This window comes from Ochotona curzoniae, unplaced genomic scaffold (genome assembly GCF_017591425.1).
Source record: "Ochotona curzoniae isolate NIBS_2020 unplaced genomic scaffold, NIBS_Ocur_1.0 scaffold_2683, whole genome shotgun sequence".
Taxonomy (NCBI): domain Eukaryota; kingdom Metazoa; phylum Chordata; class Mammalia; order Lagomorpha; family Ochotonidae; genus Ochotona; species Ochotona curzoniae.
Genome location: NW_024467100.1, coordinates 549,831 through 694,009, shown reverse-complemented (window position 1 = coordinate 694,009; position 144,179 = coordinate 549,831). Strand labels below are relative to the sequence as shown.

The 144,179-nt window shown below is 44.0% G+C and overlaps 2 protein-coding genes across 3 annotated transcripts; one reads left to right on the top strand and one right to left on the bottom strand.

The window, feature by feature from the left end:
• Nucleotides 1-35,129: 35,129 nt before the first annotated feature.
• On the bottom strand, nucleotides 35,130-90,096 carry ILDR2 (immunoglobulin like domain containing receptor 2). The gene is made up of 10 exons (XM_041003262.1): nucleotides 89,781-90,096; nucleotides 74,261-74,593; nucleotides 73,231-73,350; nucleotides 54,413-54,469; nucleotides 51,578-51,724; nucleotides 50,349-50,525; nucleotides 41,891-42,004; nucleotides 38,009-38,222; nucleotides 36,545-37,262; nucleotides 35,130-35,165 (listed from the first exon to the last, which is right to left on the bottom strand). The coding sequence occupies exons 1-10, from the start codon at nucleotides 90,094-90,096 to the stop codon at nucleotides 35,130-35,132; spliced, it is 2,232 nt and encodes a 743-aa protein (XP_040859196.1).
• A 19,632-nt stretch (nucleotides 90,097-109,728) lies between these two features.
• MAEL (maelstrom spermatogenic transposon silencer) lies at nucleotides 109,729-141,365 on the top strand. 2 transcript variants are annotated; one of them, XM_041003251.1, is made up of 12 exons: nucleotides 109,747-109,945; nucleotides 110,280-110,372; nucleotides 111,329-111,431; nucleotides 112,880-113,035; nucleotides 114,267-114,308; nucleotides 127,961-128,085; nucleotides 129,198-129,252; nucleotides 129,376-129,517; nucleotides 137,842-137,904; nucleotides 138,445-138,577; nucleotides 140,009-140,084; nucleotides 140,915-141,365. In XM_041003251.1, exons 1-12 carry the CDS (start codon nucleotides 109,814-109,816, stop codon nucleotides 141,100-141,102), a joined length of 1,308 nt encoding a protein of 435 aa, XP_040859185.1. In that variant the 5' UTR covers nucleotides 109,747-109,813; the 3' UTR covers nucleotides 141,103-141,365. The 2 variants fall into 2 exon arrangements, with proteins under 2 accessions (XP_040859186.1, XP_040859185.1); XM_041003252.1 differs by lacking the exon at nucleotides 110,280-110,372 and having other exon boundaries at nucleotides 109,729-109,945; nucleotides 140,915-141,315.
• The last annotated feature ends 2,814 nt before the right edge of the window (nucleotides 141,366-144,179 follow it).

The window sequence follows — 144,179 nt, the reverse complement described above, 5'->3', positions numbered from 1 at the left end:
ACCATTTGGGAAGTGAACCAGCAGATGGAAAATCTTTGTCTCTCCTTCTCTCTGTAAATCTGATCTGCCTTTCCAATAAAAATAAATAAATCTTTTAAAAATGTGTAATCTCTAGTGTAAAAGGCTGTTTTAAGTAAGAACATACACACAGAAATCCAGAAACCATGAAGAAAGAAAATTAATGTATTTGGCCATATTACAGTTCTTCAAAACATTCATGAATTAATATGTGTTTTGGAAAAAATAATGCATTAATTTGAAAAGTTTTTTGTTTTAATTGGAAAGTCAGATATACAGAGAGGAGAGACAGGGAAGAGGATCTTCCATCTGCTGAATCATTCCCCAAGTGGCCGCAAAAAAACCAGATATAGAGCCGCCTTGGTTTTTTTCAATAGTCAGCTTTATTCTATGTTATAGATTTGCTAACTTGTTCCCTCCACACTAATAATGGATGTTTCCAGTCTTGCAGTGGCAAAGCAATGTAACACTGAATATTCTCACACATAGATTTTGCTAAGCATTTACAGCTGTATCTACTGGGTATATTTCTGGCAGAGGGATTAGTGATAAAAGCAGATATACATTGTTAATTCTGACAGATATTGTCAAATTATGCTCCAGAAAGAATGCACCAATGTAGAGTTCCATCAACAATTTATGAGAGTAACACTTTCCCCTAAGGCTTGCACGCTGTGTGTTGTTGAATAGCCGTATTTGCCAATCATGGGGATAAAAAAAAAAATCTACCTCTTTATTAGTTTTTAAAATATTTATTAGTTTTTAAAATATTCATTTGTTTAAAAGAATGACACAGAGATTGGCCAAGCAAGAGGAAGAGGGAGAGGAATAAAGACAAAGAGATCTCCTATCCTTGGGTTTACCCCTCAAATGTCCACAACAGCCAGGGCTGGATCAGGCTGAAGCCAGGGACCAAGAACTCCATCTGGTTTCCCACATGAGTGGCAGGGTCCAGAGTTACTTGGGTATCAGCTGCTGCTTCCCAGGGAGCATTAGCAGGGAGGTGGATAGGAAGCAGAGCAGCTGGGACAGAAACAGGCACTCCACATTGGAAGCTGCTCCCACCCCTAGCTCCAGCCTCTCCTTGCTGCTTTCATAACTTATATTTATGTAATTACAAGTGATATGTGTCTTCTTACTTGTTTGCTGTTCTTGTGACCTTTTTTCGTTAGACATTAAGTATAAAGGCACATCAGTTTAAAGAGGGCCTGGAACAACGGCTCAATGGCTAAATTCTCACCTTTCGAGTGCTGGGTCCCATATGGGCACTCATTTGAGTCCCAGCTGCTCTGCTTCCCATCCAGCTCCTTGCCTGTGGCCTGGGAAAGCAGTAGAGGATGGCCTAAAGCTTTGGGATGCTGCACCTGTGTGAGAGACCTGGAAGAAGCTTCTGGCTTCAGATTGGCTCAGCTAGCCATTGTGTCCACTGGGGGAGTTAGCCAGCAGGTGGAAGATTTTTCTCTCTGTTTCCTTCTCTCTGTAAATCCGGTCTGCTTTTCCAATAAAAATAAATGTCTTTTTTTAAAAAAAAAAAAAGTGTTTGAGGAAAATGGAGTTAAAATTTACTGCATTACAAAAGGTTTTTTAAATGGGCCCTGGAGGGCCTGGCACGGTAGCCTAGTGGCTAAAGTCCTTACCTTGTATGTACCAGAATCCCATATGGACGCTGGTTCAAATCCCAGCACTGCCCTGGCCCCCAACCGCTTCCCATCCAACTCCCTGCTTGTGGTCTGGGAAAGCAGCAGAGGACAGCCCTAAGTCTTGGGACCTTGCACCTTCATGGGAGACCCAGAGGAGGCTCAGTTCAAATCATGGCTGCTCCACTTCCCATCCAGCAACAGAGAAGGAGAAACACATAGAGAGGGAGTATCCGGTAACTGCCTTTATTTCCCAGATGGCCACAGCAGCCAGCCAAGTTGAACCCAGGAGGCAGGAACTCCACTGGGTTCCCCCATATGGGTGATTGGAGCCCAAGTATTTGGACTGTCATCCACACTAGAATAAAGGTGGCTCCGAAGCAGAGCAGTTGGGACTCCAACTGGCCCACAGATGTGGAGTACCAACACCCCCAGATGCGCTTTAACCAGTTATGCCAACAATGTTATCATCCTTCTCTTAGTGCCTGTAAATAAAAACTGGTGAGAAAACAGAATCTTTGCAAATGCATTTAAAAGTTTCAAGAGGATATCATCTTGGATATCCTCTTGGTTTACTGAACCATTCTCAGCTTAGGGTAGACACTAAGGATGAGCGTGTTTATAAAAGGATGCAAGATAAAAGAAGCCTAAAACTTAAGGCTAAAAACTAAAAGAAGGATATTTAAGACACCAAAACTCAGGGCAGGAGCTGTTTGGGTGCAACAGGAAGCTATAGCTTGCAAAGTCAGCATTTAGTAGCAGAGTGTCTGTTCATGTCTCAACAACTTTGCTTCTATTCCAGCTTCTTGCCAGTGCACCTTGGAAAAGCACTGAAGAATGCCCCGTGCTTGGGTCCTTGACACACTGAAGGGAACCCAAAAGTTCTTGGCTGCTGACTTTGGCCTGGCCCAGACTTACTTTTTGTGGGCATTTGAGGAGTAAACCAAAGAAAAGAAGATTTCTTTCTCTCTCTCTTTCAAATAAATAAGTACATTTCTTAAAAAAAAAAAGTAGAAAATAAACACATACTCACACAGTGGAGACAGTTATGTGAAAATGAAGGGACCAATGCTAAACCGTAAGTTAAACTGCCACCTTCAGTGCTGGCATCCCACATGGACATTAATTAAGTCCTACCTGTTCCACTTCCTAGCCAGCTCCCTGCTAACTCACCTTGGAAAGAAGCAGATGACCCAAATGTTTGGGCTCCTGGCTCTGGCTCTTGGCTTCACACTGACCCAACCCAAGGTTCTTGGGACCATTTGGGGAGTGAATCAGTGAATGCAAGAATTCTCTGTCTCTCCCCACCCTCTCTCTATAACTCTGTATTTCGAGTAAATAAACAAGTCTTTTTAAAAAATCTGTGTAATATTTTTTAATATTTATATTTAGCAGTTTATGGTATTCAAGCAAGATTTTTCAGAACTTTATGTATTTTAGGATAATCAAAACAGACTTATAACTTTACCAAGCCATATATTAACAATTGAAGAGTAGAAAAGTCTTAGGCAGGTGAGCAGAGAAATCTCCAATAACTTAGCAAGTCAGGAATAGCTGAACTCTGCATCCTACCTAGTGAGGTCTAGGAAAGGCCAAGTCGGGAGCCTGACCAGTAAGGTACAAGCAGAGTAATTACATGCCCACTGACTTCTTCCTGTCTGTTCAAAGCTTGCTTTTTCAAAAAATTTACTTGCTTTTATTATTATCATTTTATTATTATCATTTTATGATACAGTTTCACAGACCCTGGGATTTCCCTTATCCCCTTCCCAACTCCCTCCCACTTCATTAGTTCCCCTATATCATTACTATAGTATAGTTCATACACAGCCATATGTTCATCATTGTGGGCATGGACAATGGCAGAGAGTCCAGCATCCTATTGTCAAGATATAGTAAACAGTTTCATTTGGAGTCCATCTTTGTCTGGAAGAAGAGATGCATACTGCATTGTACCCTCACATTTGGATATGATAGTTTCCATTACACAGTTACTATACATCCCTTTAAATGAAAAGCCACAATACAAAATCAACAACAGGAAGAAAAATAAAGCTTTCCATATTAGTTTCTCTCTGTCTATCTGAGCTAGTTTTGGGGTTCCTGAGCAACCCCGATGGTCAGTGCAAGAGAGGATGGGGAGCCAAAGTTGGAGCTAAGTAGGAACCAGAGAAATGAAAACACCAGGTTCACCCAACACAGTATTTCTCACTGTGTTCAGAGAGAAATAAGCTTTGAGAGGCTAGCAATTTTTCCACCCAATCATACAGTGGAAGAATTAGGATGTCTATCGCAGTAGTCTGCAAACCTGGGTCCATTTGATTCCTGGCTTGATTCCTGGCCCCTCCAGGGGTTAGAGACAAAGGATCAAGCAGATTGAAATTGGGGTTCAGAGATCCGTGCTCAGCTCACTAATCCTTGGCTGGTCTGCAGTGTCATGGTCTTCCTTTGTTTGGTCAGTGTTATTGTGTTTTGGGAGAATTTTGAAAATGGCAAAGCAGGCTTCAGTGAGTCGGATGATAATGATGTCACTCACAGCAGCTGGGATTTGTGCAAAAGTTCTTCAGATCAAACATTAAGATAATATCTACATTGGGGCAGTGTGATGGCTTGACTGGCTAATCTTCTACCTGCAATCACCCACTAATGGGAACTGATTTGTGTCCTGGCTGCCCCGCTTCCCATCCAGCTCCCCACTTGTGGGAAAGCAGTGGAGGATAGCTCAAACCCTTGGGGCTTTGCATCGGTTTGAGAGATCTCAAACAAACTCATGGTTTCAGATTGGCTCAGCTCTGGCTATCCAGGTCCTTTGGGAAGTAAGCCAGCAGATAGAAGATCTTTTCTTCTGTCTCTGCTTGTCTCTGTAAATCTGCCTTCCTTTCTTTTCTTTTTTAAGATTTATTTTATTTTTAGTACAAGGTCAGATATGCAGAGAGGAGGAGAGGCAGAGAGGAAGCTCTTTCATCTGATGATTCACTCTCCAAGCGACCGCAATAGCCGGTGCTGTGCTGATCCAAAGCCAGGAGCCAGGAGCTTTTTCCAGGTCTCCCACACAGGTGCAGGGTCTCAAGGCTTTGGGCCATCCTCGACTGCATTCCCAGACCACAAGCAACAAGCTGGATGGGAAGCTGGGCTGCCAGGATTAGAACATGCACCCATATGGGATTCTGGCGCGTTCAATGTAAGGACTTCAGCTGATAGGCCACCGCACTGGGCCTTAAATCTGCCTTTCAAAAAATTAAAAATAAATCTTACCAAAAAATATAGTATCTACAGGGAATATAAATGGTTGCATAGGGCTTGTGGTCAAGGACCCTGTGAGATAGACTCTGTGTGTGTGTGTGTTTAATATTTATTTGAGGGGCTAAAGCTGTGATTAAGCCTCTGCATGCAGCACTGCCATCTCATATGGGTGCCAGTTCAAGTCCCGGTTGTTCCACTTCCAATTCAGTTCCCTACTGGCCTGGGAAAGCAACAGAGAATGGCCAAATCCTTGGGCTCCTGCATTCACATGGAAGACCCTGAATAAGTTCCTGGCTCCTTGTCCCTGACCTCCAAACAGTCCAGTTCTTGCAATCATTCAGAGAGTAAACGAGCAGATGGAAGATCTCTGCCTCTCTTTTCCTCTCCGTTTTAACACTGCCTTTTAACACTGCCTTTCACATAAAGTGTGAAAAAACAATTTTAAAAGATTTATTTGAAAGGTATAGCCACAGAAACAGAAGGAGAGACAAGAAAACGAGAAATGTTTCGTCTATGGACTCACTCCCCAAAGGCAGAATCGGGAACCAGCAGTTCCATCCTGGAGTTAATTTAGTAAGTTAAGCTCAGTAAAAGTAAAGCACAAAAACTTTCGGGCTAAAGGTGGTAGGCAGGAGGCTGGGAGACCGTAGGAGTCCAGGACCTGACACTGACAAGTGTCTGTATGAAAGGCCTGTATAGGAGCTCACTTCAAAACGAGGTCAGTCCAAATTTCCTCACCTGGAAAGACATCTTTCAGTGAAGAACTTCATCCTCGAGTCTAACTTTCTTTTCATACTGTTTTCTGCAAAGACACTCTCGTTTTCAGAGGTTTTCCAGGCTGAACTCTGCACACCACAGGAAGCAGTGGCACCATACCCTCCGGAGAAAGCATTGCACGTGGCTCCAGGCCCCTCTGCGTCTGAGATGCCTCCTCATCACAGGTGCTGCAAGGTGTCCACAGGTAAGGTCACGATCAAGTGCGCTTCAGGTGGCTTATCAGCTGCATCACACACACTTGTTGCGGGCACCTACTGCATGCTAGTCCTGTGCCAGGCAGCAGGTGCAGCACAGGGGCTCAGGGTCTAGCTGAGGAGCCAGTGGAGCAGGTGCATGTGGTGAAGTGATGGGAGCAGCACTACCTCAGCCCACCCATGACTGGGGTGACTTCTAATAACACAAGAGGCAACTTTCCTCTCAAGCGCTGCAGAAGCTTGAGGCTAGTTATTGTCCTCATTTCTGTGTTTGACTATTTTTAGGACATTTAGCTTCACAGCAAATTTGTGCAGGAAGTGCATAACATTCCCTTATACATTTTCTCACACACATGAGATGACTTCAAAAAGTTCATGGAAAACTGGGTGTGTGAGATCATCCGTGGATCTCTGCCTGCTTGGCCTTTATGGGAGGTCATTAAGGACACAGCACATGATGCACCTGGGGGAACCCCCTGGCATTGGTCTTGGCTCACTGAGGCCTCAACCTGAGCTGAACACTGGCTATACAGGCGAGAGTGCTGGGCTGTACCCCAGTTTCTCCCCTCTGTCTTTGGGCAAGCTGAGCTGGGACTTCCTTGATAAACAACTCTGAGGAGTTAGGTAGGGTCCACGTGAGCCACAGCCTGCATGCCTGTGACCTGCGGCATACCTGCCAGCCGTGTGTGTTCTACATGATCTGCTACATGATTGGAAGGTCCAGAGAGATGCACATGCCTTCTAGCCAATTACGATGTCATTGTTGGGTGGAAGGACTGTCAGGAGATACCCTTCTGCCTTCCCCTTTCTTAGTCTACATAAGTTTGTGCTTGCATTACAATCAACAGACATGCTGGAGCAGACTGTCGTCTCCAGTGGTTCTTGCTACTGAACACTGCCTGCCTCACTCCCTCGGTGGTCGCTGGGGCCTGCGGGATAGAAAACTCTTGAGAACTGGGAATAAATGTTACATTTATTTTGGTGCAAAATACTTTTTGAGTAGCTGGCATTGCAGCACATCGCTTAAGTCACTGCTTGCAACGCCAGCATGCCATATTGGAGTACTGGTTCAAGCTCCAACCGCTTTGCTAATACACCTGGGAAAGCAGCACAAGATGGCCCAAGTGCCTGCGGTCCCTGGCGACTCTCATAGGAGCCCCAGACTGAATTCCTGGCTCCTGGCTTCAGCCTGGTCCAGGCAAGCCATTGTGGCTATTTGGGGAGCAAACCACTTCTCTATTTCTATCTATCTAATACTATCTACTCTCTTTCAAACAAAAATTAATTTGCAAAAAATTGAGAGCTATATTTAGTTTTTGTACTACACATTCTTTTTATGAATTTTCTGAAAAACCCTCATATACTGTGGCAGGGCATCTGCCATTGGCACAAGCCCCGCAAGAGTGGTGCATTTGTTAAGATGAACCTACACTGATGCATCAAGAGTCCAAAGCCCAGAGTCTACATCAAGCTTCACGGCCGGACAGGTCTGGGGACACAGCAGGCTAAGCTCCCACTTGGAACGCCTGCAGCCCCATCAGACTGCTTGGGACGAGTCCTGTCTTTGCTCCTGACTCGGTTTTCTGCTGATGCACACCCTGGGAGGCTGCACCCAACAGCTCAAGTACTTTGGTCCCTACCAGTCATGTGGGGGACTCAGACTGAGTTGTGGGCTTCAGGCGTGGGCCTGACCGAGCTCCAGTTATCACAGGCATTTGGAGAGTGAATTGGCAGATGGAAAATCTCTCTCTCACTCTACTTTTCAAATAGACAATCTTTTCAAAAATTTCACTTCTGGTATTGTGACTCTATGGGTATTGATGAATGTTGATAATGGATAATGCATGGCCACCATTAAAATATCATACAGAATTATTTTTTATAAATTTTTTTATTGGAAAGGCAGATATACAGAGAGAAGGAGATACAAAGATTTTCCATCCACTGGTTCACTCCCCAAGTGGTCACAATAGCCAGAACTGAGCCAATCCAAAGTGAGGAGCCAGGAACTTCTTCTGGGTCTCCCACACTGGTGCAAGATCCCAAGTCTTTGGGCTGTCCTTGACTGTTTTTCCCAGGCCACAAGCAGGGAGCTGAATGGGAAGCTGAGCAGCCGGTACACAAGTCAGTATCCATGTGGGATTCCAGCAGATGTAAGGTGAGATTCTAGCCACTAGGCCATCACGCTGGGCCCATCACATGGAATTCTTTTGCTGCCCTGACTATCATCTGCATTCTGTTTACCCATTCTTTCCTCGTATATTCCCGTTTGTTCCTCTCTGGCAACCACAGATCTATTTATATCTTCATCATTTTGCCTTTTCCAGAATGTCACAGGATTGGAATCATACAGCCCCTAGCCTTTTCAGACTGGTTTCTTTCACTTACTAATAAGCATTCCAATCTCCTCCATGTTTCCATGGCTAAGTAACTCATTGAACTGTAATACTGAACAGCGTCCAGTGGTCTGGATGTTCCTTAGTTTATTTATTCATTTACCTACTGAAGGGCATCTTGGTAGCTTTCAATTTTTGGCAATTACGAGTAAAGCTTCTATAAACATCTGTGTGCAGAATTTTGTGTGGATATGTTTTCAGCTCATTTGGGTAAATACTAAGGAGTGTGATGGCTGGATCATATGGCAAAAGTATGTTTCATCTTGTAGGAAAGTGCCAAAATGCCTCCCAGTGGGCTCTACCAGGGTGTATTTTTGAAATTACTTACTCTGGTACCCAGTAAGTGCACGTGCTCACACACGCGTATACACACACACACACACACACACACACACACACACACTTCCTTTTAATTAGAAGCCACCTCTTTCTCTGCTCTTCATATTTCATCTTTTTTTAAGTCTTGTTTTTCTTTCAAAAGCAAACTAATGTATGATTAGTAGCAGTTTTTGTCATTGATTATGTATGTCCTGAATAGGCATAAACATTGTGACAGTGCTTTTATAAAAGAAAAAGAGAATGAAAGCGAAGGGGAAGAAGTGATACACACACATGTTGTGCTCACTCCCCCCAAGGTGTCCTCAAGGACACCTGCTGCGTGTGTCCAGGTTAATCTACTAAGTGTTAGGAGCCAACCCTCACCCAGCTCTGACCTGGGTAACACCAGTGAGAGGAAGTGCTGGATGCTCGAGGGGCTCACGAACCAGGCATGTGTGCACACAGTGTCAGTACAACTCACTAAATCATAGAACTACTTTTCCTGGAATGTCTTTTTAAAAGATTTATTTATTTATTTGGAAGGTTAGAGTTGCAGAGAGAGAGAGGGAGAGAGAGAGAGTCTGACTCAATGGCAGGGATTGAATGGCAAGGCTGAGCTGGGTTAAAGCCAGTAGCCAGAAGTTTTTTCCAGGTCTCACACAGGGGCGCAGCAACCCAAATATCTGAATCATCTTGCAATGCTCCCCCAGGCGCTTTAGCGGGGAGCTATATGGGAAGTGGAACACCTGAGACAAACTGGCATCCATGTGGGATTCCAGCAGTGCAGGTGGTGGCTAAACCTGTCGCAATGCTGGTCCCATTGTTGATTTTCAAACAACCTGTCTTGTCAGTTGAAGCAACAAATCAAAGATTGCAATGTTTGACCAAGAAAATATAGTTTGCTCTAATGGCATGAGAGCTCCAGGGAAGCTCAGTATGAACCGGGCAAGCAGCCTAGAGAGCCCGAGACCTCGTCACAGAGGAGGCAAAGCCAGGCTTCAACAGAAGACACACCGATGAAAGGAATGCACATAATTTTATTTAATTGCAATTTTGTAGATATTGGAAGCTTTGGAAATGAAGATGGTATCTAGAAGTAAGCCCGTGTCTTTTCCTGTGTAAGTTTGATGAAGAGGGGATGGCTGTGGAGAAATATGGCTGAAGGAGAGAAAGAGTATGACTTAGCAGGCATAAACTGAGAGGTGCTTCCCAGGGCCCTCTGGTAGATTCCTTTTCCCAGTCCTGATCCTTCCTCCTGCACCTGCTGCAGAGGAGTCGGGTGAGGGGAAGGGGAGAGCAGCCTCCTGGCGTCTGCTTGTTCCTCACATGCCCACGTGCCATGCTGTGGAGTGGCATGCCCTGAATCTCACCATGCTCAAGTGACTTTGCCTAAGAACAAGGACTCTTACGACAAACAGGTCGGAATGAACACAGGTGTGGGGGTGAGAAAGACTGCAGCTTGTTGGGGAAAGGGCAGGTGGTTTGGTGTGGACAGAGATAAAGATGCTGGTTGCAGGGGCAGGAGGCAGGAGTTGTGATAAGAGACAGGATGAAGGGAAGGCAGGAGGCAGCCTGCAGAGGACCCTGGGCCTGAGGTCTGTGCTGGCCAGGGGGACAGTCACTAAGCGTCTGTGGCTCCTGATTATACGAGCTGGACTGGTGAAACTGAGTGACAGGACTTCATTTTATCCTCATATACATTTTATACATTTTTCTCTCTATATTACACATATACATCTCATATACATATATAGATATTCTATATCTTAAAATAATATTTTAGGAATTTTGGATTAAGTAGATATTATTAAAATTGACTGTACATGGTTTTTAAAAAGCAAGGCTAAAAGAAACTTGGCAATGTTGTATACAGGTCACAGTATATTATGATTGGATAGTGATGCTGTGGCAATCGGGAGCTATTCTGTTCATGGAAAAAAAGTGATCAAGTTGGGGTTTTAGGTGACCTACATGGTGGCAGCAAGAGTGGAACAAACAAGGACTTAGGAGGGAAAGGTGGCAGGGTTTACCAATAGATGGGCAGTGGCAGAGAGAGGTGTTGAGTGAATAATTTTTCTGGCCTTTGTCCCTGATTCCTGGGAGGAAACGTCTCAACTCCCAGAACTGTCTGAGCAGCAGGATTGTTTTTGTTACTCATGGTGGGTCCCTTCGATCACACCTGTGAGCATTCTGATGAGGTGACACTCCTGGTGACCCCTAGATCGTGTCAGTGGATGAGCAGACCACACCTGGAAGACCAGCAATTTGATGAGAGAGTGGGGGAGGGGTTTGTGAAGTGGTACCAGCTGCACTTTCCAACTTAGGGATGACAGGGGGACTGGAACCAGAGGCCAACTCTTTGTTAATGTCCCTGGGAAAGCAGCAGAGGATGGTCCTGGTGCTTGTGCCTCTCCATCCTCATGGAAGACACAGAAAAGGATCCTGGCTCTCGGCATCTGGCTGGCCCAGCTCCAGCCATTGCAGCCACTTGGGAAACGAACAAGTGGATGGAAGATCTCTCTTTGTCTCTGCCTCTCTCTCTAACTTTGTCCTTAGAGAAAACAAAGCAGCTCTGGACTGCTGGGGTCCATGTAGTGGGTGTGGACGACACGAACGTGTGAAGAGAACAGCTCCCTTGCTTGGCAAGGCCTAGAGGAGCTTCCAGCTGTGTGGCAAGGCCTCGTGGATGTCTCTCCAACCACCTTGACACAGTCTCGCCCCCTTTTGCATGAATACTCAACCACCCCACTAAGAATTCTGTAATCTGTTGAGGCATTGTTGTTTACCCCATGAGACGGCTTTTGAAACTGATGCGAGCCTGGGAGTTAATATCGCTGGCAATGTCTTGATGAGTGGGCCTTTAACAATTTACACACAGGAGTACAATTAAGCCCATGCTGTTTCTGGACACCTTATGGTGTGCTTACCCATTGCCCCGAAATCTGGTTCAGACATGTAGAACACCTTCTGGGAAAGGGCTTGATAAATATCCTAAATATTGGGGCCTGGCAGCGTGGCCTAGCGGCTAAGGTCCTCGCCTTGTACGCGCCGGGATCCCATATGGGTGCTGGTTCTAATCCCGGCAGCTCCACTTCCCGTCCAGCTCCCTGCTTGTGGCCTGGGAAAACAGTCAAGGACGGCCCAAAGCTTTGGGACCCTGGACCCGTGTGGGATACCCGGAAGAAGTTCCGACCAGCATAGCATCGGCCGTTGCGCTCACTTGGGGAGTGAATCATCAGACGGAAGATTTTCCTCTCTGTCTCTCCTCCTCTCTGTATATCTGACTTTCCAATAAATAAATCTTAAAAAAAAAATATCCTAAATATTAATGAAAATGATGGGAGAGAGAGCTGAAACTGCTATGGCAATAAATATAGTTACTGTGACCTTTATTTTTTTAAGATTTATTTATTTTTATTGGAAAGGCGGATATACAGAGGGGAGGAGAGACAGAGAGGAAGATCTTCCGTCTGATGATTCACTCCCTAAGTGAGGGCAACAGCTGGAACTGAGACAATCTGAAGCCAGGAGCCAGGAGCTCTTCTGGGTCTCCCACATGGGTGCAGGGTCCCAAAGCTTTGGGCCATCCTCGACTGCTTTCCCAGGCCACAAACAGGGAGCTGGATGGGAAGCAGGGCCACGGGGATTAGAACTTGCGACCATATGGGATCCTGGGCATGCAAGGTGAGGACTTTAACCACTGTGCTATCGTGCCAGGCCCAGTTACTGTGACCTTAAAGGCTAGCCTGTTTTTACAATTTCCATGGAGCATAGAAAATGTAGCTATTTTAGCCTCTTATATAATTTTTGGCTAGAGGAATTAAAGGATGCTTTTTTTTAATTTTCTGGAGATACAGTTTTAATTATTGTTTGTTTATGGGGTTATAGAGCCTGTAGTTGAGGGGTGGGTGGCTTAATATTTGAAAATTTGTCTTGGATTTTTATGTTTTTTCCCTTGTGACATATTTCTCCCATTAAGTGATGGGCAGGTTGTAGAAATAAAAATGTAGTAGGAATGTATTACTGATTAGTAGGTAATCCCATGTGCCTTGGCCTTGGAGTCCTGGCTATCACCCAATGGCTACTATTGAAGAATGAATAATGGCTTGCTTTGAAGAAACTGATTACAGTAACTTACAGAATTATCCTTATGAGCACCTGGTTGACCATGAAGTAAAAAATAAAATAATCAAACGTCTGTGCATACCCACTTAGTCATGAAGTTACAACTAGAACAATCATGTTTGTGCAGAAACCAGTGATGTGTCTGAGTAAATTAAAAGGACAGCTTTTTGAGCTATTACAGGAAGGCACCAAGTGACAGTGTCCGTGTCTTTTCGCTGATTCCACATGCCCTTCTCAAGCTCCGAACTTGGCTGGAGCTAGCCTCTGGCACTGGACAGTTTGCTCAGATAACTTCCTGGCTGGTGATTCATATTGATAAACCAGGAGGTCTCTTCTTTGGGCTGGTCCTGATTTGGACTTTTATGCACAACACTGTAACAGGAAATATGAGGGTTTCCTTCCTATAACAGGAAGTATGATGGTTTCCTGGGCTCTATGAACTGTTCCGGTGATTAGGAACTCTGCGGGGGATATGGAATGCCCAAGCTGGTAGCTGGTGTCTGAAGGGAGGGTGGTCTTGTTGGGGAACGTACCCTTAACCTGCGACATTAATTCAGGGTAGCTAGTGTCAGGATTGTGCTGCAGATAAAAACACAATTGAAGGGCAGCTTCTCACTTCGCAGATTAAGCCCAGGAGGATACAGGAGTTTGTTCAGAGTGTGAACTTGGTGTTATGCATGTCCGCTAGAGGAACCCATTGTCTTCAGCGCAACAGTGTTCAGGAAGCTGTCCAGTGGAGCTCGGGAGAGATGCTCAGCTGGAGATGAAGATTCCGGAGTGCTCCTCATACAAACTACTCAAACAGGAATCCTTCTGCCTCGGGAGCCTTCAGGCCCCTTCGTCCCCCCATCCATGTACCCTCATGCCTACACATCATCCTGAGTCTTGGCCTTCTCTGCCACATTTCACCCCAAAACTGCTCCTTTCCTCTCCTTGTCTACCCACTCTGGCCCACTCCCTTGCCCCTTAATGACCACATGGCTGTGTGCGGTGGACAGCCAGGTGGCAGGAGGCACACAGCCCCACCTCATGAGCCGTACACCGTTCATCGTTTGCCCTCACAAACGTCCATCTGACAGCTGGCCCACATGACCCGTGTCTCCTTCCTTCACCTTTCTGCTGGCTAAGGAGGGACAATGGTGAGCCTTTCCCAGTGAAGTCTATCTTATTGTTTGTATGTGATATAAGACACTGAGCTAGCACTGTTGTTTTCAATGCCAAAGATTTTTTTTTTCCTAACAAATATTTGAGTGCCTTGTACATTCCAGGTATTTAGGGATAAACAGATGAAAGACATGGTTACTATCCTTAAGGGATCTGCAGCAAGAATGTAAACATTTCTAAGCTAACCAGAACTTTTCAATAATATAATTATGTTTATTTGTATTTAGAGTTGGTAATTGAACATGCATGTATCTCAGAAGCTGACGGGCTAGTAGATTCCAGATGAAATATAGGTCTGGTGGTTTTCTTTTCAAGGATCAGTTCATAACAGATGCTGGACTTCAGAAGTTCCAAAACTTCTTTGTGTTTCATGTCTTATAAATGGACATCAGTATTTAGCCTCTTCTGTATGAAGCATTTGCAATGCTTTCTTTTTATAGGTCCTTTTAGCAACTTTTTCATCCATAGCCCTCTTTCCTCTCTTTCTGCTCTTCTGTGAAGATAGACAGATAGACAAGAGGTCAGTCTGGGAAACAAGAATCTGGGACAGGTTCCAAGGAAGCAGAGCAGAGATTTGAGAAAGTGCCACAGATAGCTCTATGCCAAAGGATGGGGTGATGACCACTGCTGTTCTCTAGCTGCTCTGCACCCATCAAAACTCAGCACCCTGGGGGCTATCAGAAACAGAACCTCTGACCCCACTCAGACCTCCTTTTCAACAGGCCCTCATTACTCTCTTCTGCAACACATCTCTCCCTGTCCCATCCACACTTAGGTCAGCCTCCCAGCTTTTTATTCTGTGGCTATCCATTGCCTGCCTGAACCCCAGGGCTCCTTCCTCCATCACCCGCTTCAAAACTCCAGACTGCCCGTGTTTACCCCTCCTTCACTTTCCACTGCTGCGTGGCTTTGCCTCTCTGATTTCTCCTCCCACAAGCATTCTACCCCCTAACAGACACAGCCTTTCATCTCACTGCACGCACTGGACAATGGCTTTGGAGGACAAGAGAGCTTGAGAAGGTAAAAGCAGCCAGGAGTACTCAGTCATTGGTTGGCTAATCTCACATTTGCTTCTGCCTGACTGTGTGTCTGGCCCATGACACACATAGCGTTCTCAACTCATCCAAAGATGGAAAACCAGGACTCTGAAAAACGACATAGCTTGCCTGAACTCACAGCTGCCAAGTGGCAGTGATGGGATCTGAACCCAGGATATCTGATGCTGGGAACTGACTGCTTCATTTCCATGCTGGGCCGGGAGAGTAACAGAAGTCTGGATGCTTCCTAGGATATGGGCTAAATGAGGGGGATTGGCAGGGCCAAACAGAGGCAGGGAACACAGACAAGTTGGGGCAGATCCTTTGTTTTGGGGGTGGTATGGATAAGTTGTTATTCCCATGTAACATACCTTATTTCTAAAGTTAAGTGTAAAAATTGCTTGTTTCCTGCTTTCTTTGTTCTATTTTTATAAGTACTGATTCTGCTTTTTTTAAAAAAAGATATATTTTATCTTTATTGGGAAGGCAGCTTTACACAATAAAAGGAGATAAAGAAAAAGCTTCCATCCTCTGTTTCATTCCCAAGTGATCGCAATGGCTAGCTGAGCTCATCTAAAGCCATGAGCCAGGAGCTTCTTCCAGGTCTCTCACACTGCTGCAGGCTCCCAAGACCTTGGATCATCTTCAACTGCTTTCGCAGGCCACAATCAGGGAGCAGGATAGGAAGTGGAGTAGCCGGAACACAAACTGGTGTCCATATGAGATCCTAATGTATGCAAGGTGAGGATTTAGCCACTGTGCCATCATGCCAGGCCCTGTGTTTTGTTTTGTTTTGTTTTGTTTTTATGTGAAAGAAAAGGAAGGAGAGACAAAGAGGAAAAAAAGAAAAATGTTCCATGTGCTGGTTCACTTCCCAAATGCCTACAATATCCATAGCTAGGCCATGCTAAAGCCAAGAATAGGAATTCCATCCGGGTTGTCCACAAGGATGGTGGGAGTCTAAGCCCTCAAGGCTTCCTCTGCTGCCCCCCAGACACCTTAACAGGCAGCTCATTGTAAGTGTGAACAAGCAGGACTGGAGCCTGGGCTCTGATAAGGGATGCAGACATCCAAAGCAATGACTTAACCCGCTATGTCATAATGCCCACACCTCAAACTATTAAATCCGATTTTCAGAATTCAGTATTTCAAACCATTCCTGGAACAATACGAGGTGGTCGCACGCTCAAGGCACATTCAGAAGCGGAAGCCAAATGCCAGTTACGAAAAGCCTTGTCAGGTCACCATGGACATCTTTCATCCTTTACAAGTGGAGTTGATGGCCTGGAAGTACAGACAAGGGTAACTAGGGGGTCACAGGCAGTAGGTTAGGGGCAAACTAATTAGGGGACATAGGCTCCATGTCACCTGCATTTCTTGGGTTGCTGGCAGAAACACCCTATGGTTGGGAGTACGTTTTGCTTCGTTTCTTCCTCTTGTGGGACAACAGATGGCTCTGACCCACATCTACCAACCACTAGCTGGTGTTCTGGGGTGGAGCTCATCTCCAAAGCCAATGTGAACAGCCGTTGAAGAAGCTTTTATTCACCGAATGACGTCATGACAACAGTTTGCCCATAGAACCTGTCTTCCTGGGGTGTAGAGGAGGCTTTGATATCACAATAACATCTGTGCTGGTTCCCTCCTGGCCTCTGCCTCGCCCCAGGAGCAAGGCCCCCGATGCCCTCAATGACACTGGCCCAGTTTAGTTCTCACATCTCAGGCCTGACTTCTGAAAATGGCATAGACTCAACTTACAAAAAGGGAGACCGTTTTAGAATCCTTTGTGGTCATGCTCAAGCAGACCAAAAGGCTAGATTTCTATTACATAGAAAATGGGACCAGCTTGAGTTTAATTTGGCTGCTTCTGCCCTGCCTCCCCCATGGGACTGCTAAGACTCATCAGTCACAGACAACACACCTGTATCACCAAAATAGTCACATTCACGCTTCTGCATCATCCATGCCACAGTTCTACCATATGGATGTCTTAGTATTAGCAGTGACCTTCCTCTAGCGCTTCATTGCTGAAGTTATTTTTCTTCTGGAGATATGGAAATTTCTCTCTTTTTCTATAAGATCCTGCTCCTTCTCTTTTTGCCAATGCTGCCCATCTCTCTCTCTCCACGTCACAAAAAAGGAGCCAGAACAAGGAGCTGAAATGTGTAAGCCTGAACCCTGAGTCATTCCTTTCTCCCAACAGAATATGCCCAGGTGTCATCTCCTGCCCTCCAAGCATCAGTTAAGGCATTCCAAGCCAATTCCACATTCACCTGGACCTAGCATGAAATGCAGTTAGCATCAGGTAGAAAAGTCAGGCTTAAAGGAAGGTCTTGTATGACATGGTGAGATGTGACCACATGTGAACTCAGGGCTGACCACAGAGGAAGCTTAAACTTGGAGGATACAGAACAATGTCAGAAAGAAAACAGCAATCGCAGAATTCAGCTGCTGGAATCACCAACCGCTGCAACCTGTTTAACATTTCAAGGGCTAATAAGATTCCCTTTCTTGCTTTTGCCAGTTTGTGTCACGTGCATGTTGTTTTGCTTTGGTGAAAGCATTCAACCCACCGTGCACTTGACTCTTTGCCCCTTTGGGAAATTCCACCACTGTCTTCATCAGATATTCAAGTCAGAGACCTGGGAATCACTTGTTTGTTTTTTTTTTTCCCCTTTTTTTAACAGCCTCTCCAAAACTTAACAATCAGGAAACTCACTTGCTCAACCTCCAAAATAACCCCTCAAAATAACCCAGCCTCTCTCTGTATCCCAGCACACCATCTTATCCCACTTTCACATAACATCTGCACTTGCCTTCTGTTCTCACTTCTCCCACGCTTGCCTCCCTATAATCTGTTCTCCAGATAGAAGTCAATATGGTCTCATCAACATCTGTGCTGGATAACGTGACAGAGGCCTTGCTAAGAGGGAAGACTCTGAACTGTTCCCAACACCGTATCCACTGACCACACCCTGGCACAGAAGTCTCTCAAGAACACCAAAGGGGACTGTGTTCACAACAAAGAAAGTCTTCTTTGCATATTTCTCTTACAAGCTCATGTAATGGAGCCTGGCACAATGGCTCAACTGGCTAAAAAAAATTTCCCCCTTCAGGCCCTGGGGTCTCCTAGGGGCACTTGTTTGTATCCTGGCTTGAAAAAGCAGCAGAGGATGACCCAAAGCCTTGGGACCCTGCATCCATGTGGGAGACTTGGATAAGAACTCCTGGCTTTGGATCGGTTTAGCTCTAGCTGTTGCAGCCACTTGGGGAGTGGATGGAAGACCTTTCTTTGTGTCTCTCCTTCTCTCTGTAAATCTGCCTTTCCAATAAAAATAGATCTTACGTAATGATGGCTTGCCCCTCTCTGGGCTCTCCTAACCCACCCTGCTCCGCTGTCACATTCCACTCATTCGATGTAAACCAACTGAGCCAGGCCAAGCTCTTCTGGGTTCTTCCCACTTCCATTATATCACTTTAGACCATAGCACAGCAGAAATTGAGCCAGTTGTCCAGAATTTAGTGTGTATTGAAAAGGGAACCTGAGGAGTGCCTGCGATGCTGATATTTTCTATCTACCACCCTAATTTGTAGCCTTGAATCTATTTATTTTCATTTTTTAAATTTGAAAGAACAAGAAAAGTTCTTCCAACATGCTGGTTTACTCTTCAAGTGCCTGCAACAGCCACAGCTGAGCCAGACTGAAGCCAGGAGGTCTCCATGCAGGTCTCCCACAGGGGCGGCAGTGACACAAGCCACAGGCCATCTGTTGCAGCTGAACTTGACAGTCACACAAGAGTCTCCAGGGTTTCTACCTCCATACTCTGTGACCATACGTCTCAGGACCTCTCATCTAAGACTCCTTAGGGAAAACAGTTCCCGGCTCCCCCAGCTACTGCTTTTTTTAAAAAAAAAAAAAAAAAAGATTTATTTTTATTTCTTTATTTATTTATTGCAAAGTCAGATATACGAAAGGAAAATCTTTCGTCTGATGATTCACTTTCAAAGTGAGCGCAACAGCCGGTGCTATGCAGATGTGGAGCCAGGAGCCAGGAACTTCCTCCAGGTCTCCCACACGGGTGCAGGGTCCCAGGGCTTTGGGCCGTCCTCAACTGCTTTCCCAGGCCACAAGTATGGAGCTGGATGGCAAGTGGAGCTGCCAGGATTAGAACCTGCACACATATGGGATCCCAGCATGTTCAAGGCGAGGACTTGAGCACTGTGCCAGGCCCTCTCCCAACTTCTGTCGCTGCAAAAGAGGAGGTTCCCTGACAAAGCCTCTTGAAGCGTATTACAATTTATGCTCTAATGTGTGGCCAGACTGAAGTCACTGGGCCCAGCTGCTGTGTGCCCTGGATACTACAGTGTCTGAGTACATCCAACCTGCGTGGCATGACTGCTCTCCAGCCCTCCTGAGGTCCGAGCCTTCACGATGTTATAAAAGGCCATCACTTCAGTTATAAAGTGACCTCACTTCAGCTATAAAATGACTCTGTGTCACACACCATAGTGGTAGGAAAGATACCAGAAAACAGTATGTTCAAACAGCAGATATTCCAGCCGAACACATCACCAACACTGAGAGAAGCCTGGCCTGGGTCTCTCACCGCACCCTGATGGATGTGACACCCCATCTGAATCTTAGAATGTGTAAATGAAAGTGCCCGAGGACAGAGAGGAAGGCATTCAGAATGAAGGCACACACATCCCAAACAACACATTGTATTATTCCATAGCTACCAACGATACTGCCTGTTAGAGCACAGGGGGAAGTAGGAAATCAGAACAGAAACTGGCACCGAAGCCTTGATAACAGCCTGTGTGCATTGCGTGACACTTGATTTTGTGTCAGAGACCAAAGAGCCAGACGTATTAAGCAGCGAATGACAAATACAGAGTTTAGGCTTTCAGGTGCTTTCATTTCAACTCATCTACTTGCTACTTGAGCTTTCAGCTCAGGAGGCATATGCCTGTTTGCAAACTCATCATCAAGACACGAGGCATGGGAGGGTTCCAGCTTGCCCCCTTGGGTGGATTATGCAGTGTTCCGGTGTTTGTACATTTAATTTCATTTTGAGCTTCCCTGAGACAAACTGCTGACACATCTCCTGGATTGAGAACAAGGTTGGCTAATGGGGAAGCACTGTCACTTCTTGAAGATTTCCCCAGGCCCAGCGCGGTGGCGCAGTGGTTACGGTCCTCGCCTTGCACGCCCGGGATCCCATATGGGCGCCGGTTCTAATCCCGGCAGCCCCGCTTCCTTTCCAGCTCCCTGCCTGTGGCCCGGGAAAGCAGTCGAGGACAGCCCAAAGCTTTGGGACCCTGCACCCGCGTGGGAGACCCGGAAGAGGCTCCTGGCTTCGGATCGGCAAAGCATCAGCCGTTGCGGTCACTTGGGGAGTGAATCACTGGACGGAAGATCTTCCTCTCTGTCTCTCCTCTCTGTATATCCGCCTTTCCAATAAAAAAAAATAATAAAAATAAATCTTAAAAAAAAAAAAAAGACTTCCCACTGAAGCACCAGAAGTAGACACAAGAATCCTACGATGCCAGATGTTTCCTTCTCAAAGTCTCCCAGTTCCTGCTCCAACAAGTGCTTGGTTCATTGTGAAAATCCACCTTGCTTAGCGTCACTTAGGTTTTCCATGCACATGCTCCAGGTGTCCCCTGTGGCGGAGTGCCTTGGACATGGTACTCACCTTCTTCAAGAGAATCTCCCTTCATACACGCATTTTCTCATCAAGGATCTGCTGCTCTAAATGTGTTAAAACTCGTCAAAAATTCTGTTTGAAATCCAATGTCAAAAACTAGAATGGAAGGAGGCAGCAGTACCATGTGTAGTCTTTGATTAGATAAGCAATATATTGATTTCCCAGAAATTAATGAGTGAGCTTTTAGTATACTTCACCAGTTACATACCCTGCAGCAAAGCTGCATAGAAAGGACTCTGCCCAGTGTTCCCTGACATCATAGGAGGAAATACAAAGGGGTTAGTCATCCCTGAGAACAGAAAATCTACGAGGAGGCAGCACTGGAAGACAGAGCATGGGGCGTGTAAGCACTCACTTTTATACTGTGAAATGTGGCGCATAATCTTAACTTCAAACTCTTTACAGACACAGCTGGGTCCCCTGGCCTGCTCTACAAAACAGAATGAAGAGACTGAAAGGTGTCTTAGTCACCTTGGGCTGCTACAACAAAAATACCCATAGACTCTAGGCCATAGAGCCCTGGAGCAACAGAAGCATATTTCTCACAGTTCTGGAGGCTGGGAAGGCTGAGATCAAGGAGCCAGTACCTTCTGTTCCTGGCCAAGGCACTCCTTCTGCTTTGCAGATGCAAGGCCTTGTGACTGTATTGTCATACAGCAAAGTAGGAAGGAAAGAACGCTCTCGCCTGCCGCTTTCTATAAGGGCACTAAGCCTATTCGGAGAGGTCCATCCTTATGACTTAATCACTGCCTAAAGGTCCCTTTGCCAAACACCATCACCTTGGGGGTTAAGATTCCAACATTCCGAGCACAGCAACGGAGAAGCAGCAAGTCACATGATCCTGGGACCCGAGAGAAGGAGAAAGAGGGCATATTCTCCATGGTCAACTTTAACTAGATCCTCCGCTAACAGAGGTGAGTAATTAACATACAACCCTGGAGGTAGGAGAGACAAAATGAAAGATCCCAGCTAAGGTGATGACAACAGATGGGTCTGAGTTCAGAAGGAGGTGAGGGTGGCCAAGGAGATACTCTGCTGTGAGGAAGGCCCTGGAGAACCATAGTACACACAGCCTCCTCCAAACCCTGGCTAGGGATGCTTTTCTGGGTAGCAAACAAAAGGAAGCCAGAGACTCTGGACTTCAGGAGAACCTTTTTGGACCAGAAGTGGATACATGGTGCTGTTGCAATGCCTTTGTTTTGTCTGCCCAACACCTTTTGCTCACTTCTAATGGCAATACATCTCCCTCTCTCCTTCAGAAAAATGTCCCACAATCCAGTCTAGCTCACCTTCCTGGTTATGAATGGACTTGCCAGGCCCCTGGCCATGATATTGGACTCAGATATTGGATGCATGGTTCAATATTGACTCACGTTGATTACTGCCTGCCCTTAAGGCTGTTCTCATGAACGGGCTCTTCACCTGTTGGTTCAGATGATTAGATAAGTGTGACTTTTAAATGGCTAGTGGTTATATTCCTGCAACGTAGAGAAAGGGTATCCTAATACAGGTGCATGCAGACAAGTGGACACAGAGATACTAACTACATTAATGTCCAGATGTGGGCAGCATTATTGTGGTGCAAGAAGTTACACAGCTGCTTGCACTCACATCCCATATCTGAGGACAGTTTCAAGTCCTCGGTGCTGATGCAGGCCAGCCCCCTGCTAATGTGCCTGCAAAGACAGTGGAGGATGACCTAAGCACTTGGGCACCTGCCAACCACAAGAGAAGCAAATGGAGCTCCAGCTCCTGGCTTCTACGTGACCCAGCTCTGGCCACCGAGCTCACTTGAAGCATTAACAAGCAGATGGAAGACATTTCTTTCTCTCTCCATTTCTATCTCCATCACTTTGCCTTGCAAACAGATAAAAAAAAAATAAATCTTTTTTTTTAAAGACCCAGATGTGTCTCCAGTCCCTCCAAGCTCTTTCTTCATCTTGTAAACTGCTACCGAAGCATTCTAATAAACCACCTCCTTCCCACCTGTCTTCTGCCCTCCCTTGAGTTAATGTGCATTGGCTTTCTGTCAATCAGCATTTGAAATGTGAACTGGAACTTCACTGTCGGTCACGTGGCATGAAGGAATAAGAAAAACCAGTGGCCTAGATGACAGCCGCAGTGCCAGCAATGCCAAAGGGCCAAGTGGAGAGGAAGAGTGTTCATGTGAGTGTGCATGCTCTAGGCAGGTGAACAAAGGAGTTGCCATACAGCTCCTTCACCTTCATTCTGCTCAGACTGAACGTCTCCAGGGAGGAAAGGAGCTGGGAAGAATGCCCTCGCCATAGGATGCCAGGCAAGATATGCTGCAAAAGAAAAGAAATTGTTTCCAGAGAACAAGACTTGTTTACAACAAAATCAGGTGTTTCTACCTGTGACCATAGCATCTTCTCTGCTTGTTTTTCTAGAGATAAAAGAGAGTGAGTGAAAGAAGAGAGTTGGATTCATGCTTCTACATGCTCGAAGGCCTGGGAATGGGCAATCTGTGCCCTTGGTCTGCACAGCTGGATGACACAGCATTTGCTTGTTAAATAGAAACTTGCTTCGCTTTACTGTATAATTAGGTTTCTGTTCTGACTTTAGAAAACACTTAAAACTCCATGGTGTTAAGATCACATTTTAAAATCATCTCGACTCAAGGAAGGTGTGTGCTTAATTTCTACCTTTAAGGTTTCCTTCAGTTGGCAGCCACAGAAACTGGCCTAAGAACATGCTGTAACAAGTTCTAAACTTGCAAAACACGCAGAACAACTCTCCAGTTTTTAAAGGCAGATTTACAGAGAGAAAGAGAGAGAGAGAAACATTTTCTATCCACATCACTGCCCCAAATGAACCAATGCAAAGCCAGGAGCAAGGAGCTTCTTTTGGATCTTCCATATAGATGCAGGGACCCAAGGCTTTGGGCCATGCTCTGCTGGTTTCTCAGGAAAGAAGCAGGGAGATGAATGGGAAGTGGAGCAGTCAAGACCTGAACTGACACCCACTGGGATGACAGCACCTGTTGGTGAAGGCTCTATAAGAACTCACCACTTCTAAATAAAGAATTCCTGTCACACAAAAGTTATTTTATACATACCTTTTAAGGAATGCATCTTGGTAGTAATGTCAGACATACCTCCAGTTAAGACTTTTGAGTCCTGGAAAATTAGCAAGAGGCACTCCCGTGTATGAGTGCCACTAGATGGCATGTCTGGCTAACTCACTCACCTGCTCTGAGGGACTTACTGGCCTCCCTGCATCTCATGCTGTGTTGCTGGTGAATCACTACAGGTGAACTGATAAGCATACGGGAAATGCCTAGAACCAATTCAGCAGAAAACGTACTGTTCACCTAAATGGGGTAATGAACATTATTGGGATGTCTCTGCTAAGATCTTCCAAGAGAAACTGAAATCAATTTACTTGTTATTTCTCGATGTGAAACAAGAGTTTGGATTGAAACAGGCAATCACGATGAAACCTTTGATTTCGCTCAGTTCTAACCCATTCTGTGGGTCTAAGCCTTCCTTGCTTCTTGAGTGAATTCCATATTCACAACATCTTTGGTGACTCTTGACAACCAATGGCCTTCTCTTCTTTTAGACCTACGTCTGTAATTAATATGGCTATTTTCTCACAGTGGTCCAACTCTGGACAACAGGTAAAGCACAAACGTTTTGCCCTCCTAACTTAGGTTTCTTTTCAGCTTGCATTAGAGAGAAATGCACTTCATGAGTTTTTCCACTTAGCACTTGCACTCCTTGATTCAATCACATATTCTTCTGAGCCCATCAGAGTGTAACTTAGGGAGTCCCTGAGAAGGGAAGATATGGAGCAGAAAAGGTCTTCCTTGACAGGCAGTGACATTCTACCAAATATGAGCTCACAATCACAAATCAAATCACCCAAGGCATCAAGAAACCATGCGTGAGAGACAACATCCTGAGCAAACTCCCCGACTGGGCAAATATTAGATACATGAATTACCAGCTAAGAAGAAGATAACTACATAAAAGAGTGAGGAGAAAGACACTTTCAACAATGACAATGCAGGTTTGAAAGAGTTAACTTTAGCTTCTCTAAAAGCAAAAGTTCATTAGTTAAAATTAATACTCAAGGGAGAGTTAGAATCAGCTAAAGAGAAAATTAATGGACTGCAAGATGAACTTGAGGAAATTGTCTTGATTAGAGGATGGATGATAAAGAGATGGAAAGTACGAAAGAGAGATAGTAATATGGGAGATAGGAAAATCTAACATACATTGGAATTTTCAAACAAAAATCTCCAAAAGAAGAAAACTAGACATATTAAAGCTGCAAATTTTCCATATTTGATAGAAAGTGCAATCCACAGATTGAGGAACATAACAACTCCCAATCTAGATAAACAGGAAGGAATCCATCGCTGGTCAAGTTTTGACTAAATCAAAAAGATACACCAGAAAAGAATTCTTAAAACCAGCAGAATCAAGAAAGATTATTTACAAAGGAAGGCTATCTAGATTTATAACAGGCTTCTCCAGAACAGCAATGAAAGGCAGGAGTGGAATAATAACTTCAAGTGCTGAGAAAAAGTATCAGATAAGAATCATACAGCCAATGAAATAAGCTTTCTAGAACAGGAATAAAATGGGGTTTATTTCCCATCAATACAAACGGACAGAGTATCCTATCAACAGATTGTCACAGGAAAAAAAATAAACTCAAAAGGAAGATTCAAAATGTAGGAAGAAAAGATGTGTAGAAAAAACTGTAAAGTGATTTTAAACAAGTACTTTCTAAATACTATATATATATATATATTATATATATAATAGAACTGAAAAAGCAATACATTTGAAATAGTAAACAAAGCTATTAAAAGTCCACAGGAAGCAAAGTGAAACTGTTGTAGAGCCTACCTGGGAACGAAAATGCACATGTTGACATTTTTAAGTCAATGCTCAAAGAACTGAGTCCAGATATTTCGAGCAAGGATAGATTTTTGACTCCACCCAGACCCTAAAATCTGAAACCCACTCAACAGAATCTGGCTATTAAGAGAGGATTAAGGAAAATCAAGATGGCGGAATAGGGTAAGGACACAGTTAAAGGGACGGATGGAAAAACATTTAATCAGGATGAAGCAGAGAGGACATATATCAAGAAATAGGAAAGGACAGAACAACAGCAGAGGGGTACCTGGAGACTGACAGACACAGGAAAGCAGCAGGCACAGCAGTGTGGTGTTGCAGTGACTGATACTCTAGCGGCATCCAGCTAAGAGCAATCTGAACTCCACCAGCAGCTGGAACTCCACCAGCAACCAGGTGGGAAGCGACTTTCACTGGGAGCTTGGGCGGTGAACCCAGACAAAGAACTGTCTGTCCTGCTGGTCCGTTTGATTTGACCAGGAGCAGAGACAGAGCAGCAGATCTCAGATGGGCAGTGCGAAAACAAGGTGGATTTCACAGCCCAGTCAGCCCCATAGAGCTGAATTGGGCACCATTTTGCCCAAGGAGGAAAGGGCAAGGGAAAGGACAGAGCATACGCTGAGCTGGGAGTGAACTAATTTCTGACTCAGTGAACTGCATCAACGTGGCATTCTGCAGGTTCCACCCAGGGCAGGTCTGGGTAGCCCTTGGATCTGATGGCCAGCAGATCAAGAACTGTAGTGGTAGTAAGTCAGGCGCCATTTTACACACTGTGGCAATAGCTTTGGGATGGCAGGGGACAACAGTGAACTGTGCATGTGCTGAGCTCGTGAGAACTCGCTGAGCCACGTGGATTGCACTGGTCCCGCAGGAAAATAATATTGACTGTGGCATTGTATGGGTCAAAATAGGTCCATGTGACACCCAGACCTAATGTCCAACAAGTTCCGACAAGATCAGCGCCACCAACAACCTAACTAGATAGGACACCTGGTGTCTCTCTAATCTGGGACATGCTCCAACCAGAAGTGGGAGAAAGTTTGCAGAGACAACGGTGCAGCCTCAGCATGGTATCACAGCAGGAGGAGAGTGGTGAGCCAGGAGTTAGGGCTGTGGAGACCACGGTGGAATTCTGACATAAGAAGCCAGACCTGGTTCTCACTGGAGGTTGTGGCACAAGTGGCTGCAAGCAAAAAGTTGTGTACCAACCGCAATAAGTAAATTCGCATTGTAGACCTGTGGGTGACACAGCTTAGAAACCTGCCCCAAGGAGAAGACTCTGCTAACCAGAAGCACAATGATCAAGAGCAAAAGAAGGGACAAAGACACAATGAATATTAGTGAAAACTCCCCTGCAAAGGAGCAAAACCCTATGCCAACCTCAGAGTTAACTGAGGAAGACATCAAGAAAATGGGGGACACAGAATCCATAAGACTCATTTTGAAGATTCTGATCAAAAATGAGAAGCTCATGCAAGAGTTCAAAGAATTTAAGTAGGCAATAAAGCAAATCAAGGCTGGTATATCAGAAATTAAGAACACAGTAGAGCAAATGAAAACTACAGTGGAGAGTCTCCAAAATAGAATGAAGCAAGCAGAAGAAAAAATCTCAGAATTGGAAGAAATCTCCTGTCATCAGGGGGAAGCAGAGCTGGATCAGGCCAAAAAAAGTATTCAAGAATTGAAAGACACTCTTAAGAGGCCAAATATAAGAGTTATGGGAGTCTCAGAAGGTGCAGAAAGAGAAGCTGAGTTTGCAAATGTATTTAATAAAATAATCAAGGAAAATTTCCCTAATCTGGAGAAAGAATTGGGAAACAAGATCCAGGAGGGGCACAGAACTCCCAACAGGCTTGATCAAAAGCGATCTTCACCATGACACATGGTCATCAAGCTCTCTTCAATTGAACATAAGAAAAAGATCCTTAGATGTGCACGTGAAAAAAATCAACTGACATATAAAGGAATGCCAATTAAGCTCACAGGAGACCTCTCACAGGAAACTCTACAGGCAAGAAGAGAATGGAGTGACATAGTCCAGCTCCTAAAAGCAAAAAATTGTCAGCCCAGGATCACATATCCAGCAAAGTTTTTTTTTTTTGTCTTTGAAAATGAAATAAAATTCTTCCAGAGTAGAAAAGCTAAAAGAATTTGCCTCTTTCAAACCTACCCTACAAATGATACTTCAAGATATTCTCTTGACAGAGAAGAGGAATAGCACCTACCAAAACCAAAGGCAAATGGGAAGAACATCCCAGTAAAATGACAACAGAAGACTAAACCAATGAACATCCCATTGCTAAAATGACAGGACCAAAGTTCCACCCATACATATTAAACTCTGAATGTAAATGGCTTAAGCTCAATCAAACGTCATAGATTAGTAGACTGGATTAAAAAACAAAACCCATCTGTTTATTGTGTGGAGGAGACACATTTCTACAAAGATCAGCAGAAACTATATTGCATGGGTTTTGTTGTTTTCTGTTGGTTTCATCTCTTCAAAACACTTTCTTCTGATTAAATCATTCATGACTCGTAGATTGTACAGTAGCATCATTTTCTTCAAGAAGGTTCTTGATTGTCATTTCTTTAGCTACACGTTAGTCATTTAATAGCATGTTATTTATCTTCTTGGTGTTGTTAATTTCTTTTTTCTCCCTGATGTTGATTTTGTATCATGACTTTTCATTTAAGGGAATATACAGTAGTTATGCAATGGAGACTAACATCCAGATGTGAGGATGCAGTGTAGTATGCATTTCTGCTTCCAGACAAAGATGGACTTACAATGAAATTGTTTACTATATCTTGACAATAGGATTCTGGACTCTCTGCCATTGTCCATGTCCGCAATGATGGACATATGACTGAGTATGAAGAACTATATTAGTCATGATGTTGCAGGAATTTTTGACTCCAAGTATGGCAGCAACCTCAAATTCTTGTCTTGCAGGAAAGAAGAATTTTCATGCGGTCACAGTTTAGTTTTAAAGCAGGATTTATTAGAAAGGCTGAGAAAAGAGACTCCCGTCCTAGCGATGGGAGGGGGTTTTGAGATAGAAAGGACCCTTACCCCTGCCATAGTGGCAGGAGGAAAAGGACCCCAATGCTCTGCCATAGTGGCAGGAAAATAAGAACCCTAGTCTTCTGCCATAGTGGCAGGAGGACAAGAAGCAAAACCCTAGTGCTCTGCCATAGTGGCAGGAGGAAAATGAGAACCCTCGTGCTCTGCCATAGTGGCAGGAAAATAAGAACCCGTATTAATGGTGGGGAATGCACCTTTTAAAGGTTTCCCTCAAAGATGTTTCTCCATGAACAAAGAAAATTCCTAGTTTCCATGGTACCTGGTCTTGGGACAAAAGGCCACAGAGGTGCCAGACATAGGACATTCCAGGCCTTAGGCAGATGTGTATTACCTCTTCCCGTTCTCCTTTCAATGATAAAGAGACCGGCCTGAGGCCCTCCCACAGTGGCAGGAGGTAATGGCCGATGCTTCAGGTGGGGAATTGATATGCTAATAGCACTCAGTCCCTTGGAAGAGACTCTGGTGAGTTCAAGACATGGTGGGGAAATTCTCTTTTACTCGGGGACCCAGAATACCCTAACTGCCTACTACCCACTCTAACTCCTCTCTCAATGATATAAAGGAACTATGTAGGGGGAGGGGGAGGGAATTGGGGAAGCGATAAGGGAATATGGAACTGTATCATAAAATGATAATAATAATAAAGAAAAGTTAAAAAAAGAGAGAGGATTAATACTTCTTTGAGGTCCTTCACCACTGCTTTTGCTAGCAATGGTTTTAAATGGTCTTCTCTTAATTATGCCATTGTAGAATCTCTCAAAATGTCAGAATAATGTGCGAGTAGCTTCCTTCTTCCCAAGTGTAATTTCTAGCAGTTCACATGGGCAATCACCTGTGCTACCCACACCTTTTCCCAAACAGTTGTGTGCTGAGTAGCAGGGAACAGAATTTATCCAGGCTCCACCTCACTGAACACTGTGAAAACACACAAGGCTCTGCAAGCGTCTGCCTCTCCCACAACACCACAATACTATTCCTGTGTTAGAATGCTGGAAACAGCTTGGGGAAGGCACACATTAAAGGATTCTTTTCCCTGCCACCTAATGTGGCCACCTATGTGACAGCATAATTAGCCATACCTGTGTCGATGATGAGTTCTTGGTAACTGTGAGAATGCTTTATTACAACGAAATTGACTTAATATATGATGCAGGAGGTAGTCATGGGCAACAGTGATGCAAACACTTGTTCTAATGTGACAGACAAGGCACAGATGCCATAGGACATGTAACTCCCCTAAGGGATACTACTGGTTTCTCTTTGTCCCACTGTGCAGTTTTTCACAAGCTAGTGCCCAATACCTTTGCTAACACAGTGATTTTCTTCAGAGGATCAGATTACATTGTTCTGTGCGCAACCCTAACAACACTTTCGCTAAATGAATGTATCTTTCTTTTTCCCTCCTGCCTTGTCTTTCTGTGTATATCTGGCTCCTCCTGGTTCTATTTCAAAATCTCCAGGCATTTGCTCCTCAGCAGCTTGTGCCCTCAGCCATCAAATTCTGAGCCAGATGAATGTGCAGTACGGCTCAGGACAGCCTCTACATGAAGTGGGAATCCATCAAGGCCTTGCCCCTCCTCGCTAATGAAAAACACCACTTGTTGCATGACATCGGTCCCCTGTCAGGCGAGCACTGGAGGGATGGCGCCTCGTCGGGGAAGCAGGCGTGGAGTCTGTCTTCGGAGCTGCACCCCGTTGCTGGCACAGGAGTGAACACAGAGCTCAGGACTTTTCTCCCAGACATTTGGCTGTGAAGATAGTCACCCAGATGCCCAACCCAAAGGTAGTGTAGAAACCCTAGACAGTTACAAGGCCTGGTTCTAGGATTTTAAAAGCCTTTTGATGGGAAAATCACTTAGCTTCTTCCACCTCAGTCATTCTTTGTGATGGGACCACAACATCTACCTTGTCTGTGTCACAGGGTTGATATGGGAGTCAGCTGAGATCATTCAGATGGGAGTGGTTCTGTAAACCCAGAAGTAATGCAAATATTATCAGTGTTAATCCTCCCATTGCCCTCAGGCAGTGCTAACACCCCAGGCAGCTATTCAGCTCCCTAGTTCCATCCTAATGTTAAAAGCCCCTTGCCTCCGGCTTCCTTCAAACAGCTTTCCAGTTGCCAGGAGATAGGATCCTAGGAGATAAAACATTAGGGACGTTTCTTCCAACACTTTAAGCACCTGGACCAGTATTCAGTAAATTTTGGTTCTACATTTGATTAGTCAATGTCAAACTCCTTCTGTGATCCCGACAACCACACTGATTTGATTTGGGAAGGATATAGCTTTTATTGTCCTTGCATATCTCACTTTGGGTCTGCAGGGGGCGGTGGTGCTAACAAGCCAAGTTGATGCTCTGAATGCCTTCAGCAGGATTTACATTTGCCTTTTTCCCCAAGGGCCTTTCTCTTTCTATTCATGATAGAAGTTTGGCTCAGGATGGCATCAAGGGAATGAGGGAATTACCTATTATTCTTGTTGACTGATCTGTAAGTATCAAAACACATCACTGTTCTGGGAATAGAAACATCCAGCACAGGTTCCTGGGGGAACACTCTTAACTCTTCCTCTCACACAGTTTGTCCACTATTGGACTCTAGTGGGCCAGCTACCAGCATCAAAGCCAGACTTCTGAAGCCCCTGGATCCTCAGCCCCTTGTGGGTAATGGGATCCTCACTAGCATATTTGAAAAAATTCCAAAATTCAAGCCCCAGGAATCCACAGTTTGAGGCGCACCACAGGTACAACCTGATGCACGTTTCTCAAATGAATCTAATTTGCAAGACTTTCTTGAAGTGCATGCAAAAAGTACAAATCCTGACTCTAGACCTATTCAAATACTCTTAATAACCAATCACACCCTTTTAACAATAGCATTTCACTAATTCTTACCATTAGACAATTCTGAGAAACATAGACCTAGCAGGGAAGATCTATAAACCCGGAGGCTAAAGATTTAGTAGGTTGAAGTCTTCACTAATGATGGTTTCTCATCCAATAGAAATTTATATAGAGAGGGGCATGTGTGAATTATAATATGTTATTCCAGCTTCTCTCCAAGGCTGCCTAAGACCAAATCACACTGCCCATATGAACTTCTGCAGACTATTCAGAAACACAATCAGATGGGGCTCTGTATCTTGGCTCTGGGTGGCAGCCCCTTTCCAACCACAGTGCCCCAGTCCCACCTTGCAAAATGAAGAGTGAGGGGTTGGAAGAAAGAAGCCCACCATGTCTGCAGACCAGCCCTGCATTAGGAAGGCAGGAAGCTGCACTCAAAATGGCAGAACTGAGTCCCTGGGGAACGGGTGCTAAGCTCCCCTGTGAATACGCTTGGGTGGAATAGCTGATGCATGCCTACAGGTACACGGCAATCATCCTGAGCCTCTAACGAGGCAGTGCCAGTGTGTGGCTTAGGGAAGCAGTGTGTGGCTTAGGGAAGCAGCTCATCCACAGGAGACACCTCCTGTCACCTGCATTCGCACTCCTCCCCCCAGCATGTCCCTGACTCAGCTATGATTCACAGGCCTCTGAGCCCCTCGTGTTCACCCCTTCCTGCCCTAACTCACTTCTTGGTTATGCAGACCACTGAGCAGATGTTTAAATGGTATAGATAAATGACATACACAACGGTAACATCTCAAAATATTCCCATTAAAATAGAAAAAAAAATCATTTAAATCTCTGGGTTTATTGTAATTTACCCATAGCACTATTTCATAGTATATCCTCTTTCTTTAGGAATATCTTATCTCTCATATAAATTACACAGCCCCACTGGACAAAAACTCTGTCTTATACAAGACTTATTTTGTATTCCAACAAAATGTAAGAAGATAAGTGTATGTGCACTTCCTTTGCAGACACACTATTTAAGGGCGAAGAAAACAAAGAAGTACGTGGAGAAGCCAGCTTTGTCTTGACTATTTGGCCTTATCTCCTGTCCACATATCCAGAAATATCTGTTGTTGTTCCTCTTCTCTTCCCTGAAGAACTAGAAGTCTACAGAGATCAAGTCCGCTCCCCAAGGTTGTTTCAGTAGCGAGCCATCTTCTTTCTTTTTTAAATTGTCTGTCTATAGTCTCACTGTCATCAGAACTGCAGGTTTCCAATTTTATTGTTTCTCATTGTTCTCAACGTTCACCAAGATCATCCATGCCCCTGGCTAGGAAAAGCAATATTTTTTGGTCTCTGCAGCTGTTGCTATGGGGCTCTTTGGTGGTGAGAGGCCTGACACAGTGATAATAGCTACGGCAGCTACACAATATTCTCCAAAATTGCCTGAGCAAGTTGAAATCCAAAGCTGGTGACTAAGAAATGATGTTCTAAACTGGGGCCCAAACAGACCAGACCTTTGCTTTCAGAAGCCAGGGACACCAGCAGGTCTGAAGCTCAGCACCGAGTTTGTGTCTTCCAGCCCTTGGCAGTGCCAAGCCTGGGCTGAACTGTCCTCCTGGTTCCTGTGGGAGCGGCCAGGGTAACTGGGAAGTCCTTTGGAAAGTCAGTTGTCCAACAAGCAGTGATACCAGATCATCCTCCTGACCCTCATTCAGCTGCTTTTTTGTTTTTTCATTGTACATATAGGACTTTCTTGGCAATGCCATTAAGCACAAAAGATACTTGTGGAATGGTACTCTGAAAGTAGGTCCCAGCTCCAGGTAGGCAGCTCGGGAGAGAACCAAAGAGATGCTTGAGAAGAAATCGTCTTCAGAGGTTGTCTCTAGATCCACAGATAGGGAATGGACCACTGCTGGCTTAGGGAACAAGGTCAGTCCTCCTCATCATTGTGTTCCTCCAATGAGTTGACTCAATCACATGTCCTACCATAACAGTGCAGGGTGAAAAAGTCGATCAAGGACAGCAGAGGCCACGAGACACTTAAAGACACAGGGCTGAACATTCTGACTAGAAGAGTCAGTTTTGTCCTTGAAGAGAAATTAGCATACAGAGTGCCCCAACTTCTCATGCTTTGGGTAGGAATCAGCAATTTGGGCTGGGCTCAGCTAGGCAGTTCTTTTGACGGTCCAGTTGAGTTCATTTATGTATCTGCAAATCATCTAAGAGCCAGTAGGCTGCCACATAGGGGGGTAGGGCCAACTAGCCCCCTTTCTCTCATTATGCAGCAAGTAAGTCATGGTTCATTCCCTCAACGGTGGCTATACATTTCTCAAGAACAGCAAGAAAGATCAAATTTTTACTTGTGTGGCACATTTGTTGTAGAGTCACTGGTTAAATCCAGTCAAATGGTCAATTCCAGATTTAAGAGGGGGCAAAAGGGACTATACCTCTTGATGATAAACAAAGAGAGAGCTTATGGTCAGTTTTTTCGATCCAAGCAAATTATAAAATCCAGTAGGATCAACTTTTGGAATTTGTGTAAAACCTGTTTTTTTAGGCAAGGGTAGGATTAGAAAGTACTCTAAGAAAGTGCTGCCTTGTCTCCAAAAAGCATCTATAGTGGCAGCCCAGTCGGGCTGAAAGATGCACGCCCCATATTCCTGGTGTCCCGGGACTGGGATGGCAGAAACAATTCACAATCAATGAACTACCAGTGATTGAGTGGAGCTTGTGCGGGAAAGGTCTCACATGCAAAATATAATGCAATTAGATTTCTTTTTCTCTTACATCCCTTCTCATCCTTTCTATCTTGCATTCCTGCTTTCCTCTTCCTTCTTCTCACTCCTTCCTGTCTTTCATGTGTGTATTTGAAACACTTATCAAAAGGCACCTGATGACAACTTAATCAGAGTGCAGAGGGAGGTGGGGTCCTGTTGTGCGGCACCAACCTCCAGATGGCAGGAGAGGCGAGCCCTTTATGACCAAGACTCAGATGTTGATGTGTTGAGCAGAAAGGAAAAGCAGTTTATACTCTCAGAATGGAAAAAGAAATATCACTTAGACATTTTCCCCAAAGGGTGTACTCTCTCTTTCTGTCCCAGCCAAATGGAAGTAATTTCTGTGATTGTCCAGCAGGCTGCTGCCATTGAGCTCATCGAAGATCTTCTGATTTTAGTGTAATGACAATAACTAGTGACTGAGAAGTGATAGGGAGAAAACGTGTATTCTGCCTGACAGCTCTCTTTCCTGGTCAGCAGAAGGCCTTCTTCCTACAGCAGTCATAAATTCTTCCGTCTCTAAGCATAGCATGGGAGATACAGAAAAGTATGCTGTAGTCATGGGCGACGTTCAGAGATTAGCAGTCCAGAGCTAACTCCTCTGCAGAATTACAAATGAAGTCCAGGATCTGTAATGGAAGCAGGCTGCACAGGATAAACTGAGAAACTCTGTATGTGAATTTTCTCACTTATCATTGTTTTCTTGGTAAGTTTCTCAAACTAGTTAGCCGGGCTCTGAGGTTTACAAACAGCCTTCCGCAAAGGCTGCCCGACATCCTTTGCCAGAGAAGAGATCAGCAAATCTTCCGAGCTGGTGGCCAGAGAGGATCCCAGGCCTGCTGCTGCTTGCACTGAGGTCTTGTCCCTGTCGTCTGCATCTGATTCCTAGTCATTCAGTAGATGTCTTGAAAACATCAGACCACAAGTGACATCCTGGTTGGAAAGTCGTTCTGGGGAAGAGCAGAAAGAGCTCAAAGTTAAACCACGGGCTGGCTGAGGAAAGCAGCTGACCCAAGAGACGGTTCACTGGGCAGGGTCCGCCACCTGTCGAGAGCCGTGCGCATGCCTGTTAGTGCTGAAGCCAGCATCCGTCCTGGTAGAACTCACTACAGCCACACAGCAACCTGCCACCATCCCAAGGACAACTATGCCACTTACAGCTCCATGACAGCAAGTGTGGATGGCTTACTGTGAACCTCAGATCACCCAAATGCTTTGTCAATTATAGCGTGAACAAGAAAGAATGCCCAGTTGGCAGTCTTTAAAAAAAGGGGGTGGGAGGAAGGGTTGGGCAGCACCTCAGGGGACAGGAGGCCAGAAGCACTTTTGCTTGGAGAGTGGCCTCCAAAGCATTGGGCTCAGAGGCACTTTGGTCCTCCTCCCTCTCGTAGACACCTGTGGCTGTCCCTGAGGTTTCTGTGAGGTCCACAGCTCACACATGATAGCTGAGAGGAGTGGCTGCTCTCAGCAGAAGGAATCAGTATAGCCCATGCAAGGCCACACAGGGACAACAAACTGGGTTGGGGACCCAATGACTTCCTCTCCCAGTACCCAGTCAAAACAATGTCCAAGGGACAAAAAACCAGAAGTGACTGGTGTCCTTGTCAATAGCAGTGACTGCCATCCTTCTGTGTTAAGGTAGACTTTGTGGGAACCTGATCAAAACCACAACGTCTCAACTGTGGGAATCTCCTCCCGTTAGAAAGGTCCAGGGAAGACAACAAAGAGAAGATGGTAGGGGGAGTTACGTGAGGAAATCAGACAGGGTATACCGATGAAGCAAAATCAAGCAAAATACATAGGCGTATTTTGCATGCACGTAAATAAAAATATTTAAGGAAAAAGTGGAAATTTTAACACTGAATAAATACTTAACGATATCAAAGACTTACTTCTCTGATGGGTAGGAAAAAAAAAATCACAGACCCTCTGGCCAAGGGGGCAGGGCACAGGATAGCACACACAGGCACATCGAGAACATTCTGCACCCAGATTGGGACACCCCCTGAAGGCCTGAGGTGGGGGTGCCACTTAGAACCCCTATGCAGATGGCTCCTTATGGCTGATGATTAGAAATGCAGTGCCCTCGGTAAACCGTTCTCACACTTCCCTCTTCTGCCTTTCCCAGAGTCCCAGGTCTACTTGCTTCAGTTGGCACTGAAGGCAGGCAGCCTGCAGAAAGGCCCCCGCAGATGGGCTTCGCGCGGCAGGCCGAGCGGGCTGCCTGCCCGTGACCTCCCAGCCGACCACCCCGCGCCCTGGGCAGCAAGGCCGCCCGGCGACTCCCTGCTCGGCCCACGTGGAGAAGCAGCACCAGGCGCGGCCTCACTGTTTTCTTGGCGGGGTCCTTCTTCCTCCTCTTCTCTGAGTTGCTGTGGAAGGACAGGTCGCGGCTGCGGTAGGACGGGCCCCGGCTCAGCTCGCGCTCGCTGTAGGGCGGCAGCGCGTCGTCGGGCGCGTCCCCGTCGTCCTCGTCGTCGTCCTCGTCGTCGTCGTCGTCGTCGTCCGCGCCCTGCGCCGCGCCCGCCTTGTAGGTGGAGGGCGGCGACCAGGCGTAGTAGGAGGCGCTGCGCGGGCCGAGCCGTGTGCTCAGCTTGGATGGCGTCTCCAGGCTGCCGCCGCGGCTGGCGGCCTCGGGCCGCGACTGGCGCTCCAGCACGCTGCTCAGGTACGAGTGGTCGTACTTGGGCGCCGTGCCCGGCGTGCGGCTCACCAGGCGCGGCAGGTGCGCGTCCTCGGCCGGCCGCCGGCGCGGGGGGCTGTAGGACCAGCCGCGCTCGGCGTCGGTCAGCGGTTCCCGGCTGCGGCTTCGGCTGCGCGGCCCGTAGTACTCTTCCAGGGAGCCGTCCTGGTAGAAAGGCCCGTGCGCCCGCGACTCGGAGCGCTCGAAGCGGCTGCCGCCTCGGGCCTCGTGGCTGTTGCCGTTGGCCCGGCGAGGCCGCTGGCCGTAGGAGTCGGCGAAGGCCGTCAGCTCGTCCATGGACACGGCCGGCACCCCCGTGGCGAAGTTCTTGCGGGAGAGCATCTCTGATTTGGAGCGCTGTTGGCTGTGGGCAAGAGGAAGGCACTTGGTGAGGCCACCGGCTCCTACAGAGGGGATCCCTGGGGACCCAGAGACACAGCCCTAGCCACGCACGCGCAAGGGCCCCAGGAACGTTCTGGGGGCCCTGCTGCTTGGCTGGCTCGGTCATTTTGGCACCTGCCACATCCAAGATAGGTCCAGAGAGGGCTAGCGTTGTCTGTCTCACTGGTTTGTGTGAATGACCAAAATGGGGGTTGTGTTAGTTAAAATTCTTGCAGGGTCTAAACATGCCAAAAACACACCCTTGAACTGCCTTCTGGTCATAGGGGACCTCTGATTGGCAGCCGCACGTGTCACTGGTGCAAGCGGCAGGACACACAGCCGAGGTCCCTGGTAGTTGGCAGGAGAAAGGTAAAGGTGGTAGATTAGCAACACACGGTGTGAAATCTGCTTTCCTTACAGTTGTTGGCCATATCAGCCTTCCCATCTGGAAGTTTCCATTCTCCCAACTTAAAATGGCGGCGTCAATAGAATTCAATGTGTAGTATAAAGTGTTTGGCATTTTGCCTTTCACAAAACTAATGATCAAAAATGATGCAGAATAAAATGCCCGAGGACAAAAGGTCAGCTAACAAGGGCCCTTCCAGATCTGGCGCCCCCCCCATTCCGAAGGGCCTGGAATGAGGAATTCCTCAGCAGACAGAGACACTGCTGGCTCAGAGCAAGCTGGGGTCTGCCTGCCTCTGGCTCCTGTGTGCTCACAGCCCTCACCTGTGCCTGAAGTTCTCTCGGTCCTCCTTGTACTCCAGGGCTGAGGGCCCCCGGCTGGTCCCACTGCCGCCTCCCATGACGCCTGACCAGTAGTCAGGGTTGCTCTCCAAGTCCCCAGACACAGGGAACTGCTTGCTTCGCATCTGATGGTAAGACTGGCGGAAATTGCTGTCTTCCTCATGCAGGGAGCTGAGTTCCGAGATGGTGTTGTTATCTGTGAAGACAGGACAGAGCTCTCTATGGACTCAGCAGGAAGGGAGGCCTGGTCAGGGCTGACACTAGAAGCTCTACGAAATTCTAGCTCTGGGGCCTCCGTGCTGCCCAGGGAGGCTGGTAGGCCTACACTAATGGTGTTTGTGTTCTTAGCTTGGCAGGAGTTGGCTCCAGTTGGAAGTTTACTTGCCTACAGAAGGGGAGGCATGCTGCATGCTCTGTTCTCACAAAAGGAGAACAATTGTTATTGTTCTACCTAAGGCAGGCTTCCCAGAACTTGGGATCTCTGCAGCTGGCCTCCCCCCAGTGTAACGTCATCCATGCTCAATGTTTTTCTTCTTCCTCTACAGCTCTGTGATGACTGTGATGATGATGTCAATTATGCCAGGCCAGAAGGAGAGAGAGAGAGAGAATCTTCCCTGGGGATGGGGCCCCTGGGGCTGGTCCTGTCCTGGGCTTTAGCAGCTCCACAGGCCAGCTGCCTTTGGCTGTGCCCCTCCTACACAGCAAGTCCATAGAGCCTTTAGCAAGTGCACCACCGGCATCAGTGTTTGCCCCCCTCTTGGAGCATGTTCATCCAAGAACCTGAATGTGCTGCCCAGGTGGCATCAAGTCCACCTATCGTGCCTGCTGTGACCTTTTGCCCTCCCTAGAGTATGTTTCAGGGTTATGTGCCAGAGTGAAGGTATGAGAGGAAATGGAGGGCAGGCTGCACTGATGGCCCCAGGGCTTCTACCTGTCCTCTGGTCCCGAGCCCCAAATGTAAAGGGAGGAGCTGGTCGCAACTTTCTCATTTTTTACAGTGATCTAGGCAGCTTTTTGCAAAAGCAGTAGAGAGCAAAGACCAGATTCATGGTTCTAAGAAAGCAAGAAGAGAAAACAAAGCCCAACTGCTTATTTACAAAACTCTGCAATGTATTGAATTCCATTTTCCTGAAAAGGGAAATCTGGTGATTCTATTTGCAGTGTAACTGAACCCAATTGTTCTGCACAGTCTTTTCATTAGAACTTCAAAATATTATCAAAAACAATATTTGCCAGGTTTGGGGCTGGCTGTTGAGAGGTAAGCCAAGACAGTATGGGAGGGGCACCAATGCATGTCTCAGTTTCTCTCGACCTCCCTCAACCCCACTTCCCAATAATCCCTGGAGCAACAGAGAATTTTTACACAAAGAACACCAAACTCTCTCCTCCCCATGGCGTATGATCAGCATCCTGGTGGTTGCCCCAGGGACCCAGGGTTTGCCATGTAAACCATTCGACTTAATCATGCAATCAGTTGATTTTTTAAAATTATAAACTATAATTTCTAAAACTTCTGCTTCCTTCCAAGAAGAATGGACTAATTTGTTCCTATGCTAAATGAAATCAATTCAGATGCTGTTAACAATATTTAGAACTTTCCCTTTCTTTTGACCCCTGTGAACTCCAATGTCTTGGGAACCATACAAAGAGAACTTTCAAATGAGACCACTGGAAAAAAAATAACACTGTTATTTCAGAACTCTCCTCAAACTTCAGGAAAAACTGGACTTTTTTTCATTTCTGGTTTTACCATTCCTATTCAAGGATTTTCAGGATTGTATGTTATAACATTCCTGCCTGGTTGAACGTGAACATCAACATCCCCAGGTACCCTGAAACAACCAGTAATATAATACTAAGTCAGGGACAGGTAAATTTTTGTTTTATCAAGAGTCAGTGCATAAATATTTTAGATTTTGCAGCCCATCATGTTGGAAGTCTCCAATTCTACATTGTAGAGGGAAAGCAGCTCTTGATAATAACTGAGTAAATTACTATGGCTGTGTTTCCATAACATTTTGCTGACATAAACAGGAAGTAAAACATGTTTTCCTGGAAGATAGTTTGCTGACCACTGTCCTGGAAAAACAGCTCATTGGCCACTCCTTACTTAGAAAAGCAAGGTAAGTGAGGGGCACTTGCTAACGACGTCACGAGCCTTGGCCTCAGATTCCCAATGCTTACAGGATCTGTTACTCTCTTACTCCGGCCTGCAGCCATGAGATTCATTTTGTCATGAAAATTTTAAGATTGTTTCACTTCCGTGGTCATGGGTGGAGTTACTTTGCTCTTCATAATCAGAATCCTTGAGTAAAGCGACCTGTAATTCTCCCTCATCTCTATGTAACTATCATCACATCCACCTGCAGCTTCCGGGATGTCTGAGTTCTGGCTCCAGCACTGGCCTAAGTACTGGCCCTGGCGACTTTTCCTCCCTGCCCAACTCTCCTCCAGTGTAAAACGAAGGAGGAGGGAATTCAGCAACCTCAGTGGATTCCTTCTAGTCCTAGCATGCTAGAGCCTTCAGCCCCAAGACTTTGTTTCTGGACAGAACTGCTGCTCCACCATGGGGCCACCCCCAGATTGGCTCAAGTGTTCCATGTGTGAGGAATGTGAAGATTTTGGCTCCGGTGCTCATTCTCTCACAGCATCCCTCAGGCTGCTGGCTTCTTCCTCATGAAGGCTGACCACCTCTGGGTCAGTCTCTAAGGCCCCTTCTGATTCCAAGATTGCACTACTTTACAACCAGCTCGCCTCTGGACAGCAGGTTAACTTAGGTAGAGGGAAGATGTCACCCAAGCCATAATCCATCTTTGAGTTTCAACTGCAGTAACTTTATCTCCAAGCTGTGAAGCTTTTAGATTTCCTGTACAGCCTTCTTCTTGGTCCCTGACTCTCTGTCTCTGGCCCTTTCCATGCATCCATGACAACATTGTTACAACTAGCTTGTCAAGTGCAGTGACATCTGCATTCCTGACATTCCAATCTGGAGATGGTCTTTTTATAGCCAGTAAGGTGGGAGGATGCGGCAGGGGATGCAGGACAGACAGTATAAATTCAGAACTGCAAACTGGGTGGAATATGTTGTCCTTCATCTGAATAAAGCTGCTCTCGTCTGGAACTGTTTCCCCAACAATTGCATCAAGTCTCTTGCTGCTTCCAAGAAGAGGAGGGTTCAGAGTGAGTCTGGTTACCTCCCCAGCACTCCTGCTGGCACCCTCTGATAATTCCCAGTCTATGTTAGACCTGCCCCAGGTTGCCTCCCGGAGACCGGCAGTATCAGCTACCAGGTCGCCAGGGGCTGTGGGGAACTTAAGGGTTGGAATCCTGCTACCTACAAATGTCATCATGTAGAAGCTCTTTGGACAAAAGGAGCATTCTCTTGACTCACTCCTCAATCTCTACTGTTGGAGAATGCCATTGCCCCTTTCCCAGATTCACTCTGTTTTACTTTCATGGAGGCCTCAGTGAGCAGCCCAGCAGCTAGACTGTTCAGTTCTAGGGCCCTTCACATTGGAAAAAACTAATCGTTAAGAGTTCACATCTGAATTCATTATCCTGAATATATTTAAAATGGAGTAATAGGGAAAGGCTGTCTGACATGAACATTTCAAACCACAGGATTCCATAGCCCCAGCAACACTGATTGCCCCTGGAGAGACACAACATAAACCAAGGACATGAAAGATGCTCTACTCTTGGCACCAGAAACCCTTCTCTCTCCCTTGTACCCCCTAGCGCCTGCTTTCTTCGGTGGCAACTCCAACACTTCTGCTGGTTTTGCTCAAGTTGAGTAACTCCCAAACCCCTTAGTAGCTAACCCCCGCACCAGGCACAGATCCCACAGAACCACCACATGCTCACATCTGCCTCTCATCCTTCTGGCTGGATCAAACTGAGCCAGCTCCTTCTCCACGTAGTACAGGACCTTCATCGAGTCTCTCTCTTTGTCGGCCTGGATCCGATAACCTTTGCGAACTGTTGAGGAAAGCACAAGAAAGTGAGCTGGGAAAGGTCCCAATCATACTGCTTGTTGAAAATAATCATCTCTATTTATACTTGTGGGACCCTGTCTGCCATCCCCTGGATCAGCTGGAGCTATTGAAAGAGAGGACTTTGCAGTAACTGTAATATTGTTTTGAATCACTTGTTAACCTCTGTTTCCTGTCCTCTGACCTCCGCCTAGGACTTATCTTCTTAGAAACACATTCTGGATTGAGCACATATGTCATCCTTCAGAGTGAGGCTCACAGCTTCACTTGGGATGGGCACAAGGAAGTTTAGAATAGATGCCCAAACATCAGGGCCTATGACAAAGGTGGCCCAAATGCCCCTGGCTTCCTGGAAGGTGTGAAAAATCCTTCAGTTGAGTGGTGTACAAAAGGTAATATTAGAGTCTAGACCATATAGAGTAGCACAAAGCAAGATGCAAAATACATGGATTTCTAATCATGGCTTCCTTTTATTTCTTCAACATTTCCCTTTTAGGAAAAGGAATGCCATATTTTAGGATTAATTCAGCCTGCTGCCATGTGGTTGCAAGCAGGTGTTATTTTCAAGGCTTAATAATAATAATAATAAATCAAAGCAAGATAATACTGTCTCTTATATCTCCATCCCTCATATTGTCAGAATAAATGTCGCTCATATTTCAGGGCTATTTAGCCCTGTGTCAAATATCCATTCCCAAAGGTGATCACACATCAGCAGGCAAACCACACAGATAAAAGAAAGCAAAAATTGAAAAGAGAGAAGGGATTGATGGGATGGAGCTAGAACAGTAAAGGTAATTAGACAACACTGGGCACTGAAAATGTGTTAGGTACTATGCCAACTGCTTTCCACAGACACATGCTCCTCACAGCCACCTAAGGAAGTACTGCAATCAGTTACATTTTATGGTTGAGGAAACTTTGGCTCAGAGGGTCTTCATGACTTGCCCAGAAATAATTTGGCAGACCTGGGGTTGGAACCATGCAGTCTGATTGAAACACAACTGTATTCCTGCGGCTTGCCTCTCCAGGGCTAAGAGCAGAGGTAGGAAGAAGAATTAAATAAGGAAGATAGTAAAGGCCAGAGCAAGAAGTGCTCCTCGGTGGGTTGTAGGGTCCACAGCATGTTCCTGTCCACTGGCAGGAAGGACTAATGGATGGCAGCGAGTAACTGTGCTCCAGCGCTCCTGAAAGTGGAGCTAACACTATAATGAAAACAGATGACTCCCTGTGCATCCGCAGCAATCCCTGTACATACTGCCTGGCCATGGATGACATCCCCCTCCCCAGGGTACTTACATGAGAGATTAAAGTATAAAATCACACATTACTCGAATCACAACCAAACCTCTGGGGATGGGGCAGTCACCCACACTCTGATTGGCAGGTGCACTGATTTCTCTATATGAGAGCATACCAGGTTATCCACATTCATCTCAAATTGCAGAATTACTTGGAATACTATGAATCTCTCAGCACACCCTTTCCAGTGACGCCTTCTCCCAGGGGTTGGCTCCATCATCCTCATGTAGAAGCAGTTATTAGCGGAAAAGATCTTATTTATCAAGCTACTCATTCTTCTATCTCTGCAGAGGCATGTACAGAGTAGTACAGACAGCTCAATTAAAATACAATTATCCCACAGAACTGCTGCATCTGCCGGGGGCTGATGGAGAATCGTCATGTTGCTGGCTTACTGGGAAAGCTCTCCTACCGGGACTCAGTTCTGTGTCCATAAAATGCAAGGAATCTTTCCCAGACTTGAGTGGCTTAGAGGAGAGTGGACAGCTAAGACAGCTCAAATGCTGCCTCGTACAAAGGCTGTCATTGACTCTCATAACAAGAAAAGTACCAATCACATAGTTTGGACTTTCATTGTGGTCCTTACCATATCCTTGTTTTAAAAACTATTTGTTTACATAATTAATCCTCTCCAAGATTCTAGATGGGAAAGATACCTGATCATTCTAGGTTTCTGTATGCCTGGGACTGTGGGTGGCACCTGATGTTTGTTCACTCGTTGCAGGGCTGAGGTTGGGGGTGGGATTAATGGTCCCTGCAAAGAGCATTTCTAGTTAATTCCCCTCCCCCCCCCCGAAACCGGAACTTCCTAAGGACAAGAGACTAGATCTCTTGGTTCACCCCCTAGCTACAGCACCTAGCATAGGACCTGGCACATTGTAGACATACTACACTTGATCTTAGCCCAAAGGTGGAGAAGCGATACATTGTAGACATACAAAATGTGTACATGAACGAATGAATGAGATGCTTGGATACAAACTGTTTTACAAGGGATTACAATGTATGGCAGATGAGGCCTTGAGGGTGACTCATTGGCATGTTTTGATCAGGAAGAGAAAGGCTTTCTAAGGGTATCCTGAGAAATAGGCAAGGCTTAGGAAACTTTTCAGCCTTCTTTATTGATGATTAATGTTAAAGAAAATGAGCGTGTGTGTAGGTATTACTCCATCTGCAGCCTTAAGCTTTATCTAGATGTTTTGAGTGTGTGAAGCATCCTGGGGTAAATGTTCAGAGGTCATGGGAGGCGGAGTCTGGCCGTCTGTGGAACAGCATACCAGCTTCCCCCTGGTAGTGAGAGATGGCCTTGACTGTGAGCACCTGCTGAAGGATCCTGTAACTGGCAACTTGGACCCAGAGCTCAGGTTTTCCTCCATTAATGAGAATTACACTCCATCATGATACAGATTTGACTGTAAGTGCACAGGTCATGAGATCCCTGAAAATCTTAATAGTTACTATAATTAACTATCTACAGCCTCACATGGAGATGAGAGTTTGGCCTTCAGTACTGTCATCAGAGATTCCTCTCCACTGTACTATAATCTTTCCAATTTATCTTCTCCACCCAAGCAGCGAGTAACTTCAGAAACCTAAATTGTTTTGATGTGTCTAAACTGTGAAGATGTTGGAAGCATCATCCATTGGTTTAAATGGCTAGAAAACCTAGGTAATGCCCCCTGCCTAAAATGTTTTAAATTTTTGTTAATGATAAGCTTAGTTGTACAGAACTCAAAATCATGAGGGCTCTCCAAAAAGTCCATGAAGAATCAGCATCATAAAAAAACTATTCATGGCTGGGCCCGGTGTGATAGTGTAGTGGTTAAAGTCCTCACCTTGAACACGCCAGTAACCCATATGGGCGCTGTTTCTAATCCTGGCAGCCCCATTACCCATCCTGCTCCCTGCTTGTGGCCTGGCAATGCAGTCAAGGACAGCCCAAAACTTTGGGACTCTGCACCTGCGTGGGAGACCCGGAAGAGCTCCTGGCTCCTGGCTTCGGATTGGCTCAGCTCCAGCCATTGCTGTCGCTTGGGGAGTGAACCATCAGAGGGAAGATCTTCCTCTCTGTCTCTCCTCCTCTCTGTGTATCCGCCTTTCCAATAAAAATAAATAAATCTTAAAAAAAAAAAAACTATTCATGGCTGTCCAAAATGTTGTCACCAAAATAAGCTTATCTTTTAATCCCATTTTCTCATGAAGGTTTTTATTTTTTTAATTGCTTCTTTTATTTATTTGAAAGGCATAGTTACACAGAGAGAGGAAGAGATAGACAAAGATCTATTGGTTCACTTCCCAAATGGCCACAATGGCCGAGCTGAACCTGGCTGAAGCCAGGAGCTTGGAACTTCACCCAGATCTCCAACGGGGATGGCAGGAGCCCAAGGATGTTGGCCATCTTCTACTGCTTACCCAAACACATTGGCATGGAGCAAGATCAGGAATGGAGCAGCCGGGACTAAGACTAATGGTGCTCATATGGATTTGCCAGTGTTGTAGAGGGTTTAATCAGCTATGCCACAGCTCAGGTTTTCTCATCAAGGTTTCGAAGTATTCTCATATTCTTTTCGTCCTGGTAGAATCTGGCCTTGTGTCATACATGCACTTAGGAACATATCAAATACCAGAAAACTTTTGTTCATCGTTTCTCTCCAAAAATGAAATTCTCCTTCCTGAGCCCACATTATAAAGTGTTTCCCATGTACTACCTTGTATTTCTCACTCACTTTATTTCCATTCATGAGCCCCCGCAACCATCCTGCTAGACTATAAATTCCTGGAGAATAGGGAAATTTGTAGGCAGTCAATGAAAACATTTTTTTTTATTCGAAAACATATAGCATGGTGTAAGACTGATCTCTATCTGCAGTCTCCCTGAGAATCAGAAAATGGTCTTATGTGTGATGATATTTTAATAAGAAATGAATTGACTGCTGACTAAAGTCCATCAGATCTGGACAATGGCTTTTCTTCCCCCTGGGGATTATTCAGTACAGGGTCAGTGGATGATTTGTGATTTTTTTCAGGGGCAGGTTGGGCCAAGTCCTTTGGCTAGTATGGCTCTTCATTCTGCGGTTTCTCTTATTTGTCTTCCTTGCCAACTTTGGTTTTATTGGAGAGTAGATATTGGGATATTCATTTTGACGTCAAACAATATTTTCAGAAAATTTTATAGAGAATTTAAATTAATTTTCAGCTAATTTCCCTTTTTACAGCCCAAATTCAACTTGTGAAATTTGCAAAAAGACATCTCAGAGGCAGATATCCATGGATAAAGCATTATTCTTCCTGTCCTGTCTTAATGAGCTAAGCAGGGCTGTTTATGGATGATGGAACAGCTGCCAGATCCCACCCCCAGGGTGACAGCAGCTCAGTTGTGGGAGATGTGATTCTTAAAATTTGCATATCCTCTGTACACATACAGTAGGCATATATATAGACACACATTCTTATTAATTTTGAAAATGACATTTCACAATCCTACTTGCCTACTCAATTCTTTCACACAAAGGATTAGTGGAGGCCAAGGAGACTGAAATAAAATGAATTCGAGCAGAGAAGAGCCGATGGGGAGAGACCAGGTAAGAGGTAATTGCATTCAGTAAGGTGGGAGGTGATGGCAACAGGACTAGCACAGCAGCAGCTACAGAGAGGAGAGTAAGCCAGCGCAAGGCTATTTTTAGGTGCAGTCTTAAGGACTTGGTAGCAACTGAATGGCGAAAGTGAGGAAGAAGGAAGAGAGGAGGAGGAAGTCCCTGCTTCTGGCTTGGACGAGCAGGTAGACCATGAGGCCTTCTGGAAATGAGGAATACAGACACCTGGTTTGAGGTGGTCAGTTTGATTGTCTGGGCATTGATGATTCTGAAAGGCTTGAGGAGTCACCTCCACAGGCAGTGAAAATATACAGGACTAAAGAACAGAAGAGAGGTGAGAGAAAATGATCAGTAATCATCAGCAGATAGATGATGGATGAAGCCATGGCACTCGATAAGATCTCACAGGGAGAGGACCTTAAATAAAACAAGAACAGCAGCATCTGCAGGATACTGCCTGGATAAATTACAGACTAAAGTGTTAATGGAGACAAAGAAGGATGGGTGGATTGGGGTGGCAAACACTTCTGAGAAAAGAGGCGAGGTAAGGACTGCAAGCATCTGTTAGATTTAGCAACCAGACAGTCCCAGTTTGCAGAGGGACAAAAGCAGTGGTTGAATGGAAATGACTTAAGGAGTTGGTGAGAGCAGAGGAAACAGATGTTGACTCTTCAAAGCTCCTTCCAAGAATTTTGCTTGAGAAGGACAAAAGGGACCAAGAAGCAACAGCAGAGGACTGCAGTGTTTTTGTAAATTGTTGCTGTATTTTAATGAAAAAGGCTAGGGCATGTTTGGATGTTGAGAGGAAGGTAGGCATCCAGAAGGAAAGGCTGAAAGTATAAGGTGGGAATGGGGTAGAGTGGCCATTCAATACAGGGGAAGAGAGCCCTGACAAAGCTGAAGGCAGAGGATCCTGAAGGGTATAGGGGCAGACAGACTTCCATCACTGCCACGGAGAAGGCTCCACGTAGCGGCTAGGAAGAAGGGGAGGGGAACTCAGGGTGCCTCTTCTCTCTCCCCCATTCAGTACACAACTGGCTGTACCATACACAGCTCATCTAAGGGGCCCTTTTTCAACTACAAAGAGTGTTCAAAAGACTATTGTGTGCCAGTGTAATCTGAAAAATTACTGTTGCTAGATGATTGCCCTAAAATTGAAGTAGCATATAAATATAAAATAGGCTAAATTTACATTTTTATGCGTCAGCATTTCTTAATGTTTTTTAGCATTCTTTAGAAAATCATCTGCATGGAAAATTGGCCCAAGCCCTCCTCCTTAAAGGAGGAGTAGTCAAATCCTACCACGAAGACTGTCAGTGGGACCGTGGTACAGAAATATGCCCAGTAGCAGCCATGAAGAACCCTGTCCTGATTCTGTTAGCCAATGCCATGGCCCTGCCAGCTGTGTGCATCACCAGTTGCCAACTCTTCCTTTAACATGACCCTCAATTGTTCATGTCCAAGGTGAACAGTTATTTAAGCCAAAGACGTGAGTCATAATGAGGTTCAAGCCAGTCTAGTTTAGCAAGGAGTGGGCCACATTTCTTGCAAATAAAACTGCACGAAGGAGTGCTGGATGGGAGAAGAGCTCCTGGAAAAGTCTTCCTCACTCTCAAGAATGAAGCACACCTTTTGTTGTTCTTGTTGTTGTTTATTTTTTCTATTTATTTATCTATTTAATATTTTTTGAAGCACACCTTTATATCCAAGTACTGACAACTGCAGCAGATAGACCGGAAGTATGAGGGGAGCCACAGAACAAAGATGGAATGGGTAAGGTGTCTCAGTAATACCACCTGATCTGTTCAGTTAACCATGTTCTGGAACCATCCTTCCTCGGGATTTCATGTTGTGTGTAATAAGACATTTTCCCATTTTTAAAAGAACTTATAATTGCAGTTAGTTATATGGGAGGATGGAAAGATGACCGCCAGCAGGAGATAGGATGTGCTTTCACAAACAAGGGGAATCCACTAAACACAAAGCAAGCAAAAAAAGAGTTGCAGGGGGAAGGAAGGTGAAAGGAGATGAAAAAAGCAATCAGTGGCAAGTATAAGACAGGCTCCATTCACGTCTCTTTAGCCCACTCCCTCCTGCAAGGGATATGGATAACATAGTCTTTGCCACCCCAGTTCCCATTGTGTTCTTAATCATTAACTTTCACTTCTCAGTCTGTGACTCAGTCTCAGACGTCAGGATTCCACTAATAGTTCCAGCGAGAGAAAAACATAAATACTGATTACTCATAGAGGATAGCCACTCCTTCCACTGCCAGGTGGAGACAGTTCTTTAAGAGGTCTGGGGGCCCTTCTCACCACCCACTGAAGGCAGTCCAGTTACTCCCAGGGGAGAGATGTCTGTGTTAGCAACCCTACCAGCTCAGTCACATCTAGGGGCTCAGAAACCAATCACTCACTCCACTACCTGCCCCAAACCTGTACTCCTTACCCCCGACAATCGCTGCAAATTCACCAGGCTCCAGATGAAAGCTGTCCTCCCCTTAAATCAGCTCTCCTTAATGATTTCATTTCTGTCTGGAGCTGCAATGAAGGGTCACCTTGGAGCCTGTCTTGGTGAATGTCTCACTTGGGTCTTTCAGAATATCTCTCAGATTTACCCATACATCTGGACTCCATTGTTTCTACTAGAATCCAGATGCTCACACTGCCACACTTGAACCACACCAATCACATCTTGGTCCTAGCCTCTGGCTCCATCCATTCTCTCCCACTTACAGCTCACCTTGGCATCTGCCTGCAGGACTCTCATCAAAACCAGCTCTTCTGGAAAGGCCTCGAGGCCCTCCCGACTCTGGCTCCACTACATCCTGCCAACTTCTTCTGACAATCTGGACATTGTCAGACATTTACTCTGTTTTCCCAGCTCTGGGTTTCCTGTCTGGGCTGATCAGCATCTCCTCTCTGACCTCCTCAGTCTGATTCATTTCTCTGGGCCCAGCTCAAATCTCACCCCTTCCCTGAAGACTTCTGCAACCCTCACTTATTTGAATTTTCAGTAGCAGACCCCACAGCCCCTGCTTGCCATCATAAAGGTTGATTCTCTTGGCCTGCTAAGCTGTATTGCTTCTTGGGGAAGCTACATCCTACGTTTCTTGCTGTCCCTCAGGGCACTTAGTACTGCACGCTAGCTGGACACAATATTTAGTAACTGAATGATCAACATTGAAAAGGGATCTTGCTGTTTTTCATCGAGTTTTAGTCATTGAGGATGTGGGGGTGGGGGGAGCTTGGTTCAGGGGAAGCCTGGTATGCACTCAAAAATATAACGATGCAGCTAAGAAGGATTCCCCCATTTCTGGATGAAGATAACCATTATCCAAAGATGCACCCCTGAATCGAGTATACCGATCAGCAAAGAAGCAGGGTGGGAACTCAAGACAACCATGAGGCAGTGCAGTCTGCAACTACGAATTACCACTGTGGCTTCCTCCAGTGGAGTCACTTGGTGCGAGGGGAGGTGGATGCGGCTTGTCCATCAGCATGCCAGAAGAGGGGGCTCCTCCCAAAGGGACAGAGGGGATGGAGTAAGGGCCGGGCACACCGGCGACTGAGGGAGGGTACCCGGCCTTGGCTGCCTTCCCTGCTTCATACACTGTGGAGGGAGATGAAGAGCAAGAGAGATTATGTTGTCCCACCCTCCACAACCCTTATAACAAAAATCCCTGGGGATGTGATTATGGGAGTTCCTGTGTGTGCGTGTGTGTGTGTGTGCGCGTGTGTGCCAGGGGCCGACTTGATTCCTCAGAGCCACCCTCCCCCACTCCCTTGGACTCCTCCGGATTTGCTGAAAGGCACTGGCAGAAGGAATTATAGTGTTTAGTACCTGGCCTCTGAGCAATTAAGCAGTTTGGGAGCTGTCGCAGCAGCATTGCAGGTGACAGCGGCAGCCTGCTCCTAATCTCATGAGCGGAGGCTGCCTCCGCCCCTTGGCAGGAGGCTCCTCCGGGGGCTGCTCAGGGTTGGCCCCAGGAGGATCTGGACCCTCTTCTGGAAAAAGAGAGCAACCAGGGGGCCTGTGTGTGGAGTCTCCTCTGTGGTTTCAAAAGCAAGCTGCCCTTTACTTGTAGAAACGACTTCTAATGATGTTAACATATAGCGTCTGTCTCTCTCTCTTCCAAGATGTGTTTGATTGATGGGGAGAGTGGGGGCAGGGCAGATATCATGCCTGAATGGGCTAAGGCAGTAAGGGAAGACGGTGAATCCCTAAATGAGGACCGGCTCCTTCAGTGGCTTATCCCATCATGAAAATGAAGCTTCTCAGTGGATGCTGCGAAAGGCTGCAGAATGTGTGCTGTGTTTACAATAGGTGGTGGCGAGGGCAAGAGAGAGTGTTTCTGCATGGGAGGGATATGAGCCAGGGAATGAGGAGTGGGCACAGCCTTACCCTACAACCTCACCATCTATCGTCAGGAGAGTCGATGAGGCTACGGAATGCATGGGTGACAGGTGTGGATCAAAAACATAGACATGTGCATGCAGGTGAGGAGGCGAACAAGAATGGTCCTCCCTGAGTCCAGGGGCTCCCCGCAGAGGAGGTCAGCTCCTTGAGTGGCAGGAGAGCCTGGGGCACACAACTGTCGGATAGAAGGTGACTGTTTTTTTTTCCAATCACTCCACCTCTCCCCCACTGGGCGCTTTACTCACAGGCCTGAGGGCAGCAGCACGAATCGGGGCAGCATGGGCAGCGGACATAGCAGCAGCAGCTGTGAGGGCAGCATTGGCACCAGCAGATCCCCACGAGCACGAAGAAGAGGAAGATTCCCAGGATCACCAGGCCAATAAACACCCACTCTGGAGGGACGCACAGAGAAATGCGCATTTGAGATGGCTACCCTTCCGGAGGCAGGACACACTCAGAGTCTGGGAACCTCAATGGGCAAAAAAAGACCCAAAACCCAAAAGGAACTCAGAAAGTGAAACGTGCAGAGCTCTCTCCCCTTAGGCTAGAGTGTGGGGTTGAGGGAAGGCCACCTACATCCTACTGGGAGTAAAGAAGGACTGGCACAAAACAAATGGAGGATTTTGCAGGTTTTGTTGTCAGGGGAAAGGGCTTACTTAACTGATGGTAGTGTCAGGACAAGGATGGGACAAGTGCACAAAGACTCGTGGCTAGTGCTTGAGGAAACTCTGCCTGCTCAGGCTGTGCAGGAATGGTCTATGAATATGCATCATGTTTCCCAAGTTAATCTTTCCCATAACATTAGAAATCCAGATGAGGGATTAAAAAGGTCTCTGAGTCTACACGGCCCAAAGATAACCCATTCTGGTGGTCTGGGTCCCTCATGCATCCATCTCCTTTCCCTGTGCATTGTCCTTAAAGCATGTTTCCTGGACTCAGCACCCAGACTTGATACCCAAACCTTTTGCTTCTATCTGGATAATCATCCTGCTTTTTCCCCCCTACTGAAAACCAGGGACATCGCCTCAGTTAGAGATGACACGGACTCTGTCCCCAGAGAACGGCCTGGAATCGATCACACTCAAGATGACCGTGGTAGAGAGCCAGCACAGCCAAAGGCTAAGAGGCTCAGCGCTTTGACAAATGGTAAGGCTGACATGTGTATTGATGGGTATATTTGTTCACTGCTGGCTGCTATTTTCACAGCTCTGCCAGAGGCTGAACATGAATTCTATTTCATTTGCCCATCCAAAGGATTAAGTGAAAGGAAACATATTCTATTTGTTTTAGGTAAAAATGACTGACCCTCATGTGATTCATCTCAATATCTTGCTATTGAGAGTTGGCTAACAGACCCAGGTTCCCCCAGAGGCGTGGACAGACTGGAGTGAGCCCTGCTTTCCTTTCAAAGCCAAGATAATAGAGTGATTCATTTTGGTTGAAGGCCATGCAACAAACATCCCTTTACAATGAAACTCAAGTGCAGATTGTTTTTTTGTAAATATGGGCTGTTAAATTTCCCTTCAATTAAATGAACATCCAATTGAGAGTTTGAGAATAAGATAGTTTGTATATAAAAAGCTTTGTGATGATGGTAAAAGTATTCAACCTGTGTTCCGAAAACAAACAAGAAGGAGAAGAGGAAAACAGACATCATATTCTTGCTGAATGTTTCTCCTCGCTTATCCTTCTGAGATACATTCAAAGTAGCCAGGCCAGCCTCTGCAGGGAAGGAGGAGTGGGAAGGCCTTGTACCCTGCTGGAGCAGATGGGTAAGTATGCACTCTGAGGACAATGGATAGCAGAAAGCCTTGACCTTCGCAGTAACATAATAACATAATGTGGTTCCTGACATTTACATGAGCTGTGTGGAGTGGTGGCTACAATTTGGGACAGGCAGTCACAGATAAGAGTCTCTTGTTATATTTGAGAAAAACAAAAGATTATCTGTGAGAGAATTCTTGGAGTCAAAAGGGAAGGGCATCTAGGGCAAGACAAAAAATATAGTCACTTTTCCTTGCATCATGGAGGTAGAACATCTTGTTTGAAGTATTACAGTGTAGCATTATCGTTGTGATGAAGGGATGTTTCTTTATTGAGAGAACTCTGAATAAGGTGGATCACAGAGAAATAGCTGTTTGTGTCCTTGGGAGTAACATTAGTAACAACAATACCTTTGGGGAAAGACTAGAGGAATTCATGGAAGAATAGTGAAGCTGAACTGTGAAGAGTGGATCTTTCTTACAACCTGAATCAAGTCAAAACCAATGACCAGGGATATTCCACATCTCTCTGCTGCTATTAACTCTTAAGATTCTAGCAGAAGCCCTCAAGGCGAAATGGTGTCACACCCCTCCCTACTCCTTGAATGTGGATATGTCCTCCCCCATGGTCCATGCTTGCTTCTGCCTGAGCCTTCTTCAGGTATGGACAGCGGTACTGCACCAAACTGATGCAGGCTACTGTGCTCCTCTAAAGCTATTTGAAAAGAGGGAGATGTGAATTTGGTGCAGGTGTCCTTGACATGTGATCATGAACTTCTAGGAACTTCGGGTTGCCAATTAAGCTACTGCAATTGTATGCAAAGTAATATGAATCAGAGGAGGGATGCATAATTTTCCTAAGCTTTTTTTTTAAGTTTGATAATGTTATAAAACATACAGAGTAACATGAGAGTATAATAATGAGTGCATAAACACATAATTTAGGGGTAATAAGGAATGCTAGTAAATAATAACACGTTTAAGAATACTGTGGTTATCTGCATACAGCTGAAATACTGAGATGGACACGGAGACCGGCAAAGAGCATGCGTGCTTGACAGTGAAGGACCAGGTCCCCTTCATCTCAGCTTAGGTTAATTATCATTACTCTTTCAGTAATTACTCTTTTCAGTAATCATTACTCTTTCAGGTCCAGTAACAGAAGGCATTACCATTTAAAGGCTCTTCCAGTGGGCTTAGTCATCCTGGAGAAGATCACACACAGAGATGTGCAAATAAATCCAACGAGCAATTAGTGACTACTGCAGAAGCAAGGCAGATGAATGTTAGCACATAAAGAGTTAAATGACTGAGTACCTGGCATAATCTCCACAGCAAAACTGGGCAAGAGAGCAGCAAGCAGCCCTGTCCTGCCTAGAAGAGGTGGAAAGAAAAGAAGAAGGTTAAGAGGTTACTTCAAAGGAAAACACAGCCTGAAGCCCAGCTCCAATTGGTACCATCTGTATGTGGGGCACTTGTCCATGCTCTGTGGTGTGAGAGGCACATCAAGGTGGACTCAGTCATGAGAATGAGCTGTTTGGCATCTCTCTAAGTGAAGCAGAAGCAGAACTTTCTCTCCAACTGTTTGGAGGAGGACATCTCTGCTTCGGAGTGACAAACTGCTCGAGCAGCCTGACACACACCATTTCCAATCATTTCTACATCCTTCTCCATCTATTTCACTAGAGAGCCAAACCCATCTGTATCCATATGTTCAATCTACATTTTCATATACCCATACACAGTCCCATGTCCATATAAAAACAAAAGTACATATTTGGTTTTAACTCAACAATTTTTTAAAAACCTCACTATATGGTTCTATTTATGGCCTCGAAAGAGATTTCAATGATTAAAATTTTCAAAGGCAAGGAAAAGATAAAGCTGGATTAGAAACACATTCTTCCATACTCCTTCTGGCTTCAGAAATGCTCTGTGCACATGGTATGGCTTTACCATATGGCACCCACAGCTGGTACTCTGTGGACCCAAGTGCCTTCTGTACGATATGGCATAGAAGCTTCAAGACTGGTGTCAGAACAGGTGCCCTCAGGAAACTCTGGGAAGCAAGAAACTGCGCAGGATACAAGCTTCTGGAATATGAAGGAGGAGATTAGTAGTTTATTTAAAACTAGTCTTATTTATAGGAGGATGTGCTGAAATGCTTCCACCCTGTTCTGGCAAGAAGATACTGTTACAAACTTCTGCCCATGTGACAGATATGTCTACCATGCCAAAACTTTACTAATAAGCTAACTAGTTGTGCCAGGAAAAAGTTGACAAATTCCCAAGATGGAGACAGGTCACCAGGGTCCCTAAGCACATGACTGAATCCTCCTCTGGTTGCATGACATGCATCTCAACAGCACTGTGTCCAGAAAAGAGCAAAAGGCCACAAGCATGGATTTTAGCTTTTCTAGTAATTCATTTTACAACTTGAAAAAAAAAAAAAAGAAACAGATGAGAGTCATCTACAACCTTTTAACAACATATCAGTATCACCAAAATCTTAGGAAAGGGCATCTAAGTTGCTATTGGACTGTCCTAGCCCAGCTCAAGGGATCCTTTTCCTCAAAATTGATCTGGTTTATTTAGAAAACATCTTTTTCCTGTTGAAGTTTATTGAGATACATGGGAAACAAGGTTACCAATGTGTGTGCTTCATATCTTCAGCCTAAAGGTCATGGTTAATCACTGGTTCCCATCATTCATCAAGGCATCTTCCCAAAAGACGCTTTGAAGAATGATGAAGAAAAAGGAGACCTCTCCAGGACACTGGTGGAGGGATGCTGGGAACAGGAATAGAAGAGATCTGTGCACATTTTCCATTTTCTTGGATCTCTTCAACTCTGTGAGGCCAGTGTGGCAATGTGTGTTCTGGCCATATCTCCTGTGTAGATACTGGTCTTACATATGGAAAGGTAACTGGGACTGCAGTATACTCCATGGGAAGGGAAATGTGAAGTGGGTGACTTAGGCCAGCACTGCTGGTGGCATTGCCAGAAACAGCTTCCTTGCTTATGCAGATGAAGCTCTGCTATTTGCAGGGACCTTGGAAGATCAAATAAGAAACAAGTGGGACAATGGGAGAAGGTATCCTGAAGGAGACCTCGCAGGCTAGTCTATGGCCTCAGCCTTCACAAAAGGTTAATAGGTGTCCCTATGGCTCATACCATTTCCTAGAGTAGGAAACCAGACAGGGATTTGGGGGGCCAAAGTCTGAGAAAGCGATTAGCAACCTGCATTGATCTCCTGTGGAGAAGTCTTAGTACAAATATTTCTTAGCAATAGAGCAAAATAAGGCCGCAGGCAGCTGGGCTCAAGATTTGAGTATTTGAGCTATTGGATGTATTGTAAAGACCCATCAACAGCCAAAGACAAAAAATTAATATATAATATTTTCAGCACGCTGGTTACCAGATATTTACTTAATGGAATTTGGTTGTATGCACACATTATAGGTTTCTTTCCATAATCTGGACAATTAGCACTGCTAAAAATATCGCTTGTTATACCTAGAAAATTGAGAAGCTCTGCATATGTTTACTCCCTAGTTTTCAAACCCACCAATATTTTAAAAGTCTCTGAATGTGCTATGGTCCAAACCTTTAATTAGAGTCAGAATAGAAATGATATTGATAATATACACTACCATTATGTAGGCTCTCACAAGAAATTAGCTATGTGGTAATTCTGAGCTAAAAATTTAAAAAAAGAGCCTATAAATTCACGGACAATATGCTGCTCAGACCTATTGCACAGAACACACTTTACAGAAAAATCAGTGGACTAGGATCCAGGGTACTTGGGGCAGCTTTGTCATTAACTCACTTAGTGGCTGCTTTGGGCAAATGTCTTCCTATTTCTGGCTTTCAATTTTCTTATCATAAAATGAAAGAGTCTATAAATAGAGTTATGATAGAATAGAATAGAATAGAATAGAATAGAATAGAATAGAATAGAATAGAATAGAATAGAATAGAAAAATATGATACATCTTTCCTTGTCTGAGACAGTTCTGGTTTATGCCTATAGTCTTTATATAATTTTAGGTGGATCCTTTTTACTCATAGTGTCCTATTTTGAACAAAAATTATATAATCAAGCTACCTAGATCATTTTTAGCCTTCAAATCTTGTTTCAGTTATTGGAGTTGTAAACTCAGATATCTCTGGGGATCAGCAGGTAATGCAAATGAGTGCAGATGGCCAGATGTAACACAACACACAACACTGAGGGTGTGGTAAATGACAGTATTTTCAAGAAGGCTGCTACTTCTCATTTCTAGCCACTTGTCCCATGAGAATGTGTTGGTTGCAGTTCATCCTGTTACACTAGACCTCTAATTTTATGCCCAATACTTTTATTTTAATATATGACAATTGACATATTTATATTTTTTAGTTCTTTGAAGGTCAGAGAGTCAGAATCTCCCACCTGCCCAGTCATGTCTCAGATGTCTACAACAGTTGGGACTGTACCAGGTGCCAGGAGCTTAATCTATGAGTCCCATGTGAGTGGCAGGGACCCAAGCTGCTTCCCAAGGAGCACATTAGCAGGAAGCTGGAGTGAAGGGCAGAGCCAGGTCTTCAATCCAGGTGCTCCAATATGGGATGCAAGTATCCCATGTGGCATGTTAATAATGCATCAACTGCCAGCTCTGACATGATTTTAAACACTGGAAAAATCACACAAAATATCATGCATTTGCAATCTTGAAGGATATATACACAGAGATACATGTGTGAGTAAACGAAACACAGAGGCTGGATTCTCCCCACCTCCACTCCCAGGCTGTCACGTTACCATGATGATGCTCTGACATTGCTTCCATTCACAGAAGGCATCCATGATCAATTCAAACCAGCACTATTATATACCATATTGTTCATCCTTCATTTCTGGGGAGCTGGCATGAGCATTAGGGAAGAATTATGGTGGTGATTCCATTTTTATTTTGACTTTTATGCTGTTGTGATCAGTAACATTAAACTAAGGAGAGAGTGTTACCAGAAATACAGGCAAGAGGTTCACAGGGCTTGTCCCTGTGACAGGAAGACAGCCATCATTCTCCCTGAAGCCACAGCCAGCAGCTGAAGCTTCAGAAGAAGGTGGAAGCGTCCCATAATGCTACAAGTGGCATGAGTGACAGACCGTTGCAGTAAAGTGGGTGAAACAATGTTTCTGGAAGTCAGAATTCCGGACGTGTTTTGGAACAGCAGACATCACCACTCAATTATATCAACAGCAGAGACAGTGCAGAGCTCTCTGGCTTTCATATCATGACTTCCATTCTGTTGCAACTGCAGGCATTTTTAAATATTGGATTTCTGCTGGAATCCTATATACCTAAAAATCACTTTGCTTCCAGCTTCTTCCCAACAATTCCTCCAAAATGCTATTGTTGTTTAGCAATGTGCTATCTTCGCTTCCATCCCAGCATATCTTAAGGAAGGTCTCGTATTAGTGTCTAAACAATGGCGGTAAGCACATGAGTCATTGACCACTACGTATGAATCATTGTTATGCTTCCAGGATTTTCAGCTTATGAGTGGCAATTGCAAGTCATTTTAATGTCTGAGGAAAAGCTGGAAAGCAGACCCTGCAAATAGAAGGCTGCATTTACTCCTTTCAACTGAAGCTCAAAGCATCAGTAGAAAATACAGTTTTCATATAAGCACTCACAGTTTTCCCCAAACTTTGCAGATTCCATTAGTTTGAAGAACATTCCACATGAATAGACTGAATGAACCAGGCATACTAATAGTTTGTACAGGCATAAGTGCCAGTTTCTAATCGAACTGTCACAAACTCCATAGTCAAACATGCTCACACACTTTGGGTTGAATGCTCAGGGTAGAAATATCCTCTGTGAACAAATACTTTATATATATATATATATATATATAATATATGTAATACATATAATTTATATAATATATATAATCTGATACATTAATATGTTATATATAACATAATTTTTATATAGTAGTTGATATATATATACACACACACATTAGTTATATAATTTTCTGTTTCAGCTGTTTTCTGCCACTGTCTTCTTGAAGTTATCCCCAGCTGAACTCTTTGTATGTTTTCCTGGGAACGATCTCACTTCTGGAAAATCTCCAAGTCCTCCCTCTGTCCCTCCCTTCCTTTGAGTCATTCATTCATTCATCTGACAAATGATATTGTGCCAGGCAGAGACAGGGAGGAACAAGACGCGATCTTCTGAGATGCTTCGGAGGCTCACGGTCTAGCCCATGCCCATGCACCTTGTCCAAGAAAGTGAGTCCAAGAACTCAGTTTCTGTTGTTTGCTTCCATGTCCAAAGACCTTCTAAACTCAAATGACATTCTTCCAGCCAAGTGTGTTTTCATCAACTCTCTTTGCATTTTCGGCATCAGGAGTCAAGAGGACTCAGGGCTTTTCCCTAGAGCCTCAGTCCCTGCCTGCTTTCCCACTTCTATTTGGAGTACTGTCTTTGCACATTTCACAACAAACCATATCCTACTAACACTGTCCCAAGATTCTAGCAGTAGTGCTTTTTTTCTTAGTAAAGCTTAGGCACCTTCTTTCCTGAGATTTGCATTTGAGGCGTTTTTGTTCACATCTGTACCATGCACAGAGTTACAGCACAGGTTCTGACAGAGCCTGATCCGATGCTGCACTTGCTTCGCCATGTCCCTCCAGGTCTCTTCACGTGTCTCCTGGCCACAGCGATCCCTTTTATGCGTGCCTCCAGCGGCAGCATGAAAGTGCCGCCACTGTTACACATGGGATCCCCAGCCCCTTACCCACCCTCCAGGATTTCTAAGTGTTTTTAGCAGCAAGTCCTGATTGTTTGGTGGGCTAAGCTTCTGGCTAATACTTCTGATTCACTGCTCGTTATAGTACCTTCCATTTCAGATGGAAGTAAGCTGAACAGTGAAAATATGAAGAAAACATCCATGCCTCCAGCACCATGTAATGTCCTGCAGGACATTCGGCACTCCTGAGCCTGACCTCAGGGTCCCATGCCGGAAGCACCTGTCGGCTATTGGAGCATCCCCAAATGTCATTTTGTCATCTAAGAGAATGGACGAATGAATCACTGCACCCTGCCTCCCTCAACCCTCCCACCTGCCCTCAAATCCTGGGAGTTGAAAAATCACAGGCTAAGCTGTTCTTTAAAGGAAGTCATTACAGAGAGACAATACATATTAAACATTTTGATCAAAAGGATTGTGTTTGTCTCTGCTCCTAAAACTTAAATCCAAGCTCTGATGATCACTACAAGGCTTCAAAGTTCAATGACAAGTGCATAAAGCCTAGGTTTAGGACAAATTCCTTTTCAGATCATAGATTTGGCTACTCAATCATTTGACAGCAATGGGAGCAATGCTTAGTGCATGTCCAACACGTCCTTCCTCCTCGTGATGGAGCCGCTGCTGGAAGTGTGGATATCTCCAGTAATGTCTTTGAACCTATTCGCTGGGAGTCCTCCGAGGTTGTGGGTGTGACCTGTCTATTAGAACAATGAGGAATGCAGCTCCCTGTGTCCCTGTCTCCTCTCCTCTGCTGAATGCACATCTCAGCTTCATCCCACTTCCAAGATTTCCTCAGATGCACTCATCTCAGCTCCTGCTCTTCCAAAATGTTTCTCTCCCCTGGCTCTGGCCCCTTGAACTGTAAAGATGTTTCCTTGGCTGTTTTCAAGTGTTGTTTCTATGGCTATTGGAAATCCCAAATAGTTTGGAAATTTCCTAAGGGTACATGCATCTCTGTTTTTATTCTGTATTCCCATGGCAACCAGGCATTCAATAAATATAGTTTATGACTATCCTTGACAAATACAGATAGAGCCTCCTTGTCTTTTACATGTATTTATAAAGCATGTATTTAAGTATTTCATATGTTTATTTTTCCTTTTTATGTATTTCACATTTTAGTGCACTTTAAATTATAGTCTTAGATAAGAATAATTGTGACAGTGAATCGTCTGTTCAATGACTGCTATTGAACCATCTGCAATTAACTGTTAATAAATACATGCTTCAGTCTTTTTGGCAATGATTATAGGCCTAGCCTAAAGCACCGATTTCTTCTATTCAACACAGAAATCCAGATTCATATTTTATAGCCAGGAAGGACCACATAGGTCATCGAATCCACACCCCCGCACAGGCTTTCAGGAATCGCAGGCTCAGAGCCAGGAGGTAAAGTGCCCATTGGGACTAGTGCTGCAGCATAGTGGACTGAGCGGCCTGCAATACCAGTATTCCATATGGATACCAGATTCTGTCCTGGCTGCTCCACTTTCAATCCAGCTCCCAACTAATGGCCTAGAGAAGCTGCCATAGTTGGCCCAAGTGCTTGGGCTCCCGCACCCATGAGGGAGATCTGGTAGAAGCTCCTGGCCCTCAAGGCCCTCTGGGGAATGAACCAGCAGATGAAAAAATCTTATCCTTTTTTAAAAAATATATTCATTTTTATTGGAAAGGTTGATATACAGGTAGACTATAATGGCCTGAGATGAGCTGAGCTGAAGTAAGAACCAAGAACCTCCTCTGGATTTCCCACATGGGTGCAGGGTCCCAAGGCTGTGAGCCATTCTCTACCCTTTTCCTAGGCTACAAGCAGGGAGCCAGATGGGAAGTGGAACTGCTGAGACACAAACTGGTGTCTACATGGGATCCTGGCATTTGCAAGGCGAGAATTTAGCCAGTGAGCCATTGTGCCAGGCCCAGGTGAAAAAATTTCTGTGTCTCCTCCTCTCTTTGTGTAACTCTTGCCTTTCAAATAAATAATTAATTAATAATTTGTACATGAATACATATCTATTTCAGGATCTTATCTGCAGTGCACAGCTGACTAACAGTAGAGCCAGGAAGAGAACTTCAGTCTGCTCACTTCTAGTCCACTATTTTCGTCCCCCCAACATCTCACTGCCCCTCATCACTGGCATTTCTTTACTGCAGAAATGTACAGCAGTTGATTTCTGTTCTCCTACTATTTAGTAAGTCATCCTGAGATGTGTGTTTATGGCATTATCGCTCTATGTATATAATTAAGGTGCAATTCTTGGATATGGGAAATTTTGGAGACTTGGCATTCTCAGCACCTTTGAAAGCTACGGCTGGAAAACGATGACTGAATGTCTTACCAGTGTGGTCTCCTTGAAAGATACCCACGCCCTGTTACACAGGAAGAACCCAATCATGAGAATGCTTGCAAAGCAGTCTGCCTGCACAAAAGGTTCCAGTGATCCAGCCTCCAGGCCCGGAGAGCGCGTAATGCAAGTTCTGCAAGGGAAGGGGCTGGGCTGGACCCGAGACTGCAATGCTCAGGAATAGCTGGTCTTGACTCAGAAATCACCGTGGAGAAGGCTGGGGTGTCCTGGAGGGAGGACACTGAGTTGGGGGGCAGTGTGACGATTTACTGTGTTCTGACCATCAGACTGAAATGAAGATACAAAAAACAAACAAACAAACAAACAAACAAACAAAAAACCTTCTGGTGGTCTCGGGCCCAAGCAGACACCCACAGAAGGGCACGCAGGGTAGCTCTTGGACAGTGGGAACCCCCACCCTCCGTCTCATCGCTGGAACCCCAGTCTTTTCTTGAAGCTCCCTCATCAACAGCCACTCCACCAAGTCCTCTGCGCAGCTCCTGTGAGAACGCGAACCTGCACGCTTGAATGGAGGCAGCTGGCTTAGGGAGAAAAAGCAACGACTGTCTCCAGCCCGTCTTTCAAAGGCTACCCCCTTTTTCTCTTCCAGGGCCTCCTCCCCGCCTGGGGTGGGCGCGGATGTCGCCGCTGACAATGGGCACAGGGCTAACCCAGTGGCTGGAGCGCCCGCCGGGGTAACCACGGCAACCGCGGTCGGCAGGAATGTGCGCTAATTGCAGGACGGGTTCCTCCCACGGCGAGGAGCAACAAGTGAAGCAGGCGCGCGAGGAAGGCAGCGGGGAGAAGGGGAGGCGCCGCGATTCCGAAGCGGGAATGGCAGCTGCAAGACCCCATGAGCGCTCCCAACGCGGGGCGGCGAACAACGGCAGTCAGTGCTTCAAAGCGCACTGCTATGACATCCAACCGCCCTGTCTTGGCTGGGTCCCTCTGATGGATGGAGGACGCCTGTGCACCTTCCCAGGTTCCCTTGAATGAAAGGCCAGCTGGCAGCCAGGCTTTGCCAGGTGCAGGGGACTTGACATTAATGTACCTTCGAGTCTTCCAGGTTTCCTGTTTCCTTCCATCAACAGGACTCCCTTCAAGATGTCCCTCATCTAAACCCAAACCCAGGCCTTAGGTGCTGTCCAGCCTGCTCCAGACTTTGAATAGCCTGCGTGACCTAATCCTTGTATTTAGGTTAGCAAACAAATTCCCCATCATTAACTAAGCACCATCCACTGAGACATGGGGCTTCCAACAGCCACCAGAATAGCAATCAAGAGACAGCGTTCTGGGACAGAATGCCCGCAAATCCACCAGCTTGAAGAGTTGCACAGGGCTGATCAGGGTCACCCCCAGCAAGGCACAGCACATGTCACTGAGAAAATGTGAGTTTATTAGGAACAGGATTCCACGTTGCAGATGGCCCAGTAAAGCTTCTGCCTATGGAATGGGTGGCAGGGAAATCAGCTGTTTAGTGGGAGTCCCTGGCACACAGAAATTCCTGGAGAGGGTTCCCTCACAAGAGGAATGACACGCTGGCAACAAGATGGGCAGAATGGGAAGAGGTGGGGGAAGGAACTGCTGCTGAGTGATCAGCCACATCACTGTTGCCGCTCCTCCCCAACCGTCTCAGCTAAGGAAATGGAGGCTCCTAGGCATCCACTGGCCTGAGATCGTGTTGTCTCCATCTGAGAGGGCTTTCTGACCCCCAAAAGTCTCTGCTGTTCAGAGCGGACCCTACCCAGCAGTAAGAGAGACTTTGGATCGAAATCAGGTTTTCACAAGTTCCGTGCCGCTGGCATTTGTTTGGGAGGGCTGGCCTGTATTGGCAGCATGTTTAGCCTGCTCCGAGCTTCTACCCACTCTACACCATAGCACTCCATGAGTGTGACAGCCAAAGACATGTCTCCAAACATTGCCAAATGCCTGCTGCGATCCAAAGTCACCCCCCTCTGGAGACTCAAAGATCCAGATACTGTAGATTCAAGTACAGTCTTAACCTTTTCTTACGTGGCTCTCAAATTGCTTCAGAAACATAAACTTATTTTTACTGCAACACAAAAATTGCACTAGGATAAGACAGAATCACTGATTTGTTTTTGCTTCCTCTTGGTGCCAGAGACTTAGTATGTGGGGAAAATACTGAATTTAAGTCATAATTTAAACGTAACTCATACTTGAAGCAAAGCTGGCTTGACTTCAGGTTGCTGATTGAGGGGCAAGGTGGAGATTTCACAGGAGAGCATTCTGAAGGGTAGAGGTGAATCCAGCCAAAGGATCAAAGCATGAGCCATGTCTTTGGGGGAACCCAAGCCTCAGTCAGGTCCTCAGCCACAATGCTTGCTCTTGACAGCATTTAATCACAATTAGATTCCAGTGGACGCCTGACTAACTTTTCTGGCTCCTCCATTACCTCTAGCCCTTCAGTGCACTCTTGATTCTTTCTGACAAGAAGAGCAAGCCAAGGCTGGAAGAGATGGCCAGTGAGGCCCAAACCTAATAAGCCTAATCCTTGTTGGTTTTCTGTCTCTCTGTTCACGGGAGCCCGTGGGCTATCTCAGCCCTCCTGGGAACACAAAGGAATGAGTGTCTGCTGACATTGGAATGGTCCTACTTTAAGTCTTTTCATGTGGAGCCAACTCATTGGAACGGTCATCCAGTCCATAGATGAAAATGTGGGTAAGAGCTCCAATCAGATGTTCCCAAGGAGTGATCTCCAACTATATGTCCGGAGTGTGGCTCTGTCACCAGTCCTTCTCCCTCTGCCAGGAGTAAACTTTTTAGTTTTCTTTTCCAATTCTTTTTTCCCACTTTCCTGTGTTGGTAAATTTTTCAGAGAAGCAACGGCAGCCACTCTCAGAGATCAAAGTTTTCACAGGCAACAAAGACCTCCAAGGAGGCTGTTGCCATGGGAACTCTGGGAGCTGAGGCCCTTTTAATAGGCAAATCTCCTTGGTTAGCAGCACCGGGCTGGGGCTGGCACAGGGGACTAGGAGGGGGAGGGGTGGCCTTGGCAACAAGTAGTCTTTCTCAACAGCCTGAACAAAAGTCGCCAGGGAGGGAGGTGGACAAGATTCAAATTAAGGCAGCAGGAATGCAGGGGTTGAGAGGGCTTGGGCATCTCTGCACAGCAGCACAGCCTCGGAAGCCATCAAGCATTCCTAGCCACTCCCAAATTCTGAGCGGTACCCTCCCAAGAATTCACAGGCTTTTCTCTAGTTAAAAAAATATTTATTTGAAAAACAGAGCAACAGAGAGAGGGAGAGATCCTTTATCCACTCCCTAAGTGGCCAAAATGGCCAGGCCTGGACCAGGCCAAAGCCAGGAGCCGGGAGCTCCGTCTGGGTCTCACACATGAACGGCAGGAACCAAGTGCTTGGGTCATCTTTTGCTGCCTTCCTTGGCATATATGTGGAAAGCTGAATCAGAAGCAGAGTGGCTGCAACTCAAACCAGCACTTGAGTCTGGGATACCAGCATCACAAGCAGTGGCTTAACCATCTGTGCCACCATGCCAGCCCCGAGTTGATGTCTTCATAGATTCTTAATGGCTTGTCATGCCAAATGTACAGCAAAGCTTATTTCATACCAGAATAACAATTTCAGGTACAGTAGTATCATCAATAGATTGATTTAAAAAAAATAAAAGAAACGATGCTTGTCCCTCCCCTTTCCACTTGTCTAGATAATATACATTACTCTTTGGTAAGTCACAGGAGGGGATGGAAAGAAGAAAAAAATAGAAGCATGACAGGAAAACAAAGGCAATTCTGTGGCATTACTTTCCTAGGGAAAAATCAATCCAAAATTAGTGCCTACACACAAGGACCTGCTGGGAGCATGCCTATTTCTGGCCTTCTAGATTAGCATTGCATTTGGTTCATAAAGATGGAGAAACTGATGCTGGATTCTACACAATGTTACCTGTGCGTTCTTGCCTGCCTAGCATTCTCTGTTTCCTTGGGGTGGATCATTGCCCGATTTTCCAGCAGGCAGCTACTCCTTTCCCCCTTTCCCTTGAGTTCACAGGGGTCAGTGATTCATTGGTACATTCCTCCCCTGACACAGAAGCTACCCCTCCAAAATAGGACTTTTGCTGAAAGCATGATAAAGACTCTTATCCTCCTATAAGAGAGGGCTCTAAAGACTACGGAGGCTGGGCCTATGCAGGGCCATCTATTCCCCTTGTGCAAAGTCCATCAGAAAAAAAAAATGAAGCAAACACTGAGGACAGGAGCCAAGAGGCAGAGATAAGAAAAGATCCTTCAACCCAAATCTGAACAGTGTGATCCAGCCAAGCTAGGAACACCCAGGCTTGTCTATCGGCTTTCGGGGGTGGAGAACCTCTTTCCTGCCAAGGGACATTTGGATCTTGACAACATCATTTGTAGGCCACACCAAGTTACCAATTCAAAAATCAGCCTGTTATAGGGCTGCTGAATTTCAAGTTTTATCTGCGATTACTTTGGCACAGTCAGAATCACATGATTTTGCGGACCTTACATAATCCATAGGTTGGATGGTCCCCACCCAAAAACCATGCTGACCAGGTGGAGCCCCCTATTCCTTGCAACCAAAAATACAATAGCTTGGGATAGTGAGATTTAGGAGATTTTTCCCCCCTTTTTGGGGTACTTTTCTGTTTTGTTTGACATTTTTACAAAAAAAAAAAACACACATCCTTTTTCCAAAACAGAAACGATATTAAAACCATACAGCAGTACAAGTATTTTTGGCATCACTCCCTGGATTCTGTGATCTTTTGAAGTCAGAATCATAGGACAGACTCGGAGAAACCAGCTTGTTTATCCGAATCTCCCGGGCGAGAGAACCTGCTTCATGTTAAAAAGCTCATCAGAGAAAACTCATCATAACTTTCCTCAATGACCTGTAATTTGCATGAGTTGTAATTTGCCATTAGGAATGTCTTTCTGAGTTTGAATCTAAACACCCCTTAGCTCATGCCCTGCTGTTCTAGGCTCACTCTGTAGGCAGCAGTTTTCATCCATTTCCACCGGGGCCCTTGCTCCCTTTCCTAATGAAGGCCCTTATCCAACAAACCACCACGTGAAATATCAGAAAGAAAGGGTCAGGCCCTCAGATGGTGTATGGAAAGAAGGAAGGACAAAGCTAGCTGCTTTTAGATTTTAAAATAATAACTTCCCTGCTTGAGCCTTCCTGAAATGGTGAAGTCCTTTTGCTGCCAGCTGGGCCTGCCCCAGGGAACCATATTCCTCGCCAAACAGTGGCCTGGTTCCAGGTTATAAACAGCCTTGTCCTTGCCACTGATGCTAGACCTATGTTGAATCTCAAGAGTGGCAGATCTCATGACACCCCCACTTTCTGTAACTGTCTGCTGGTATGGCCCCATGATCCCAAGTGGCTGTCTAAATATTTCTAAGGTACCTGTCACTGTCATCTCAAAACACCCAAAACATTGTGTGCATTTCCCCATTTGGGAATGACTTTACCTTCTGAATCATCACAAAGGCAGTAAAGGATGCTCAGTATAGTTTTTAGGTTTAATGTTGAATCAGTGGTTGTCCTCCCATTCTATGAATCACATGCCTCTGGATATTTCTGTAGCTTCTGAAAGAAGCATCCAGTGATTTGTGGATGGTTCTGATTTATGGGGTGAGAGGAGGGGTGAGTCATGCACCATGGGGAGGTATTCAATCTACACAAGAACAACTATGCCTTTGAGTAAGAGCTCAGGTCAGTGGCTGCAGGCAGCTTTACCAAGAAATAAAACAAAAATGCTAGAGCAAACCTGGGGCAAGTAAAAGTTACTACCTCTGACCCAAGTAAGCAACCACATTTTTAAAAAAAGACATGGCTTATTCTATAAGGTCTTAATACAGACATGTCACAGAAGAAGAGGCTGAGAATCTGAACAGTGAGTTTGTTTGTTATCACTTTCTTTCCTGGAATAATAGCCATAAAAACTACACATTTAATTTTTACCTGGAAAATAATTCCTGTTCCCTTACCTTACAAGATTAATGAAGAGCATTTTTGTGAATTGTCACTTAGTGTCAGTATCAGCGTAGAAACGGCACCACTTTGGTGGATACTGACTGTTTTATTTCTCATGACAGTGTGCCTTATCTTGAGCAATTAATTCTTCTCTGTATCTTGAAAGGCCGTATCAGCAAGAGCCCCTGGTTTCCCAAGAGTAAACAGTGGACAAGGTAGCCAACGCAATCAGCTTAGCAGTAACCAAACAAGGCCAATCGGGAGTCCCGCAAGACTCTCATTCTTGAGTACGAAAATGGAACGCAAGAAGTCCCAACTGAGTTAGTTGTTGCCGGTTATGGAGCCCTCATGGTGTTGCCCATACATCCCTGCTACACAGACTCTGCAGCATCTCTGGCAAACTATGTACAAAACATTTTCTTCACAGGCACACACCAAGCCATAGCAGGAGTGCTCATGTATCCACCTGATCCGGCTCCCAAAGAGCCCCACATAACTTCCTTCCCTCTCTGTACAGGGATGAGCAAAGGGCTCCAACATGGCAGAGTAAACAACGGAGATGCCCCAATCCCTGTGCTACCGTCTGGTAGGACAGCCTTCTCACCCACATATCATTAGCACAAGGCACTGAGATTCAGAGCTTGCCTGTGACAGTAGCAACTGTCACCTTAATGGACTAGTCTTTCCTGAGACTGATTGGATGGCCTTCCTTGCAGTTTCAATATCCTTCCACAGATTTCCTTTTCCATTTCACTTAGCCAGAGTTGATTTCTGTTATGTTTGGCCACAGTCCCCCATGAACCAAACAAAAAGTATACTGATGAGATTAAAGCACGTTACCTCCATTGAGATTCTGTAGATGTTCACTGGGCTGACATTTTAAAATCAACACATATGTGCTTTTGAGAGAGAGGAAGTATGAGCTACAGAGTTTGTCCATTTATCACTTTTGAAGAAGTGACCGAAGCTTCTTTATTCTAGACACCCTGCTAGGCATTGCAGATTTAACAGTGCTGGAAATTGATCCTTGCTTCTGAAGAGCCATGTCTCAGTGCAATTAAGAACCTTCCAGGTCTGTGTGGGAAGCCAAGACAAGTACCGATGTCACCTCAGGAAGTAGAGTTAGAATCTAAGTCCAGTAGATCTGTGCTTGGTGCTTCAGACCTTCACACACCTTCCTGGATGATTCATCCACCCTTTCATGGCTCTGTGTATCACTCATCACTCTCAGATCTATTATCTCTCACCTCATTTCTCCACTGAGCTCCAGACCCACATTCCTAACTACCAGTAAAACATCTTCAACTTGGTGCTCCAGAAGCAGCTCACATTCAATGTCCAAAACCAGATTCATCTTCCTGCCTCCCCAAACCTGTGTTTCCACCCGTGTCCGCTTTCCTAATTGATGGAATGTTTGGCTACCCAGTTAGTTAGAAACCAAGGGGTCCTGTTTGACTCATCATTCTCTCTTTTTCAATACGTTAGTCATCAAACTCTACTGCTTTCATCTCGGAAATGTCCTACATTTTCTCTTCCTGATTCTCTACTCCCTTTCAGAATCTCACATCTGTCCCCTGTGCTCTGCAGCATCCTCATATTCAATCCCTCTGCTGGTCTTCTCTCTCCAATCATTGCTCTGACGCTGAGATCCAATTTCATTCCTCTAAGTTTCCTTCTTGACTCCCCAAAATCTTCAGGATGAACCCCAAGCTTCTTATTCTTACTTACGAGGGTACCTTAAAAATCCATAGAAAAATTAAACTAAAAGGTAAGTTTATTTTGGAGTAAAACAATTTCAAAATCCTTGCATAGTTTTGCCATGATACTCAATTTTTGCATGGGCTCTTTGAAGAATCCTGGGGCGAAGAAATTTAAATGCTACCTCATGAATGTGTTCATCCTCACCTTTGCTAGTGTATGAGGAAACTAAAGTCTTCTTAGCTTTTCCTCCACTTTATTTCTTTCAATAATCTTGTTCATTATCTGAAATCCCAACTATTTTTCTGCCCTCACTTTCTGGCCATCTCCAAGAAAGGGTAATCAGTTCCTTCCAGATGCCATCAATCCTTTCTTCTCTCTTAGAGGATTTGCCTTATCACTCCTGACCTATTGCAGTTTGTACCCTCTGGCTCCCCTGTGAATGTGCATTACCCTACATATTCTGGAAGCCAACACATAACCCTGCTTATCCCTGTGATGAAGACTGAGTGTCTGGGGTGGTCATAACACTCAACGCTTCATCACCTATCTCTTAATCCCAGAATTTTAGAACTAAATAAAACTCAAAAGCAACAAAGTTCAATACCTTTTTCTATGCACAAAAGTCTGAGATAGTAAGTCTGGCTAGAAACTTTCCATCCTCTTGAATACTTCCTGGGACACAGACCTCACCACCCCTAAAAGCATTTATTCCATCTTCAGATGTCTCTAGTTAATATTTCTTCCTTTGCATGGAGACAGGCTTCACTCCTCCCCCTATAACCTGCACTCCTGGCTCACTTTCATGTAGTCGGAGCATATTTCCAACCCCTCTTCTACACAACATCATTTCAAGTGCTTAGAGATACTTGCCATGCTCCCTGCTCCAAGGTCCCATTCACAGGACCAAATCTTCCAGTCATTCCTCATGCAAAATGCAGTGACTGAGCCAGTGGCTCATGGACAGAAGTTGGCAAACTGTGAACTCAGTTCTCTTCCCACTAAGCTCTTCCTCTGCATGAGGGTTGAGATCAAACATTGACTACTCTCCTGATCTTACATGAAAAAGTGCACGTAACAAACAGGCCTGCAGAATAAAGCAAGCAAACAACTCAAACTTTTCAAATTATGTCAACATTTTGAAATATCACATGTAGGGTATCAAGACAAAGGAGACTCAAAGTTTTGCATTTGGGAATTAAATCCATTACCTTACGAAGCCAAAAATATTGTATAACTTTCAAAGTAACCTCTTTAACACAAATGGTGCTGCCCTAACAACCTTCTGTGACAAAAAAAAAAAAAAATGATCATTTTTGGACATTTAAAAATAATGTGGTACAGAGAAGATTTATGTTTCTCCTCCCCAAGAACTCTAACCCATCTCTACTTACCTCTTGATATGCTGATGTAATGTTTTTGTTTGTTCAAACAAGATTCATTATACAGTAGTCAGGTGAAAAACTCCCATGTCGAATAGAAATAACTGGTACAGATACACACATATGGTGTCTTAGGGACTGCAATGGGTTTTGAGTTGCAACCCTCTGCTCCCCTGCCCCAGTTTTCCTGGACTATTCTTTTAAAAACAGTACTGATCTATGCCCATCTATCTTCCCATCATTGGCGACCACTGTCTTTCATGGCTTTTTTTCACTCACTTCTCATCTGCTGACCTCTTTTTATCTGGGGAGCAGCATTCTGCTCCAAGCTGCTGTGTGTGTTTAGACCCAAACAAATGCCTTTCATTCTCTTTAGCACACCCTCCAATGACAAAGCATTCACTCCATTCGCCTCCCAGGGTTTACAGAGCAATTGGCACCAAAGAATTTAAAGTGTTTTCACCTGGCCTCCTTTTCCTGCACAGGCAATTACTTCTGTGTACATGGCTGCCCTGGCCAAATAACTGTGTTCACAATCAGCTAATTGCAGGCTCAATGAATCACTTGTTCCTTCAAACTCGGCTATTAGAGTTGTGTGATTAAACAAGAATTTATGCTTTTAATTCCCTTCCGATTCCAAGAGTTACAGCAGAGCCCAAATCTGGTCACCCTGTGCTTCTTTACAATATCAATATAAGCCATTTACTCTTTATTTCCCTGTGAATATGTTGTATTTCTATTCTGTCACAAATCATTTAAGTTATATGTTATATACTGGACCCAAGATTTATGATAAAATCAAGTTATCCTTTTAACAAGGTGACCATTATTGTCTTAATCCAATTTGTAAAACAGAAAACCTAAAATAACGGAGCAGTTGTTTTCGCCCAAATTCACAATTGTGAATCAAGATGAAAACTAAAATTTTTATATAAAATCTTTTCATAGAAAGTTTTAATTTAAAGTAGTTGGAGTTTCCCACAAAGGGTGATGATCAACCTGCAAGCTCTTTTGCCTTTAAACAGGACTACCTTAATCCATCCTTCCAAATTGCCATCAACTGGATTCCTGGATGGCAGCAAAAAAGGCAATTTCTTCCAGACAATGACCTCAGGTGTATATCCTGAACTAGCTTTGCTCCTACACTCGTTCAAGTTCCTTAATTTTGCTCCAGTTTCCATATTCTACCATTAGATACACAGCACAAAATGTGTGCTCAATTTTCAGTTCCACACAAGGGGTCAGCTCCCACTGCTACTGTTCCAAATCACCAGAGAGGAAAAGTGACCAAAAGGAATGACTTTCCATTTATGAAGAAATCAGTACAGATAAGAATTCAATAGATTTGCTTTGAGTGGAATTCAGACACTTCCAGGTTCCAAGAAATTTGACTTCCAAGCAAACACTACTAGCATGTCTCCCAAACCCCTTTTTTCTCTAGGTCCCTTTTGTCACTGTCCCACCAATTCATAGCCATCTTGCCTTATGATCATCTTCAGTGGAGTAACGGAATGGGGAAAAGATTCCCAGGGTCTCTCAAGATCATGAGACACTGGTGAATCTTCACATCTCAGGGGTCTCCTATCCTGCTTCAAGGGGCCTTTAACATTTGCCTCAACAATTACCATATAAAAAAGATCAGCTACAGACAAAAGGAGAAATCAGCGTTTAAAGGTAAAAGCAGAAAGAAGAGATGAGAATGACAGCAGAGGAAACACTTGGGGAAATGGGAAAGAGGCAGCTACAGCCTGCAAGAAAGCTGACCTCACCGATGCAGTGGCTGCTCACAGAGGACACACGCAAAGACAGCTCCATTTAAGGCCCAGAAGCCGGGCGTGCAACCTGCGACATGCTCAGGCAGAAGTGACAGCAGGGACTCAATGCAAGCAGCCTAAGGTGCAAAGGTGTCCTCTGCTTTTCCCTTACCCAACACCAGCACTTCCACCGAGTCCTCGTTCTTGCCCTCCAGGTCATCAGGTGTGGTGATGATGCAGTAATAGAGCCCGCTGTCTCCCCACATAAGTTTGCCGATTTGAAGATCTGCATCTATTATCACACACACACAAAAGAAGGTCCCAGTTGTAAAACTCTGTCCTCTCCAAAACAAAAACAAATACTGAACAGTGTTGGGGGGTGGGAAGGGCCCTTGTGGTATGCCTGTGTTTATTGCTTCACTTGAATGGCAGCTGAAAACTATTTACCTTATTTAAAACCAACAAAACAATTCCACGGACTAGTATCTTAAGGCAAGAAAATGGAAGTACGGCCCAAAGTCAGGCTAGTCCTGGTTCAGTCTCAGAAGTAGAAGCATTGGCCTTCAGTTGGGCTTGTAGAGGCCCCTGAGAGCCCGTGAAACTACAGATGTATTCTGGACTCCTGATTATTAACAAACTTCACACGAGTCCTTAAAAATTCAAGCAATCTAGTCGGTCATATCAGACTTTTCTATCCAGAGATGGGGTGGGGGCAGGGTGTGGGATGCCAAGGGAGGGCAGGAGAACAGGTGGGATTGCGAGAAAGCCACGTGGGGTTTGGGCCAAGGCATCACCCTAGCTCTGTACTTGCACGAAGCATCCCTGCTCCCCGCAGAGGCACCTCTTAGGAAAGTGTTTCTGTGTTTGGGAAAAGGCCAGAAAGGCCGATTTCAAGGTAGAGGGATGTTTGAAGTTCTTTCATGGGAATCTAGTTTGATTCAGGCAAGCAAGCTCCTGAGATCCAAGATCAAGCACCAAGAATACTGTCTCAAAGTTCATCTCTGTATCACTTGGTTCTGTACCATTCACGCTTCCTCCCTTTGCCACTCCATTAAAAGTGTGCTAGGTCTCTTGATGCTCCTGTCCTCCCTTAATCCAAATTTTAGTGACCTAGAGAATTAGCAGCTGATGGAGAGCAAGAGTACCAACCCTCCAGCCCCGCCCAATCTACCATTCCCTGGTTCAGAACAGAGCATTCTTACCATGGACGATGGTGATCTCCCGGCCCCTGTAGAATTCCCCCAGGGTGACAGTGGAACCCTGTTTGGAAGCTACCACTCGCACAGTTCTCCTGCTGTCTAAACAGTCCAAGTAAGGGTCCCATTCCAGGTTCCTCTTGCTGAGAGACTGAATCCGGGTGGAGGACATGCCCAAGGACTCCCCCATGCGATCCTGGCAGTAGGACTTGAACTTCCATTGCACAACTGCGGGCTGATGGGAGGAGGTGGAAAAGTGACAGCGAAGCACTGTTGGCTGGAAGAGCATGGCTATCTTCTTCTTGTCGGGCACTCTGACCTGCAGACCTTCAACCATGGCTGCAAAAGAAAACAGACCTGTCCAAAGGTATCCATATGCTGGGTCTCACCTCCAATTACACAGTCACACCTTCCCATGTTACACATTCCTAACTTGTGCTGCCTCCCTCTTCCATCCTTCACTCAATTACAAATCAATATCCACCTGCCTTCACCCTCTATATACAAATAGTCACTGAGTCATATCAGTTTGATTTCTTAGCATCTTTAATATTTCTTCTGTTCTCCTCAGCCTCACCATTATTGCTTTTGTTTAAGTCATTTTCATTTCTTGCTTATCATAATACAAGAATGCCTTGTCTGGTCTCCCTGCCTTCAATATAACAACATCCAGTGCATTTTGCTTCCATAGTTAAATCTTTCTCACCATTGTGGCTCTCTTAAAATCCTTCATTTACTCTCTAGGGCCTCCAGGATAAAACCTACGGTTCTTGGTTAGGCACCCAAGGTACTCCATCACCTAGTTCTTCTTCCTTGTCCACACCCCCTGAATCACTTCCATTTGAACACTGAGCTCAAACAAATTCATTTCCCCAGTAAAACATGCTATTTCATATCTCCAAGTCTTTGCATATGAGGTTTCCTTAGGTCTGGAATTATTTCTCCTTGTTTCTTTTAGGAAGCCTTTTCACATCTTTCAAAACCCAGTTCAAAGGTTTCCAGTAAAGCCTTCCCTGACCAGTCAGTTCATCACTCCTTGCTTTGTGCCATCAATTGACCTAGTGTTCTGTTTTAGACATTGGCTATAAAAATTTCACAAGTGTTTGTTTTCATGTCTGGCACTCCTGTTAAACTTGTCAAGTGAGGACTGTGTTTTTTTTTTTTTTTTTTGCCAACCTATTTTATGAAACCCATTGGGTCTCAATAATGATTTCATAATTACAATGGAGCCAGCACGTGTGACTTTGGGAAGTGACTTCCCTTCCAGCTGGTGACCAAGCAAAGGGGACAGAGACAAAGGCAGAAAGAAGTCCTTGTGAGAAATGAAGGATTTCAGATCAAAGCCAGTATACCAAGTTCAAAAGTTTTGAAGGGTAACCAAAAGAAGAAGAAAAAAAGCAGATAAGAAGTTTGAGTGGTAAAATGATCCCAAACCCAGACTCAGTAACCAAGAAAAAGAATTTTTAGGAATGAGAGACCAGGGCAATAGTAAGATCCAGAAATTCCAAGTATGCAAGAAATAACTTCCTCATTAGAAAATGAGAGCCAAATGGCCAAAGAAATGAAGGAACAAGTGGATACCTATTGATAAGAAAACTTCTAGCACTTTGTAAAGGAAACTGGTTACATGAATCACAGATAACATAATTTAGTAATACTGACATCACATAGGCAGAGATGTCAACATTATCTGGCCACATGCGTATACCAGAGTTGAGGTCTTGATGAATGTCCGCAGCAGTCTGAGACTCCTTCTTCTCACCTTCAAGACACACATCATAATGCATGATCCAGGGTAATTAGCAAATGTTACCGCATTGGGAGCTTTCACAGAGTACATCTAATAGAAAAGCACTGAGCCAAGTGAAGAGTAGATCCCAAATACTAACCCTCTCCCACATTCCCTGCCTCCCCCTCACTTCCATCCTAAAGCTTCTGGACTTCAATGACTATCCCTATCAGTAGCTGTGATTGTAGCCAGATTATGGGAACCAAACCCATCAAGGAGCAAAGAATTCTCCCAGGAAGCTCACTGAAGAAGCCCAGTGCCCGCCCTTCACTTCAGCAACCCCCAAATGTTGATGTGGGAGATCCCGGTCTCCTGGTTCCATACAGCTACATCAGGAAAGCCAGTTTCTAGGGACATTCTCTTATATGAATGCTTAACTTGGCAATTCTTTACCTTTTTATACTTGTGCCTCCCATCCCAGTTTTTCAAGTAAGAAAAGAGGAACAGAGAGGTGACATGACTTCAATGAGTGGTGGCTGAGGTTGGATAATGAATCACAGATAAGGTGCCCAGGACACACTGTAGACTTGGTCATACCACCTTCCTACTCTGCTTGCTGTTCAGCTCTACTTAAAAACATTACCTTTCCTAGCCTTTCTAGGATAAACAGAACAAGCTAAGGAGGCAGGTGTTCAAGATGGAGAGTCAAGTTCAGGGTTTTGTTCCTTAGATGCTAACTAAGAAAAATCTCCTTCCCAGCTCTGCTCTCTGTTAATGAGATTAAACCATTTGAGCAAACCACTGGACTCTTTTAATCAATTACTCATAGAGAGTAATCAGAATCAGTCAATTCTGAGCTGCTTCCATGACACACACAGAAACTCGTATTCAAAAGATGAAGAATATATCCCCAGAAACATACTGACTTGAGAGAGAAAGGAGAGAAAAACTAACTATAAATTGACTCCACAAATGCCTACAATGGCAGGGACTAAACTGAGGTCAAGCCTGAAACACAATCTGGTCTCTGGTCTCCCATTTTGGTGGCAGAAACCCAGGAGTTTGAGCTACCACCCATTGGCAGGAAGCTGGATTCAGGAGCTGGAACAGAGAATTTAACTCAGGTACTGCAACACAGGACATGGGTGAATTATCTGACTTCTTAACCACTTGATCAGATGCCCAATCTGATATTGTATATATGTGTGTCTGTATACATATATACACACACATATCTGTATATATATACAGATATACTGATATATATACACATATATACATATATGTGGGGTGTCTATGTGTATATGTAATACTATCATGCTCTACAGACATATATACATATGTACAACTTGTATATATATATTATATACATACATATAATAATTATTAGCATGCTAGTTACAGGCATAGATTTTGTAATCAGACTTAAATTAGCATCAACGTCCCACTGTCGGGGTCCCTCGTCCCGTGAGCAAGACCCCGATACGGTAAAGACTTTTTGAAAAGTTTATTACTGGTGACTTCAAGGGTAGCAGCAAAGCAAAAGCAGTTACGGCCTAGCGCTAGCGATAGCCTCTACAACATAGCCTTGGAGCGAAAGCAGTGCGCCTGGGCAAATCTTCTCTTTTAACTATTTTTTACCCAGACCTTTTTACATTACACAAACCAATCCTTACACAGCTCCTTACATCACGCAGCGAGCACACCAATCATGACTTAGGTCACACAGCTTCCCTGCGTGCTCGGCCCAGTCCTCAGTAACTTTCCAAAACCTGTTTACCACTTTTGACCCACGAAGCAAGATCAACAAGCTCCATCTTTGAGGCACAGCTCTGCTCTCCACATCCCACCACTTCCGAATCACATGATCTCAGGCAATTTACTCAACTCTTACGTATTTCTATTTCCTCACTAATAAAACCAGAATAATAGTGACTGCCTTAGGAGTTACTTGAGGATTCTATGAGATTTTATTGTCTAAGTATTTAGGATACTACCTAATATGAAGTAAGCATTCAATAATGTAGTTGCTGAAATTGTCAAAAATTGACTTCTAAGGTACTATACCTACCACTGAGTGGACACAGATATGAAGGCACAAGGTGCTGAGAGTGAACACTGTAGAATGGGCAAAAACTGCACAAGAATGCTAAGAACATATCAGTAGGAGTTGAACATTTCTGAGTAGACTCATCACTGCACCGCATACATGCCTGTAAGCCCTGGGAGTCAGCAATGGACAGCAACGCTGTATGTGTTCACACAGGCAGAGGCATGCACACACATGTAAGAGTACAATGAGATTCTAAGTCAGGGACAGTTCCAGATAGCTGGCATGGACAAGATTAGGAAATTCTAAGTGAATATAAATATACTGACCTCTGAAAATCACAGGAGTGCAAAATTAGAATTGAAATAACAATAACCACAAAAATCCCCATGTTTTGCTTCCAAACTGTAAAGTGAAAACTTCCTTATATTCAAGCTTGCCCTGCCAAATGTACCAGGAATCCCATTCCCACTGGATACTGGGATCTAGAAGAGCACTTGTGGCCTTGACCCGGGATCCCAGGGCGCTCAAGTTCCTGATACCCGCCAGCAGTATGTCTCCCTCAAACTGTGCTTGCCTTATACACAGACTGTATTTCCACCTCAGTATCCTGAAGCAGGGGCTGAAGCCTCATTCTCAGTCTAGCTTGTTTGTTCCAGGTCCTTACTCCCCCATTCTCCAAAGGTCTGGGTGTGATTTCCTATACCCTCATGCATAGCTATTCCAAATCTGAAACTGGGATACTCTGCCCATACAGCTTCAAAAGACGCTTCTCATGGGACCTCACTTCCACCCACAGACAGGGCCCTCAGTAGCTAACTGGGCTAGGAACCAGGACTGCCAATGTCCCGTGGACACTGAGACCATCTAGGGATACCTTCTCTGTGGTTTCCCTTGCCCAAGAGCTCTGCTCTATGGCAATACGTCAATGTCCTGACCTGTGCTTTTATTTTTGCTATCTCATCACTTATCAGGTGGCAAAAACCAAGTAGTTCTTATGTTGTAGTCTATACAGGTTAGTGAAAATACAAAATAATATCTTCAAGTGCCAGATAAGCAAACAAAGGTTTTCTGGGCAGACATTTTGCCTACGTAAGGCACCCACGTCAACAGTAAAGTAGCTGAATTCAACATTTTGTTCCTTCTCTTGACTCCATTGTTCTGATGCAGACACAGGGTGCAGTGGTGATGGCTCCAGTAGTTGGGTTCTTGCTACCCATGTGGGAGACCTGGAATAGTCTCCAGCTCCAGGGTTTGGTCTATCTCAGTTCCAGATGTTCCAGATGTTACCAGCATCTCAGGCGTAAACCAGCAAATGAGGCTTGCTCTCTCTCTCTCTCTCTCTGTATTTCATTAAACAGTTTTTAAAAGTGTCTTAACACTGAAAACTTAAAAAATGATTTTCAGCCTCTGGGTAGTGTCAAGCTGTGCATTTCCATGTAAGAAATCATACTTTAAGAGTTATAACTGAGATCCTCAATTTCTTGGGTTCAATCAGCATGTTTAGCAAGTTTCTCAAACTAAGCATGTCTCAGTGTCAGTCATCACCCTTTCCCACAACACTTGCTTGTAAACATGTTCTTCCTCTATCCTCAGCTGATACTAGGATACAAAGAGAACTTAGCTTTGATAGTTTCCTTTATGCTCCTGACCACATGCTGGATCACTAAGTCTGAATATCTCCAAAAAATTGACCCTTCTCCATCCCCACTGTCAATCCCTTAAATCTTTCCAGCCTTGCTTCTAGACAACAGTTGAAAAATGCTTACTTTGGGTCAGAAATGGTGCTAAGCACTTACCATATTATATCTTAAATGAATCCTCTCAAAAATTCAAAGAAGTAGGCTAGTTATGCCTATCTAAGAGATGAAAAATTCACACTCAGCAAATGTATGTTCCCTGCCTAAGAGCTTAGGATTACAAGTAAGAGTTGTGCATGAAACCAGCCTGGCTGGCTCCAAAGCTCTTACCCATCACTTAACACAGGGCCTCATTACCACCTAGGTTTTACAATTGCTTTGTGAGTGGTTGCCTCTCTTCCAAACCAATGCACTCTCCACATTCTTTCTTTAAGAACATGTCCAATCATGTCTGTTCCCAGCTTTATGGCCTCTACGTAATCCTCTCTAGGGTAAAATCCAAATGCTTTGATAAATGCGAAGAATCTTGTCTGTGATTTGGCCCCTGCTATGTTGCAGTCATACTGAAATGTTTCCATTCTTCGGTTATAAGTTGGTTACTCCCTTCCCCTGGGGGAAATACCAGGAGAGGCAACTGAGTCCAATTCAGAGAAAGAGAAGCACCGAACATGGTCGTAGACTCAAAGAGGCGAGCATCACTGGCACTATGGGCAAGCTGTGACTCCAAGACCAAGCACTGGCAGCGCCGTATGAACCTGGCATTGCAGAGTTCTTTTAAAGAAGTACACAGAGGTGCAGAAAGAATCTGTGTTTTGTCTTATCAACAAAGGTGGGTATTCCAGAAAACAGGAGAGAGGTAGCTTAGCAAGGAGAGAGAAAGACAGAAACAAATGAAGCAAAGTGAGGGATTACACAGAATTATTTAGACCTCCTAAATAAATTCCAAAAAGAAAAAAGATTCCTGACTCAAGGCACACCAGATGGCAGCTGAAGATCATAGGTGGTTTGCCACATTTGCAAGAGAGGAGTTGTCATCCTTACAACCCTAGACTATCCTTTCACATTTCCATGTTCCCTGATAACTAAGAAATCTGCTTTTGATGATCTCATTTTAATTTAAATATATTTTAAAACACTATGCTAAGGGGCTGGCATTGTAGCACAGCGGGTTAAGCTGCCTACAAAGCCAGCATCCTATAAAAGCTCTGGTTTCAGTTTCAGTTCTCTACCTCTTTTTTTTTTTTTTTTTTTAAAAAGATGTATTTATTTTTATTGGAGAGGCAGATTTACAGAGAGAAGAAGATGCAGAGACAAAGATCATCCATCCGCTGGGTCACTCCACAAGTGGTTGCAAGGGCCAGAGCCGAGCTGATCCAAAGTCAGGAGCCAGGTGCTTCTTCCAAGTCTCCCATGTGTGCACAGTGTCCTAAGGTTTTTGGGCCATCCTTCACTGCCCTTCCTGTGGACAAGCAGGAAGCTGGAATTTAAACCAGCCCCCACATGGGATCCTATGTATGCAAGGCAAGGATTTAGCCACTCGACTACCAAGCCAGGTCCTCAGTTCTCCACTTCCAATGCAACTTGCTGCAAATGTGCCTGGGAAACAGAAAAAGAATATCTGCTACTTCTGTGGGAAAGCCCAGTGGAGTTTTGGACTCCTGGCATCAGCCTGGCCCAGCCCTGATCACTGTTGTCCTTTTAGGGTTGAATGAGAGAATGGAAGACTTCCTCCCAAATCCCTACCCCTGCCTCTCCTTCTCTATAATATAACCTTATGCTCTAAATAAATAAACAATTTTTAAAAAACAACACTATGTTAGGCTCTGATAAAAAATTAAAAGGTCTGTCCTTGACCTTGGCAAATTCAATATAAACTTAATTTCTAACTAGAAGCTTCCTGAGGGCAAGGACCAGGAGCTGGTTGACTTGGTAGCCACAGTATAGATCAAAGCGATAAAAATAGTTGAAGTTTCAAAAGAAAAAACAGAATGAATGAATGGATGAACAAATGAATCTTTCAGTCTAAATGGCCCTTCTTATCAGCTGGTACCCATTACAAAGAATGGATTTTGGCCAATAACCAGGACAGTTGCCTAAAGGTAGAGTGATGAGCGCCTAGTCAGAACAGCAGTCTGTACTTCAACTGGTCCATTCCCAAGGGACGTCCCTACCAAACAAATGGAGATCAGCTGCAATTGCAAACAACATCTCCCTGAACATGGCAAAATAAGGTCCTGCCCCAATTCCCTTGTAAAGGAAGGATTCTATATATGACAAACTGTTCTTGTGAGAATAACAAAAGCAGACTCTAAGGCAAGGCTGTTCTTATTTTAGCACTTTCTCTTTTTTCAAAGCAAGTTCCTTTTCCCCACAAGTTGTAAGCTATTCTTGCCAGCATCTTCAAGCGTCAGATCTATAAGCACATCCCCATGTTAGAGAAACAAAGATTGCTGCTAAAGGTCATGAAAAATTATTAGAGATCGACATCCTTAGAAATTTTATCTAGAACTCACCCATCTCTTAAACTCAGCATTTCTCATTTGCTAGTATATCTGACTAGTCTACTAAGTTTTTCTTTATTCAAAATGACAAGTTTTTCTTTCCCTATCTTCAAGGTAGCTCTTCTTTGAGAATTTTATTTTCACAGTTTCAACACATTGTTCTAATTTCTAAGACACTGATGGGCAGGTTCTTTAAGTGTAGAAGATTAATAGGTGGTGTGGCAAACATCTTTTCTAAGATTTGCGCTTTGGGCCCAGTGCGATGGCTGAGGGGTTAAATCCTTGCCTAGCATGTTCCGGGATCCCATATAAGTGCCCGTTTATGTCCCAGCTGCTCCACTTCCCTTCCAGCTCCCCAATAGTGGCCTGGGAAAGCAGCAGAGGATCACCCAAGACCATCCTGTGTACATGTGGGAGACCTGGAAGAAGCACCTGGCTCCTGATTTTGGATCAACTCAGCTCTGGCCATTGCAGCCACTTGGAAAGATCTTTCCATCTGCAGCAGATGGAAGATCTTTCTCTATATATCTCCTTCTCTCTTTAGATCTGCTTTTCCAATAAAAATAATCTTAAAGAAATTTTAAAGAGATTTATCCATTGTTGAAAGAGGAACAGAAAGCTTGTCATCCCTTAGCAGCCCTGTTACGATGTGCCCGAAGCATTTTGGGAAATGTTCAACTACAGGCTAAAAGCTTAAACACAAAGAAGATCCAGCTGGAATCTTTTTTATTTTCTTCCAGAAACAGGACCCATCCAACTTTCTGATACATTTGGGCTTAAAGATAAAACAGAAAGTCTCAACCAAGGGTATTAGAACTTTCCTTGGCTTATGTCCTCTGAGCCTTGTCCTCCTATTTGCTCATTGACTCTGTGAGTTCTTGCTGCCAATAAATTCCTTCCCAAATTAAATTGGCCACAATCAGTTTCTCTTGGTGGCTACCTGGCACCTGGATTTTGGATCCACTTTAGGGTGTGCCTAGATTGCTATTTAGAGTTTTAAAGACCAGGAGAGCTTTCTTGCACAGCCTTCCCCATGGAGTCCCAAAAAACAACAATATGCCTCCCTTTTCCACTGGAATAGAGAACATGCCAGGGCTGTCCTTGCTCCGGAGAGCTTCTCTGATGGCCCAGTAATATCTGCTGCCTGGAACTGGTGCTTGTGCACACAGAGCTTGCCATTCATTAAGCAAACACATTTTGTTCATGTCCAACTGGGTCGTGCTTTCCTATTCTCTGCCACCACTGTGCAGATACAAGAAGTAGATATCCTTTCTGTCTGGTGTGCCTGTCACAGAACTGAAATGAAGCATGAGTGATGTCTGGCTAGTTTACATGCTGTTTAGATGGCTCCCAAGCAATGGTAAAGGCGCCTGGACCTCCCTGAAGAGCAGAGGACTTGAAAAACTGTCTTGGTTTATTCCCATGGGTCAGATTTCAGGGATGGCCCATCTATTTTGACAAGGGGAAAAAATTCCCGTAAGAAGTCCCCTGTCAACTTTTATCAATTTGTTATGGAGTTCCTGTCTAGACTGTTCTCAAGCCCTCCAGATCCAAATATACCACCTCACTCTCAAACTTGTCCCTTTGTAGGTGGAAATACTAACCATCTCCTCCTTTTAGTAACTGGGACCTCCCAGACTTTAATTTGGTCACTAGGGCCAATCACATACATACCCCTGGCTGCTTGTCAGCTCCCACCTTTACATTGTCTCCTCATGTCCAAAAAAATGGCATCCCCAATCATCACAAGTCAGAAACATGAGCTCATACCTCCCAGCCTTGGCCTATGACCTCTACATCCATTCACAGCACCTTACTCACTCCATCTCTGGTTACTCTGTCCACTTCTCTCATCCTCTCATACGTGTAAGTCTATGATGCCATGACTTCTTGCCTCCCTTTCTGCAAGGCCTCCTACTTGGCTTCTGATGCAGCTGTTGTTCACGTATGGTCCACTCTCCACCCTGAGCTCCAAATGGTATTTTTGAAATGCACATCTGATCACAGCACTCTTCCTTTGACTCAATGACTTCTTGGCCTTCAGCAGCACAAAAGCTCTTTTTGAAAGGGGATGTTCTTTTCCATTACTGCTGCTCCAACAGAATGTCCCATCCATACTGAAATATTTATAGTTTCCAGAAAGAATCATGTCTTTTCTGGATTCCTGGCCACATGTTGTTCCCCCTGAAAACTTACCTTCTTTTATCTCACCCTTCATTTACTAATTCCTACCTATCCTTCAGGCCTTGCTAAGCTACCACTGCTCTTAGGAATCATACATTGTTGGAGGACATTCTGTTTAGTCATCTGCCTCTTCCATCAAAGCATAAACTCTCTTCTGTAGGCTTCTGAAGACATTGCAACATAGCAGGCCCTCAATACTAGGCAATAGAACCCGGTTGCTAGATTGCATTATTTGCTCCTTCTCTACTCTCACATCGGCCCCTGTAGGCAAGCTGGACTTACCACTTCATCAACCATGGGTTTAACCACATGACTTACTTTGGCCATGAGCAGGTATTCCATAAGGCATGTCCTAGAAAAGCTTTACAAAGTTTTTATTTATTTACTTAAAAAGCTGAGTGATGGAGGAGTAGAGAAAGAAAGAGCTAGGGAGGGAAGGAGCAAGAGAGAGAGAGAGGAAAAGAGACAGAGAGCAGAGAAATTCCACATACTGGTTTATTACCCAAATAGCTGTAACAGCCAAATCTGGGCCAGGCAAAAGCCAGGAACTCTATCCAGGTCTCCCACCTGAGTGGCAATACTTGGGCCAACCTCTAAGCAGAAGTTTTGAAGGTATTTGTGTGGTTTGGCTTTATACCCTCACTACTCCCTCTTGCAGCACTATTTCATTATCTCTCCACCATGAGAACAACACAGTGGCTGCTCTTCATCTTGCATCTTAGAATGAGATAAAATTGGAACAGAATTAAGCTTGGTCAATCCACAGCTAACTGCAGTTCTCACATAATATGAACCTGAGCTAAATGCATGTATGTTGTTAAGATTTGGGGATTGCTTGCTGTTGCATCAAAATGCTATTATTCCTAGTTTGGGTTCATAAAAACAAAACAAAACAAAACAAAACAAAACAAAACAAAACCACCCACTTTCTTGATTTATCTGATTGAAAAAAAGGAGCCAGGACTGGACTAGGCTAAAGCCAAGAGCCAGGAACTCAATTCAGCTTACCCACTTGGACAGCAGGAACCAGAGAACTTGGACCATGTTCTACTGCCTTCCTAGGTACATTAGCAGAGGGAGGGCTAGATAAGAAGTAGATGTGGGTCTCAATTCCAGAAACTGATATGCGATCTAAGTTTCCCAAGCAGTGTTTCACCCTTCTGAGTCACAACACACACCCCAACTCTTCATAATTAAATGAAGAAAAATTAGAAGCATGGAACCTTAGAGCTGAACACAGCCTTATAAATCACTTCATTCAACAGATGATAATAAGCCAAAGATATAAACCTTCTCATAGGTGTGTAGTTATTTATGGGGGAGCTGGAATTAGGTCCCAACCCTCAACTCTTAGGTCAGAGTTTTCATCACTAACCATGTCATGTAACTAACACTGCTATTATTTTACTAAGCTCTAAGTACTTACACTTATTGTCATAGTACTAATATCCATCCTATACAAACTCGCCCTCCAGCAGAAACAGACATTCAAACTGTGGAGTGATGAAAACCTTGAGGCAACCTCCTTGTCCTAGTCCAAAGAGAGAGGTGTGATCAGTGGGAACAGGTGTGTAAGAAGATGCTCTGGTGTGAACATGGCCACTTCGTGGACGAAAGCAGAGCAGAGGAGGCCAAGAACTAGAAGGGGGAGGAGACCCGTGCAGCTGGCATGTCAATAATCTCCGTAAGTCACTCTTCCTTCTTCAGGACTAGTAACAGCATCACTCTCATTATCCAAGCCTGACCTCACACCGTCATCAGGTGTCTACCAGAACATAAACCAGAATGGTAACAACCATTCCCCAATGCCTCCCTGCCCTTTCAGGCTGTTAGAAACACACTATTATTATTTTTTATTACTCTATGATTACTCTTGTATAACAATATTCTTTAAAAGAAGATTTACTGATTTCTTCAAAAGGCCCAGTGACAAAGAGACAGAGAATAAGAGATATTCCATTTGTTCATTCATTCTCCAAATGACTGCAGTAGCTGGGGTTGGGCCAGTGGAAAGCCAAGTGCCTAGAACTCCATTCAGGTCTCCCACGTGGGTGGCAGGGGCTCAAGTATTTGAGCCATCCTCCACTGCTTCCCTAGGCACATCGGCAGGGAGCTGGATTCGAAGCAGAACAGCTGGGACTGCAACGACTGTTCTGGTATGGGATGCCAGCAATGTAAGAAGTAATCCAGTCCATGTGCCACAAGGCCAGCCCCATACACTACCCTATAACCATGCTCACAGTTCCATAGCTAGTGTCTCTGCCACCAGACTGAGTACCCTACAGGCAGAAGATGTGCCTTATTCATGTTCTTAATTGTAGCACAATGCCGAGGACATAGTGATAACATACTGACCTGCCTAAGTAAACATCTTAACAGCTTTCACTTTCTGCACTTTCCTTCAGAGCTGCTCATCTGCACCCCTGGCTCGGGTTAGGAGTGCATCCTTGACTCTCTATAGCAACAGTGTGGCATATTGACCACCTGATCAAAACTGTTTGAGGGCTTGTTGGAGGCACCAACTAGACTCCTTACTCTCTGAGGGCAAGGACCACGTCTGTTAGTGCCAGGAGTTGAATACGTGTTTGCAGAATGGAACTAAAATACTTGAGTGAAACCAATGAGGTCCCAGAAGAAACACCAATAGGGCACAGAGACAGCTAAGAGTCTCTCGAAGAAAGCACATCGCTTGGGAGGGTGCTGCTCTCAGCCTCTGCTACCTGCTGGGAGATGGTGAAACAACCTCCAGATTCAGAAACAAAGACACAGTGACCCTTGCCTGCAGTCTCACTGCTGGATGGCACCTGTTGCAACAATAATAGCAGCTGGGAAGCGTTTTTTGTTTTGTTCAAAGCAATACTATCCCCCACCACCACCACCACCACTACCAATCTATAACAGGAAGCAGCATCACAATGACAATAAGAAATCATGGGGCTAAATATACAGCAGAAAGAGATATGGGGTTTCAGCCAGGAACGGCAAGGAGGAGTTGCTAATTCCTGCGGGGGGGAGGGAAACCCGCAAGGGTTGATTAGAGATTGTTGAGCCTGAATTAAGGAGAAGCAGAGGGAGGGGGGAGAGGGAAGAGGGATAAAGAGTGGAAGAGAGAGGAGAGTGGATGTGGTTCTCTTCCCGGCGGTCTCCTTTTTAAGTCTGCCTTTTACTTTCGCCCTCCCATTCTGCCACCCCTCCAGAGAGAATTCACGGATTGATGGAGCTGGCCTGAGTCGGCTTACCTCTCCTCCCAGGGTTTCTCTGCGAAGATTGGACCTGAGCGCCTCTCACCCCTGACTGCTCCTCTCTCCTCCGCCCCCACCCGGCCGCCATTGTTAGCTCCCCCACTGGGCTCTGGCTGAGCAGCGGCGAGTCCCTTGGCACTTCTGACTGCAGAGCCAGGGGCCGGTGGTGAGAGAGGAGAGGGCGGGGACCAGGGGAACGCCAGGGCATCTCAGGAGGCAGCCTCACATGCAGCCATCTGGCAGTTGAGAGGGATCTGCAAGTTAACCTGTTGCCTCCTGGCATACACAAGTGGCTTCTCCAGGCGCAGGTGGCAGCAGGCACACAAAGCATCACCTCCTTCCAAACACAAATAAACCAAAACTCTCCAGAGAGGCGGCTTAGGAGAGGGCAAGCGGGGCTGCGCAGCCGGGCCCGAGGACTGAGATCCAGTCGCTGCTGCTACGTGCATGCTACCGCCCTGAGACTCTAGGAACTGGGAGGGCTGAAGCACAATTCCTGTAGCCTTTCCCGTGGGAGGATCCCATAGCATCGCTGTGAAGGCTGTGTGGCCTCCTCCCCTCCCCCCAACTCCTGCCAATGCCCGCTGAGCTTGGTGCCTGGAAAAGCACCTATAACTCAGCCAGGTCCCCTCCTCCACTTTGCCACCAGCCAGGGCTACAGGCTCAGGACCCAAGTCCCCTTGGAACAGGAGAAGGTGGTAGGGAAGGCAAAGGGAGGACTAGGAGAGGCAGTGGGGGGTTGGGGGGCGGTGGAAGGCGCCGGGAGGCCTGGATCCACCAAACCCTGAAATTAGGGATGATTCATATTTGAATAATGTGGGAGGGAGGAACCCACAACAGTCCAGATAAGAGGCTAACTCTGCTGAAGGGCCCCTCCCCAGGAGAAACCGCGGGGGGGGGGCACGCAGTGTTGGGGGGCTTCCATAAGCAATAGGAAAAGCATTGAGGCCATCCGCTTTGGATTCTGCAGCTTTGGGGAAGCAAGGCGCCTTTCCTTCTTTTAAAAAATGTTTCATCTCCTTTCAATGGCAAGATTTCGGCTTTTCTCTTTTTCCAGTGACTTCATTTTTCTTGCCTTGGCTGGTGCCCTCTAAGGAAAAAGAAGGTCTTCCATTTCGGCACTATTTTCCTTTTCCTCCTCTGCCCTTCTCCACCCGCCATCCTGTTCTCACTACTTTTCTGCTACCTTGCGCCCGCTCCCGCCTTCCTCTGCCGCACCTTGCTTTACACTGTTGCCTCTGATCCCAGCTGTGCTAGCCTTCTTCGGCCCTCCCGCTCCTCTCAGCAACCTGCTCCGAGGGAGTAGGGGAGGGAGTTGGTGGTGGACTTGTCCCTTGATGGGACGGAATCGTCACGAGGAACGTGTTGGGAACAGCAGCCCTTCCGGATGCTGGGAGGAGGCAGACAAAGTTCAGAGCGCCGCTGGGAGGACACAAAGGGCCTGCTAGGCAGTGACCCCGGGGCTGGGTAAGGGTCCTGCCACTGCATCGCTCTACAAACTATCTTTATAGGGGACAGGGCTGCGTGTTTTATAAAGGCTCTTCATGAACTGTAAGACCACTCCCCAAGCCACAGCAAGTGACAGCCGGGGGGTGGGGGGCTCAAAGTCCACCACCCACTACGCCGCCACCCTCATTTCCTTCCCACTCCACCGGTCTCCCAGGGCTCCTCCCGCACTTTCCCAGGGAGCCGCACAGAAAATGCCGCTGGTTCTCTCCCTCATTCCCTGGAAAAGGAATCAGGGAGAAGCTGCTCCCCCCACCTCCACCTTCAGAAAAGCAGCTCTCTTAATCGATAAGCCCCGAGCGCCCGGGGTTTTTCCCAGACTGGCTTTGCCCAAGACTCACAGCCTGGCACACAAGGATAAGACCCAGGAGGAAGCACAAGTGTGGAGGGGGAGAAAACACCGTGCCCAGAACCCCTCTCAGTGCCAGCGAGTCAAACACCTGTCTCTCCAGCCGTCTCACTTGGAATAGGGCTTCTCCCCGCCGCCCCCGCCAAAGCACACTCACACACACGCGCGCGCGCACGGCCCCCTCCCCCACCTCCCACCAGCCCGCTAAGCAGCTTTCAACACAGTCAATAAGGAGAAAAGGGGGGGGGGTAGGGAGAGAGCGGTACCACCAGGGAATATATATATAAAGTTCCCCGGTTCTGGCTCTGCAGCAAATCACTCTTACCCGTTAGCCAAAAGAGCGCGACCCACGCCAACACGACCCTGTCCATTGCGCCCAACTTCCCATGCAGATCGCGAGTGAGCAAAGCGGGCAGCGGCTGGAAGGCACGGCCGGTCGGAAGCCCCCCGCGGCGGGCGGCGGCGGGGCGGTAGCCGCGGGCATCAGCGGGCACCAGCGGCACCGGGCGTCCCTGGGCGCCGCCGCCCGCCGCCCACCAGCCGCCGGGCCGTTCTCGCTGACCGAGCCGGGCGCCGGGCCGCGCTGTCTGGAGCGCGCGCTGGCGCGGGCTGGGCGATCGGCGAGGCGCTCGGCGGCGCATTCCCCGCCGGCCGCGGCGCACTGCCCGCCGGCCGCGGCGCACCCGCACGCCCAGGCAGCAGCGGCGCGGGCCGGGCGCCTCCTCCCCGCCTCCCCGCCGCAGAGCCCGCCGCGCGGGGGAGCTCGGCCGCCGCGCCGCCTCCCCGCGCCTCCGCCCGCCGCCAAAGTTTCCCCATCACGTGCCGGCCCCTCGCAGCCCAGGGACAAAGTACAACCCGGGAGCGGTGGAGGGGCTGGGAGGGGGAAGGCAGAAGGGTCGCGGCCCGGGGCAGCAACCCGACTTGGCAAGGATGTGGGTGGGTTGGGGAGTCGAGGAGGGGGCGTCCGAGGGCGCTATGGCGCTAAGCCCCCCACCCCGAGAGGGAGAGAGGGACTGAATGACAGGGCGGGCCACCTGGGGGGACTTGGTATCTCTTTTCTAGGGGATTGCCAACTCATCGGAACGACAGTGTTTGAATCTGCAGTCCCAAGCCCCGCGGTTCTGGTTCCCTTTTCGATAAGCAAGGAGCCTAAGGCTCCGATTGGAAAAGCTAAGTGTCAAAACTTCTTCCGGTTTAGACACTGAGGCAGGATGAGGGTGTGCAGGTGGAAAACTGGCACAAGTTAAACATTGATCAGATCTGACCTCTGACCTCTGCCCCCGCGTGGTATCGTTTATAGGCACATTCTCATTCATAAATGGATAAATATAAATAAAATTTCTATTTTTCAGATGGTTTATCTCTCGGTAGGAAAGGCATCGAAGTGTATGTGTTGACAGACAGCCGAGAAATGTATGTATGTATATATATATATATACACACACATATATACTCGGTGCGAAGAACCTTAGAGAGTCTCACCTTGGTCCAGGAGAGGGAGCAAAATGTGGGTACAGGGACTTAAAGGAAGAGCCTGGAGAATTCAGGGAAAGGAGGAGACTTCACTAGCGAGGTGAGAGTGTCCCAGCAAACAGAGGTGAGATTTGCACAACAGGCAAGACTGGGGCTGTTGGGAACAAGTGGGGGGACTCGTGGGGAAGTGGCGGGGACTACAGGGCAGGTCAGCAGCAGAGAGACCCTCTGTTGAGAATGGCTGAATGTGGAAGCAGGAATGCGGTGTGAACGCGGGAAAGGCAGGGAGAGAAGACCCTGGACAGAGGTCCGTTATGACAGCCGGCACCTGCCTCCTCTTCTTGGAGTTGAGGGATTCTGACTGCAGAAGTTCGAAAGTGTAGCGCCACCTCTTGGGGCCACCCGAGACTGCAGGCCTGGAGGGCAGGCACAATGGCTTCTCATCAGAGCCTTCTGAATTCAAAGAAGCAGGGCTGATGCAAGGAGCAGGGCTGGCTACAGCAGCCGGGCTCCAGGATCGGCCGAGGACAAGCTACCAGACGCCATGCTCGAAGTGTGCGTTTTGACTACTGTCTTGGGAAGCCTCTTTAAGTTCCAGCTCACCTCCTGCACCTGACCAGCCCACCTGGCAATCTGTTGAGCCACCCAGTATTCATCTCCAAACTGCTTATTTTGGCCAAGATGATTTTGGAAGTTTGCACTTAGAAGCCCCAACATGCTGTGTGAGATACATGAAGACTGCTTCTTTTCATATACCTTCCATAGTAGCAATATAATAAAAGTTACTGAATGTTTATGCGTTTCCTTTTAAGTTCCTTTTAACCTCTGGATATTTTACAAGCTTTCTCCTTTGATCCCAATAAGGGTATTTAGGCCAAAACGAGGGCTAGTAAGTAAGTGGTGGAGCCGAGATTTGTTTTTGTTTTTTAAAGATTTCTTTCTTTCTATTGGAAAGGCAGATTCACAGAAAGATCTTCCATCCACTGTTTCTCCCCTGAAATGGCCACAACAGCCAGAGCTGAGTCCATCTAAAGCCAGGAGCTTCCTTTGGGTCTCCTTTGTGGGTGCAGGGTCCCAAGGCTTTGGGCCATCCTCTACTGCTTTCCCAGCCCACAAGCCGGGGACTGGATGAGAAGAGGAGCAGCCGGAATACAAACCAGTACCCATATGGGATCCTGGCATGTGCAAGGCAAGGATTTAGCCATGGGCCATTGCTCCAGGCCACCAGAGCCAGGATTTGAACTTTGGTTTTTGGACACCATGAAGTGGACATCTCCACCCACAAGGTGAGATGGTTAGAGTTGGTATCGCGCTCTGCCAATTATTTCTAGCACATCTCTGCATGTGGATGTGCAGTACACAAAACAGTTCAAATTATGTTTATTCTCCAAGCACACGTAACCACAGTGTTTTGAGCAAAAGTTGGACAGACAGCAAGTGCATACAGGTGAAAAATGGGAGATAGGCTGAGTGAGAAGAGCCTGGGATGCACATGAAGTGGAAAGTGAGTACCCACTGAGCTGAACTTGGAATGGGTACTGCTGTGTGCACTTCAGTGAGGCATCAGGAGGCTTGCAGAAGACCTTCTGCCAGAGAGAACCTTGGGATTCTGCTACCTTGTCCAGCAGCCAGGTTTGTGCTTCCTGGGTAGCTCCCTGAATAACTACTCCAGAGCTCAGTGGGTGCAGTTGGTCCATTGCAACTCTTTTGGAGCAGGTTCACCTGTGGCCATCCCTAAAAGAATGCTACAGTGGGTGCTTATCTTAAATGCACCTTATTATCAAGTGATGGAGGATTACTATAAGCCTGAAGGGCACATCTAAGGCTTCAAAACACACAGCTAGAGAGTTGGAGGTATAAGGAGTGTGAGGCAATGGGATCATTTTGTGGTATTCAAGGTTGGGGTTGTAGGATAGCTATGACACCCAAAATAGAATGCCAGTTTTCCTTCAAGTACAATTTTTGAACTTTCAGTATCAAAATTGCAGGACTGAGTCAGCCTAACAAGCAGATTTCCAGGTTCTTCTAACAATGAGATCAGACCCTCCCAGTGGGACCTGGAGATCTGCATTCCAATCACTTACCCCAGGCGCTACCACATTAATCTCTAAGAAGCAACGCCTAATGCCCCCCATCCCCGTTTAAGAAAAGATTTATATTGGAAAGTCAGATTTACAGAGAGATGGAGAGATAGAAAGATCTTTCATCCACTGGTTCATTTCCCCAAGTGACCACAACATTGGAGCTGAGCTGATCTGAAGCTAGGAGCTTCTTCCAGGTCTCCCACATAGGTGCAGCATCCCAAAAGCTTTGGATTGTCCTCTATGGCTCTCCCAGGCCATAAGCAGGGAGCTGGAAAGGAAGTGGAAGGGAAGTTAAGCAGCTGGAATATGAACCAGTACCTATATAGGATCCCGGTGCATGCAAAGACTTTAGCCACTAGGCTACCATGCTGGGCCCTGACCTTTTTCTTCTACTGGAAAACTGTTGGCTGGTGTTTGTGAATGAGCCTCAGATACAGTTAAGTTCCTTTCTGTGCATTTGTTCTGACCAGGTAGAATTAAGACCCCCAAGAGGAGATTTCCCTCAGCCAAGGGGAAATTTGGATTCCCAACACAAGAGACTTTTTCCTGCAACAGAGACCCGCATATCAGAACGAGGCCCTGTGGGGGGAACCGTAGGGGACTCAGTGAAGCCACAGCTGGTACTGTGCGTGTTGCTGGGGGTGGACTCTGGCTGCTTCCTCCAACCTGCACACATTTCAGCGGAATTAGGACACAGCACGGAGAAGTGAACCACGGCAAGGAGACATGCCGGTATCTGGTAGCAACCACATAGTTATAAATATAATGCAGCTGAATCCGCTTTAAAGCATGATTTCACTGCAGACAGAGGCACGAAGGCACTTGAATCCTGCTTAACGTGGTTCTTTTGAAAATACATGGATAAAATCATATTTCTACTTCTGCACCTGATCCTCATGTTCCAGACGGAATAGATGAGATGTGATTCTAAAAGAGATTCCATGCTTCTTCCTTAACCCCGACCCATCATTCCTTTCCTTATGTCACCTTTTACATTTGCTATTTTCCCCAACCTCCACATAGTCAGAACTACTCTTGATGAACTATAAGTTGAAAACAGCTAAATTAAACCAAAGAAAGAAAACAGAGATTCAAAGTACACTATACTGCAAACCGGAAACGTTTCAATCTGTAAGCACTTTCATACTGAGGAACAAGTTGTTTCATTAAGAAAATGCTTTAAAGAAAAGAAATGCAAATAGAAAGCACATGATGCCAAAAAAAAAAAATGAATTGCCAAGAACAGTGGTAAGTATATTCTAAGTAAAAGGTTGGGAGAATATTGCTGAAAATTCCATGCACTTACAGCAGATTTTACCCAAGAGCCTGCTGTTTCGACTTCAAATCCAACTGCAGTGGCACTAAGTGCTGAATTAAGTAATGCCTTCTGAGACCCCATCCTGGAGTCAGACCCCACTTAACCCTGGGCAACTTCAGCAGGAGTCAATCCAGGTGCACTAGATAGGAAAAATGAGCAGAACTTCAATAGATGTTTCAAGCTTGGTCACAATTGCGGAGGGGTATAGGAGACAAAGGAAACCCCAAAGAGTCACAATGGTTTCCTCAGGGTAAGACTGTCATTCAATTTATATTTCCTTCTTTATAATTTTCCATACCCCCATATATTTTCACTGGGCAAAAACTTAACACTTTTTAAAATTTTTGCTGGAGAAAAAGCGTTGCCTATACTGAAATGTATTCAGTCTCTGGGACATGCCTGGAGGAAGGAGAAAGACAAGGAAAAGACGTGACAGGTGTTTTGTCAGGTTTGTATTTTTAGCCAAATACTAAGCCCTCAGATGTACACCTGCTTAATTATGTCTCAATTGTGAGCAGTTAATCAAGTTAATTATGAGCAGTTGAAGCCCTGGGAGCCCTAATGACTGATACGTCAACCTATAATTTCTTTGTAAGTTGCGGAACCAAGATGGAGGAAGGCTGCTTCTCTTTTATAAGTTCTCTCTCTCTATCTATCTCTTGCTTTTGCTTCTCTTTTTGTTTCAGTGTTAGCTTCCTTTGCAAACCAGAGCAACCCAATAGCCTCCACACCGAGTCTGTGCTCAAGGAGCTTCCTACAGTCCACAGCGATACGAAGGGAAGCCTAACAGCCCGGGTTTCACAGAACTAAATGTCAGGAGCCTTGTACTGTAGCCACACTGAGGCCATTTTGAATATAGAACTGTGGGCCAGTGGAAAACCCCCGGCTGGCTAGGTGCTTGGGAAAGAAGTTATGAAACTAAACACACGTTTAGCTTCAATTGTTTGTAGCAACTGCTTCAGAATGTGATTTATGCTGTACCTGTTGACATCTTGTTATTGATTACCTATGCTGTTGTTAATATGGTGGTTACTATGGTTGATATGGTGGCTGCTCAAGAACAATCGGTCTGGAGACCATGGCTTGCGTCCTAGTTTCTCCTTTCCTCCCTGAGCCTTAGTTACTGAAGAATATAAAAAATATAAAAAATTATTGATATATAAAAAATTAAAATCAATAAACTGACAGCTTGATCAGACATCCTGTCTTGCTGTCCATTCTTCGTGTCTCCTGTCCCCCATTCTCTCCTAGGTGGTTGCGACCCCCGTTGACTGTCCTGCTGGATGGGACAACTAAACCCTCTTGGGCACTAGGTCTTGGCAATAAAACAACAACAAAAAATTATTTCTTGGAGCCCTCAGTGCTCCCCTTGGCACAAGTCAAAGACAGAACCTAAGGGAGGGCAGTGAGCCAGAACAAATATGTCATCGGATGACCTCAGCCCTGGAAAATGGGCAGGAGAGGAAGCTGGAATGAGAAGACGAGAACTCTGAATATCATCAAGGGAAAACGGTCCCAACAACAGTCATATGGATGGACTCACAAAGGCCAGGGTTAAAGAATAGCAGTCTTGATCTTGGACTTGTGGGTAAGTATCTCTCCTGGAAGCGTGAGTTCTGTGCCCCTCGCCCCAATTCTGAGTGGGTGCCTTATACAGGGATTCTCAGCAGATATTTGTCTCACTAATTCCAGACTACTCCAGGGTATATTCATCTAACTTTTTCCTCATTTGTTCCTTTTCTGCTTCTCTGAATTCATTCATTTATTCTGCACACATTTATTAAGAACCCACAGTATTCTACACATCATACTGTCTAGAAATTAAACATGAATGAGAATTTAAAAAATAAATGAATCATAGCTCCTTCTGCCCAAAAGTTTGTAGTTGAGTTGCGGTCATGTATGTGGTGGAGGAGTGAAGGTGGAAAACATGTGATCTTAAGTATGATAATGTGGCAGGGCCTATGTCAGGACATTGCCAAGTATGTCAGAGGAACAATGGGACAAGGTTTAATTATCCATCTGTAGTGCTGGTAAGAAATGTATTAATGAAGAAGTCTTAAATATCCGGGTAGAATGCTTTAAAAAGGTTTACTCATTTTTTTTAATTGGAAAGGCATATTTTCAGAGATACAAAGACAGAAAGATCTTTCATCCATTGGTTCATCCCTCAAATAGCTGAAACAGTCAGAGTTTAGTTGATTTGAAGCCAGGAGCTTCTTCCAGGTCTCCTAAGGGTACAGGGTCCTAAAGCCTTGAACCATCCTCCACTGCTTCCCCCGGTGACAAGCAGGGAGCTGGATGGGGAGTGGAGTGCTAGGATACCACTTAGCACCCATAGAACATGCTGGTGCTTGCAGGCAGCAGAATAGCCTATTGAACTATCACACTGGGTCCTCTGGAAAGAATTTCTTTTTTTTTTTTTTTTAAAGATTTTAAAATTTTTATTGGAAAGGCAGATATACCAAAAAAAAAAAAAAAAAAAAAAAGCAGATACAGAGAGAAAAATCTTCCATCTGCTGGTTCACTCCCCATGCAGTTGCAACAGCCAGAATTAAGCCAATCTGCCAATCTGAAGCCAGGAGCATCTTCCAGGTCTCCCATGCAGGTGCAGGGTCCCAAGGCTTTGGGCCATCCTCGGCTGCTTTCCCAGGCTACAGGCAGGAGCTGGATGGGAAGTAGAGCAGCCAGGATTAGAATCAGCACCCATATAGGATCCTGGCGTGTGCAAGGTGAATACTTTAGCCACTAGGCTAACTCTGGGCCCTGGAAATCATTTATTTTTTTAATATTTATTTCATTTTTATTGGAAAGGCAGATATACAGAAAAAGGGAGATACAGAGAGAAAGATCTTCCATCCTTTGATTCATCTCCCGCTCCAGTGGCCTCATAGCTGGAGCTGAGCCAATCTGAAGCCAGGAGCCTAGAGCCTCTTCCGGGTCTCCCACGGGTTCAGGATCCCAAAGCTTTGGGCCATCCTCAACTGCTTTCCCAGGCCACAAGCAGGGAGCTGGATGGGGAACAGGGCTGCCAGGACTAGAACCACTGTCCATACAGGATCCTGGCATGTTCAATGCAAGGACTTTAGCCACCAAGCCATCGTGCCAAGTCGTGGAAATAATTTCTAACAGCTGAAGTGGAGCAGCAAGTCATTCAGGGACACAAGCAACAAGCAAAAGTGAGAGTGGACCTGCTTCACTAAGGGCAGTCATCAGTAAGGCTGGTGAGGAGGACAGAGGTCAGACTAAGGGAAACCAGACTGCCAGGTCCAGACTTATGGCACCATCAATGTGCCACCCTTGAGACTTTAAAAGCAGTCAAAGATCAGACCTGCATTTCAGTGAAGTCATTCTGTTCACAGATCTTGATGAATTGGTGGAGGGACAACGGGCAGAGAACTCTTGCATTGGAGAGCTCATATAAGATTCCAAGAAATAATCACCCAAACTCAGCTTTGTTGTAGCCTGAATGGGAAGCAAACATCAAGGAAGCAATCAGGAGGGAGATGTAAGAGCCAGAATCCACATGACCTGGCAAGAGGTTGCATGTGAATAGACCGAGCAAGCGGTAGGACTTACCCAGACTTCATGGTTAGTGACCTTAGAATGGAGCAGTGTACATATCCAGATGTGAGATTGCAATGTAGTATGCATCTCTACTTCCAGACAAAGATGGACTCCCAATGAAACTGTTTGCTATATCTTGACAATAGGACGCTGGACTCTCTGTCATTGTCCATGCCCGCAATGATGAACATATGACTGCGTATGAAGAACTATACTTCAGTAATGATATAAAAGAACTAGGTCGTGGGGGGAAGTGGGGAGGGGTTAAGGGAAGTCCCAGGAGCCTATGGAACTGTATCATAAAATGATAAACAATAAAAAAGAAAAAAGAATGGAGCAATGTGTCCAGGTGATGCCCACCGGGTGCATGGAAATTTCTCATTCTGTGTTGGCAAAGTCTCACATTTAAAAGCATCTTTGAGCTTCTATGATCCATAGGTTGGGATGAATGTTAAAACAAAGCAGGGACCTCGTAGAGCTCAGTATCATTGAAGGTCCGTGGGACCCAGAGATGTCATTTCAGAAGCCTGAGCCTCAATTTTCTGTTCTGCAAAATGAAGAAAACCATGGAATCTACTACACAAAGTTGCTGTGGGTGTAGGGTGTGAGAAGCCAAATAAAGTGTCTGGAGGAGACTCTGATTCAGTAGCCCTCAAAGACTGTAATTTGTTGTCGCCATTACTGCTATTAGGAAAGACTGGAGGTCGCATGCTGAACAATGTCCAAGCCTTCACTGAAATAGCACCAGGAAAAAATTCAACCACATTCTCCAAGAACACACTTCAGTTTTCTTGGGTGTTTTTCATAACACTTAACTGTGCTGAAAAATCACACCTCATAATTTATGTATTTTTAAAAAAACTGGAAGCCATTCAAATCTCCAGGGTTTCCCCCCATTTTAACTGAATTCTGAAGTTCTTAATATGACTTTGTCCGTCATATAGGATCCAGCACTATCTCCCTCTCTGCTTTTCTGCTCGCTCACTTCACAGCCATACACTCGCCTTGCTGGTCCCCAAGCAGGCCTAATGTGCCCCGGTCTCAATGCTTTGGCTTCCTTCCATGTATGTGTGTGTGTGTGTGTAATTTCCCCCTCTATTTTGTAGATGAGAAAATGAAGAAAGCGTTAAGTCACTTGTACAATGTCACACAACCAATAACATGGAGGCAATATCTGAGACACACATTCTTTAATGTAAGATATGATGGAGGTTGGTGCATTGGCTCAACTGCCTAATCCTCCACCTCCAAATGTAGGCATCCCCTATGGGCACCAGTTCATGTCCCAGCTGCTCCACTTCCCTTCCAGCTTCCTGCTTGTGGCCTGGAAGGGCAGTGAAAGATGGCCCAAAGCCTTGGGACCCCACACATACATATGAAACCCAGAAGAAGTTCCTGGTTCATTGGGGAGTGAATTATCAGATGGAAGATCTTTGTCTGACTCTCCTTCTCTTTGTAAATCTGTCTCTCCAATAAAAATAAATAAATCTTTTTTTTTAAAATGATGAAATAACTAATCTGCATTCCCATCAATAAGAAAATTTCTCATCACTTCCATTTTATCACTGTCAGTAGCAAAAAAGGGAGACATGAAAAAAAAAATATAGAAGGCCATTATATTAGTCTGAAGATACAGAAGTTGAATACAGTTATTTCTGAAATAAATATATCTCTTTGTAGATGATTGAGTAACAAGAGATACATTTTATTTAAAAAGTATTTTTAAAGGGTTATTTGGTTGAAAGTAACAGTTACACAACGGGAGGAAGAGATTGAGAGCACAGAGAGGTCGTCCAGCCGCTGGCTAACTTCCCAAACGGCCAAGCCATAGCCAGCAGTCCGGAGCTCCTTCCAGGTCTCCCAGATGAGTGCAGGACACAAGCACTCGGCCATCCTCTGCTGCTTTCCCAGGTGCGTTAGCAGAGAGCTGGATCAGACGTGCGGCGTCTGGGTCTTGAATTGGCACCCAGATGGAACACCAGTGCCACAGGCATCAGCTTTACCTATTGCAGCATAAAGCCAGTCCCTCTTAGAAAACACTTCTTTAAGAATGTATCAGTTCACAATATTTTGCCATAGTCACTTCATATGTAGACATTATAAAATGTATTTTTTTCTTGAAAACAGATATTATATCACAAACTTAGGGAGTCATGATTATGATCACAGTGTGGCAACAATGGGTTCGTGGAATGAATTGATAAAGCAGTAATTTTAACTAAAACCTCAGTACCGAGCCCAGCGCGATAGCCTAGAGGGTAAGGTCCTTATCTTGCATGAACTGGGATCTCTTATGGGCAACGGTTCTTATCCCAGTGGGTCCCACTTCCCATCCAGCTCCCTGCTTATGATTTGGGAAAGCAGTAGAGGATGACCCAAGGCCTCGGGACCCTGTCCCCATCTGGAAGACGCTCCAGGTTCCTTGGCTATAGTTCGGCTTAGCTCTGACTGTTTTGGCCATTTAGGGAGTGAATCATTGGACGGAAGATCTTCCTCTCTATCTCTCCTCTCTGTATATCTGACTTATTTTATAAGAATAAAATAAATCTTAAAAAAAAAACCCTCAGTAGCTTTTCACTTGCTATGCCTTCTGCCTAGATGCTCATCTCCTATCATCTTCATGATGATTAAAATAGATTGATCTATTTGTTTTTATTTGAAAAGCAGATTTTACAGAGAAAGGAGAGAAAGAGAAAGAGGTCTTACACCTGCTGGTTCTCGCCTCGGTTGACTGCAATGGCTAGATCTGTGCTGATCTGAAGCTGGCAGCCAGGAGTTTCTTTGGATCTGCTACTTGGGTGCAGAGCCCCAGTGTCTTGAGCCATCCACCTTCCAGTCTGACTGGACAGTGGAACAGCTGCTACAGGAACCAGCACCCATATGGAATGCCGGCACTTACAATGGAGGATTAGCCTGATGCACCACCACACTTGCCCCAACAACTTCATAATTTGCTCCTTTCCTGCGTCCCATCCTTTTGCTGCTAAAACTTCATTTCCTGATATTGATCTTTGATGAGCATGCTAAAATTGTATCCTCTTCATCTGCTATTCCTTTATTACAATTGTTTTTCTACCCTGGATTTACTGTCCAATAAGATGTTCTAGTATCTTTTTTGTGTACGTAACTGTGTGTCTCTTTGTTGCCAGTGTTTCTTATTATTATTATTTATTATTATTAGCTCTGTTACAGCTAACTTATTCTCATGCCTAGAATAGAGCATGATACTTAATAGACTGAAAAAAAATTTTTAATTGAATAAATGAGCCACTCCCCACTGGGACCACCCTCTTCTATTGGTTTTCCTGTTCTTCCTCCTGCCTTTTCACGTGTCGCTTCTCAGTTATCTTTGCCTGGACTTCTTTCTCTGACTTCCAAATGCTAGTGCTCCACATTGCATCGTTTCTCTCTCTCTTTGCTCGCTTAGGTGATCTCATCCATCTCCATTTCCAATTTCCATCTTTATGTGGCTTACTTCCAAATTCTATCTCAAGCCCACAGCGCCAGACTTAACATAGTCAATTGCTTATCTGACATCTCCACTTGAATACATATAACGTGTCCCTAATGGAACTCTGGGTCTTCTCCCAACCTGACACACAGAACTGCCACCGAAACCTGTTCCAGTTTAGATTTTCTGAGTAAGAAAATGGTTCCGGTTGGAAAGCGGGCAACATTGTTCTACTGTGTGGGACTCAACTGAGAGTGGAAAAATAATTGTCTCAAAGAAGGAGAGGAATAGATATTAGAACTTAAGGAAGAGCTTGGGGCCTTCTTGGCATGGCCCTGCTTATTATAGGAAAAGCACACTGGCCACTTAGTTACTCAAACCCCAATGCTGGGGTTCCTTTTGTTTGCTTCCACATCCAGGCCATTTGCTAGCTCTATTTTTTCTTCAAATGCAGTTGAGTTCATCCTTTCCCCCCACATCTGCTGCCTCTCTGCGTTGCCATCTCGCATACAGATTCCTCACGCTGTCTCTGAACAGTCACCCTCTGCCTGTTCTCATGGATTTGAGCCCATTCTCCAAATGGCGGTAACACTGCATACTGTCTCATGACCTGCTTTCTAAAATCCCTAAATAAGGTAGAATTTAAGTATTCTCACACTCCAAATGACAAGCATGTCAGACAATGCACGCTAATTAGCTGAATGTAGAGATTTTAAATAGATTTATTTATTTACTTGAAAGAGTTACAGAGAGTGGGAAACACACATAGACACACACACACACACACACACACACACAGAGAAAGAGAGAGAGAGAGAGAGAGAATATCTTCCATCTACTGGTTCACTCTCTAAATTGCCACAAAGGCGGGATCTGGGCCAGGTTGAAGCCAGCAGCCTGGAACTCAGTCTGGGTCTCCCATGTGGGTTCATAGGCCCAGGCATGTAGGCCATCTCCCACTGTTTTCCCAGGTGTATTCACAGGATCTGAATCAGAAACGGAGCTACCAGAACAAGAACTGATGCTCATATGGTATTTGGTATTGCATATAATGGCTTAGTGCACTGTGCCACAACAGTCCCTCAATGCAGCCCTTCTACAATGCATATATCATTTCAAATGAATAGGCTCTACGTGATTAGTATATATGTTTTAAAAATCCTATTCTCTCTACAATGCTCTCTTCAGTTCTTATCATGGTAATTCTAATCCTTTCCATTGTTTTAATTTTAAAAACCACCTGCTTTGTATAGTTTTCTCTGACCACCTATCTAAAAACGTACTAGTAAGCTCTAACTATTACTTTAAATTATTAAAATAAGAAGAAAACATCTTGGGGCTAAAGCTGCTGCTTGTGACGCCAGCATCCCACATGGCCTGCTCCAGTTCATGTCCTGCTCCATTCTGATCCAGTTCCCTGATAGTGGCCTGGATCAAGTACAGGAAAATGGTCTAAGCTTTTAGAGCCCCTGCCACTCACATGGGAGACTCAAATGAAGCTCTTCGCTCTGGCTTTGGCCTGGCCCAGCATTGTGGCTATCTACAGAGTGAACCAGTGGATAGAAGAGCTGTTTCTCCCATTCTCTGCAACACTGACTTCAAAATAAATAAACACGTCTAAAAAAATAAAGAAACCATCCTGAGCAAGATGGAGTAACAGGCAACAGATTTGTCCACTAACCAGAAAAAAACTAAAAAACTGGTCAAATACACATCACAGAATTATTTTAGACACTGCACTTCAGGGAGCAAAGGTGAGTATTCCGTGACAGGGAAGATGTGAGGTGGGCCCTGGCATAGCTCAGGTTACTGGCTATGAAGAGTAATGGGAATGCCACATCAGGACAGACAGGCTCCAGAGAACCCAGGGCTGTTCCCAGGCTTGGGAGACGGGGGTGGGTGTCCATGTAGGCCAGGTGGCCGGAGTTTGCAGAGAGAGCACCAAAAAGAAGACACAGTACAAAGGCACACAAGAGGTGTGCAGATCTGAGCATTTCTTTTGAAGATTCGCCTGTATATTGATCAATGCGTGTGTGGGAGGAAAGACAGCAGCAGGGAAAGAACCTGAAAGGATTAGAAGCAACAATCCTGGGAATTCACACAGGTCTGTAAATAGTTCATGTTCCCATCAGCCAAAACGGAAAAGCCTCCAAATTCATGGGACGACAGATGGAATACTCAGAGGGTAGGAAGGCAGTAGAGGAGAAAATTAGTCCTAAAGATTGTTCTGATTCCAAATAACAAATGCAAGCTTCAAAAGGAGCAAAAAGAAGCCTCCAAGTGTCTCCAAGTAACAAAACGGTAACCCAGGAAAAAAAAGCACAGGAATAATTATAAGAATATAGACATATACAATATTCAACAGGGTAAAATTTAAATAATGAACATCCAGTCAAATGTTACCAAGCTTACATAGAAGCAGGATCATGCTATTTATTCACAGCAAGAAGAAAAATTCACTAGGAGTAAAAAAAAAAAGATAGAATGAGTAAACAAAGGCAATTAATCATTATTATAACATATATTACAACTATATTCTATGCTTTTAAAGAAAGTAGAGGGAGGAGTTGGCAAGATGGCTCAATTGGCTAATCGCCAACCTACAAGTGGCAGCATCCCATACGGGTGCCCGTTCAGGTCCCAGCTGCTCTGCTTCTCATCCAGCTCTTTGCTTGTGGCCTGGGAAAGCAGCAGAGGATGACCCAAAGCCCTGGGACCCTGTATCCACATGGGAGACCCGGAAGAGGTTCTTGGCTCCTGGCTCAGTTCAGCTCCAGCCATTGTGGCTATTTGAGGAGTGAACCAGTGGATGAAAAATCTCTCCTTCTCTCTATAAATCTTTTTTTTTTTAAATAAAAATAAATAAATCTTAGAAAAGGAGAAAATAGAGGGACAATACCATGTTAAGTGAGAAATGAAAGAAGGTTTTAAAAAGTCATCTAAATAAGCTGATATGAAAAAGTATATCAACCGAGATTAACAGAAGATTAGATATGATACAAGAAATATAGTAAACATGAAACAATAGCAATTGAACACACACCAATACAAGAGAAAAAAAGAAACAGGGCATCAGTGAATTGTGAATGATTTTAAGCACTGCAGTTGCATGATAAGGAAACTTTAGGAAATAGATATATTCATTGTTTTCACAGCACCGGTAATTTCACATGCACACACACACACGTTAAAATCCTTCAGATGGTACACACTAGTTACATTCAGCTCTGTGTACTTTCATCATGTTTTAACATTACTATGGAAAAATGGCCAGGAATGGAAATTCCAAGTGACAACATGGGACAAGGTGGTACGGTGACAGAGGGGTGTGAATGGGAAGAAATAATCGTTTTCCTAAGTTTCCTGTCTAGTTGGAAATTGAGGCTATTGCCATCTATTAATTGAGGAAGTAATATAAAGTACAAGTTTTAAAGTGAGTGCCTTAAAACTTGATGGGTTGGCCAGCATTACAGCACGGTGGGTTAAGCCACTGTTTGTGGCACTGACAAACTTTATCAAGTGCTGGTTCAAGTGCCGGCTACTCTGCTTCTTCTCCAGCTTCCCGCTGATGTGCCTGGGAAGGCAATGGAGGATGACCCGAGTAACTGAGTCCCAGTCACTCACCTGAGAACTGAGGAGGGCCTAGCTCCTGGCTTTGGCCTGGCCCGATCCTAATTGTTGTGGCCATTTGGGGAGGAAACCAACAGATGGAAGAGCTCTTGTTCCCCATTCCTGCCTAATTGTTTTGTTTTCCAAATAAGTAAGTAATACATCTTTTACAAATGTTCTGGGTAGCTATGAGATGACGAAAAATGGGATCTCTACCTTTGAAACCGTGAAAGAAAAAGCAGAGTAGAAAAAATACCGTCAATCCAACTAAAGCAAAAAAAAAAAAAAAACCAGGAAATCTAGAAACATAGTAAGTAAAAATGGGCAAAAACTGAACATAGTTTTTATTTGTTCAGTCAGGAAAAGGAACACAAAACATCCTGATGCAAGAAGAAAGAAGGAGTTAATAAGGCAGAAATGAATGAAAACCATGATCAAGTACACAAAATTTAATGCTTTAAAAAAAGATCAATAAAACAAAGTCTGGCACAGAAGACAAAAAACAAAACAAAACAAACAAACAAAAAAACAACAAAAACCCAGAAAGTTAACATTAACAATGAAAACTAAAGGGACAATATTAGTGTGTGCATATATACACATACATATATATAGTCTGCATATTTATGTATATATAATTGTAAGCAAATATCACATTTATGCCATTCTTTTAATATCAATTTTTCCATCGATAACATATAGAATGAAACAAAGCCTCTTTAGTGTATAGCTCAGTGATTTTGACAAATATACAATGCTTATAAACACCACCACCACAAGCAGAGTGTAGAATATTTTTGTCAGTCCTGATGATTGTCATCAGTCTCCTTCTGCTACCTTCTGGTCTTAGGTAATAGCCGATTTCTTTAACTACAGTTTTGCTTCTTAAGTTTGCTTCTCAAAAATTATTTAACTGAATTGAATAATATAATATACACACTTTTCTGAGTACCTTCTTTTACTATATAAGCTCATGAAATTCAGGGGGCAAACATGCCAGGTAAAACTGTCAGCTGCAGCATCAGCGTCCTATGTGATTGCCAAGTGCTCCACTTCTTTAAAGATGTATATATGTGTGTACGTATTTTTATCAAGAAAGGCAGATCTACAGAAAGAAAGGGAGACAGAGAGAGATTTTTCATCTGCTGGTTCACTCCCCAACTGGACATAATGGCTTGAGTTTAGCCATTCCAAAGCAAGGAGCCTCTTCTGGATCTCCTACATTGGTGCAGGGACCCAAGGCTTTGGGCCATCTTCTACTGCTTTCCCAGGCCACAAGCAAGGAGCTGGATGGGAAACGGAGCAGTTGGGAGAAAAAACTGGTACATGTATGGGATCCCAACACTTAAAGAAGGAGGATTAGCTAATTGAGCCACTAGCCAGGACCCTGCTTCATTTCTGATCCAGCTTCCTGCTCATGTGCCAGGGGAAGGAAGCAGAGGATGGCTCAAGTACTTGGGCCCCTGTCATTCATGTGGGAGACCAGAAAGGAAATCCTGGTTCCTGGCTTTGGATTAGCCCAGCCCCAGCCATAGAGGATCAAGACCATTTGGGGTGTGAACCAGCAGATAGAAAATGTCTCTCTCCCTCCCCCCTCTCTCTTTTCCTCTCTCTCTCTATAACTCAACTTTTCAAGTAAATATATAAATCTTTTTAAACTTTCCAAAATTCACCCACATTCCTCTTCATTTTTAATAATTCAATGTATACCGGATTATCATTCCACCTGTTGTTGAAGTTCTTAAGAATGGAACTTCTCTAAAGATTCGTCTACAAGATTGTGCAGGTATATATTTTCATTTGTCCCAGAAGGTTCTGGATCTCATGATCAGTATATGAATTTGTCAAGCATTGTTCTACCAATGCATGAGAGTTCTAGGGCTCCAGTTGCTTTATCTTCTGATCCAGTTTTCCCCCAACTTACTTGAATGGCATTTTTAGGAAATTTCTAGGAAAGTATAAATTACAAAAAAAAAAAAAAAAAGGCAGAGGAAAACCACAAAGACTGATAGCCATACAACACACTGAGGTGGCAGTTAAAGATCAACCACAACACCTTCTCTGAAACCATACCAGGATCAGAATTCTACTACCAACTGCTTTCAGAGGCAACCGTTTTTTCTGCCAAGGGCCACTCAGATATTTATAACATTCATAGCCTATACAAAGTGATAAACTTAAACATTAGACAGGGGCCAGCAAAATAGCTCAACTGGCTAACCCTCCACCTCCAAGTATTGGCATTCCATATGTGTACCAGTTCATGTCTGGTTGTTCCACTTCCCATTCAGCTTCCTGCTTATGGATTATTGAACAGTGGAGGATGGCCCAAGTCCTTCAGACCCTGCCTCTGAGTGGGAGGCCTGGATTTGGATGGGCTCAGCTTTGGATGGGCTCAGCTCTGGCCATTGCAGGCAGGTGAGGAGTGAACCAGCAGATGAAAGATCTTTGTCTCTGCTTCTCTGTCAATTTTCCTTTCCAATGAAACAAATCTTTTTTTTTTTTTTTAAACTAGTCTGCAATAGCTTGTTGAATCTGAGTACTGCCGTGACAGTACCAGACCACGTGACTAAAGGCATGAGGGTGAGATGTTTTCTATCCTGGTAAGATACTTTTCATCTGTTATTCAATCTGAACACAGAAATGGATAGCAGTTTAATCTATAAGGAGATTACAACTCAGAAACCAATATTTGGTTAGGAAACTGCCACAAAATCTGTAAGTCAGAGATCAGTAAAACCCAGGGAGTGAACATTCTGTACTGAAAATAAGTGACTCCTGTGATCAGGAAGAGTTTAAACTGGGAACAATAGGATGACTCAGCATTCGACATATCCAGCAATGTCATTTACTATTTTTTTTAAAGATTTTTATTTTATTTTTATTGGAAAGGCAGATATACAGAGAGGAGGAATGATCGAGAGGAAGATCTTCCATCTGATGATCCACTCCCCAAGTGGCTGCAACAACCAGTGCTGAGCTGATCTGAAGCCAGGAGCCAGGAACTTCCTCCACGTCTCCCACGCGGGTGCAGGGTCCCAAGGCTTTGGGCCGTCCTCAGACTGCTTTCCCAGGCCACAAGCATGGAGCTGGATGGGAAGTGGGGCTGCTGGGATTAGAACCGGCACCCATATAGGATCCTGGCACGTTCAAGGCAAGGGCTTTAGCCGCTAGGCCACTGCACTGGGTCCAATGTCATTTACTATTACAAAATCCCCAAGGGCAGAAATTCAGATTCAGTTTTGACAGATTCTGGTCCACGTCAGGGTACCTGGTTGCAAGACCACCAGCAGCTCCGAACTCCAGCTGGTGCAGACCCTGGAAGGTAACAGTGAAAGCTCCAGAATTGAGGTCCCTGTCATCCACAGGAGTTCACAGCTGCTGGCAAGCACAGTGTTGCAGACGGGAACTTACAAATAAAGCTAAAAAACTTTTTTTAAGTAAAACATAAGAAACATATTAGCTCAGTTGACCTCAAAAGCACATTACATGCGTGTTCAACTGGCATACCTGGTTTTTTGTTTCATTTTATTTTGCTTGTTTTTGCTTTTTAAATATTTATGGGGTGGTTGTTGTGGCATGGCGGGTAAAGCCACGGCTTGCTATGCCAGTATTCCATCAGTCTGTTGATTTGAGACCCAACTGTCCCATTTCCAATCGAGCTTCTTGCAAATACATCTAGGAAATCAAAGCATGGGACCCTGCACCCACAGGGACGACCTGGATGAAGTTCCTACCTTCCAGCTCCTGTCTGGCCACTATTGTGGCCATTTGGGGAGTGAACCAGCAGATGCAAGATCTCTAACTCTGCCTTTCCAACAAATAAACATATACATATATATATATTAAAATTACATGTCCACATCCACACAAACACTTGGCAAGTTGAACAGAAAAGGACATTTCCTCTGAGAAACATACCTAACACAAAAATGCAAGGGAATCTACCAGCCTGATTTGAACCAATGTTAGTGGCTGGTGTGGTTTAAACACAGAGGAGCGACACTAAAAAACAATACCTTAACTGGGCCCGGAGGCGTGGCCCAGCAGCTAAAGTCCTTGCCTTGAACGCGCCAGGATCCCATATAGGCGCTGGTTCTAATCCCAGAAGCTCCACTTCCCATCCAGCTCCCTGCGTGTGGCCTGGGAAAGCAGTTGAGGACGGGCCAAAGCCTTGGGACCCTGCACCTGTGTGCGAGACGTGGAGGAGGTTCCTGGTTCCCGCCTTCGGATCGGCATAGAATCGGCTGTTGTGCTCACTTCAGGAGTGAACCATCGGATGGAAGATCTTCCTCTCTGTCTCTCCTCCTCTCTGTATATCTGACTTTCCAATAAAAATATATAAATCTTTAAAAAAAAAATACCTTAACTTCAACAAATTCAATTGGAAAATATAAAATAAAAAGCCAAATCTTTCCTAATACTTCATGTGCAAAACTTCCTGAAAGTAAGGACCGTCAATGTTCGGCACAAACCTCGTCCTTTCACAGTTCTATAACATGGAGGCTCCTAACCCTCCTGGGACGCATGTGACGCAATAATATAAAGCCTAGCGCGCCTTGCACCTGGCAGCACCGCCCCGCCCCGCGACCGAACCCAGCCAATGAAAATGCTTGGCACCTCCGCCTCCCCTCCCCCCGCCTGGCCCCAACAGCTCCACGAGGTGTGTTTTTCCCGGTCTCAGGCTGTTTGTGCTCAAATGGGGCCAATGCGGCTGCGCGCCGCGTCCTGATTGGCTGGGCGGTGCGGGGCTGCGTGCGCAAGCGCCGAGCTCGGTTACTTAAGGGCGGGAGCCCGGCGAGGGCGCCGGCGGCTTTTGCAGGCCCAGGTGCGGTCGAGGCCTGAGCTGGCTCGCCATGCCGAACCGCAGGGCCAGCCGTAATGCCTACTACTTCTTCGTACAGGAGAAGATTCCAGAACTGCGCAGGCGAGGTCTGCCTGTGGCCCGAGTGCCAGACGCCATCCCCTACTGCTCGGCCGACTGGGCGGTGAGAGGAGGGCCGAGGGTGCCCGGCAGGCTGGGCAGTTGGGCGAGGCGGGAGGGTCTCCTGGACGCGGCCGGTAGTCCTCGGGTTTCAAGCCCTGGACCCTACCGGGCGGTCCCAGGGGGGCAAACCGACTCCGGAACCACCTGCCCAAGTGCCCCGGCGTGTGGCTCCTTGGCACTGGACGCTGCCCGCTCTCCGCTGCCCCGGCGTGTGGCTCCTTGGCACTGGGCGCTGCCCGCTCTCCGCTGCCCCGGCGTGTGGCTCCGTGGCACTGGGCGCTGGCCGCTCACTGCTGCCTGCCTTCTTTGTCTCACCCTTTTTCGGTCCCCCGAAGCTCCTAAGGGAGGAGGAGAAGGAAAAATACGCAGAGATGGCTCGCGAGTGGAAGGCTGCCCAAGGGAAGGACGCTGGCCCTTTGGAGAAGCAGGTAGAGTGAGCGAGTGGCCGCCTGCCCGGCGTGGCCAGCCCAAGGAGAGAGGACCAGGAACGGCAGAGGACACAAGGCTGGGTGGTTGGGTTCCCCCCTACCCTCTAGTATCAGAATGCTTGTTAAAAGCCAACGAGCTGCATGCGTGGGGCACACGTTGCTGGAGTTTGTTGTGGCAAGGCCTGGGGAATGGCTGTTAGGAAGCACTGGTCAGCAACAGGGGTGTTCCCTGTGTAGGGACCGTCCTGCGGCCCTGGACGTGACCCCTTGGCGACCGCCCACGGGATGCTTGGAGGCGGTTGGGACCAAGGCAGGGGGTGCTCAGGTGATGGAGATGTTGGTCAGTGTTTGTAAAACGCGGAAGGAAGTGCCTGTGGGGTGAATTCTGTGTGGTGGAACGCTGAAGAGCCAGGTAAATCAGAACATCCAAGCTCCAGTGGGTGCTCCCCTCTGGGTGTTTTTCCTTAGCACCATCCAGGCGGTTTGGCAGCTCAGAACTCTTGTTTGAGCTCCATGGGCTGCTTTATTGGTTGGTTGGTTTTCTGTTTGTACTGGAGAAGTCCCAGTTAGTTGAATTTGTACAGGGATTTCTTGTTGTAAGACATTTACCCCTCCCCCAAAACTGTGCTGTTTGTCTGCCTCACGACAGACTTGGCTGCTCTGCTCTGCTTTTTCTGCAAGTGAACAGAGTATTTGAGCACGGTGGGCCGGGTTTACGTGTGCCCACTGGCCGGGCGGCAGGGAGGAGGAGTCGGACAGAAGAGCTGACTCAGTGGCGGGCGGTTGGTTGTGCTGAGAGCGGCCCCGAATGCCCCCCAGCTGCTGCAGAGTAGCACACGTGTGTCCTGTTGGAGGCAGGGGATTCCTGGGCCTCACTGGCCTTGGAGTGCACACGCAGTCATCTCTGGGCTGTTGCCCGGCAGGAGTTTAACACGGAGTCATCTCTTTCCCCTTAGAAAGCGAATGTTTCCGTGCCACTGAGGCGGCCGGGCATGCTCGTCCCGAGGCAGACCGTCTCACCCCCTGATATGTCAAGTTTGTCTCTGAAAAGTGATCAAGGTATGGTGATTCTGGAACATTTTGCTAAGACTCAGTGTTCTATTGCTCAAGAGAAATGGTTTTTGTTCATTTTGATTCCCGATTTCAGAGTAATTGACTGCACTTTTTAAATACTGCAGCACTGAAATTGTAAAGAACCAGGTAATTTGCCTCTGCTGAAATTAATGATTTTTTTGACAAAAAGAAATCTAAACTCTTGGTTTCTAGCCCTCTATGTTATTAAACGTAAAGAGATTTTTGTTTTTTTTTTTTAAAGATATTTGAGAGGTTTGTTTTTATTGGAAATACAGATTTACTAGGAGAAGAACAGAAAATCTGCCATCCACTGGTTCACTCCCAAAATGGCCACAGTGGCCAGAGCGGAGTGGATCTGAAGCCAGACCAGGAGCTTCTTCCAGCTCTCCATGGGGGTGCAGGGCCCAAGGCTTTGGGCTGTCCTCCATCGCTTTCCTAGGCCACAGGCAGGAGCTGGATGGGATGTGCAGCAACTGGGACATGAATCGGTGCCCATAGGGGATGCTGGTGCTTGGAAATGGATTGTTAGCCAGTTGAGTCAACGCACCAGCCGCAAACATAAATATTTCTTAGACGTGTTACATAACTGTGTACCTAGTTATGAAAATGAGTAGAATGAATGTTGTTTGAAATCTGTTTCACAGCAATGTGAATACGTGTGTTTCAAATGGCTAACAATAGGTTTTAAATGTTCATGCCACAGAAATACTATGTGAAGTGATTAATATGTTAATTAGCTGGGTTTAATAATCTCATATGCAGGTGTCAGAATTGCTTGGCTTCTCATAAATATATGCAGTTATTCTTCAGTTAAGATTTAAAACATTTTCTTAACATATGCGTTATGAAGGTAAATATGAATTATTGAACCAGGCTAGAGCAGGGCATGGCTACTGCAGGCACTTGCTGTTCCTCTGAGCTGCCTTTATTGTGTTCTGACTTTAATCCTAATCAAATCATGCCAGTCTTAAACATAACCAGTACTGGCGTGACTGCTTTACACCTTCTCAGATTTTTTAAAATTTATAGATAGTCCTATTTGTAAGAAGTCTAAAAAAGGAGTATGTTACGTTGCGTTTTGCTTGACTCGTTTCCCAAATCCTGTATTTGTTGAATAGACATCACAGCGTCTCTTCTGCACTTGCTGGGATTGAGGCCTTAGCTAGAGCTCAGCTCTGTGAAGGTAGCTGCAAGTTGGGGTGATTTCTGCTGCCTTGCACAAGGAGTAATTACTAACTTCATACTTGATAAGTAATTATAAGAATGAAGTATTTGGTGCATTTGGTTTACCTTTCTCTTTTCTGGCTCATTCTAGAATATAGCAACACAAAGAAAATGGCTCTGGCACCTTTCCTGCCCTAAACTAATGAGACATTTTGGAAAGAGTAAATTGGAGACACTCACTTTTTCGTTTTTGTCTGTTTTCTTTTTAGCTCTCCTTGGAAGCATTTTTTATTTTTTAAATATTTTTAGCCATGGTGAGCTCCCTCCTCATTGTGAACAGCGCTTCCTCCCTTGTGAAATCGGCTGTATTAAATATTCTCTCCAAGAAGGGATTATGGCAGATTTCCACAGTTTTATAAGTCCGGGTAAGTAGCCAGTTAGGATAGATGCTAAATCTTACAAGGTATTTAAAACAAACAAACAAACAAAAAAACATAATGCATGGCTGAATTCCTAAAATGTAACAATACTTTGTAATATTTTGTTGAAAAATTTCTAGAAATTGGACGTTGACACTAAGGGGTTTTGGCTTATATTTTTAACCTCGCCAGAATACCTTACAAATGCGTGCTTTCTGTCTGCTCATTCGCAGCCACATGTATTAGGATTTTTCTAGACTTTAAGGTTTGCTGTTCTCTCTCTACCCCATCTGTCTCCTCAGTGGTCACTAGCTTTCATTTTAAACTGCCATTGCTTTGTGACCTTGAGGAAGTACAGAACCTCTCTGAGCCTCTTAGCTCGTTTATGAAACAGGAACACTGCCCATTGGAAGGCTCTTCTAGGAAATAATTGAGAAAAATGAGGGGAAGCCTTTTAACAGACCCCCAGCTCACTGCTCCACCTCATTAAAAGCAAGATAATTTGAAAGGCTCAGGTGTGACTTCCATCCAAGGATGGTAGGTAGTGGCTAGGAAACCAGCATGTGCCTAAGGGTAACCGGGAGAAATTCAGCAGGACCTGAACGAAATCATGGGGATAGGAATGGATTTTGAAATGATTTTACTCCAAAATAACTTACCTTTAACTCTGTTTTCCACATAGTTTTTTTTTTTTTTTTTTTTTTTTTTACAGTACCCTTGTGTATGAGGGGTGAATTCGGAGAAAGCATTCCTTTGGTGTTGTTAATTACTTTAAAATTAGGGTATCCCAGTACTTTTTTTCTCATTTTCAGGTGATAGAAATACTAATCATTGTACCCAGATTTGCGAGTGTAGCTGCTTAGGACCAAGTAGCTGCAGTTTTCCCTGTGGATGGTAGAACACAAGCGTTTGGAGGCTGTGGCCGACACATGCAAGTGCATCTTGCTGTATTAAAGACCTCACAGCCCGGTGTGTCCATTTGTCAACTGTAGCAAAGACTCCTTTGGCACTGTATACTTCACCTAGAAATTTTGTTTTCTCTGAATAAACTTATAAAAGTAGTTTGGACAAGTTGTTTTGTACTTAAACTTTGATTTCAAAAAATGTTAGAGTTTATTCTTTTGTACTGTCGCATACTAGAATTGCCCGCCCGTTGCATCCTATGGGGTGTTAACTGGAGCATCACTATAGAACATCCTAGCTTTTGCTTCCATTAAGAAACTGTTTCCTATTACAGGTGAAATTCCACGAGGATTCCGATTTCATTGTCAGGCTGCAAGTAAGTGTCAAGGAATTGGGTAGGATATGAGAATTTAATATATGCGTAGTTGTCCGACTTACTCCTGTAACTTGTAAAACCTAAGCTGGGGAAGGATAATCTTAAGTCATTGTTGGACTTAAGTCATCATAGAAGTTAAAAACAGCGTCTGCAGCTTTAAAAACTGAAATTTTTGTAGACTTGTATGTTATATTTTTGATAATATTTACATAAAGGGATGCAGGCCCATGTTGACCACCAATTAGGATGGGGTCTCGATCGAGGAATGGGGGATAATGGATGAGCCAGCTGCGTGAGCCAGGTGCCTCCAATCTCCTTAAATTATTCTTAGAAATGTGAACACCTAACTTACAGAAATGTTTGAAATTAGAAGTGAGTTTGTCTGCAGTGGTCAGCTATGATTTTAAGAATGTTCTTTAAAAATGAGGTGCTTTTGAACACTTTTGTATTTTGATTTTTTCTTTAGCAGTCCACTTCTACAACTACAATAAAGAAAAATCCTGCTGTTGCTTTGAAGTTTGACTGTGGCTAATCTTCCCAAATACTCCATTTGTCAAGCTTATTAAACTAGATAGTAGTAAAAACCCACAAATAGAAAGTTAGCTGTTGAATTGTCACCTTTTCCCTTCAGCTGTTCCTGGTAATTGTGTTGAACACAGTGCGTTTCCTTTATGTGCCAGATGCTCGTTTGTCAGAGTCACTCACAGCATACTGTTTCTTTGCTATTTTGATTTTCATAAGTTCATCTAAAGGCTATTTTTAAATCTTTTTAAAGGATTGTTTTCTCACATTTCAAATTAACAGATACAGTGTGTGTGAGAGAGCAAGTGAGCTGGAGTTTAAGCCTTATTGAGACTCTAGGTGTATTTTCTTACTGTAGTCTTAATGTGTTATTAAATCTAATTGAAACTAATAGGGTTTCAGAGAAATCTAACATGTTTGGGGCTAAGCCAACCTAAATGTTTAAATTGTCAATAACCTTGGATATGTGCCAATTAGATAAATGCCCGTTAGAGTGACATTGATTTTGACGTAGTAATTAAAAGTGGCCATGTGGATCTAACTAAGCTGATTGATGAGATGCTTGCTTCACTCTAGCACATCAGAGCAGGTCTGTATGTGCATGTGACCAGTGTCAGAGGCAGCTAAGGAATGTACTCAGATCTGAGGCTCCTGGATTGTCTGATTTTTTTTTTTTTTTTAGTGAAGTATATGTAGGTAAATCAGGTGACTGGCCCGTGGGCCTTACATTTTGCACCTTACTATGATGACCAGGGGATTGATAGGGCGTGCCCAGTTGTGTGCCTCTGAAGAGATGCTCTAGGGTTTATTGCTGTCAGGATGGAGGGCTTGGCTCTCCTTCCTGCTTCAGCCAGAGGTGCTCTGCTGTCCATTCTACTGCTCAATGGTTTTCTCTGGAGAAATTCTGCTAAAAGGGGCAAAGCTTTGCAAACTAATTTTAGCTTCCTATACTAAAGATGCATAGATTCTTAGACACACAGGAATGGTACATACTAAACTGGGATATAAAGAGTATGAATGAATGAACAGCAGCCCCAGCGTTCAGCTGAAATACCAATACTGTTGAAGGTCATTGCTGTCACCTGGATTTTCTCTTCATTTGTTCAAGAGAAGTGCTACTTTGAATTTTATGTTTCCTAACTTTTCTGAGTAGTTATATTAAAAATAACCACATAATTATTTAAATGATGTGTTTAGCTTTGCTTGTTTGAGTTTGAAATGGTTATCATATTGAATATTTCTGTATGTGTATTTTTTTAACTTGGTGGGTTTTTACTCATTTTTCTGTTGAGTTGATTTTGTTATTTTTGACAGTGTCATATATATCTTACCTGCTTATTGATTTTTAGAAATTATAGATAGATGCCTACTTTCAGCTTGTACCTTATAGTTTTCACTCTCTGGTGCCTTAATGAACAGATAAATTAATTTATCAAGGGTATGAATTTTTTGTTTTATGTTTTACCTAAAAATCTTATAGCTTTTTGACTCTATTTTCTTCTAAAAATCAGGAAGTCTGAGTTTTGTATTCAGAGTTCCTTATTCACCCAGAATTTAGTTTTGTATGTTCTGAGGCAACAATGCAGCTTGATTTCTACACATGGATAATCCATTGCTTTAGCATCATTGGCTCCATCATCAATTTGTTGTCCCAACAGCTAGTATCACCTGTATCAATATCACTTTACTATTAATGTATTAATCTCTTTGTTCTATTTATTGTGTTTTATTGATCTACTTGGTGTTTTTGTTATTTTTACCTTCAGTGTAGTGCTGTCAATATATTCTTTAACAGTTTTATACAGTTTAGTTAGGCAATTCCTGTGATCTTGTTCTTTTGAAATTTTACAGAAAGTTTTTGTCCTTTGTTCTTTTTTTATTAAAGATTTGTTCTTTAACACTTTGAAAGAGCTACAAAGAGAGAGAAGGAGCAAAGAGAGCTTGCATCTGCTGGTTTACTCCCCAAATGACCACAATGGCCAGAGCTGAGCTGATGCAAAGCTGGGAGCCAGGAGCTTCTCCAGGTCTCCCATGTGGGTACAGGGATCAAAGGCCTTGAACCATCCTCCACTGCTTTCCCAGGCTATTAGCAGGGAACTGGATTGGAATTGGAGCAGCCAGGACTACAACCAGTGCCTGCATGGAATGCCACTGGTGAATGAGGAGGCTTAACATGCTACCCCACCATACCGTTCCACACTGTTTGTTCTTACAGACGCAACGTAGGATGTTTGTGTGTGATTTACAACAAGTTTTGTTGGGATTTTGATGGTAATCACCTTTAAATCTTGATGCATTTGGGGAAAACTTGTTTATTTCTGCTGTTGAGTCTTTGAGTAAACCTAACACTATTTTTACCTTCATACGTCTATTATGTGTTTCAGTAAATTTTTATAACTGTCTTTATAATAATCTTAATGTCTTTTGCTAATTTGTAGGTTTTCTTTGTTGTTGCCACTGTGAGCCATAGCTTGCTTGCTTATTTTTCTGAGCAATAGCTGTATTGCTCACATCTGCTGCTTCATTCATGAAATGCCCACAGCAGCTTATGGTGGGCCAGGCTGAACCTGTGAGCTGAAATCTCAATCCAGGTCTCACGTATAGGCACCTGGGAGCCAAACTGCCCCAATCCAGGGTGCAAGTCAGAAGTAAACCAGGGACGTGAACTGCCCTCTCCACTGTGGGATACAGACGCTTTAGCTACCTACTCTTCCAGTTTTTTAAAGTTGTGGGGCCAGCGTTGTGGCACAGTATGTGGGTAACATTTGGAGTGCTGGCATCTGTATGGTTGCCAGTTTGAGTCCTGGCTGCTCACTTTCAGTCTAGGTCTCTGCCAATGTGCTGAGGAAGGCAGCAGAGGCTGGCCCAGGTCCTTGGGCCTTGTCATCATGTGGGAGACCAGGAAGAAGCTGCTGGCTGTGCTCTGCCCCTTTGCTGGCTGTTGTAGCCATTTGGGAAGTGAACCATCAGATGGAAGGTCTCTCTGTAGTTCAGCCTTTAAAATAAATAAATAAAATTGTATTTCTAATTGTTAGCTTCTGTATTTTGATTTTATTCTACCTTTTGCAGATTTTTTAGTCCATTCCTTATAATGTACTACATACATTCTACTAGATTCATTCTAATGTGTATGTATTTTAGATTTTTCAAGTTTGTCTTAAACTACTCATCAGAGACTACAACCTCTTAATGAAGTCTTTATCTACATTTTAGATCATTTGTGTCTTTTGTTTAGATAATGGCTTGTTAATGCTAAATCAACCAAATACTAAAATTGTGTCAGACTTACTTCACTCACTATGTCCTCCAGTTGTGTTTATGTTATGGTCCATTGTGATGCGCATTTTGGTTACTGTGAACATGTTGCGGCAAACATCTGATACAACAGGTTGCTCATGTTTTTGAATGTGTACCCTCTTAGTGGGATTGCTCTATCATGTGGAAGGCCTAGTTCTGTTTAAGGAAGCTCCCATACTGGTTTCCATAATGGTTGCGTTAATTTACATTCCCACCAGCAGTGTGTAAGAGTTCCCCTTGCTCAGCTTCCTTTGCAGCATTGTCTTTAGGCGTTCTGATACAGAAGTGACACTTTGTTGTGGTTTCTTCTTCCTTTTTTTTGTTTTTTGTTTTGTTTTGGAAAGGCACAGTTAGAAGAGAATCTTCCATGTGCTGGTTCATTCCCCAGGTGGCCTCAGTGGGCCAGACTGGGTCATGCTGAAGTCAGGATCCCACAGCTGCTTCTGCATCTCCCCCAGGGACTTGGGGCCCAAGCACTTGGGCCATTTTCTGCTGCTTCCTTAGGCGCATTTGCAGCAGAGCTCAGGGGAGAATGGAGCAGGCAGGACTTGAAACGGTGCCAGCATCACAGGCAGAAGCTTAGGTCACTATACCACAATATTGACTTTACTCCTGGTTTTGATTTGCATTGCCCTGATGGCCAGTGATACTGTGATTAAGGTGTTTTCCCCATTTCTTGTGGGTTTGTAGGTTTTTTTTTTTTTATTGTGAGAAGTAGAAATCTTAACTTCATTCTTCTGCAAATATACTTCCAGTGTTGTCAGCACCATTAATAGAAGAGATCACGTTTTCTCCATTGTGTGGTCTGGGCACCTTGGCCAAAGATGGATTCGTTTCTGGGATTTGTTTTGCTCCATTGTTCTATGTACCAGTTTTTATGGCAGCAGTGTTCTCTTCTGATATACTAGAGCTTTTGTAGTATACTTTGAAACCGAGTGTTCGTTGTCTCCAACATTTTTTGCTGAGGTTTGGTTGGCTGTTCTGGGTATTTTTGTGATTCAATGTGAATTCTAAGATATTTTTTTTCTAAGGCCTCTGAAGAATGTCATTAATATTTTGATAGGGATTATATTGAATCTGTAAATTGCTTGAGGTAAATAGACATTTCCATGTTACTAATTTTTTCAAAACTGTGTATGTATTCATATCTTGATTTCTTTAAACAGGTTTTATAATTTTCATTGCAGGGATCTTTCAGTTACTCAGTTAAATCTAAGATATGTTTGCTGGCTTATTGTGAATGGGATTTCCTTCTTGATTTATCTTTCAGTAAATTTATCTTACTATATAAAAAAGCTATTTTTTGCATGTTTATGATGTAGCCTGCAACTTTACAGAGTTGGTGTATCAATTCTCACAGCTTCTTGGTGAATTGCTTAGCTTTTTCCATGTAAAACATTGTCGTCTGCAAACATAGATGTTCTGATTTCCTTTTTTTCCAATTTTGATTTTCTTTGTATCTCCTCCCTAATGCTCTTGCTAATGCTTCAGTACTATTTTGTGTAAGAGTGGCAAAAGTGGACTTCTTGTCTTGTTCCAGATCTGAAGGGAAGTGCTTTCAGCTTTCCTTCATTCAGTATGTCATGGGTTGTTAGCTTGTTATATATAGCCCTATAGCCTTTATACTTTTTGAAGTCTGTTCCTTCTATACCTAATATGTGGGAAGTTTTTTTTTGTATTATGAAGTGTTATTAAATCTTGCCAAATGCTTTCTCACATATTGAGAATATCATAGTTTTTGTTCTTCATTCTGTTGATGTTCTTTATGACATTTCTTGATTTGCTAATGTTGAACCACCTAAGGTAAATCCAGTGTTTTGGATTTGGTTTGCTAGTATTTTGTTGAAGTTTTGTGTCTGAGTTCGTCAAGCATCTAGATCTGTAATTTTCACATTGTGTCTTTTTCAATGTTGGTATCATTGATGCTGACCTCAAAGTTTGGCTGAGTTTCATTGCATTCAACATTAGTTAACAGTTTAAAATGTGCCGAAGCATTTCCTTTTAAAATCTTTCACAGAATTCTGTGGTCTTCCTTGATGGAAGACTTTAAAATTTTTGTTTATTTGAAAATTAGAGTTGTAAAGAATGATATTCCATCCAGTTGCTTACTCTCTAGAAGGCCGTAATGGCCAGGGTTGGGTCAGGCCTAAGCTGGGTGCTAGAAGCTTCATTCAGGTCTCCTCCATGGGTGGTAGGGGTGCTTGGGCTGTCTTCCACTGCTGTTCCCAGGCAGTCTGCAGGGAGCTGGGTGAGAAGTAGAGCAGCCAGAAGTAGATGAGCCGGCACCCATATGGGCTGTTGGCATCACTGTTAACAGCTGTGCTTGCTGCACTACAACACTGATCCCAAGGAAAACTCCATTACTACTTCAGTCACATTGTTTGGTATGGGTCTGTTTCAGTTTTCTGTATTTAATTTTAGCAGGTTTTATGTATCCAGAAATTTATCAGTTTTCCTCGAGACTTTCCACTTTATTAGCATGTAGTTTTTCATAGTAATTTCTTATGATACTTTGTGTTTCAGTGGTATCAGTTGTAGTGTCTCCTTTTCCATCTATTTTTTTTTTCCTTAATCTGGCTAAAGGTGTATTTTGTTTACCTTCTCAAGAAACAGGTATTTTTGAAGTTTTAATTTTATCTATTTCTGCTCTGGTCCTTATTCCTTCCTTCCTTGCTGACTTGAGGCTTTTATTTATTTTGGAAAGTCGGATATACAGAGAGAGGAGAGACAGAGCAAAATTCTCTGTCTGCTGATTCACTCCCCAAGCAGTCACAATGTCTGAGCCTGAACCAGTCCGAAGCCAGGAGCCTCTTCTGGGTCTCCAGCGCAGGTGAAGGATCCCAAGGCCTTGTGCTGTCCTTAACTGCTTTTCCCACACCACAAGAACAGTATTGAGTGGGAAGTGGGGCCACTGGGATTAGAACCAGTGCCCATATGGGAGCCTGGTGTATGCAAGGTGAGGACCTCAGCTGCTAGGCTACCGTGCCAGGCCCTGTTTTGAAGCTTTTAATCCTCCTATGCCACAGGGTTTTTTGGTTGGTTTCTTACTTGTTTCTTTTTAAGATGTGTTTACTTATCTGAAAAAGTAAGAAGGAGACATAGATCTTTTATCCACTGGTTCAGTCTCCGAATGACTGCAACAATCTAGGCTAGGCCATGCTGCAGCAGGGAACTTCTGGGTCTCCCATATGGTACAAAGACTCAAGGACTTGGGCTATTTTCTGCTGCCTTCGCCTATGTGTTAGTGGGGAGCTGCAGGTACTCAAAGCAGTTCCCATTTGGGATTCCTCTGCTGCGGGCTGTGGCCTAACACGCAGCATCACAGCACTGGTCCCAACATAGGTTTGGTGTGTTGTATTTTTTTTGTAAAGATTTATTTTATTTTCATTGGAAAGGCGGATATACAGAGAGGAGAGACAGAGAGGAAGATCTTCTGTCCGATGATTCACTCCTCAAGTGAGCGCAACGGCCGATACTATGCCAGTCCGAAGCCAGGAGCCTCTTCCTGGTCTCCCACGCGGGTGCAGGGTCCCAAAGCCTTGGGCCGTCCTCCACTGCTTTCCTGGGCCACAGGCAGGGAGCTGGAAGGGAAGTGGAGCTGCTGGGATTAGAACCGACGCCCATATGGGATCCCGGGCGTGCAAGGCGAGGACCTTAACCACTTGCGCCATCGCGCCGGGCCCTGTGTGTTGTATTTTCATTTCTGTTTATTTTAAGAATTTAATTTTCTTTTTGATTCTTCAATGACCTGTTGGTCTTTTGGTATCATGCTGTTTAATTCCATGTGCTTGTGAATGTTCTGTTCTTACTTTTGTATTTTAATTTTATTCATTTAGGGTCTGAGAAGACACATGACATGATTTCAGACTGTAATTTTATTGTGACTTTGTGTCCTAATATAGGATCTCTCCTAGAAAATGTCCACTGTGCTAACGTTTTAATTGTCTGGATGAGCTGTGCAGTGATGAGTAGTCTGCTCAAGTCACTATCATATGGAAGTCTTTCTTTCCCTTTTTGTTTGATATTTGCTGGGTAACCTGAATGGTCTTGTATTGGGTACACATATATATTGACATGCCCTCTAGACTAATGAGCTCAATCAAAATAGTGTTTCCCTCTGTTTCTTTTTATAGTTTTTTTTTTTTTAATTTAAAGTCTGTTTTGTCTGATACGAGGTTAGCTATATTCCTTGTTGGTTTTGTCTTCATTTACCTGATATAAATTTATCCAGTGCTTTAATTTCAGTCTCTATTTGTGAAGTGAGTTTCTTGGAAGCAGCATGTAATCGATTTTTTTCTATCTAGACAGCCTAAATCTTTCCACTGGGGAATTTAATCCAGTTACATTCAGGGTTAGCATTGATTGATAAGAACTAACACCTGTCATCTTGTTGACTGGTTTCTGATTGTACCTGCTCTGTGAGTGAATTTGCTCTTTTCATATTTAATGTGTGAATTCCTTCAGAATGAATATATATAACATAAGTTATACATCTTGTATATGTAAGGATCTAGTTGTATCTTCCCCTTAATACAGAATTACATCCTTAGGGCATCATTCCTTTTCTTCTTTCCTTCTCCTCCCCAATACCCAACTCCTCTTACCCATATGTTATTACAATGGAATCATCATTCACCATGACATGACAAATGCAGGAAAAGGGGGAAAATAAAGTAAAATAACGTAACGTAAAAGTATAATTTAAAATAATAACGAGAATCCTCTTAATTGAGAATAAAGATGTTGTAGACATCTATTATTTCCCAGCCTATTAATCTCCTTTGTAGAGTTTATAGATGTGTTTATTTTCTGTGTATTATCAGAGAAAACACAAGATGTTTGTCTTTGGGGACTAGCTATTTCACTAAGCATAATGGTTTCCAGCTGGGCCCATTTTGTTGCAAAAATGATCTGGTTATATTTAAAACATCTTATTTATTTCTCCTCACTTCTAAAAGATAACTTCCCTGGATGTAATATTCTTGGTTGGAATTTTTTTTTTAAGACCTGCGATGTATCATTCTATTTTCTTCTGTCCTTCAGGGCTTCTGCTGTGAAATTTTGATACTCCTCCTTCTGTCTCTAGAATTTTTTCTTTATAGTTAACTTTTTTTTTTTACATAGTTTGACTGTAATGAGCCTTAGAAAAATCTTTGGTTAAGTCTCTTTGGGTGCTCTGGGCTTCCCCTGCCTGGATGACCCTGTCTCTTAAGACCTGGATTTTCACCGATTCATTTGGCAGGTTCTCAGTGCCTTTCCTCTCTCTCTCCTTCAGGAATCCCTAAAATAGGAATGTGTGGTCATTTAATGATATCCCATATTTCACCAAGACTCTCTTCATTATTTTTTATCTGAGGGGGTTATTTCAAAAATCTTACACTCCATGTCTGAAATTATTTTTCCCACTTGTTGTGTCATACTGGTAAAGCTTTGCCATATTTTTATTTCATTGATTAAAGATTTCATCTCCACAATTTGTTTCTTTTTAATAATCTGTATCCATAGTAAATTTTTAATTCGTGTCACTTACTCATTTTCTCATTTCTTTATCTGTATTCTCTTGTGTCACATTGAGTCTGCTCACTGTTTTGAATTCTGCTCTGGCATTTCATACATTTGCTTCAGATCAGGATCTAATTCTGGAGAACTGCCATGTCCATTTGGGGATGTCCTGCTTCCTGACTTTGTTTCCTCTTGTCCCTGTGTTGAGAGCTACACATCTGGCCTCATAATTCACTTTTCTTTATGAAGTAGGTCTTGTAACAAAAGTTCATGTTTTAAATAAAATCAGGGTATCACTTAGCTTGTTGCTTTAGCTTGGATTTGAGATGATCCTAGATGTAAAGTCTTTCGCTAAAGTCAATATCAGTGGTCTGATATGCAGTTTGAATGCATAGAAATGTGATTTTGAGGTGATTGTGTTTCCTAGGTTATGTATCTTCAGTTCTAGAGAGTTCAGTGTTAGTTACCCTGGGGTCTGTGATAGCCGAAGCTTTGTGCTGTCAGGGAACTCAAAGCTGGCTGTACTCTTGTCCTAATGGTAAGGCAGAATGGTTCTGGGACTTGTACCAATACCTGTAGCTCTAGGATTTTTATTCAAATCCTGCCAGGAGGTACAACTGATACTGGGGCTTATAAAACCAATAGCTGTAGTCCCATGGCTGGGGGATGTGAGCTGGATGCTGCTGCATTCCTACAGGGTGACTGCAAAGAATATAGATTTTGCGCCGATGGGGGGTGAGTCCAGAAGGGTGAAATGCTAGCAGGTTCTTCCCTAGATTCCAGTGGTTGTGAGGAAATTAGTGCCAGTGTTACAGGGTAAAGTGGGGGCATTATCCACATCTCCTAGGATGGGCCCCAGGTTTGGGGAATCATTGTAGCCACTCTGAAGCAGAGCAACACAGTACACTACACTAACAAATACAAGTTACTCTAAACATTGTGATGTCAACAAGAACAGCACTGGTTCTCAAGGCACTGGTTCTGCAAGATGAACTACTCCCAGTTCTCACAAGGCGTTCAAGGTTGCTGTTGGGACTTCTGGGGTTCATAGCACTATGAACTTGCAAATACAAAAAGAACTTCTTCATGATGGATCTAGCTTTGTAATGAGTGGTTGGGCTACCTCCAGGAAACTGAGTGGGAAATCTCCTGGACCATGAAGAGTGAGTGGGGCGTCAGGTCTTAGGCCTAAAATCCCACAGCGGCAGGCTGCAAAAACAACTTGCAACTTGCCCTCATGTGGCTTCTAGCAGAATGCTTGTGGTGGCTGATGGGTGCTCTGCAGGGTTGGAAGAAAGGAAGAAGGTGATGTGGCTTGCTTTCTCAGGCAGGCAATGACTCAGACCCCCGTCGGGTCACCAGGCTGGAGTTGGTCAGTGGGTGCCTGGAGTTCTGTCTCAGTGGCTGGACATTGGCAGCTTCTTCCCACCGTGACCTGGGAAGATTTTGACTCCAGCTGCAGCAACGTTGTATGTCCTCTTTCCTCACTCCTACAGAGTCTCTGGACTGTTCCGCCATGTCTCCATTGAAAATTTGTTCCAGTCCCCTTAGAAATGTGATCCCTCCTCACCTTTTCCCCCATGTCATATTGCAGCTGAGGTCAATATGTTTCCCACTGTTTAGCCATTTTGGATCTCCTCTCTGTAATCATTTTTGAATGCTAAACAGCATACATAAAAGCTTGCTATTCCTGTAAGGTTCGTGATTGCATCTGATGGAAGGTTGTAGCAACTGAGCATCTTTAGTTTTAAGCATTGAGGTAATTTTAAATTTTATTATAAGGCTCAGTTATTATGTTTCTAGTCGATACCTTTCTAGTTGATATGTTTCTAGTCTGAAAACAGGGAATGTGGACAGGTTAACCAAAGGATCATCCGTAAAACTCGCAGTTGACATCAGAGCATAAATGTAGAAACCGGAACATAATGAAATATGTTTTTAATTATCAGTATTGATTACATAAGTAATAAGGGAAGACTATTTTAAATTTTTCCTACCTTTAGTTCTGTTGAAAGACTTTCCAGTTTCTTAGCTTCTTAGTCCTGTAAAATTGGTAATGTCCTCTGGTGAGAATAAAACCCAGATGTCTGATTCTGCTCTATTTCTCCTTTTCAAAATTTTAGGCCAGTACTTCCTCAACTGTTATCATCTCTGAAGTACAGGTGTTAGATATGTTCATCTTTTCCCCAGGCTGTTATAATGAGTTGAATTATTTCTGCTTTTTAAAAAATCTTTCCCAATATTCTGAAATATGTGATTTGATCTATTAAATCATAAGCATACTTACTTGAAACATTATAGGCAGTTCATTATCTAGAGTGCCCATAAGTATCTTTCAGCATATTTTATCTTCATTCTTTTTTCTTGTGTATCTGATTATTTATATGTAATATTTGGGAAAAAACATTATTTCAAAGTAATTTGAGGTTTACAATGATAGATTCTTCCTCCAGATAGTTTTATATTTGCTTCTTTTAGACATCTGGGGAGCCTAGAAGTCCTGGCTTCCAGCTGTGAAATGCACACGACTCGGCCTTCCCAATCCCCTCCTGCAGTTGGCAGATGACCTCTCAGTCAGTCTCACTGCTCTGAATTTCTGTATTCTTTTGCGTCTTTCGACGATTACTCTGTGTGTGTGTTTGTAATATACTTACACTCTTTTATTTTTTGTTAGAGGATTGATCTGAAAATTACCTGGTCCGTTGTTTTGTTTTGACTTTTCCTGGAACTGAAAAACTACTTTTATTTTTATTTATTTATTTTTACGTTCTCATACTGAAAATTGTATTTGGTTTCATGGACCAACTGGATTTCCACATACAAAAGGATTAAGTGGGACCATTACCTTATCTGTTATACAAACAATAATTGAAAAGTGAATGAATGACCTACATTCAAGCACTAAGAAGATAAAGCTTTTAGCGGTGAATAGGGTAAACTTCATGGTAATGGATTTCTTGCATATGATACCAAAAGTAAAATCAAGACAAAATAGAAAAATTGAACTATATCAAAATTGAACTGTGCATCAAAGGACACTGTCAAGAAAGTGAGCAGATTATCCAAAGATCAGGAGAAAATCAATTTACATTTGATAAGGGATTAATATGCAGAATATATATGAATTCTGCTAATCAACCATAAAAACCAACTAAGCAGTAGTCAAGGGACTTGAGTAGACATTTCTCCAAACATGGTCTACATACAAATGGCCAACAAGCACCAGAAAGGGTTCTCATCAGCCCCCTGAGAATGAGGGAAATGCAGATCAAGACCCCATCAAGAAATGACATCATACCCGTTAGGATGGCTGTAATTAAAAACTAAGAAAACAACAACTGTTGCCAAGAATGTAGAGAAATTGAGACATTTGTGCATTATTTAATGGGGACATGAAATGGTGCAGAGCCTCCGTGGAAACTAATATGGCAGTTTCTCAAAAGGAAAAGAATTAAACATAATTACCTTATGTTCCTGCAATTCCTACATACAGGTACATACTCAGGGACTCAAATTGGGATTGGTACACACGTATTCATAACATTACTTGCAATATCTAAGGTACTGAAAGATGAATGTAAAAAGAGAATAAAGTTTTACAGCCTTAGAAAGCTGAGAACTTCTGGCAATATGCTGCCACACAGATGAACCTTGTAGTCAATAAGCCAGTTACAAAGGGAAAAATACTATTTCAATTGTATGAGATATTTAGAGTTATCAAATTCAGATTCCCCAAATTAGTGGCAATGATCAGGGCTCACCTAGACGGAAGCCAGGAGCCCGGAGGTTCATCCAGGACTCCCACATAGGGGGCACTGGCACATTATCCGTGAGCTGAATTGGAAATGAAGCAGCCGGGGCTCAAACTGGTGCTCTAATGTGGGATACCAGCATTGCTCTTGGTGTCGTGGCTCACTGCACTACAGTGCTGGCCCAAGATAATATATTGAGAAACTACCTTTAAAAAGCAGTCATTATTACTAATAAGTTCTCTAACCTTATTGATAGACATTCATCAAAGGCTGTGTAGAAATAGTGAAAACACTGCAGGCTTGGTCACTGAACCTGGGTTTGGGTTGTAATATCACTGTTCACCAGCTCTTAAGTACTGCTCATCTCTGTTGTCATGCTCAGTTGCCTCTCTATTATGTATATATTGTCTATTTCATAGAGTGATTGCAAGATTACAAGTCAAAATACACGAAATACCAATGTAATCAACTTGGCACAAATATTTAAATGAGTTAACCAATTCTTTCTTCTTGTACTGCTTGCATAACTTGCATATTTGTCTTGCTAAAGTTTGAACTTTTTCTTTCTATTTTCTTCAGGTGATTCTAGTCATAAGATTCCTATTTCAAACTTTGAATTTGGGTGTGACCAAGCAACTGTTTTAAAAAGTCTCTATAGGTTTATTCACCCAAACTCAGGGAACTGGCCACCCATTTACTGCAAGGTAATTTCTAGTTAAGTCCTTTTGAAATATCCATTTAGATAAAAGATACATGAAAAATATGGGAAGAAAAAATTTTGCCTCTGTATTAGCTATGTGTATTAAAATATGTTCATTCTGGGCCTGACGTGGTAGCCTAGTGGCTAAAGTCCTCACCTTGCATTCATTGGGATCCCATATGAGCAGGATTTCTAATCCCGGTAGCTCCATTTCCCATCCAGGTATAATGCCTTTTATAATCCTCTGATTCCAGAGGGATTTTAAAGACTGCAAGAGCGGGATGTATTTTTCCTTAGGTAGATTCCGTGATTTTTTAAAAATATTTTATTTGAAAGGCAGACTTACAGAGCAAGGAGGAGTCACAAAAGGCTCTGTCTGCTGGTTCAGTGCACAAATGGCGTCTGTAGTCGGACTTGGGCCAGTGCAAAGTCCGGAATCTGGAGTTTCTTCCAGATCTCCACATGGTTACAGAGGCCCAAGGACTTGCTGTTTTGCAAGGCACGTTAACAGGGAGCTGGGTCATAAATGGAGCAGCTGGGTGTCGAACCAGTGCTCATAGAGATGCTGACACCACAGGCAGAGGTGTCACCTAGTATGCCATAGCACCATCCCTGATCCCATGATTTTTTAATTTCCCTTTGAGATATCCACAGTGCTTTTGTTTTTACCCTGACATGTGGATGATTAAATCTATGCATTTATCCTTCCAAGCCAGTTTAGCTTTTATGCAGACTCTATAGCAATCCATTGCTCCCATTTCTAATGTTATTTAGGTACTGTATCTATTTTGCCTAAATTATTCAAGACCAGGAGTTAAAGAATTGAATTTTAATCTTCCTATGGACCAATAACTGAGTATAATACCGGATTATTTCTGAATATTGATTTCCTTTTTCTACATTAAGATTTGCTTTCTTTTCTTGAAAATGTTAAGATTGCTAAGTAAAGGTAATTAATAACAGTAGTTTTTTCTAATGTCCTTTTTAAAAAATAATTCTTATTTGGTTATCATACATATCAGTGTTTTGCTCCAATCATCCCTCCCCACTTAGGATAGCATTAATTAAAAATAAGACAAGGAAAAAAATGCAAGTAATTTTTTTTCCCTTCTGCAGTCTGATGACAGAGCCAGGGTCAACTGGTGTTTGAAGCATATGGCAAAGACATCAGGTGAGTGAAGCTCTGGGTCATCTCAGAGGAACCTTGCAATACTTGTATGTGTTTTCATTTTGATAGACATGTTTTTGGTAGCCAAATTAACTGTACATGTTTTTTTCTATTTAATAATGGAAGAAATAAGGCAGAATCTGGAACTTCTCACTGTAGAGGACCTCGTAGTGGGGATCTACCAGAAGAAATTCCTCAAGGAGCCCTCCAAAACCTGGGTTCGAAGCCTCCTAGATGTGGCCATGTGGGATTATTCTAGCAACACAAGGTAAGGGTAGTGATTTTGTAATGAGGTAATTTTCACTTCGGAACTGAGAAGACATAGTAGGATTGGTTGTGTTTGCCTTTTTATGTGGTACTTTCTTGTGAAACCTTGAAAGTATTGTATTTCCTCATTAATTACACTGATTTCCAGATATAGCCATTTTCTGTGCTATTAAAAACTGCCAGATAAACTGAGTGTTCTTTCTTATCAGTTGCTACTTCCGTACTGTTAAAAGAATGTTTCAGACTTTTTATTATATAGAACTCTTATGTATAAAGGGATATGTCAGTGAATTAAAGTTTTTTTAAAATAATTTAAGGGTTAAAGAAAAATTGCAAGAATAGTACAAAGTACACTGTTCTCATATTCCGTAATTATAAACATACACAGGAGTACTTCAGAATGTTCATTGGAAATACATATGAAAAACTACATAAGCCTCAAAATTCTTTCCCACATACTGAATTTATCCTGTAATTGCATTTTTCACAAACTTTTTAAAGTATCCTCAAACATACTTTTTATTTCATTTTATGACACAGTTTCATAGGCTCTGAGATTCCCCCAACCCTTCCCCAAACCCTCCTCCATTTTGAATTCCTCCATATTGTTACAGTAGTACAGATCATAACCAGTCATGATTCCTTCTTTGCGGGCATGGACCAAGCAGAGACTCTAGCATCTTATTGTCCAGATAAATTCAACAGTTTCATTGGGAAACCATCCCTGGTCTGAAAGTAGAGTTGGCAGAATATTATCGCCTCCAATGGAACACAACTTGAGCAACAATTTACAACATCATGAAGTTAATTTACATGGTTATTGAGTGACCAATATGTTAGAAAATGCAAGTTCTTAACCACATCCTGTAACTACTTCATTAACATCTCAATGTTAGTATATACATAACCGGCTGTTATACACCTTAAAATAGTTATAGCGTATTAATCAGCTGCCTCGTGTCTATTTTCATTTTTATATTTAGCAGCTTATAGTATTCAAACGTGATTTCTACTGAACTACATGAATTTCAGGATAGTCCAAACAGGCTTATACCTCAAACAAGCCATATGTTAACAATTGAAGAGCAGAACAGTTTTAGGAGGAGTGTGCAGAGAAATCTTCAATACCTTAGTGAGGAGTAACTAATTTTTTGTGTCCTGCCTAGTAAGGTATATAGAAATCCAGGCTGACTGCTTCCTGTCTGTTTTAGGCTTTCCTTGATCTCTATCTGGTCTAATTTTGGGGGGGCTCCAGAGCGACCCTGATGATCATTGCAAGAGAAGGTGGGGAGCCAAAGTTGGAACTAAGTTAGGACCATAGAAAGCTCCTTTCCCAAGTCCCGAAGGAAGTTTACTGTTCTTCTGTTTCTGAGGACCGCTCTGGGATCCTCTCTGTTGTTCCAATGACGTTAGACCCTGTGAGGAAGGATCTGGGCTTCTTGCATCCCGTGTGGGAGATCTGATAGGAAATGGATGACCTCAGAGTTCTCGGCCTATGAGGGCACTCCAGTTCCCTGTGGTCTCCTTGGCAGTTGGGATATAGTCCTTGGTGAGGATCCGGGAGTCTCCAGGGTTGGGATACAAGCCTCCTCCTGTTCTGCTCCACTCCAGCCCCACCACCCCACCACTCTGTGCATATGACCTCCTATTAAGAGGCTGTCAGGATCACTCTTGGAACCCAATGTAAACCTTTATAGATTTTGCTGATGTCTAATGCAGATTTGAGTCTGCTGTCTGTGTAAGTTACCTGTTACAATCTTGATAGGTTATACTTAACATCTTCCTCACACACTCTAAGAAGGTGGAAGATTTCTCTGCTCTCCTGACCCATTATGGAATAACACAGGGTATTAAAAGCATATCAGGCCTTTCAGTTCTTTGATGTAGATCATAAGCAGTCTGTCTCATTGATTGGTTCATTGGTTACATCACAATATCTTAGTGCTTGTGATACAGGCTGCTCAAACGTACTTTTTGTAAACAAGACTTCATGTAGTAGCTCTCCTCATGCCTCTGTATGCCAGAACATGGCAGTGTGTTTCCTAAGTCACTGTACTGCCATTAACAACACTTACAGTAACACAGTCTAACTCTAAGACAATATTTATGTTTTTTCACTAATTAAATAATGTCTCACAGCCCCCAGAACTTGTTATTTTACTCTCAAGAAGGAATTGAAAATAAAGCTTTTACAATCTAGGTTAAAAAGCCTTTCTGGTTTTTTTCTTAGTGAATTTGAGTGTTTTTTTGCATTATGATCAAGGAATGTTGATAATATTTCTACTTCATAGTAGTGACTGGTGTTCAGGATTTTTATTTTTGGTTTTATTAAATTAATATATAATCAGTTTTTGTGGTTGAAATCGTCTGAGTGTTACTTTCAGGGTATAGCATTTGAGAGATCCCCATAAGATTACATTTTTAAATCTTTATTCAGATAATGTATGCCATCAGATCTTATTAGAGCTGAAACTGTTGTGTAATCGAATGTTTTTAGAAAGAATTTATTTAGTTATTTTAAAATCACTTGCCTTAGAGAGGGAAAGATGGAGATTCAGCTTCTGTCCACTGGTTGACTCTCCAAGCAGCCGCAGCAGTTGGTTGGATGAGGCTAAAGCCAGGAGCCACAAATCCAGGTCTCCCACATGGGTTGCAGGAACTAAAGAACTACTGCTTCTCAGGCACAGGAGCAGAAAATTGGGTTAGAAATGGTGATGGGACCAGGACCAGCATTGTGCCATGGTAGATGGAACTGTCCCTTGCAGTGCTAAGCATCCCATGTGGGCACTGATTTGTTCCTTGTTTATTCCACCTCCCACCCAGCCTACCCTTTGATGGCCTGTTGGAGGGCAGGGAAGATGGCTGCAAGTGTTTGGCACCCTGATACCCACCCATGTCAGAGACCCAGATGAAGCTCCTGGCTTTGGCCTGGTCCAGTACTGGCTGTGGTGGTCATCTGGGGAGTGAACCAGTGCATAGGGCATCAATCTCTCCTGTCTCCATCTCTGACTCTGCCATTTAAATAAATAGATAAATCTTTAAAAAAAAAAGTGGAGCTGGAACTTATTCCCAGACATTCTCAAGTAGAGTGCAATTACCCCAAGCTGCAGTTTAACTCACTGTACCATACTTGCCCTAGTAGCAACTGTTTGGACAGAATTAATCTATCTACAACTGTCTTAACAATCTAAAATTCTAGCTTACCATATGGTACAAGGGAATTTTGAGTTGCTGAGGAGCATGGAACCTGATTAGAGTCTTGACAGTGCAAGTATAAATGAGACTCTTTAACCCCTACCAGAAGACTTTATTGTAGTAAGGTTTTGGCTTGGTTTTGTCACTAAAGCTAGGAATGTTTTGTATTTATGAAATTGAATGCAGTTTCATAAAGTGATTTTTGTAGTCTTAATTGAGCAGGCTATTAATAATCGTCATGTTACTTTGGAGACTATTCTATAGCTTTTACATAGATCCGTCTCCAGATGCTTCTTGTCATAATTGTCCTGGAATAAATTTGCTGTTAATTACCTGCTGACTTAAATATCACAGCCTTTACTTAATTAGCAACATGTATGGATCATCTCTTTTGTGCTGGGTACTGTAGTGAAGGCACAGTGTTGAGCAAAAAGTAACCTTGTCTCTGTCTTCATGAAACTAACAGTTAAATAGGAAAAAGGATATACAAAGAAAATGGTAACTTTAGCTTGTGACACAGAGCCATCAAAGAAATGGACAGTATATTGTCATAGAAAAGAGTGTTCCAGAAAGGTGGACCACGTTACAGAATGATACAAGACCAGTTCTAGGACTGTGACAAAAATGCTGAGAACTGAAAGAGGAGAAGGATGTAGCCAGGAAAAAAAATGGGCAAACTGAAAGGCTTGAGATCGGGACTTGGGATTTGCTGGGAAGTGTTAGACCATTGGTGTGACTGGGGAGTTGTGAGCAAGAGGATGAGGGTGAAGAAATAGAGTGGTGCTGGCATATGGTGTAGCATGTTAAATGTCCACCTCAATGCTGGCATCCCATGTGGGCTCTGGTTCGAGTCCCACCTGCACTTCTGATACAGCTGTCTGCGAATGAACCCTGGAAGGCAGTAGAATATGGCCCAGTTATCTGGACTGCTGCACACACATGGGAGATCCTGTCTTCAGTGTGGCCCAGCTCCAGCCATTGGAAAAGTGAACCAGGAGATGGAAGTGCTGTCTGTCGCTCATTCCAACTCTTATCTTTCAAATGAATAATAGAAGTCTTAAAAAAGTGGGGAGGGCTGAAACATAAGACTTTGTTAACCATTGGAGGGAAGTTTACCAAATAAGGAACAAATAAGGTTTTTTGAAATAAGTGAGTTTGGTTTTCAGTGTAAGAATTAAAGGCAAGAAAGGAATTATAGATCCTTGAGTATTTGGGGATTCCTCTAATCCAGGAAACAGTGACCTGCACTACAGTGATAACAGTAGAGGCAGATACTAATGGGTGGATCTTGCTGATGGAGTAAACACAGAGAGACAAAGTGAAAAGGAATGATAACAGAAAACAGCTGGACGGAGTGGAGAGAAAAGAGCAAGTCCAACCCAGGCCTGGAGCTTCGTGGAGAGGTTTGAAGATGGCAGTATGCTATTCCTTGCACTGCGTGCTGGCCATTGAAAATGCAAGAAGAAGGGACAAGTCCTCTGCATTTGATGGACCTTACAGTGTGTAGATGAGATTAAAAAGGCAGAGAGAGGAAGGAACACCGGTAGACTCTGAGACACTTTCCAACTCAGAGGTCTCAGTACATCAGCCTGCTCCTGCAGCCATCATCAGTGGTGATGAGAATGGAAGAGAAATGAGGCGAGAAACGGGTTCTTCAGGCCACAGTTGCACAGATCTCCTGAAGCTGCTTGTTGGGGAGGAGCCTGCCTTTGGTCCCTGGATTATGTCATTCCTGGGAGCAGCCTTCCTACTGTCATCTTTCTCCTATTGCAGCTCTTCCCTGGATGTCAGTGTTGTCTTTAGGTATTTTGAGTGTGAAATGAAGTCTCTTCAACTCTGACAGACATGATAGTATTATACTATATTAAAACCCAAATTTGAAAATTTGAAAAAAAAGTTGAAGATTTCATTAAATCTGTAACTTCTGCATTCTCTTATATTTTCCAGTTAAGGTAAAGGAATATCTGACCACATGTCATGTAGACAGAATGCCTCAATTTGTTTTGTCTGTTCATTTGCATTGTATTCCATTATGTTTTATTATGCCTTTATGTGTGTTAATTGGGAATTGAAAAGGTAAGGGTCACAAAGTCTACTAAGCGTTCTGTATTGTTCAGTGGGGATTAACCGTCTGTCTGTAAAACAGACAAAGGAGTTGAATATTAAGTTGGAGGCAGAATCCCACATTGCCTTTAGGATGGCAGCCGTTCTTGCCCTCTCACCCTCCTGGAACCGTTGACTTGTTCCCTGGGCTCAGGAGCGTTGCCTGTTCCTTGTGCAGAAGTCCAGCCTCACATCTGTGCTGTCTGCCCGGGACCATGTCCAAGTCACAGAGCCCCTGCTGCTGGCGCATCTCTTGTAAGCATCAAAGGCTGTGACTTCTCTCCTGCACCATCAGTTGCCATTCCTTGTTTTTCCTTTTTTTTTTTCTTTTAAAGATTTATTTACTTTCTTGTTTGAAAGGGAGAGTTGGAGAGGCAGAGTGAGCAAGCAAGCAAGAGGGAAAATTTCCATCTATTTGGTCCTTTCCCAAATGGCTGCAACAGTCAGAGCTAAGCCGACTGAAGCCCAGAGCTTCATCTGGATCTCCCACGTGGGTGCAGCAGCCAGGTGCTTGGACCACCTTTGCTGCTTTCTTGGGCACACTGACAGGGAGCTGGATCGAATGTAGAGCATCCAGGACTCCAGGTGATGCCCACATGGGATGCCAGCAGGCCTCAGCTTTACACCCTGTAAAGGTGCAGTGCAGGTTTCTTAACTCTTCATGGAGATTTCTTCCTGTTTGCTGCTTATTGCAGATGTCTACCGTTTGTGTTCTTTGGCTACCATTTGATATGATCAAGAGAAAGCAGATTTATGCTTGGACTTAATTCACCATCTGGAACCAGAAGGCCCAGCAATAGTAGATCATTGGATGCCATTGTACAATTTGACACCACTTCAGAATAGACGGTTCTAGTCCCACTTAATCAGCTTTTCATATTTATCAGAAATTTGAGTAGTTCTTCTACAAAAGGTACTAGACAGAGTTCTTGAGGAAACGAGGGAGAGGAATATGACCATCATCCTTGCCCTGAGTCTCCCAAGAGATGTAGCAAAATGTGGGGCCACTGCAGTCATGCTTGTCATTTCTGGTACTTTTTATAAAGGTTTCAAAAGGTGATGGTGGAGCAGATGAAGGAGAATGCTTTCATATAAGTTTTAAGAACTATGAGATATTTTTTGGAATAACTTTTATTTGGTCCTTCTGGTACTAGAGATAGAATTTCTATGAACAGAGATGCGGCATGAAAGGTCATTTTTAGTAGAAAAAGACCTGAGGAGCGAGTCAGGGATGAAAGCATGCAGACAGACTGTTTAAGCAAACTAGTGAAACAGCTTGACGGGAGCTGTAGGGTGATGGTGGCTCATTATTGAGACTGAGATAAAAGGGAACAGGGAATGTAACAGGCCTTTGTAGTTACACATAGCTGAGTGGAGCCGTGTTGGGAACTTGAGGCGTCATCTGCACTTGGGACCTAGAGTTAGGACATTGGAGAGCATTACCATTTAAAAGACACATTTTGTGTACATTCGAGTTGGAGCTGGATTTGAGGCTACAAAGCAAGTATTAATAGCTTAACAAAGAAGACAGAGAAGGGCCTGACTTTTGACATTAATTGAAAAACTCTATTAGAAAATGCACTCAAACTTTCAAGAATTGGAAGAATGGGAGCAAGAGGATCAGATATGAGTAAAAGCCATCATTTTCAATATTATAACTACATTTGGAGGCATTTTCCTAGAACTGGGTGTTTTTTATAGGACTTTTCGCTTTAGTTTTGTTTGCTTTGTTTCTGTTTTGTTTCTAAGATTTACTTATCTGAGGGATTGATCTTCCATGTGCTGGTTCACTGCCCACATTTCCTCAGTGGTCTAGAGTTAGGAGCCAAGAACAGGTTCCAGTCTCCCACATGGCTGGCTTTCCCATGTGCTTCTTTACCAGGCACATCAAGACAGAACTGGCTCTCAGGTGGAGTAGCCAGGACTCGAACAAGCCTCTAGACGTGTGGCAGCTTAAGCAGCTGTGCTTTAATGCCAACATGCTTGTTTATTTTCCTCTTTATGTATTACCAGCTTTTCAAATTAATCTCCAGTAAAAAATGTTTTTGAGGCAGGTGCTCTTGGGATTTAATCTTGGACAAGGAACATAACTAGAAACTAAACATGACTTGATTCTGTGTGGTTGTCTAGGAATGTAACATTTAGTTTTAACTTGGGCATCACTTTAGTTTTATGAATCACATTTATTGAATCATTCTTTGGAAGAACTGGGAAATATCGAATCCTATTTTTAGATAGTGTTCCATTCAGTTAAATAACTTCTATTTGGTGCACATAGCTGACTTTTACACTTAATTGTTTTGCTTATTTGAATTTTAAATGATTCTAGTTACATTTAAGCAAGCTTTGTGTCGTACTGCTGTTCTGAGTCAGTATGGTAGAATTATGGGTGCAGGTTTACAAAGTGCTTCTGATCATGAAAGTATGTTTCAGTGTATGAAGTCTTATATTGGGTCATGCAGCTTAACTTTAGCCATTTCCTCTCCAATGTCACTTTCTCAGTGATGCCTTTTGTGGCCAATTTAAAGTGTTGACCCTCCCCAACATCTATCTTTTTTCTGTTTAGATGTTGTTTACTATGTAGTATGCTCAACTGTTATTTTTGGCATTTTCCTCTCATCACTAGAAAGTATATTTTGTGTGGCTAAGAATTCCTGTCGGCCTCACTCAGTACTGTGTCCCTAGCACCTAGAACAATGTCTAGCAAGTGGTGGGCACTTGCTGAGTCACATGCACATTAGCGCTAGTCACTACTGTGCATTTAGAACAGTGTTTATTTCAACATAAAATGTAACAGTGTAGTTTGTGTAGTATCAGTTTGCATCAAAATAAATAACATGAAAGTGTTTTTTTTAAATATCTAAGAAAATTTTTTGTTAAGTAGAATCATTAATCTTTAAGTAGTAATACCAGTTTTTCTTAAGTGATTTCAACTAGCTAACATAGAAATCTGGCATAGGAAAACTGCTAACCAGTGCTACTTCAGTTGGTTATTAAAGTTTTTTGTTTTCTCGTGTTTTGGTACAGGTGCAAGTGGCATGAAGAAAACGATATTCTCTTCTGTGCATTAGCTGTTTGCAAGAAGGTTGCGTAAGTTGGGGAAAAAGAGCTTCATGGTGCTATTTTATGCCTTGAATTCTGGGCCATTTTGCCTGCCACTTAGCAAGAAGGGTGGATCTCTGGTTGTGTGTGTTTCCACAGTTCTGCTCTGCTGTGAGTAAGGACAGCCCTTCTCCGGGAGGGTGCTGAGGAAGCGTAGACGTGTTCTGATAGTGAGAGCTCCTGGAGCCCCAGACCTCCTGGTGCGCTGTTGGCTCCTTCACCCCACAGCTGACCGTGCTGCTGAGGCCTGTTCAGCTTCCTGATGTGGTTGCATTTGTGCTGATTCCCTGTCACGCGTCTGAGAATTCTGGTCATTTTTACCTTCATGCCTACTCCCTTCATGATGAATCTTAAATTGTATCAAAACATTATCGAAACATTGCTTAGTAATAGTAACTTATGTATTGCTATCCATTCTGATTTTATTCTGAATCTCTAAACTTTTTCCCCAAACTCTAATGGTATCACTCTGATTAGATGAATTATGTGAGGTTCTTTTGGTAAACTTTTTCTTATTTCCATTTAAAGGTACTGCATCAGTAATTCTCTGGCCACTCTCTTTGGAATTCAGCTCACAGGTGCTCATGTACCACTGCAAGATTATGAGACCAGCAATACTGTGACTCCCAAAATGGTGGTATTGGATGCAGGACGTTTTCAGGTAAGGAACTTTAAGTTACCAGCAAAGTCTTAGCTATGTTACAGCCTTTTTTACGAAAGCTCTCAGTTCTAACTAAAGTTCATCTCCCTCTTCTAAGGATGCTCCTTCTCCAGTAGTCCTTCCAAACAGTAACATCTTTTTCTCCCGAGTTGTTGTGGACCTTCATCTGAAATACTTGTCCTTTGTTGACATCCTGGATTCCTACATACCTGTACCTTCTCTAAGATTCTTGGGCTTTGACCCTCAGACCATCCACACTATAGTAGCTGACAACCCTGCTGTGGAGGTGGTAGCCACCGAAGTTGTTCTTTCTCATTCTTAGGAGAACAAATAGTTTCCTCGTCAGAATTCTTTATTTCTGCTCTCCCTAGGTGATCCTCTCTGCCACCTGACATCTTGACTCCTTAGCTTCCTTGCTCTGTTGTCTGTCACAAGCTTCCACTCCCATGATCATATCTTAAGTCACCATGGTCCCCCTCAATTATCTCAGTTTCAAACAGTCTCCTTTCTGGTTGCCACCATTTTTTTCCCTAAGGCCTCAGTGTTTGTCTCCTCTGTTTTATATTCCACTGCAGATTCTTGGCATTTTCCATCCAAGAGCACCATTTACACATGTGAAACTTGTGGCTTCTGGTCTTTTCCTTTACCTCCTCCATCCTCGCCCATCACAACCTTCCTTCCCAACTTTGGTACCTAGGATTGTCACTTCTAGTACACTGCATTCATGGTCAACATCGTTGACCCTCTTTGGTTTGTCATGCTTGGTTGACACATCCTAACCCCAATTAAATCTGTTAAGCTACCCTATACTTGTGCAACTAAATAAGGCTGAAAACTACCATGCTGACTGGTCTTAGAACGTGTTCATCAGCACTAGCTGAAGAGAGTCTCATTGCTTGCTGGACTGTTACTCGTTTCCCTAATTTATCACTCCCTCTCCTGGATAGTTCTTGCCTTCTTCCCATACACTTCCATGACTTCTTCCTTTGCCTTTCCTGATACTCTTGCATACTGCATCTCTGAGAAGTTGTTTTTCACATATTCCACCCCTCCCTCTGTCCATGTCTTCATATCTCTTGCTTTTACTGTTGGCTGAATGAGTGAATTCTCTGTGTTCCTGTCTGAAACCAATCCATACATTAGATCTCTCCTCTTGCCACTGAAGGATATGGCATCAGTCATTTTCTCCAGCAAGTGCTCCAATTTTCTCTCAGAAATCCTCAGGATTTCCCGTTGTTTTGAATCATTCATCATGCAAAGCTATTTTTTATGTTATTGTTACTCTTATTAAAGACAAACCCTGTAATTTCTAATTCCTCTCCAAAGTATACCATGTTTTGATGTTTTCATTGAAAAATAGACAATTTAATAAGTAAACACCCAGAAATTAATAATAAACATTTATTCTTGGTATTTCTTTGTTATTTGCAGAAGCTAAGGGTTGAGAGTCCAGGATTCTCTCATTTCAACTCTTCTAATCAGGATCAAAGATCTCGCACACCCACTGGTAAGTATCTTAAACTTCATTAATATTTTAAGAATGCACTTTAAGAAGGTTAGGAGCTTAAGATCCACGGTACTTACACGCTTGTAAGTTAGGTATAGTACATAGAAGCTGGTAGAATTGGGCTTTAGTTGGCATTTACACCATAAGCAGTTGGAATATGTACATTTTTATATCATGTACCAAATAACTCCTCAGACTTTGGTTCAGGACACTTAACTGAAAATCAATTTTTATGGTAGCAGCTATAGTTTTATAGTTTGATGTGATGATGTCTGTTGGGTAATGTAAAGTTTTTGGAGCTAGTGGCACCAAGTTCCAGTGGTGCCTGAAGAACTTCAGTTAGTTTTCTGTTCTGTTTGGCATAGTGGCTGAAATTGCTGGTAGTATACCACGTACTGTATCGGAGTGCACACTCCTCTTCCAATCCAGGCTGCTGCTGCTGCTGGTCCTAGTAGGTTGTAGGATGTCTCAAGTACTTGAGTCCTTGTCCACCCATAGGGAGTCCTGGCTTGGGTTCCAGGTCCTGACTTCAGCCTTGACTATTGCAAGCGTTTCAGAAATGAATCAAGCAGAGGTTAGGAGATCTCTCTCTCTCCTTCTTCCTTCCCCCGCCCCCCCAAGCAAGATAAAAATCACCAAAAATAACTGAAGTTTTTAGCCAAAAAGTGAAAGAACATTTTGTTTAGCTTTTAACTTTATCTCTCTCCTATTCATGACTCATCTAATTATGGCTTAGTGAAAGGCCTACTGCAGGAGAGTCAGTTAATTGAAGTGTCTCTTCACAGTAAGATCTAAATTTCTCAACTTGTATTATGTTTCCTCTATCTTAGGTGATTACCCATCCGGGGTGAGAATTGCTGGCCAAAACAACAGTGTTCGGGGAAGAGGGATCACCCGCTTGCTAGAGAGCATTTCCAGTTCCTCCAGCAATATCCACAAATTCTCCAACTGTGAGACTTCACTCTCACCTTACATGTCCCAAAAAGATGGATGCAAATCTTTCTCTTCCTTATCTTAATGATGGTACATTTTTCAATTTCTCGAAAAACAGGCCCAACTTCCCCTTCTAACATCACATCAATGATAAATGGCACTAATGTAAAAACACGTAATTTGTAAAGGAAACACTGTTTCATAGATTAAAAGTAATTGTGGTTGGAGAAGATCTTGGCATTTCTGCTTTCTTTTCTTGAGGGCTTTTTTTTCTGACTGTGTGTTAGGTGTGCCATTAAAGTCCCATACAAAGCTGGTATTGTCAGAATTGTGCTTTTGAGAAAGTTACAAAGTTACAAATTAGTAGTTTTCTCACCTAAAATACAGGTGTTAAATATCTCAAACATTATTCATCTGTTTGCTCCCATTACAACATTGGAATCTTACACTGAAGTTCTGTACACTGTTTTTATTGCAAACAGCTAAGAAAATTAGCCTTTAAGGAAGAATTTTATTACTTTAAAAAGTCCTATATGTGATGTCTTATGGAATCCTTATTACTTCTCTGAAGGACAGACAAAAAGAAATTCAAATCATAAAGCCACAGATTGGAGGAGGCACAATTGTTTTCAACCAAGTCTCTTTTGCAAATACTGTGTTCCTAAAACATTGTTCTCCATTTCCTTTCATCAATTTTTAAATATTTAGATTACTAAATAAAGAACAACTCACAGACATTAGGCTTATATATTTTCTAATAGGTTTTTCTTAATCTCATTTCCAAACTTGAAAACTATTTTATCTTTCTCGAATATTAGCATACTGATCATTGGGTTGGCCAAGGGAAAAGAAAGGCCTAAAATTGTAATTCATACCCATGACTTCAGGTGCTTAAGTCTTACCCTGTTTATCTGAATTCGATCCTCTGTTGTCACATTATATTTAAAATTTTAGAAATACTATGGTTGTATGTCTGACCGACCTACAGGTCCAAAAAAAGATGAGAGTGGAGGACAGGAAACAAAATGAAAAATTCAGTAGGTCCCAAGGATTTATTAGGAGAATGATCTTTCTTTTTAGAGATAGTAAAAATACCTAAAGCATAGTAATATAATTCAAACCCTGTCTCAAATTACATTAGTATTAAACTACTGATTACCCTTCGAGCAGGCTAGATGAGTAGTTGGGATATTCACTAATAATCCTGGTTGACATTAACTCCTGCCACCTCTAACTCCGTCTTCAAAAAACTATATTCCAAAGCAGTGAAAGGTGTGAGATCATGCAGCGCAGAGTGCTGCTGGGCTCGTAAGACACCTCCTTTCCTCAGGTGAAAACGTGGGGTGCTCGTACTTTTGTGAATGAGGAAAGTGTTGAGTAAACGTTAAAAAGTTGCCTTTTAAGGAGAAGGGACCTCATACTTTCAAAAATACCTCCTCAGAGAAGATTTCCTGAGAAAAAGGATGGATTCCATTCTCATCCTACTCAAAAATCAGTGGTTGGGTTGGTTGGCTCAGTGAACATGTTGAGGACCTGTTAAATGCTGAGTAAAAATACTAAGATGTATAAAAGTGGAGCTCCTGACCTCAAAGAAATCATGGTGTGAGGGCAGTAAACAAGCATGTGCCTAAAAGTGCTCTTAGAGACATACCCAGATCAATACGAGAGCGAGCCCAAATCAAACCTTGGGGATTTTTGACAAAGGTACCAACATCATTAAATTGGTGAAAGAGTAGTCTTTTCAAAAAATGCTGCTTAGGACAACTGTATATCTACAAAAAAAAAAAAGGAATTTTGACCCGTTACAGTTTGGATAATGGCACTCCCTCCAAAATCATGTTGAAATTTAAATCCCGAGTGCAGCAATACTAACTGGAGGTTCAGGGAGGCAATTGGATTCATGAGGGCAGAGTGGTCCCTTGAAAAAGGGCTTGCAGGCTGAGAGGCTGCTTGCCTGCCCATCAGTGCCTTCCACCAGGTGGGGACACATGTCCCATCTGTTTGAAGTGTGCCACAACAGGGCACCATCTTGGAAGTGGCAGACCTCACCAGACACCTGCCCTGCCAGCACCTTGATCAGGACTTCCCATCTTCCCCAACTGCATACAATACATTTCTGTTCTTTGTGCATTGTCCCGTCTTGGGTTTTTTGCTATAGCAGCACAGACTTAAGGCAGGGCGCTACCTCATACCATGAACAAAATTTAATTGAAACAAAATAGAACAAAAAACTAAAGAGCCAAAACTATGCAACCTAAAAAATAAATCCGTATGACCTAGGATTAAGGCTCTTTTTAAAATATTTTTTTTTACTTTTTTTGTTTTAGAGAGTCAGAGGGAAGGAAGGCACGATCTTCCATGTGCTGGTTCACTCCCTGGATGGCTGCAGCGAGCTGGGCTAGGCCTGGCCACACTGGAGTTGCAGGTAGCAACTTCACTCACTATACCATGATGCTGACCCCAGATTAGATCTCTTAATAGGACACTAAAAGCCTAAGAAACTCAAACATAGATAAGTTGAAATTCATCAGAATTATATACCCTACATTAAAAGACAATCAAAAAATGAAAAGGCATCCCACAGAATGTAAAAAAAATACCATGAAAATGTATCTAAAAATATATAGTCTCAAAATGCAACAATAGAAATTTTTTTATTAATTACATTGCATTATGTGACACTGTCTCATAATAGAAATTTTTAAAATTGCAAAGGATTTTGATATTTCTCCAAGGAAAAAAAATACAAATGATAATAAACGCAGGAAAAGATGCCTAGCGCATTTATCATTAGCAAATACAAATGAAAATGACATACTACTTCCCACCCAATAGCATGGCTGTCAAAAAAAAATATGGAAAACAAATTGATAGGATGTGAGAAAGCCGGAACCCTGCATGCACGGCTGGCAGGAATGTGCGATGGCTCAGCTGCCGGGGAAAACAAGTTGGCAGTTGTTCAAAGTTGAAACAGTTACCATAGGATCCAACACTGTTCCTAGGTTTATACAGCAGAGAATTGAAAACATGTTCCTACAGAAACTTGCACACAAATGTTCATGACAGCATTATTTGTCTTGTTTCCAAAGTCCATCAACAAATAACACAGGTAAGCAAAACATGATATATCCGCACAAAGGAATGTTATAAGAATTGAAGTGC

What these genes read in the sequence shown, in the direction of transcription:
- MAEL (XM_041003251.1), top strand. Translation starts at nt 109,814, where the DNA reads ATGCCGAACCGCAGGGCCAGCCGTAATGCCTACTACTTCTTCGTACAG. An exon ending in GGCCACCCATTTACTGCAAG is followed by an intron (nt 128,086 to 129,197) that starts GTAATTTCTAGT and finishes TCCCTTCTGCAG; the next exon opens with TCTGATGACAGAGCCAGGGT. An exon ending in AAGATCTCGCACACCCACTG is followed by an intron (nt 140,085 to 140,914) that starts GTAAGTATCTTA and finishes CCTCTATCTTAG; the next exon opens with GTGATTACCCATCCGGGGTG.
- ILDR2 (XM_041003262.1), bottom strand. Translation starts at nt 90,096, where the DNA reads ATGCGCCGCCGAGCGCCTCGCCGATCGCCCAGCCCGCGCCAGCGCGCG. An exon ending in CGCGCTCTTTTGGCTAACGG is followed by an intron (nt 74,594 to 89,780) that starts GTAAGAGTGATT and finishes TTTCTTTTGCAG; the next exon opens with CCATGGTTGAAGGTCTGCAG. An exon ending in CAGAAGGATGAGAGGCAGAT is followed by an intron (nt 38,223 to 41,890) that starts GTGAGCATGTGG and finishes CTGTCTTCACAG; the next exon opens with ATAACAACACCATCTCGGAA.